The 144,179-nt window shown below is 43.4% G+C and overlaps 2 long non-coding RNA genes across 2 annotated transcripts; one reads left to right on the top strand and one right to left on the bottom strand.

Annotated features, from left to right (window-relative positions):
- Positions 1 to 60,589: 60,589 nt before the first annotated feature.
- Positions 60,590 to 127,456, top strand: LOC131274585 (uncharacterized). The gene is made up of 7 exons (XR_009181850.2): positions 60,590 to 60,832; positions 61,386 to 61,457; positions 78,750 to 78,845; positions 96,604 to 96,770; positions 116,347 to 116,672; positions 118,205 to 118,317; positions 118,922 to 127,456. It is a non-coding gene; the product is annotated as an uncharacterized lncRNA (long non-coding RNA).
- A 14,251-nt stretch (positions 127,457 to 141,707) lies between these two features.
- Positions 141,708 to 143,298, bottom strand: LOC131274586 (uncharacterized). Its single transcript, XR_009181851.1, has 2 exons — positions 142,523 to 143,298; positions 141,708 to 142,204 (listed from the first exon to the last, which is right to left on the bottom strand). It is a non-coding gene; the product is annotated as an uncharacterized lncRNA (long non-coding RNA).
- Positions 143,299 to 144,179: the final 881 nt, after the last annotated feature.

Raw genomic sequence — 144,179 nt, 5'->3', positions numbered from 1 at the left:
CACGAATAATAGCGCTTCCAGCTGGAGCCCCACCCCCTGGGCCTGGCTGCCGATCTGCAGTGGCCTTGGATCGCTCGCAGTGAGGAGACATCACCAGGAGGCTGTTTCGGGGGCTTGCAGGGTGGGAGGTGTCTGGAAGCCGATCAGGGGAATCTTTTGCGAGGCATGGCATTTTCAGTTTCTGACAGTGATGTCGGTGCTTCCGGCTGGAGCCCCACCCCCTGGGCCTGGCTGCTGATCTGCAGCGTCCTTAAATTGGCTGCAGTATAGAGGCGCTCCCAGCTGGCTGTTTCGGGGGCTTGCAGGGTGGGAGGTGTCCTGAACTCGAATTGGTGATACAGCCACAGAAGAGACCCAAGTGAGAGGGGGAATTGCGGGTTTCTGACACATAGGTCAGAGTTTGCGGATGTGACCTCCCCCATAGGGCTGGCACCCAGCTGCGGGGATCCCTGAAGGCTGTGTTGCACTGTGGTGCTCCCAGGCTCCCTGTTAAGCAGATTTGAGGTTGCCAGGTCTATGTCCCCTAAACCCTGGTGGCCCACACCCCAGAGACTCACACCTCTTGAGTCTGCAGTATCACAGACTTTCCATCCCTGAATCCACCACGCCCTGAGGTCCATCTGAGGTCCTTGATTGTCCTAGCCCTCATCGTTTGCATTTCTTTTTTTTTATTGTCCTTGTTGCTAATATTGCATTATCTCATAGTCTTTTCTCCCATTGTATCCCTGAAGGTCTTTTTTTTTTTTTCATTTATTTAGGGGTTTTTTGTTGTGCTGTTGTTCTATATCTTCTTTTCTTTTCCTTACTTGTTCCCCTCCCTTTTCTTTACCCACCCCCCTTTTTCTTTCTTTCTTCTCTTTTTTTCTCTTGTCCCTCATTTTCTTCTTATTTTATTTTATATTCCACCTCCCTTTCTTTGATCCCCAAATTGTCTAACTTGTAATTTCTAATACCTTTGTTTTGTTTTCTGTCTTTTATCCACTCTTGAAACTATTGTCTTTCTTTTCTCTTTCCCTCTCTCACGAAAACACTAGCTTTTTAATTCATACCATATTCCTCCCATATTCAGTCGACTACCTCATTATAGGTACTCTACTTACTGCTATAACTCTACACAACTTACATGAATCTAATATCCATCCTCCCAGATCTCATATTGTTGCTCTGTTAACATTTATTATCAATACTACTTTACATATTTTCCTTTCTTACACATTTGCCTTTCCCTGGCCCTAATACTTTCCTTCAAAGTGAACTCAGCCAGCAATAAGAAATTAGAAGAAGAAGAACAAAGTGACAAAGAGAAGATATAACACTTATGCAAAAACAACAGCTAATTAATCCCAAGACTAGACAAAGAAGCTAAGGAACTGATTAAACCCATCAAGATAAAATGATGACCAGACAGCAACAAAAAACTACAAACCAAACCAGTAATCAGGAAAACATGGCTGAATCCAATGAACAAACTAAAAACTAGGTAGGGGAGCAGACCTTCGCACAAGTAATTAAAGATCTCAGAACATATGTCAGAGACAAATTTAATGAAGAGAGAGCTTAACAATATGAAGACAGGTTAACAATGGAGAAGAAATTGCAGACATATGGAAAAAGATAACAGATATGATGGGAATGAACACCACAGTTCAAGAAATCAAAAATATATTCGCAACAAATAGCAGAAGATTAGAAGAGGCAGAGGAGAGAATTAGCAATGTGGAAGACAGGACATCAGAAATTAAACAGATAGTAGAATTGATCAATAAAAAGATAGAAAAAATCCAGCTAGGACTTAGGGACGTGAATGACAATGCAAAATTATAGGCGTCCCAGAAGGAGAAGAGAAGGGAAAGGGGTCAAAAGGAGTGTTGCAGGAAATAATGGCTGAAAACTTCCCAAATCTACTGAAAGAGACAGATGTACATATCCAAGAAGCACAATGCACCCCAAACATCATAAACCCCAACAGGCCCACCCCAAGACATATAATTGTCAAATTATCCAACGCTCAAGACAAAGTGAAAATTCTAAAAGCAGCAAGAGAAAAGAAAACCATCACATACAAGGGAAGCTCCATAAGATTAAGTGCTGATTTCTCATCTGAAACCATGGAGGCAAGAAGGCAGTGGTATGATATAGTCAAGGTACTAAAAGAAAAAAACTTCCACCCAAGAATACTCTATCCAGCTAAACTAGCATTCAAAAATGATGGAGAGTTCAAAATATTCACAGATAAACAGAAACTGAAAGAGTATGCCAACAAGAAACCTCCCCTTCAAGAAATTCTAAAGGGAGTTCTGCAGGAAGAAAGGACAAAACAGGACAGGCAGAGTTGGAGGAGAGTGTAAGAGCAACAAAAAAAGACAAAAAGAGAAGAAGAACAAACAAAATATGACAAACACAAGTCCAATCAAAATATGGCTAACATAAATAATTCCTTGAAAGTAATAACACAGAATGTCAAGGGAGTAAACTCACCTATGAAAAGATTCAGACTGGGACATTGGATAAGGAAATATGACCCATCTATATGCTGTCTACAAGAGACACATCTTAGACTCAGAGACTCATGGAGGCTGAAAGTGAATGTTTGGAAAACAATCTTACAAGCAAATAATAACCCAAAAAAGGCAGGAGTAGCTATATTAATATCAGACAAAATAGACTTTAAATGTGAAACAATTGTGAGAGACAAAGAAGGATACTACATATTAGTGAAAGGGACAATCTGTCAAGATAAATGAGCAATCATAAATATTTATGCTCCTAACAAGGGCGCCTCTAAATACATGAGGCAAATGCTTGAAAAACTAAGTGAAAGAATAGATGCATCTACAATTATAGTGGGGGATTTTAATACACCAGTATCAAGTCTGGACAGAACATCTCAAAAGAGAATCACTAAAGAAACAAAATATTTGAACAGTATATTAGAGGAGCTGGATCTAATAGACATATAGAGATCGTCACACCCAAACACAGCAGGATATACATTTTCTCAAGTGCACATGGATCATTCTCCAAGATAGACCACATGCTAGGCCACAAAGAAAGGCTTAATGAATTCAGAAAGATTGAAATCATGCAAAGTAATATCTCTGACCACAGTGGAGTGAAGCTGAAAATTTGCAAGGGCCAGAGGCCCAGATTTCACACCAATATTTGGAAATTAAACAGTACTCTCTTAGAAAAACACTGGGTCAAGGAGGAAATCTCAAAAGAAATCAATGACTACTTTGAAACAAATGATAATGATAACACAACATACTAAAATTTATGGGATGCAGCAAAAGCAGTAACGAGAGGGAAATTTATAGCCATAAATTCATACATCAAAAAAGAAGAAAGAGCAAAAATTGAAGAAATAACTGCACATTTGGAGGAATTAGGAAAAAAACAACAATGTAATCCAACAAGAAGATGATGGAAGGAAATAACAAAGATAAGAGGAGAACTAAATAAAATAGAAAATAAGAAAGCACTTGAAAAGATAAACAAGACCAAGAGCTGGTTTTTTGAGAAGATCAGTAAAATTGATAAACCTTTAGCGAGACTAACAAAGAAAAAAAGAGTGAAGATACAAATACACAAAATAAGAAATGAGAAAGGAGATATCACTACTAACCCCACAGAAATAAAGACTATCATAAGAGGATACTTTGAAAAACTATATTCCAACAAAAATGACAATTCAGAGGAAATGGACAAATTCCTAGAAACACGTAAGCAGCCTATATTGACAAAAGAAGAAATTGATGATCTCAAGAAACCAATCACAAGTAAAGAGATAGAATCAGTCATTAAAAACCTCCCAACTAAGAAGAGCCCAGGACCAGATGGCTTTACAGGTGAATTCTACAAAACATTCCGGAAAGAACTAACACCAATCCTGCTGAAACTCTTCCAAAAAATTGAAACAGAAGGAACATTGCCTAACTCCTTCTATGATGCCAACACTACCCTGGTACCAAAGCCAAACAAAGACACCACAAGAAAGGAAAATTACAGACCAATTTCTCTAATCAACCTAGACGCAAAAGTACTTAACAAAATACTTGCTAATCATATTCAACAGCACATTAAACGAATTATACACCACAACCAAGTGGGATTCATTCCAGGTATGCAAGGATGGTTCAACATAAGAAAATCAATCAATGTAATACACCATATAAGCAGATTGAAGGGAAAAAAATCACATGATTATATCTATAGATGCAGAAAAAGCATTTGACAAAATACAGCACCCTTTCTTGATAAAAACACTCCAAAAGATGGGAATACAAGGAAATTTTTTGAACATGATAAAGAGGATATATAAAAACCTACAGCCAACATTGTTTACAATGGAGAAATCCTAAAATCCTTCCCTTTAAAGTCAGGAACAAGACAAGGATACCCGTCTCCCCTCCTATTTAACATTGTCCTAGAAGTACTTGCTTGAGCACTGAGCCAAGAACCAGATATAAAAGGCATTCAAATTGGAAAGGAAAAAGTCAAAATTTCTTTATTTGCAGATAACATGATCCTATACTTAGAAAACCCTGAGAGGTCTACAACAAAGCTTCTAGAACTCATAAATGAGTTTAGTAAAGTCACAGGTTATAAGATCAATGCGCAAAAATCAGTAGCATTTCTGTACACCAATAATGAGCAAGATCAGGAGGAAATCAAGAAACAAATACCATTCACAATAGTAAATAAAAAAATCAAGTATTTAGGAATAAATTTAACTAAAGATGTAAAAACTTATACACCGAGAAGTATACAAGACTGTTCAAGGAAATCAAAGAAGACCTAAACAAATGGAAGAATATTCCCTGTTCATGGATAGGAAGACTAAATATTATTAAGATGTCTATCCTACCAAAGCTGATCTACACATTCAATGCAATCCCAATAAAAATCAACACAGCCTTCTTTAAGGAACTAGAAAAACTAACTATCAAATTTATTTGGAAAGGGAAGAGGCCCCGAATAGCCAAAGACATATTGAAAAAGAAAAACGAAATTGGAGGAATCACACTGACTTCAAAACATACTACAAAGCTACAGTAGTGAAAACAGCATGGCATTGGCTTAAGGAGAGACACACAGACCATTGTAATCGAAAGTTTTGATATAGAACCTCATGTATATAGCCATATAATATTCGATAAAGCCACCAAACCCTCTCAACTGGGAGAGAATGGCCTATTCAACAAATGGTGCCTGGAGAACTGGATATCCATATGTAGAAGAATGAAAGAGGATTACCATCTCACACCTTATACAAAGATCAACTCAAGATTGATCAAAGACCTAAATATAAGAGCCAAGACCATAAAGACCTTGGAAAGCAGTGTAGGGAAACATCTACAAGACTTTGTAATAGGAAATGGCTTCATCAACATCACACCAAAGGCACGAGCAGCAAAAGAACAAATAGATAAATGGGACTTCCTCAAAATTAAAGCCTTCTGCCGGTCAAAGGAGTTTGTCAAGAAAGTAAAAAGGGAACCTACACAATGGGAGAAAATATTTGGCAACCATATATCTGATAAGAGACTTATAACTTGCATATATAAAGAACTCCTATATCTTGAAAATAAAAAGATAAACAACCCATTTAAAAAATGGGAAAAAGATTTAAACAGACACTTCTCCAAAGAAGAAATACAAATGGCTAAAAAGCACATGAAAAAATGCTCCAAATCTCTAGCTATCAGGGAAATGCAAATCAAAACTACAATGAGATACCATCTTACTCCCATAAGATTGGCAGCTATGAAAAAAACAGAAGAATACAAATGCTGGAGAGGATGTGAAGAAAGGGGAACACTCATCCACTGCTGGTGGGAATGCAGAAGGATCCACCCATTCTGGAGGACAGTTTGGCGGTTTCTCAAAAAGCTAACCATAGATTTGCCATATGATCCAGCAATACCACTGCTGGGTATATACCCAGCAGAACTGAAAACAAGGACACAAACCGATATATGCACACCAATGTTAATAGCAGCATTGTTCACTATCGCCAAAAGTTGGAATCAACCCAAATGCCCATCATCAGATGAGTGGATCAATAAAATGTGGTAAATACATACAATGGAATAGTGCTTGGCTTTAAGAACAAATACACTACAAACACACATGATGACATGGATGAATCTTGAGAACCTTATGTTGAGTGAAGCAACCCAGGCATTGAAGGACAAATATACATGACCTCAATGACATGAAATAAGCAAGCTGCCTCAGAGAGCTAGAGACTGGAAGATAGGCTTACAGGAAATTGGGGGGTAGAGGAAGGATGTAAGCTGACATCTACATGGGTGAAATCTATGATAAGCTGGCGGTAAGTATGTGCACAAAGAAGAGATAAAATGGGGGCATAGGGTTACCTTTGGGCAGGGTTTTGTGGGTTTGAAGGGGGCTAGGGATGGGCAGATGGGTAATATTGCCCAAAAAACCGTAGGGGGGGGGCAACATACGAACATAGGAGATTTTCAGGTGTTGGTTGAAAGTAAAATGCTGAGAAAACCTTTTCAAAATACAATTAGGAAAGTTACCTGTTTAAGATACTCAAAGGGGATAATCTGACGCAGGACAGACTCCTAGGGAATATCTGAATGCTCATTTTGCCAGAGTGGGTTATACCATTGGGTAGAGACCCATATAATGAGAGTGAAGGTAGACCCACATCCTGGGGAGGACTAATGCCATCAAATAGAGGGAACTGTATCTCTCAAGAGAAAGGGTGGCTCCCAGGGCATTAGGGCAGTTGAGCATACAAGCCCTCAACACTGTTGCAAGTATCTCTGAACATGGCTCCTCAAGAAATGAAGATTGACTGTCACTGTGGGGCCCAAGGGGAGGGGGAAATAGATATTGAATAGATGGAACCAAAGTAAATGTGAGGGCAAAAGAAGTGTTTCACAAGAATACACAAGGATGGATATAAAACATGTAATATCACACCAAAAATATATAGGGGATGACAGACTAATAATGTAAACCATAATGTAAAACATAGGATAACTAAAAAATTTAGAAAACTGTATAGTTTAAAGTATAAACCATAATGTAAACACAAATATTACCTTATTTGAAAGCTATTGTCCCAATATCTGTACATCAGTTTCAGTAAATATGATATGAATAAGTTAAAAGATTATCACTGTGGAAGCGAAAAGGTTTTATAATGGGTATGTGGGAGTACTGTATATTGTATATATGCATTACTGGGATCTAGGGCTCTTGTGAAGAGAAGCTCAATAACTAGGAAAAAAATAAAAGAAAAAGATAGGATGTAGAATTTTTCCAAATCAATATGTATTCTATATCTAACCTTTAAACTCATCGCTATATTCCATTTTACTAGTAAGGGAACCTGACATTATATTGGGCTTCACTTTTCAGGAAGTTTTGGATCACAGAGTGGTTCAACAATGGCAGCGGAGGAATACTGGTATGGGATGTTACTGACAGGCGATATATGGTTGACTGGGAGTTATACAGGGCATGTGTCCAGGGTACATGGTAATGTTTGGATATACTCATAGTGGAAACAATTAAAAACAACAGCTGGGGGGGTACTGGGTTCCTGGCCAGGTGGGGGCTCTTGTGGTCCCTAGGGGAGCAGCGGCAGTCCCCCAGGTGCAACAGCAAGGACCAGGAAGGAATGAGGGTCCAACAGTGAGCCCCTGATACTAATGACTATGCTTGTGAGCCTATACACCTGAAATAAGAACAAGGCCTAGAGCTGCACTATGCCTAAGAGTTCCCTCCTGACAGCCTCCGTGTTACTCAAATGTGGCCAGTCTCAAAGCCAAACTCAGCATGTAAATGTACTGCCTTCCCCCCAGCGTGGGACATGACACCCGGGGATGAGCCTTCCTGGCACCGAGGGATCACTACCAAGTACCAGCTGATGACGTAACTAGAAAATGACCTTGAATTAAAGGTTCAACGTGGACCAGCAGAATATCCCTGTCTACATATAATAACAGGAGTTAAAAATGCTGTTTGACCTAAAGTAAGGGGGAAATGGAAAAGACAAATGAGTTCATATGGTTATGAGTCTCTAAAAAAAGAGTCTGGAGGTTGTCAGAAGGATTACCCTTATGCACACCTAAGCAGAGTCTCAGAGACAGATAAAGTAGATACAACCCCAGATATTGGTCCTTTTGAGGGCTGAAGAGACCCACAGGTTCTATAGTCATGGCAGATGGGGTTCACTGCCATGCCAGTTGGCCCTTCTTTGGAGCTGGTATTTCTGCGTGATGGAGCTGGACTCAGATGGGATCTCTTTTCACAAGCCTTTCATGCTACTTTACTGGAATTGTAGTTGGTGCTGGGGTTTAAGATATATCTAGGGGATTTGAATCTCTGTACTGACAATATGATAGCCAGGCCCTGATCCTCAACAGACTTCAGCTCCTACACTCTGATTTATTGGACTTACCCCACTCAGCTAACATGGAGTTGAACCACCACACCATGGAGCCTAGAGTGCCTACAACTGAAAGCAGGAGGATTGCAGACAGTATCCATGTGGAATCTAAGCCCCCTTTTGACATAGATGTGGAATGGACACAACCAAGCCAAGGTCCACAGGAAGGAGGAATACAGTAAGGATTAGAGTGGACTTAATGATATTCTGTTCATGAACTGTTGTGGTTAATAATCGAGAAAACGTGGCATTGGTGTGGAAAAAGTGGCCATGGTGGCTGCTGGGTGCAGGGAATGGGAGGAAGAGAGGAGATTTTCGGTACTTGGAGTTGTCCTGGGTGGTGCTGCAGGGACAATTGCCGAACATTGTATGTCCTCCCATGGCCCACTGGATGGAAAGTGGGAGAGTGTGGGCTATGGTGTGGACCATTGGCCATGGGGTGCAGTGATGCCCAGAGATGTACTCACCAGATGCAATGGATGCATCATGATGATGGGGGAGAGTGTTACTGTGGGGGGAGTGGTGGGTTGGGGGCGGTGGGGGTGAATGGGGACCTCATATTTTTTGAATGTAATATTTAAAAAAAAAATGAATAAATAAAATAATTTTTTAAAATCCAAAAAAATAAATAATGGACCACCTCAGAGACCTATGGAAAAGACTATATACCACATTCCCTAAGGCACCAGATGGCAATGACATTGATTAAATAATTTTGAAAGAATACCACTCAACTGAGTCAAGATTTCCATAATTCTAATGAAGAATCTGATGGGTTCATGGGATTGCTAACAGTATCTTTCCTCAAGAAATCTGAATTCTTATGACGTCCTTCTACTTTCCTCATCTTCACCTAAAGTGCTGCAATGTTCTTAACCCTACTACTTTGCTGCTCTTAACTAATGAGGGGGAGCCCCATGACTGTAAACTGGTAAATTCATAATTAATGGCTTAATACATGCTCTTTTAAGCAACCCAGATGCCATTCTGTTTTTTAATTTTTCTTATGATAGAAGACCTAATGGTCATTCCAAGCAGGCTATGTGATTACCACTCACTTCAGTGAGATAACCTTCGACAACACTTTTCTTCCCAACATGATGACCTCTATGCTCTTACCGGCTTTCTGTCTGAAGTAAAATCTGTTAAGATCTACACTGATAACAGATATGCTCTAGGTGCAATCTGCAATTTCAACCTGCTACTGAAACAAAGGTGTGCCTTACTTCTTGACCTCCAACTAAAAATGTACAAGTAATAATTTCCTTTCTGCCATTTTACTCCTAGCCATTGTTGCCATCATTAATATACAGGCTCACACAAAAAGAACTGAGTCTGAATATTAAAAAAATGTCCTTGCAGATTTTTATGAGAAATCTGCAACTACTAAACTAGCTGAGATTAAAAACGTAACCTAAAATTGTTTAAATGAATTGAAGAAAGTGGTTTTCCCTGGCCTAAAGTTTTGCCTTTGCTCATGATAATCATTCCTAACACTCCCTTTGGGAAACACAAACTTCCCCCATATGAAATTAATATGGGCAGTCCTGTGTCTTTGGGAATAAAGAGACTAATCCCTTATGGTGAAATCATGACATGAGCCAATTTGCAAATTCCTACTGTATTATGCTCTGATTATCTCTAATAGGTAAATGTTAACCTTCCTTACCCACATAACAGACACCCGGTTAATCATACTATGGAAGCAAGAGACTTGGTGTACTGGAAATGAGACCAACAAGGGCTAGCCCTTAAAGAAAATTATGGGGGTAGTTCTGGGAAAATGGCGTTGATGTAGGTAGGCACTGCTCTGCTCTTTTGCCAAAAATAGTAGGAAAGGGGCAAAATCCTACCTGAGTAGCAGTTTTGGGAATCCACAACAGAAGAAGGCTGCAAGGTATAGTTTGGGAGGAGCTGGACAGAGAGATAAATAGCCCAATGGCAAACCATGAGTTGCTTATCCTTGTGGCAGGAAACAGCAGGTGGATAAGCCCTACCCTCAAGGTAGATAGCTTCCATGGACCCCCTGGCTCTCACCAGCCAGCTGAGTAGGAGGGAGCATTTCCTGGGAGGAAGAGGGGTCTGATATAGAGTGGTTTCATTTTCATGGAAGCTGGACAGGAATAACGGACAGAAAAAGAGAAATTTCATATATGGAGATTCAATAACACACACTATCTCAAAGAAGAATTTGTAAGAGAATTCATCAGATATCTTGAGATGAATTAAAATGAGAACGTAACACATCAAAACCTACAGTAAGTGGATGTAGTTCAAGTGGTTGACTGCCTACTTCCCATGTAGGAAATCCTGAGTTCAATGCCTGTTACCTCCTGAAAAAAATAACTACGGGATACTGAAAAGGCAGTGCTGAGAGGGAAATTTGTAGCCCTCAATGCTTACATTAAAAAGAAAAAAGAACTAAAATTGAAGACCTAACTGCATACTTGGAGGTACTAGAAAAAGAACAGGAAACTAATCATTCATTCCCTTGCATACCCTTTTGAATCTGTTCACATCTGAATGCTAATCCCAAACCAAACTGAAGGAAAGAAGTAATAAAGAGAAGAAATAAATGAAATAAAATGCAAAACCAAAACCAAAAAAACAATGGAAAGTATCAAGCAACAAAACCAAAAGTTGCTCTTTGAAAAGTTCAAGAAAACTGACAAACCCTTAGCTACACTGATGAAGAAAAAAGAGGGGAGATGCAAATAATCAGAAATGAGAGGGAGGGGACATTACCACTGACCCCACAGTAATGAGAGATCATAAAGAGATACTATGAACAACCATATGCCAAAAATCTAGACAATGTAGACAAGATTGACAATTTCTCCCAAATGACAAATTAAAGAAATTGCAAACATAACTAATTCAAAAGTGAATAGATTGGGAACCAGTTATGGCTTAAGTGATGGAGCATCTGCCTACCATATGGAGGGTGCAGGGTTTGATATCCAGGGCCTCCTGACCCATGTGGCGAGCTGGCCCATGTGCAGTCCTGCTGCATGCCATGCCTTGCAGGGGTGTCCCCCATGTAGGGGTGCCCCACATGCAAGGAATGCACCCCACAAGGAGAGCTGACCTGCACAAAAGAAGCACAGCCTGCCCAGGAGTGGTGCTACACACACACAGAGCCGACTCAGTAAGATGACGCAACAAAAAAAGCGACACAGTTTCCCAGTGCCATGTGACAAGAATGCAAGTGGACACAGAAGAACACACAGTGAACGGACACAGAGAGCAGACAATGGGGTGGGGGGAAGGGGAGAAAAAATAAATAAAATAAATCTTAAAAAAAAAAAGTGAGTAGATTGAGATAGTCATCAAAATCTTCCAAAAGTTGAAAAGCCTGGGAGCAGATTGCTTCACAAATGAATTCTAACAATCATTCAAAGACAATGAAATACCAATTTGTTCAAGCTCTTGCAAAAAAAAAAAAAAAATGAACAGAAGCAAACTACCAAATCCTTCTACAAAGACCAAATCATCTTAACATCAACACCTAATAGAGGGAAGCAGACTTGGCCCTGTGGATAGGGCATCCATCTACCACATGGGAGGTCTGAGGTTCAAACCCTGGGCCTCCTTGACCTGTGTGGAGCTGGCCCATGCACAGTGCTGATGCATGCAAGGAGTGCCCTGCCACGCAGGGGTGCCCCCCGCGTAGGGGAACCCCACGCGCAAGGAGTGCACGCCATAAGGAGAGTTGCCCAGTGCGAATGAAAGTGCAGCCCGCCCAAGAATGGTGCCACACACATGGAGAGTTGATGCAGCAAGATGATGTAACAAAAAGAGACACAGATTCCCGTGCCGCTGACAACAACAGAAGCGGAGAAAAAGAACACCCAGGATGGGAATGGACACAGAGAACAGACAACTGGGGTGGAGAGGAGAGAGAAATAAATAAAATAAATCTTAAAAAAAAAAAAAACGCCTACACAAAACAGTGGTTGTTCTGTCTGCTTCTAGGAAGGTAGAGACTGTAACTGAGAAGGAAGATGGTGCCGCAACAGCAGACGGCTCTGTTTTTAGCAAAGCCCAATGAAGGAACATGCATAACATCAATTATTTAACTCTGTGTTTTTTTGATTATCATTTAAAGTTTAAACATAGGGATATTTATTCTGGAGAAACTGGGCGAAACTCCTGTTTTAAGATAAATTTTATGGATGAAGCATATAAATCTAAATGGGAGCATTATTGTCTAGTGTTTGAACTATGTTTGATAAGTTATGGTTTATACGTAAGATTAGGATTCTGAGGAAAATATTTTTAAATTAATTTATTGAAGTATATCACTCATACATGAATATACATGAAGAATAAGTGTATAACAATAGTTGTGCACATGTAAACGAACTTATATAACATCATATAGGACTCTCATAACTTACCCTACCACCCATAACTTGCATTGTTGTTAAACCTTTTAAACTAATGATTAAAGAGCATTGTCAAAATATTACTACTAACCAAAGTATTTTTCCCCAAGCAACCCTATTATTATCTTTATATCATTTATATATGAACATACATAAACAATTAAGTGTATAGTAAAAGTAGTGAACTTACAAAGCGAACGTGCATAACATCATAAAGGGTCCCATACATCAACCCTCCACCAACACCTTGCATTGTTGTGAGATGTTGGTTACAAAATATGAAAGAATATTGACAAAACCTTCTACTAATCATAGTCCGTATCTTACATTTGTGTGTTTTTCCCAGCCCACCTTATTATTATTTTTTAAATATGTTTTTTATGACAGAGGTTGTAAACTTATAAAACAATCATGCACACGTGCAGAATTTCCAAACAACAGCCCTCCATCAACACTCCACACTGTGGTGGAGCATTTGCTACAGATAAGATAATATCATCTGATTTTTACCACATCCATAGTGTACATTTGGCACACATTTTCCATACTGCCCCATTATCAACACAGTACATCTTTGGGATAGATGCAAGATTATTACATTATTACTGTTAATCACAGCCCATAGGACACTCCACTTTTATTTTTCCCTTGCTTCTCCACATTCCCACCTCCCTGCAGTAGTGATGTACAGTTGCTCTAGATGACAAAGGACACTTGCATCTGACCATCAACCACAATTCTCATCTCTTGGATTACTTTGCTATTCGGTTCCTAGATTATTTTCTAGCAGTCTGTCAGTTAGCATTTACATACCTAGACACAAATTTTCAGCCATATCCCCTTTTATAAACTAGCTGTTACTCATTATGTGTTACCATCCACTTTTTACATTCCCACTCATTTACTGTAAAGGTATTTAAAACTTATGCATACATTAAACATCAGTCCATCTCAGTCCTCCTCTTATCTCCTTCAAGAATCCATGACTTAGCACCAGGTCTTGAAGATATTTTCCTATAATTTCTTCTAGAAGTTTTATGATTCTTTTATTTTTAGGTTTTCGATGCATTTTGAGTTAATTTTTGTATAAGGTGTGAGGTAGGGGTTCTCTTTCTTTCGGCTTTGGATATCCAATTCTTTAAGCACCATTTGTTGAATAGACCATTCTTCCCAAGCTGTTTGTGTTTGACAGGCTAGACAAAAATTACTTGACCATACATGTGCGGGTCTCTTTCTGAACCATAAATTGGTCCCATTGATCTATGTGTCTGTCTTTATGCCAGTACCATGCTGTTTTTTCCACTATAGGTAATATGATTTAAAGTCTGGAAGTGATGGTTCACTTTTCCTTTTTATGGTGTTTCAGGTTATTCAGGACTGCTTATCCTTCCAAATAAATTTGATAATCATGTTTTCAATTTTTTTTTAATGCTGATGGAATTTTTCTCAGGATTCCATTGAATCTGTAAATTTGAATAGAATTGACATCTTAATCGTATTTAGTCTCCCAATCCATGAGCATGGAATATTCTTGCAGTTATTTAGGCCTTTTTTGATTTAACATTGAGTTGCGGTTTTCTGAGTATGGGTGCTTTACATAATTGGTAAAGCTGATTCCTATTTGAGGTTTATCTGTCATATTTTCTTTTCACTATTTTTTCTTAAGGTTTATTTTTTATTTATTTCTCTCCTCCCACCCCCACCAGTCATCTGTTCTCTGTGTCTATTTGCTGAGTGTTCTTCTTTGTCCGCTTCTATTCTTGTCAGCGTCATGGGAATCTGTGTTTCTTTTTTGTGTGTGTGTCATCTTGTGTCAGCTCTCCGTGTGTGCGGTGCCATTCCTGGGCAGGCTGAACTTTCTTTTGCACTGGGTGGCTCTCCTAACGGGGTGCACTCCTTGCGTGTGGGGCTCCCCTACACGGGGACACCCCTGTGTGGCATGGCACTCCTTGCGCATATCACAGTTGCATGTGGGACAGCTCCACGTGCGTCAAGGAGGCCCAGGGTTTGAACTGCAGACCTCCCGTGTGGTCAATGGATGCCCTAACCACTGGGCCAAGTCCACTTCCTTCACCACTCTTTTGACACTTTTGGTTACTTTTATTGATATAATCTTCATTTCTGTCCTCTCTTCCAGGGCTTTCTCTCATGTCTTTTTATTTCATGCTGTAGCACACCATTTAGTATTTCCTGACTATCTGGTTTCTTGCTTAGAAATTCTCAGTTTCTGTCGATCTGTGAATATTCTACTCTCACCCTCATTTTTGAAAGACATTCTTGCTGGATATAAGATTCTTGGCTGGAAATTTTTCTCTCATGGTGTCTTACATATATTGTACCACTGTCTTCTTGCCTTCATGGTTTCTGGTGAGAAATGAGCACTTTGTGCATTTTTCACTAAGTATTTGTTGCAATAGTATTAGTCCAGAAACAATAGCCCAACTGGCTTTCTCCCTTGTATTTATCATTACATTTTTCTTGGATATGTTTCTTGTCTCCTCTCCAAGGCTCTTGAGGGCAGCCAGACTGCTTGCGATTGAATCCCAATAGTACCCCCTCCTCAGCTGTGTGGCCTTGGGCAAGTCCCTTCATGTTTCTGAGCTGTAGTTTCTTCTCATAAAGTGGGAATAAAATAGATTAAGTATTGTTAGTGTCTGAGCAACATGTAAGTATTTGCACACTGAACATAGTAAGGGCTAAGCCAACATTAGCTGCTATTGTTGTTACAGTTACTGGGATTGTCAAGAATGATTTCCCCCCTGAGAGCTGAGCCCACATATGGAGCTCAATAAAGGCTGCTCAGTTGACAGTTGATCCCCTCTAGGTCAGATAATCAAATTACAGGCAGTGGGTTCCTCTTACCTGGAAGGAACGCAGTACTGCTGTAATATGTAAAGTGGCCGATCCAACATCCCACCATGGCCGATCTGGGAACAAGAATCTGGTGTGAAAACAGACATTGAAATATGTTGCTCCCGGCCCAATAAAATTGTCAGATGAGCTGTTCTGAGCAAATGCCTGATTATGCGATTTTGAGTGCAGCATTGTTTTCTCGGCAGCACCGATGACTAGCTGGGAATGGATCATCCGGGCTGACAGCAGAGGTGGTGTAGGGAGCTGAGGTGTCTGAGCAGGAGACGGTTGGGAGAAACAAATGAATAGTATTTCCAGGGCTGCCTGACAGAAAGGCCATAAATCATAGCAGTGGTCAATTCCTAGGGGAGTAGATAACCCTGAGTGGGGTGTGGGGGTTCCAAAGGAGGTGGAAGGACCCTGTTTCCTGTGGAGCCATACTGGAACAAGCCATACAGCCTGCACAATTGTTCTGCTCCTAATCGTGTGAGCTTTGCCTAGTCACTTAAACCTGCAGAGATCATGTCCTCATCTACAAAACAGGATTATGAACACCTCACGGGTCTACCCCACTGCATTGTCCACTACAGAAATGTGGCAAGTCCAAGCTGAAATGTGCTGTAAGTGTAAAACTACACACCAGATTTTGAAGGCTTAATATGAAAAAATGAACAAAATATCTCATTCATACTTTTTTCGCTATTGATTGCATTTTCAAATAACGTTTGGATAGATTGGGTTACATAAAATATAGTATGAATTATAAATTACTCTCAACTGCTTCTTTCTACTTGAAAAAAAAATGTGGCTACAAGAGAATCTAAAATTACCTCTGTGGCTTTCCTTAGGTTTCTATTGACTGGTGTGAGGCTAGCCCTTTCTTTCTCTCAGAGGTCCTTTCTTCTTGAATTTTGAGGAGCTTCTAGTGCTAGCCTAAACAAGTCAGTCTTCCTCCCTGAATCCTAATGTCCTCATCTGTCAAAAAGAGATAATCGTGATTAACATTGACTTACCATGTTGCAGGTACTGTGCTGATCACTTTACGTTCATTAACTCATTTACTCCTCTCATGTGAAATAGACACTAAACCCATTTCACAGGTGAATAAACTGAGGTTCTGACTGGTAAAGGCCTTACGAAGATGTGTAATGTGTACGAAGCAAGGAGCCAGGATTGGGCCCTAGTTCAGCCTCACTCTGAAGCCTCCATCTTCCACTAGGACTCTTAATTGGCCTTTACTCACTAACTTTCTTCTGGGGCCTCAGGCATGTCAAGACACATGGGGGGAAGTGGACTTGGCCCAATGGATAGAGCATCCACCTCCCATATGAGAGGTCTGCAGTTCAAACCCTGGACCTCCTTGACCCGTGTGAAGCTGGCCCACGTGCAGTGCTGATGCACACAAGGAATGCTGTGCCATGCATGGGTGTCCCTGCGTAGGGGTGTCCCCTGCGTTGGGGAGCCCCACACGCAAGGAGTGCGCCCCATAAAGAGAGCCACCCAGCATGAAAGAAAGTGCAGCCTGCCCAAGAATGGTGCCGCACACACGGAAAGCTGACACAGCAAGATCATGCAACAAAAAGAAACAGATTCCCGGTGCCGCTCATAAGGATAGAAGCAGCCATAGAAGAATACACAGCAAATGGACACAGAGAACAGGCAACTGGGGTGGGGCGGGGGGGGGGAAGGGGAGAGAGAAAAAAAAAGACACATGGGCAAGTAGGTATTTGCATGCTAAAGTAAATTCTTCAGTCAGTCAGGGAGCTTCAAGATGCCACATGCCAGTGTCTTCCAAGGCCAGGACAAAGCCTTACTGAGTGACATCACTTTCTGATGCAGTCACTGTGAGAGCTAAATACTAAGGGGTGAGTGGCCCATTAAGTGACCTGATGGGAAATGCCTCACCTGGGGCTGGAGCCTTCATGTTTGCTGTGGGAAGGCTCTTCTGACCTGAGCTCCCCCCACCTCCTCTGGCTCAGCCCCCACCTGACATTCTCATTGCTTTCTGAAATCTCTTACTCTTATTCCTGAAAGGGATATTTCCACGGGAGGAAGGTCAGAGAAAAAGGCTGCTTTATGCGTCCTTATCTAATAGAGGTGTGCCTGTGTTTTTGGTTGTATGTAGAATAACTGCATTATGTGATATTTTAATTTGTATGTGTGGACAGAAAGGTGGGTGCTGGGCAGCGGAGGGGTCGAGTGTAATGGACATCTTTTGTGTGTGGTGTGTGGTTGTGGGTGTTGTATGTGTGCCTGTGAGAGAGAAAGCCCATTTTCCTCTCTCTCTCCTTATTCTGGGAATAACCTCCCCTTTCTTTAGCGAGTTGCCCCTCCACACTTGCATGTCATGCCTCTAGGGCTGCCAAGAACAGAGTGCCATCCCCTGTCTGCTGGGGTAACCATGGAACCCAAGCTAGGCCAGTCAGCGTCTCTTTCTTGGGAACCTTAATGTTGAGTGGCTGCACAGAGGGATGGAAAGCATTTGTTTATTTGTCCATAGACAGCCCATCCTCCTGCTGCCCAGGTCCTAGGTGCTCTGGCTGCTGGCCTGTTGAGGTCCATTGTTTAGCTTCTGCTTCAGTTTGGTGAGCTACCCAGTACTGTTCCAATTTACCTTCCTCTTGCTTAAGTTAAATTCAGTCTGTTTTTGTTTTCTCATTGAAAGGCTTCCTAATGATACAGAGCTGGCCACCAGCAGGGAGGAAGTGCCCCATGTGTCTGGAATGTCTGCCTTGGGAGGAGAATTTGAAGGACGGGTTGGGTAATTTTACCAAAATGCTAGCTGAGCAGTGGCCTGAGGATTTCAGAGTCCTCTTCAAGATTCCTGCCAATTAGCAGAAGGCTTTATGATTCCATGATTCTTGCTTCCATTCTTTGTGACCCCACATCACTCCAGATACGAATCTCAGCTTCCCCTTTGAATTCCATTAAAAGAAAATAGAGATCTAATTGTGCTAATCATTTTTGAGGATAGCATAATTTTCTGCAGATTTCAGGACTGGGGGTTTAATTCAAAAGAAGGGTTAATTGCTTTAATACAAACAATAAAAAATGGAGCACTAGGCTCCATGGTTTTTAAAATGTCCCTTGATTGATAAACTTTGGGGTTGGCATGGGGTGATTCAACACCTGATTCCCTCACCTAGTTCCTGTCTTGTCATCTTGCTAGTTTTTCTCGTCCTCTCCTGTCTCTTAAATTTTTCCAATCTCTCTTCTCCACCTCCACCCCAGAAGAAAAATAAATTATTCTCTGTGTCTGATACAGAGCTGCTTCATCCTTTCACTAAAACCTTTAGGAGGTTTGGCACCCAGGCCCTTATAGCTTACCTTTGATTCCTAATGCTGAGATTTCAGAGGCCATCCGTGATACTTTATCCACTTAGTTGCAATGATTATTTTTGGACATGGCCAGAGGTCAGCACAATAACCCTTACCTTAGCTGCTTCCCATGATTCCTCTTTCTGCCTTCCAAGGCCATCTTTCCAGCAACCAGGAATCTGCCTGAATTCCAGGCATCTGCAAAGCACATGGCTGTTGGTGGTGTTTGATGGGAGATTGGGAAAGTTTGGTGCCAAAAATAAAATAGAATGACTCCATTTATTTGAGCACTTACTCTGTGCCAGCCACTGATCCAAGTACTTTACTGGCCTAGGAGGTAGGGCACCAAACCCCCCTCCCCCAAGTTCCTTCATGGTAAGCCTGTACCCGTGCAAGTGGGTCATGCAGCAAGATGATGCTCTTACAAAAGAGAGGCCAAGGGAAGAGTCAAGGCGAAATACAGCAGAGACCAGGAACTGAGGTAGGGTAATTGACAGGGAAACTTTCTTCATGTCAGTCAGAGTCCCCAGGATTGAATCCCTGTGAATCCTACAGGAGATAGGTGAGCATAGAAGATAAAAGAGAAATAGATACAGAAAATCACTCAGTGAATGGACACAGACAGCAAACAAACAAGAAAAAACTGAGACTCAGAAGTTGCTTGCAGCATGCAGTTTTGTGTGTGTGTGTGTGTGTGTGTGTGTGTGTGTGTGTGTGTGTTTTAAGGCACCAGGGAGACCTCCTTTTTAAAATGGCTGCATCTTAAAGGAGAACCACATTGTAACTAATAAAGCCTCCAGGGGTGGTGGATGCTTTGGTGCAATAAGAACCAGGTCTCGAGTGGCCATGAGTCTCTCCCAGAATCTTGAGAGTGTGATCACTGTAACCCACGCTGGCCACCAAAGATGGATCCTGGAACAGGGTATGAAAACTGCAAAGAGAAGCAGCAGCCCCCTCACTCCTCCTGCCCCAAACCCCCGACCACTGCAGGGCGGCCTCCCCATTTCCACTCTGGGAGCTAAAGCACCTGGAAGACCAAGGGGGGTCTCAGGAGACCCCAGAGCACTGTCAGCAGCCCCCTCCACCCCGCTGTTGACAAAAGGGGATCAATTTGTTCATTCAACACGTCTTAAACACCTGTGGTGTGGGCCCTGCCTGGGGCCTGGCCTGCCAGGAGGATAGGGAGGGAGGGTGTAGTGCAGCCTTTACCAGCCCAGGTTTGGGGCAGGGCAGCCTATGCTCAAACCCCAGCTCCTTTCCCAAGGGAGCCTCCCTTTCCCACTTTCCCCATGGGCTGGCATCCCTCGTGAGGATGGGGGTTCCCTCCACCAAGCTGGGGTTCAGCGTGGTGCAGGAAAGGGAGGGGCAGCTGTGGAGTGGACAGGCCTGGGCTTGGAATTGGTCTGAGACCCTCACAGCTGGCTGGACTCAGGCACGTTCCTTAGCTTCTCCGAGCATCGGTGTGTAGTCGACGCTTCTTCAGTGGAAAAGGCCAAAACCCAACTCAAAGCAGCTGGAGCTAAGGAGAAGAAGGTATTGGTTGTGTCACTAAACGTAGAAGGGTGCTGGGTGGGATTACTTTTTGAACTATTTTTTGTAGTATATACAACTCAAACTTTCCCATTTTCACGACTTTCAAGTATTTAATTCAGTGGGGTTAATTATATTCATAATATCGTGTTACCACCACCGAATCCATAACTCCAATCTTCTCATCACCTCAAATGGAAACCCTGCACCCATTAAGGAATAAGTCTTCCTTTCCCTCCCCCCTCCCAGCCCCTGGTAATTGGAGCTACTCTCTATCTCTGTGAAATTTGCTTATTCTAGATATTTCATATAAATGCAATCATACAGAATCTGTCTTTTTAGTGTCTGTTTCTTTCACTCAGCATGAGGTTAGGGCTCGTCCATGCTGTAGCCTGTCTCAGAACTACATCCCTTTTTACAACTGAATATTCCTCCGCTCTGTGTAGGTATCACATTTTATATATCCATTCATCTGTTGATGGACACTGGGGTGGCTTCTATCTTGTGCTGGACTGAATTTTAAAATGATTTGAGGCCTTCTCTCACTAACCTTCATGTCTGCGTGTCTCTGTCTTAGTGTGCTTCTCCTCCTTCACAGACTGACTTTGGCTGTTGGTAGCTTTGGGCTTACAGAATGCCAACATCAAAACTGGAAGAGAGCGGGTGTAGCTCAGGGTTGAGTGCCTGCTTTGCAAGTATGAGGTCCCAGGTTCAATCCCCATTACCCCCTAAAAATAAAAATCAAATCAAATTTAAAAACCAGGGGAAATAGTTTTCTTTTCCCCAGCTTCAGTTTGTACCACACACACACACTCTTTTGATCTGATAAAACCTCATTCTGCCCAAATAAATCAACCATCCCTTTCCTTTCTCTCCCTCTCTCCCTTCCTCTCTCCTTCATTCCCTCCTTCCTACTCCCTCTTCTACTTCCCCCTGCCCATCCATGGACACTCAGTCCAGTCATGAACTAGTGAGCTAAATCGTGTGAAGCCCTCACCAGTGTAGCCTATGACATTTCTCTCCCCGAGCTGAGGCATAAAGAGTGACCTTGCCCCCAGTCACTGGGCCGTAGTTCCATCTGATGGGAAGAGCACATGTTGTGGACAAGGATAAGACATGGGCTTCTCCAGAGGTGCCAACTTCTAAAGTGCCCGCTCCAGGGAAGGGGATATTTCTTTTGAAGATAAATTGTTCTTAGCGGACCAGATCATTAATGAAAGAAATGGAAGGGATCAGGGTCAAGGCACGCCTCTAGAGGGGCTGACAAATCTTGCACTTGCCAGGGTGGCTTTGAGGGGCCACCATTGCTCAGTAATGAGCCCACATCCTCTGCTGGACCCTGCATCCTCGTGTTTGAGATGAGTGGAGCCCACAGTTTAAACGGGAATGCACCCTAGCCAGCCACTTGACAAGGTCATTTCACAGAACCCCTGATTCAAGAAGAAGCAGGTAATAGTTGAGAACAAAGCCTCTGGAGCCAGATTGCCTGGGTCCAATTCTGACACCATACTTACCAGCTGTGGGACCTTGAGCAAGTGACAACCTCTGTGGGCCTCAGTTTTCTCTTCTGTGTGGAATGGAGATTAAATTAGCACTACCTCAAAGGATCATTGTAACGATTCCATGAGGCAATATGTGTAAAGCAATTAGCTAAGTACCTAGCCTAAAAAAATAATAAAGGAGAAATAACAAAAGTAACAATTTTAAGAACACATGGGAAGATACTCTATAAACTATAAAGTGCTGACCACATGTATGAGAAGCACTATTTACCATGAAGTACAGGAGCATGTTGGCAACATTGAGAAAAGTACGTGTGTGGTTTATGGCTAGAGGATTGTTGTCACGATTTAAATGTTCCTTTGGATGGAAGCATTCCCCTCGGCCCACAGTGTAGACGAGAGCTCTGCAGACCAGCAGCACAGTAAATGGCTATTTTCTCGTCCCTTTCATCTTATTTCTGTGCCTGTTTTATGCATGTCATTCTATTTTACCTTCACTGGGTAGGTATTTCCATCACCACTGGACAGGTGAGGAAAACTAGGGCTGAGACACCTTAACAGGCCTAAACTCCTTAGACCAGTGGTGGGAGGTGGCAGGAGGGAGATGAGGGTCCAGCAGCAGGACCCCCCTACTACTCTCTGCCTTTTTATGGTTCGAGCTTGCAGTGGCCTTGAGCTGCAATAACTAATGTCATTTGAATCTCGATGCTGCCTGCTTGGGGGATTGTTGGGAAATGCCCGACCCATGGTGACATTTTGCTTGTCCAGTGGGAGTTTGGCTCAGGCACATGCTCTGCTAGGAGAGGTCGAGTGCTTGTTTCTGCTAACTGGTTGCCGGGCGACTCAGAAAGAGCCCCTGGGTTTTTTGGGTTTTTAGAAAGATTTATTTATTTTATTTCTCTCCCCTTCCCCCTCCCCAGTTGTCTGTTCTCTGCGTCTATTCGCTGCGTGTTCTTCATTGTCCACTTCTGTTGTTGTCAGCGGCAGGGGAATCTGTTTCTTTTTGTTGCATCATCTTGTGTCAGCTCTCCGTGTGTGCGGCGCCATTCCTGGGCAGGCTGCACTCTCCTTCGCACTGGGCGGCTCTCCTTACGGGGTGCACTCCTTGCGCGTGGGGCTCCCCTATGTGGGGGACACCCCTGCGTGACACAGCACTCCCCGCGCGCATCAGCACTGCACGTGGGCCAGCTCCACATGGGTCAGAGAGGCCCGGGGTCTGAACTGCGGACCTCCCATGTGGCAGACGGAAGCCCCAACCACTGGGCCAAGTCTGCCTCCCGCCCCTGGGGTTTTTGTCTCCCTGTGCACAAACCTCGCTTGGTGAGACTGGCATTCAGAGAAGTCCCATGCACAATCACGTGATCATGTGCTGAATCACGTGGTCAGACACACATTCACAGTCAGAGGCCCACTGTCCTGTGGGCAGACAGGTGACGCACACCTGCTCACCCGGGCCCCATTTTCCCACAGGGTCAGCACCCTGTCCCCTAAGATTCGCAAGGCCCACGGGGTCATGGCTGCAGAGCTCAGCACCCTCATGCTGAAACAGATAGCTACGTACTTGCACACCCACAGTGCCACACAGATGCACCAGATGCACACACTGCCACCCTGTCACACCCCCTTTCACTCACACAACTCCAGGCACACACTCGGTCTCATGCCCCACTGCCCCTAACACCCTCTACATCCCGGCGCACAGCGGTGGTCCCAGCCAGCGCCTCCCACCCCGGGCATGAGGAGTCAGATGCGTGCACCCGCACGTGTGCCTGAACGCCCCTCACCCCTTCTGCGACTCGGTCCTCCTCCTGCTCAGTCCCGTGTTGGGGTCTCATGAACTACCAGGGTGGTGGACGTGGACTCCGGGGAAAAACCACCCTGGAATATGAGGTCAAGTGGGCTTCAGACCCCTACAGTGTACCCAGGGCTACCCCAGCCCCAGAGGGACCTCCCTTGGTCCCAACACCATCGCCCACAGCAACCCTCCTGGCTCCAGCCGCGACCCAAGGGGATGGTCCCAAATAGGGTCCTGATAGGGGAAAAGGTTGGCTCATAATCTGAAGTGGGTTCTGGGGACTCAGGGTCAAGATCTGGAGACTTTGGGTGCCATAGAGAATCAGACTCCAGGGTGAGGCCACTGCAGTGGGGCAGCCCTGACTTTCCAAAGATTGGGGATTAGAGGTTAAATGGAGTGAATTTGAAGGACAAGAGAAAGAAATGTCACCACCACCATGATTTGCAAATGTTAAAGGAGGGCCTTAGGGCAACATTTCAAAGAGGGCTAGTCCAGGGCACAGGGAGAGCTTGGAGTTGAGACGTTCCTTGTTTGGAATCCATACTATGCTACTAGTTAGCTGTGTGTCCTTGAGCAAGTCACTTCCTGTCTCTGAACTTGGTTTCCCTTCTGCATAATGGAAAGAATGAGACCTTCTTTGCAGAGATTAGGAGGAGTTCCTGAAAGTATCTCCAGCGTTTAGCCAGTGCCTGGCACACAGAGAGCTCTCGAGAATATCCTTAAGAGTGGAAAGATCTCACTTTGGACTCAGACAGGACTTGATGCCAGTCTCAGCTCTGCCATTTATAAGTTAAGCTGTACCCCCTGAGCCCCGAGTTTCCTTATCCAGAAAACAGGAATCCTTATGCCACCAGACTGAACACAAGGGTCCTGTGGTCACTGGCAGAGAGCATGTGACCATAGGCGGTAGCTGTAATGATAATGAGGAGGGTATATCGATAAAAGCACATCATCATCATCTTCATGAGTAGTAGGGGTATTGGAAGAAGGATGGGCTTTGGAGACAGAGAACGCTGGCTTCAGTTTCACCTGTCATTTGGCAGCTTTCCAATATTGAAAGTCAGTGAATGTCCCCAAGCCTCCGTTTTCTCATCTGTGAAATGGAGGTAGCCAGAGCTTCAGCTGCATAAGGCTGCTGTGAGGAGTAAATGGATCCAAAGTCCTCAGCCTGGAGCTTGGCCTCAGCAGGTGCTCAGAGAACATTAGTGCAGTCTGAAGACAGTGGATGAGCACAGTTATTGCCAAGAGCAAGGCCAGAATTTGTCACCCTGCGACCCGAGTTAGCAGAGCAGTTGGGGGCATCTGGCTTGCTGAATTTCCTGGTTGGGGGTTGACTCACAGTGTTTTGGGCATCCCACTGCATTGCCATGAATCTGTGACTCAAATGTGTGTCTCCTCCCCTTGCTCCACCTTGTATGGCACAGTCTGTAAGCATCAATCAGTCTTCCTCAGGGTGACCCATGATCTGGTGGGGTTTCCCTCGGAGCACCCCAGGTGCAGGAGTGTCTAGTGTTTCTCCACCAAGACTAGTGGCATTTGGGTGTGACAATTCCTCATTGGAGGGTGAGGCATGTTCTCCTGGGCAGTGGGCCTGAGGACCCCTGCAAAGTATAGACTCAAGCCACCATTTATTCGTAGGGAAATTGAGGCCTGGCAGGACTGGCAGCCTCCTGACACCTGTCTCACTAGGCTGGGGCTAGAGATGGGGAGAGTGGAGGAGATCAGCCTGTGCCGGCAGGTGGAGAGGAGCTGCTGGAGGCCTCTGTGACTCCTCTTGGTGGCTCTGAGGTGTGGAGGGCGCGCGAGATCCGGGAAGAACTCGAGGAGACAGGCTGATGGCACAAGTCTGGTTTATTCCGGAAGGGTACACACTTTTATAGGGCTTAGGGTGGCGTAGAGGGTTCTGATTGGCTTAAGCTAAAGGCGACTTGTGGTTGGTTGCCGTAATCAGTTACTAGGGACGGGGGCAGATATCAGGTTAGCTCTGCTATCTATAGGGACGGGGATTGGTTGGGGACTGCATGGAGAGATTTGATAGGTGCAGGCGGGTACTGCTTTCTGATAGGTGGTTGTAAGCAGTAGCTAGGCAGAGGGCAGGTGGAGAGGTTTGGAATGGGGGAGGGGAAAGGGGAAGTGAGAGCTGGCCAGATGTTAGGCTAGGCGGGAGATAGTGGGAGGCGACCGTTATTGATGTATCTGGCCCGGGTAGGCTGAGGGCGCTTCGCCCTACCAGGCTGAGGGCGTGGTCGCCCATTCCAGCCACCCTGCTTGCCTGGGTAGGCTGAGGGCGCTTCGCCCGTACCAGGCTGAGGGCGTGATCGCCCGTTCCAGCCACTCTGAACTGTGGCTTCAGGCTGTGCACACGCCTATTGCCGGGTCAGCTTAGTAACGTTGGTTCGCACTCCCACAAGCCTGGATGTGGGTAGGCCTGAGATATGCTCTGGAAACTATTTAAGTTCCTGATATCCTCTTCATTTGTCTGATTTGCCTCTGTGGTGAACAACTTCAGGCTATCAGGTGCCCGGTGGTAGAACTCCAGGGGATTCTTAGTTGTTGTGTTCCCTCACCTCTCTAAGCCCTGTGCTATTATCTGTAAAATGGGAGTTTCCTGTGACCCTCACAGGGTTTACAGAAAGGTAAAACTAGATGACATGTCTAAAGTGCTTAGCCGTGTGGGTGATATCTAGTAGGTACTCAATAGATGGCCGTTGTGTTTTTTTTTTTTTTTTTTTGGCCGTTGTTTTTATGCTCATGGTTTCAATCACCATGTCCTTTGATTTATGCTGTCATTGTGCATGAAAAAGTTGTCTGTAATTGAGATTTTAAAAATAACCCAATCCAATTTTAGGTGTACATAGTAAACCTTTCGATAAGTTCGACATGGGTCACTTTTTATTTTTTTATTTCTTTCTATTACATAAATAATACGTATTCATGTAGAAAAAATTAGAAAAGGGTTTTACAAAAAGATGGAAATAAAAATTACCCATAATCCTACTTTCCAGAGAGAACCACATGTTGGTATACATCCCTCTAGAGATGGATAAAGAGAGATCATTTTTCACAATATATATTTTATAATATGCAGAGTTTATAGTCTCCTTTTTTTACCTAACATCATACCCTGAACCACATCTTCACATCTCCAAAATAATCTTTAACAACACTGTTTTGCGGGCTGCACAGAATGTCATCATGTTGTTGTTCCATTCTTCATTTGCCGGCACCTCAGCCTTGGACACCTAAGTGGTTTCCAGTCTTTCACGTGTCGGTTTTAAAACACGCTGCAGTGAAGAGGCTTTTTGGCAAGTCTTTGTGTACATCCGTAGAGGACGCTGTGGGTTCCTACCCCGCACCCCTCTGCTGATGTGACTTGGCTGCCAGTGGCCCACAACTGGCCCCTTCTCTGAAAACTTTCCCTCCACACAGCAGGCTCCAGCTGATGGCAGGTCCTGACTTAGCCCCTTCCACATCCTGGAGAGAACACCCTCAATCCCACACACGTGTCAGGCTCTGCTTCCAGGTGCCCCAGCTTGAAACAGCGTCTCTGAACATTTTCTTCAGGGAACTTCCATTGCAGAGGTAGCAGTTGCCTGCAAATTTAAAATTGGACTAAATTAGTTTGAAGGAGTCCCCTCTGTAATCAGTCCCTTATAGCCTGCCAGTGCTTAGTTCTGGGTGCTTAGAGCTCCTGAGGCCCAGAGCTTCCCCCTGCAGCCCAGGGTGCTGGGAGGTGCTGGTGAGGAGGGCAGGACAGCCCCAGGCTCCTGGCTTCCCCTGCTCCTCAAAATTCAACCCTCTCCTGTGGAGATCATGAAAATCCTCCATGGAATGTACCATTTCCCTGAGTGGGAGAGTTGTCACTTCTGAGATTGAAGAAGCTGGGCTCAGGAAAGTGAACAAAGAAAAGGGGATATGGGGGCTCAGGAAGAACTTCATCTCAGTCATTGGCTTCTACAGATACACCAGGGCTGAGAAGACCTTTTTGTGATATAACTAGCTCATTGGCTATGAAGGGACCTGCCCAAGAGCAGCAAAGGTGGCTGTTCTCTCATGCTGTGTGACCTTGGGCACTTCTCTTGCTTTCTCTGGACTATAGCTTACAAGTGTTTCCTCCAGTATGTGGTTCTCAAGTCTAGCTCTGACAGCTCCTCTTCCCACCGCTTCTCCAGAGGGAAGGGTGGTATTACAAGGATGCTTCCACAGACCCAACAACCTCTCCCTGGCCTTACCTGTGCCAGCTGTGGAGGAGATGGCAGTGACCCATATCTTGTGCAGAGCAACTGATGCCAGGCTGAGTTGTTAACAGTGATCTGTGTAGTGGGAGGAGCTATGACTGTTGCCTGTGGGTACAGGGACTTGAAGTTACACCTGTCAGGGTTCCCGCCCCTTGAGGAAGTATGTGCTGAGAGTGGGGATGCTCAGGAGTGGAGGTTGGCTTTGAGATCAACAGGCAAAGGCAAGGACAATCTCACCTTGGGACAGAGTGAGCACCCAGGGTGGGAGGTATATAGCGTGGAGACATGGCAGGGATGTGTCCAGACCTTTGGGCATTTGGTAGCAGTTGGGTTGGGTGGTCCGTGGGTTCCTTTCTTAGTATGAGATCCTCAATGGAGGACTGTGCTCATCCTTCCTCCCTAGCCAGACTGAACCCTTCAAGGGCAGGGGCTGTGCCTTGTTTGTTGTGGCAACACCCCCCCGACACACACAGCTGGACACATAACTGGCACTCAGCAAGGTCCAGGAGCTTCACCTTCCCTCGTCCATCATGATGCACTCATCATACACAGTGTTCAGAAAACTGCTCCCTCTGTATCATGAGAAGGCAGTTGGGCATTTCATTCACTCCAATATTGAACATTTAATGAGGACCTACTATGTGCTGGGCCCTGTGTTTTGTGTTGGGATTCAAAGTCAGCAACATCAAGGATCCTGGTATTTGCTGGGGGCCTACCTTGTACCTCTTCTTCTCTTGAAGAAACCAGAGCAAGACTCGAGTGCTCAGACCTTCCCCTCCTCCTGGCTGCCCCTGCCTGCTCTGAGCCGGACTTACTGCTTGGGTGTTTCTTTCTTGACAGAGGGACTGTCAACAGGCAGGGATACAGCTGCTTGTGCCAAGTGGCAGAGAGCTTGAGATTTAGGGTATCGGAAGGGACTCGATATGTGCCACCAGTTAGAAAATGTCATCAGTCTTGGCCCAAGCTGACCCACCTGTATAGATCACCTCTCCCTCTCTGCTCATCAGCGGTGTGCTGCATTTAAATATTTAATGTCTGATAGAAAGAAACCAAAACTACTTCAGCAAAGCTGTCTGGATTCAGCCATGCAGGTGTGGCCTCGGTTTGTTATGTATTTATCCTGGACCAGCCATCTGGGAGAATTTCAGACTGTGAGTCAGGTTTTTTGTTTCTGTTTTTCCTAGTTTCCACATCGTATTTATTTAGGAGCCACAAGCAGCTGTTTGGTATCTGAACTGCAACATCATCTACAATAATAGGGAACAACTGCAACATCTAAATAGAACAGGTGCAACATTTATAATAAAGCTAAACTCTTTCCCACATTTCCCCTTGTTTGTTTTTGCTAAGTCTATACAAATGACGTTTCACTGATTAACAGAGCTTCTTGCATGATATTTTCACTTTTAGGTTTGAACAATACTCATTAAATTTTTTCTCAATACATTTGGTCCCAGGATTGTTCAAACTTAAAATAAGAGATTTACATATACATTCAACAAGGTACATTTATATATCACTTACAGTTCATCAACTCACCTAAGTATACAATATGTTACATTTTTGAAGTTCTGATTAGTATTCAAGCATTTTATACATAATTCTTAACTATTCTAGATTATACAACAAAAAATAAGACTTTCAACTAGCAGACATTTAATGAATAGACTTTCATTTCTCATGGGCTTAAGATTCCCAACTGGCAAGGCTATATAGGCCAGTATTTTTGTTGTTGTTGATTTTTATTTTATTTTATTTTTTTGTCTTTATTTTTCTAATATTACATTTTTAAAAAGTGAGGTCCCCATATACTCCCTACACCCCTCATCCCACTCCTTCCCGCATAACAACAATCTCCTCCATCATCATGAGACATTCATTGCATTTGGTGAATACATCTCTGAGCACCCTGCACCTCATGGTCAGTGGTCCATATCATAGCCGACACTCTCCCACATTCCGCACAGTGGGCCATGGAAGGACATACAATGTCCGGTAACTGTCCCTGCAGCACCACCCAGGACAACTTCAAGTCCCGAAAACACCCCCACATCTCATCTCTTCCTCCCATTCCCTACAAAGGACACTCCACTGAATGCCCTGCTCCCTTCTGGCTGTCCAATAGAATAAATAAAGCAATTGGGGGCTGCTCTCCCAACAAAGACCCTGGATACACGTAAAGGATCAATATCCTCTTTGGCTGGGAAAAAAAAAAAGGATCTAGACAGCTTTGCCCAAAGCATGGGATTTGTATCATGGTCAGGCCTGAGAGGATTCACAGTGGTGACATTACATTGCAGTGGGGATGTCATTCTTTTTCCATTTTCCTCCAAGACCTATCTCCAGGGGAGTGTCAGCTCAGGGCTAGAGTATTTTTTAAACACCTTTCTACCCTGAATCTCCCTTTTGCATGACAAATGGAGCTGACCCCAGACTCAGAGTCTTGGGAGGCATTAAAATTTAATTATATGATTTTGTTTTGGTAGGATATTTTCCATATAATAAACTTTGTTTTTAAAGAAGTTTTAGTTTATAGAGAAGTTGCATTGAAAATATAGGGGGGTAGCGGACTTGGTCCAGTGGTTAGGGCATCCGTCTACCACATGGGAGGCCCGCGGTTCAAACCCTGGGCCTCCTTGACACGTGTGGAGCTCCCCCATGCCCATTGCTGATGCGTGCAAGGAGTGCCCTGCCATGCAGGGGAGTCCCCGTATAGGGGAGCCCCACGTGCAAGGAGTGCACCCCATAAGGAGAGCCGCTCAGTGCAAAAAAATGTGCAGCCTGCCCAGGAGTGGTGCCACACACACGGAGAGCTGACACAAGATGACTCAACAAAAAGAAACACAGATTCCCGTGCCGCTGACAACAACAGAAGCGGAAAAAGAAGACACAGCAAATAGACACAGAGAACAGACAACTGGGGCGGAGGGGGGCGAAGGGGAGATACATAAATAAATCTTTTTAAAAAAAGAAAATATAGGGGATTTCCATATACCCCACTTCCTTTCCCTCTCACATTTTCCCCTTTTACTAACATCCTACAGGAGAATGGTACATTCGTTAACATTGAACAGACATTGAAGCATTGCTACTAACCAAGGTCTGTAGTTTACATTATGTTTTATGTTTTACATCATACAATTTTATAGGTTTTGTAAAAATATGTAATGGTCTATGTCCATCATTTCAGTATCATGCAGACCAACTCCAATGCCCTGCAACTGCTCCACGTTCCACCTCTTCTTCCCTCCCCTCCCCTCAGAAACTATGGAAACCGCTATTCTAATATCAGTATTACAAGTTCTTCTATTACAATAATAAGAATAAGTCTCTCTGGTCCATGGTTATGTTCTCCCCTATATTTGTTCATTCTTTAAAACACACCACATTGTTTCTATAGGATTTGTGTTTATAGTTTTCAAGGTATGGAAATGCTACTTGTCCATTTGTGGTAGTGATGGAAAGTTTCCTTTGAAATTTAACTTTTAAAATGTGAGTTGACTTAAAGGAAACTAGTAATAAGTAATAGGACAAGAGGTCCATAGATAGGACAAAATCATAAAAGTGGGATTCACTGATGAATTTGGCGGCAGCGTGATGGAGAAGGGGACCGTGGGAATGCTAATCCTATGCTGCATTTTGCCTCTGGGTTTGTTCAGGGATTTAGCGCCCATCTTCCTCTCCCCTCCATCCCCAGGAGTTCCCGCTGGCAGCCCTCGCAGGCACCACCTACCACTGTGGGTTCCCCACCACCCGGTTCCCCCTCCACGAGAGGGAGGATGAACAGCTCTGTGCCCAGAAGTGCAGCGCCGAGGAGTTTGAGAGCTGTGGGATGCCCAGTTACTTCATCGTGTACCAGACACAGGTCCAAGGTGAGCCAGGCCACCCCCTTGCAAACCCCAGGTGTTTCCCAAATGCCCCCTCCTTTCCAGGGGTGCCCATCTGGTCAGTTCCATACAGCACATCTGGAAGAACTGGGCAGGCTGAGGACAGGGCTGGGCACTTGGCCAGTTTAGAGATCCTGGTGGGCAGTGGGGGTGGACCCCAATGGGGGCCTGTGGCTTTCCTCTCTATCACTGATCACCAAGGACCCCGGTAGATCCATCCCTACATTGGAAGCAGTAGGATTGGAAGAGACCAGCGCTGGGAGTGGAGACCCAGGTCTCCCAGCGGCTCCCACACAGACCCACTGTGTGACTCTAGGCAAGTCGCTGCCCCTTACTGGGCCTCAGTTTCTCCATCTGTAAAGTGAAGCTGTAGAATTTTGTCTTCCAAGAGCCCCTCCAATTCTAAGATCCTGTGAATCTATGTATAAATTTTGTATTCCTTCTTTTCCATCCTCCTTCCCTCATTCTTTTTTGTCTTTCTCTTACTTGTCCTTTCCAATTATATCCTGTGTTAGCCCAGGGTGCTGATGCAAAACACCAGGAAGCAGTTGGTTTTTGTAAAGGGAATTTACCAGGCCATAAAGCACAAGTAAATTCCCTCACCAAAATCTTTTGCCACGTGTTGGAGCAAGATGACTGCTGATGTCAGCCAGGGTTCAGGCTTCCTGGGTTCCTCTCTTCCTGGGGTTTATTTCTCTCCAGGCTCAGCAACTCTGTTTCCTCCACAAGGCCAGCTGTAGACTCAGGTGAACAGCTGTGTCTCTCTGCCCAGGACTTGATTCTGTCTGAGCTCAGCTGCTCTACTCCTCTGTGTGCTTAGTTCCTAGGCTCCAGCTCAAAACTTCAGCACCAAAACTGCAGTATCAAAACTCCAATTTATTCCTCTGTTCTGCCATATAGTTTTTTCTGGACAGGGACTCACCATCCTGCTGACGTGGCCCAATCAAAGCCCTAATCATAATTTAATCACACCCAGGTAGAGACTAGTTTACACACATAATCCAGTATCTATTTTTGGAATTCATAAACCATATCAAACTGCTACATATCCTTATATCCTTCTTCCTTTGTTACTGGAGCCCACACTTAAACTTTATCTCCTCTTCAGTCTCTTGGGGCTAGGGGTAAAGGTGATGGTCATGGTGGTGGCACTTGGGGTCTCTCAGAACTTACTCTGTGCCAGCCCCAGGGTTCAATCCTTCCTGTGTGTTTTCTCCTTCAATCCCCTGAGCTTCACAGGTGGGGAAACTGAGACTCAGAACAGTTCAAGGACTTATTCAAGGTCATGCTGTTTAGATAAAATTTCTAAATGAAAACATGTATTCCTGACTGAGTCCTCTTGAAGGATGGAGGGGGTGCCTTTCTCAGCCCAAAGGAAGTCCCTGCAAGTCTCAGAGTCCCAGGGAGCAAGTTTCAGAGTCTGGAATTGAATGGGGTCCTGTGAAAGAGGGCCACCACCAACCCCACAGATCCAGTGACTGTCCTGTGCCTGGTATGGCCTTAGGTACATGGGAGACATTTTGTCCTCACAACATCCCTTAGGTTTGCCAACATATTAGGATGAATGTGAGATTTGATATAAACTAACTTGTCCACATTGTCTTTGTCTAGAAGTCAGACAGTGTTGTATAGGAGGTGTGACCACTGAAGTCAGTGGAACCTTCCAGAGTTCCATCAAGCCTTGGGCAGATTGGAAGGGAAGAGCTTTGAGACAGGACTGAGCAAGGATAACAGGAAGAAACATAAGTGCGGTGTGGGGACAGGGCAGAGCTCTCTGTCTGGACCTGTGGGTTCTCGGAAGAGCAGTGTCACCCAGGCCCAGCTACCCTGAGGCTCTGTCCTAGGTCAGGTCCATTTCCAGGAGGCCAGGTCAGACAGATGGGAGAGTCAGTGTTTGAAGTAAGCAACAGCCTCTTCACAAAAGTCTTCCAGAAATCCTGCCAGGCTTTGGTTGGTGTTGAGAGACAGCTAGGTACAAACTTCTGTCAAATGGAAGTAAACTCAGGTTTTATTCGTAATCCCAAGATTTGAGGTTGGGTGCCACATGGAAGCTAGAAGTTTGTTGAAGTACATGTTTGCTACATACCTCTCCAGGACATGGGAGCATGGTAGTAATCCTAGAAAATGAAAGGCTTTGAGGTTTGCTGGTAATTGAGGCACGAAAGAACCAGTCTTGTTGGAAGATATTCTGAAATAGCAAATCAAGAAAATGATTGCCAACACAAACACTCCAAGGCCATGGTCCTATTACCTCTATTATAGAATGAAAATATGTAAAGAAGAAGCAGACTTCCATAGATATATTTCCTCTACTTCCTGGTTCACACCCCATTACTCCATCTACATTGTAGCAGTTGGATGCAATACAGTGGCTCCTGGGAACCCTCTCCCTTTGGGTCCTTTGAGTGTTACCTACCTGTATTGTCAGCATCATCTCTGCTACTGGATTCATACCAGAGATCTGCAAGCCAATCTTTATTTTCTTTTTTGCATTTTTTCCTCCCCTTTTTTTTAAAATTATTTATTACATTATTACATTAAAAAAAAATATGAGGTCCCATTCAACCCCACTGCCCCCGCCCCCCACTCCCCCCACAGCAACACTCTCTCCCATCATCATGACACATCCATTGCACCTGGTAAGTTCATCTCTGAGCATCACTGCACCCCATAGTCAATGGTCCACATCATAGCCCAGACTCTCTCACGTTCCATCCAGTGGGCCCTGGGGGGATCTACAGTGTCCCGTAATTGTCCATGAAGCACTATCCAGGACAACTCCACGTCCCAAAAATGCCTCCACATCTCATCTCTTCCTCCCGTTCCCCACACCCAGCAGCCCCCATGGCTACCGTTCCCACACCCATTCCACATTTTCTCTGTGGACATTGGATTGGTTGTGTCCATTGCACACCTATGTCAAGTGAGGGCTTAGATTCCACATGGGTACTGGATGCACTCCTCCCACTTCTAGTTGTAGACACTCTAGGCTCTAGAGTGGTGGTTGACCTTCTTCAACTCCATGTTAGCTGAGTGGAGTAAGTCCAATAAATCAAAGTGTAGGAGCTGAAGTCTGTTGAGGCTCTGGGCCTGGGTGTCATATTATCAGTCCAGAGATTCAAATCCCCTACATATATCTTAAACCCAGCACCAACTACAATTCCAATAAAGTAGCATGCAAGTCTTGTGAAAAGAGATCCCCTCTGAGTCCAATTCCATCACGCAGAAACACCAGCTCCAAAGAAGGGCCATCTGTCATGGCAGTGAACCCCTTCTGCCATGACCATAGAACCCGTGGGTCTCTTTAACCCTCAAAAGAACCAATACCTGGGGTTGTATCCACCTTATCTGTCTCTTAGACTCTGTTCAGTTGTACATAGGGGTATTCTTCTGACAACCTCCAGACTCTTTTTTAGAGACTCACAGCCTTATAATCTCATTTCTCCTTTCCATTTCCCCCTTACATTAGGTCAAACCGCTTCCTGAAGTCATGTTATTATACGTAGACAGGTATATTCTGCTGTTCCGCATTGAATCTTTAATTCAAGGTCATTTTCTAGTTGCTTCTTCAGCTGGTATGTGGTAGTGATCCCTCGGTGCCAGGGAGGCTCATCCCTGGGTGTCGTGTCCCACGCTGGGGGGAATGCATCGCATCTACACGCTGAGTTTGGCTGTGAGAGTGGCCACATTTGAGTAACATGAAGGCTGTCAGGAGGAAACCCCCAGGCACAATGCTACTCTAGGCCTTCTTCTTATTGCAGGTGTATAGGCTCAAAAGTGTAGCCATTAGTATCAAGAGCCCACTGTTGGGCCCTCCTTCCTTCCTGGTTCTTGCCGTTGCACCTGGAGGATTGCCGCTGCTCTCCCAGGGCCCACAACAGTGACCCCCCGGCCAGGAGCCCAGTACCCCCCCAGCTGTTGTTTTTAATTGTTTCCACTATGAGTATATATAGACATTACCATATACCCTGGGCATATGCCCTGTATAACTCCCTGTCAACCATATATATCCTGTCAATAACATCCCATATCAGTATTCCTCTGCTGCCATTGTTGAACCACTCTGTGATCCAAAACTTCCCGTAAAGTGAATCCCAACATAATGTCAGCTTCAGAAGAGTCTTAGATCACCAAAATTCATATATACAATATACAGTATTTCCCCAGATCCACCATAAAACCTTTTCCCTTCCACAGCAATAATCTTTTAACGTATGCATCTCATATTTCCTGAAACTGATGTACAGATTCCGAAACTATAGTTTTCAAACAAGGTAACATTTGTGCTTACTATGTGGTCCATATTTTAGGTTGTACAGTTTTCTAAATTTTTTAGTTATCCTATGTTTTGTCTTATGGTTTTCATTATTAGTCTGTCGTCCCCTATATGTTTTTGGTGTAATATTAGCTGTTTTATATTCATCCTCGTGTACTCTCACATAACTCCTCTTTTGCCCCCTTATTTACCTTTGTTCCATCCATTGCACGTCCATTTTCCCCTCCCCTTAGGGCCCACAACGCCTGCCAATCTAATGCCCTGGGAGCCGTCCTTTCTCACGAGAGATACAGTTCTCTCTATTCGACGGCATTAGTCTTCCCCAGGATATGGGTCCACCCCACCCAATGGTAGAACCCACCTTGGCAAAATGAGCCTTCAGCTATTCCCTCCGGAGTCCGTCCCGCATCAGACCATACCCCCTGAGCGTCCTAACCAGGTGACCCTCCTACTTATACTTTGATACGTTTTACTCAACATTTAGTTCTCAACGAACTTCTGGCACTCTCCCATGTTTGTATGTTGCCCCTCCCTCCCACCTATTTCTTGGACCATATTACCCCTCTTCCCATCCCCAGCCCCCCTCAAACCCAGAAAACCCCACCCGAAGGTAACCCCTTGCCCCCATTTTGTCCCTTCTTTGTGCTCATACTTACCCCCAGCTCATCACAGATTCCACCCCTACAGACATTAACTCACATCCTTCCTCCACCCCCCGATTTCCAGTAAGCCACTTTTCCAGACTCTAGCTCTCTGAGGCAGTTAACTTATTTCATATCATTGAGGTCATATAGTATTTGTCCTTCAATGCCTGGGTTGCTTCACTTAACATAAGATTCTCAAGGTTCATCCATGTTATCACGTGCGATTGTAGTGTATTGGTTCTTACAGCTGAGTAGTATTCCATTGTGTGTATATACCACATTTTATTGATCCACTCATCTGTTGATGGACTTTTGGATTGATTCCAACTTTTGGCGATGGTGAACAATGCTGCTATGAACATTGGTGTACATATATCGGTTTGTGTCCTTGTTTTCAGATCTGATGGGTATATACCCAGCAGTGGTATTGCTGGGTCATATGGCAAATCTATGGATAATTTTTTGAGAAACTGCCAAACTGTCCTCCAGAATGGTTGGATCCTTCTGCATTCCCACCAGCAATGGATGAGTGTTCCCCTTTCTTCACATCCTCTCCAGCATTTGTATTCTACTGTTTTTTTCATGGCTGCCAATCTTATGGGAGTAAGATGGTATCTCATTGTAGTTTTGATTTGCATTTCCCTGATAGCTAGAGATTTGGAGCATTTTTTCAGGTGCTTTTTAGCCATTTGTATTTCTTCTTTGGAGAAGTGTCTGTTTAAATCTTTTTCCCATTTTTTAAATGGGTTGTTTATCTTTTTGTTTTCGAGATATATGAGTTCTTTATATATGCAAGTTATAAGTCTCTTATCAGATATATGGTTGCCAAATATTTTCTCCCATTGTGTGGGTTCCCTTTTTACTTTCTTGACAAACTCCTTTGAGGTGCAGAAGGCTTTAATTTTGAGGTAGTCCCATTTATCTATTAGTTCTTTTGCTGCTCATGCTTTTGGTGTGATATTCATGAAGCCATTTCCTATTACAAGGTCCTGTAGATGTTTCCCTACACTGCTTTCTAAGGTCTTTATGGTCTTGGCTCTTATATTTAGGTCTTTGATCCATCTTGAGTTGATCTTTGTATAAGGTGTGAGATGGTAATCCTCTTTCATTCTTCTACATATGGCTATCCAGTTCTCCAGGCACCATTTGTTGAATAGGCCATTCTCTCCCAGTTGAGAGGGTTTGGTGGCTTTATCGAATATTATATGGCTATATACATGAGGTTCTATATCTGAACTTTCTATTCGATTCCATTGGTCTGTGTGTCTCTCCATATGCCAGTACCATGCTGTTTTCACTACTGTAGCTTTGTAGTATGTTTTGAAGTCAGGAAGTGTGATTCCTCCTATTTCGTTTTTCTTTTTCAATATGTCTTTGGCTATTCGGGGCCTCTTTTTATTCCAAATAAATTTCATAGTTAGTTTTTCTAGTTCCTTAAAGAAGGCTGTGTTGATTTTTATTGGGATTGCATTGAATGTGTAGATCAGTTTTGGTAGGATAGACATCTTAATAATATTCAGTCTTCCAATCCATGAACAGGGAATATTCTTCCATTTATTTAGGTCTTCTTAAATTTCCTTGAACAATCTTGTATAGTTCTCGATGTATAAGTTTTTTACCTCTTTAGTTAAATTTATTCCTAAGTATTTGATTTTTTTATTTACTACTGTGAATGGTATTTGTTTCTTGATTTCCTCCTGATCTTGCTCATTATTGGTGTATAGAAATGCTACTGATTTTTGTGCATTGATCTTATAACCTGCGACTTTGCTAAACTCATTTATGAGTTCTAGGAGCTTTGTTGAAGATCTCTCAGGGTTTTCTATATATAGGATCATGTCATCTGCAAATAATGAAATTTTTACTTCTTCCCTTCCAATTTGAATGCCTTTTATATCTGGTTCTTGTCTCAGTGCTCGAGCCAAAACTTCCAAGACAATGTTAAATAGGAGCGGAGACAATGGGCATCCTTGTCTTGTTCCTGATTTTAGAGGGAAGGGTTTCAGGATTTCGCCATTGTAAACAATGTTGGCTTTAGGTTTTTCATATATACTCTTTATCATGTTCAAAAACTTTCCTTGTATTCCGATCTTTTGGAGTGTTTTTATCAGGAAGGGGTGCTGTATTTTGTCAAATGCCTTTTCTGCATCTATAGATATAATCATGTGGTTTTTTTCTCTCAATCTGTTTATATGGTGTATTACATTGATTGATTTTCTTATGTTGAACCATCCTTGCATACCTGGGATAAATCCCACTTGGTCATGGTGTATAATTCGTTTAATGTGTTGTTGAATACGATTAGCAAGTATTTTGTTAAGTATTTTTGCGTCTAGGTTCATTAGAGAAATTGGTCTGTAATTTTCCTTTCTTGTGGTGTCTTTGTTTGGCTTTGGTACTAGGGTAATGTTGGCATCATAGAAGGAATTAGGCAGTGTTCCTTCTGTTTCAATTTTTTGGAATAGTTTCAACAGGATTGGTGTTAGTTCTTTCCGGGATGTTTTGTAGAATTCACCTGTGAAGCCGTCTGGCCCTGGGCTCTTCTTAGTTGGGAGATTTTTAATGACTGGTTCTATCTCTTTGCTTGTGATTGGTTTGTTAAGATCATCAATTTCTTCTTTCGTCAGTATGGGCTGCTTATGTATTTCTAGGAATTTGTCCATTTCCTCTAAATTGTCATTTTTGTTGGAATATAGTTTTTCAAAGTATCCTCTTATGATAGTCTTTATTTCTGTGGGGTCAGTGGTGATATCACCTTTCTCATTTCTTATTTTGTGTATTTGCATCTTTTCTCTTTTTTTCTTTGTTAGTCTCGCTAAAGGTTTGTCAATTTTGTTGATCTTCTCAAAAAACCAGCTCTTGGTCTTGTTTATTTTTTCAAGTGCTTTCTTATTTTCTATTTCATTTAGTTCTGCTCTTATCTTTGTTATTTCCTTCCTTCTTCTTCCTGTTGGGTTACTTTGTTGTTGTTTTTCTAATTCCTTCAAATGTGCAGTTAATTCTTCAATTTCTGCTCTTCTTTTTTGATATATGAATTTATGGCTATAAATTTCCCTCTCAGTACCGCTTTTGCTGCATCCCATAAATTTTGGTATGTTGTGTTATCATTATCATTTGTTTCAAGGTAGTCATTGATTTCTTTTGAGATTTCCTCTTTGACCCACTGTTTTTCTAAGAGTGTGCTATTTAATTTCCAAATTGTCGTGTGAAGTCTGGGTCTCTGTCCCTTGCAAATTTCCAGCTTGACTCCACTGTGGTCAGAGATATTGTTTTGTATGATTTTGATCTTTCTGAATTCATTAAGCCTTTCTTTGTGGCCTAGCATATGGTCAATCTTGGAGAATGTTCCATGTGCGCTTGAGAAAAATGTATATCCTGCTGTGTTTGGGTGTAATGATCTATATATGTCTATTAGATCCAGCTCTTCTAATATACTGTTCAAATGTTTTGTTTCTTTAGTGATTCTCTTTTGAGATGTTCTGTCCAGAGTTGATAGTGGTGTATTAAAATCCCCCACTATAATTGTAGATGCATCTATTCTTTCACTTAGTTTTTCCAGCGTTTGCCTCACATATTTAGAGGCGCCCTTGTTAGGAGCATAAATATTTATGATTGTTCGATCTTCTTGACAAATTGTCCCTTTCACTAAAATATAGTATCCTTCTTTGTCTCTCACAATTGTTTCGCATTTAAAGTCTATTTTGTCTGATATTAATATAGCTACTCCTGCCTTTTTTTGGTTGTTGTTTGCTTGTATGATTGTTTTCCAGCCATTCACTTTCAACCTCCATGAGTCTCTGGGTCTAAGATGTGTCTCTTGTAGGCAGCATATAGATGGGTCGTATTTCCTTATCCAGTGTCCCAGTCTGAATCTTTTGATAGGTGAGTTTAATCCGTTGACATTCAGTGTTATTACGTTTAGAGAGTTATTTATGGTAGCCATATTTTGGTTGGATTTGTGTTTGTTATATTTTGTTTGTATTATTTTATTTTCCCCTTCTATTTTTGTCTTTCTTGTTGCTTTTACACTCTCCTCCATCTCTGACTGTCCTGTTTTTTCCTTTCTTCCTGCAGAATTCCCTTAAGAATTTCTTGAAGGGGAGGTTTCTTGTTGATATACTCTTTCAGTTTCTGTTTATCTGTGAATATTTTGAACTCTCCATCATTTTTGAATGCTAGTTTAGCTGGATAGAGTATTCTTGGTTGGAGATTTTTTTCCTTTAGTACTTTGACTATATCATACCACTGCCTTCTTGCCTCCATCGTTTCAGATGAGAAATCAGCACTTAATCTTATGGAGTTTCCCTTGTATGTGATGGTTTTCTTTTCTCTTGCTGCTTTTAGAATTTTTTCTTTGTCTTGAGCATTGGATAATTTGACAAGTATATGTCTTGGGGTGGGCCTGTTGGTGTTTATGACCAGTGGAGTGCGCTGTGCTTCTTGGATATGTACATCTGTCTCTTTCAGTAGATTTGGGAAGTTTTCATTCATTATTTCCTGCAACACTCCTTCTGACCCCTTTCCCTTCTCTTCTCCTTCTGGAATGCCTATAAGACGTATGTTTGAGCGTTATCATTCAGGTCCCTAAGTCCTATCTGGATTTTTTCTACCTTTTTATTGACCACTTCTACTATCTGTTTGATTTCCAATGCACTGTCTTCCACATCACTAATTCTCTGCTCTGCCTCTTCTAGTCTGCTGATATTTGCTGCAAGTGTATTTTTGATTTCTTGAATTGTGGTGTTCATTTCCATCATATCTGTTATTTTTTTGCGCATGTCTGCAATTTCCCCTCCAAGTGTTGTCTTCACGCTGTTAACCTCTTTCATTACTTCATCAAATTTGTCGGTGATAAATGTTCTGAGATCTTTCATTGCTTGTGCGAAGTTCTGCCCCCCTTCCTGATTTTCAGTTTGTTGATTGGATTCAGCCATGTTTTCCTGATTACTGGTTTGGTTTGTAGATTTTTGTTGCTGTCTTGTCAACATTTTTTCTTGACGGGTTTAATCAGTTCTTTAGCTTCTTTGTCTAGTCTTGGAGATTAATTAGCTGTTGTTTTTGCGTAAGTGTTATATCTTCTCTTTGTCACTTTGTTCTTCTTATTCCAACTTCTTATTGCTAGTTAAGCTCACTTTAAAGGAAAGTATTAGTGCTGGGGAAAGTCAATTGTGTAAGGAAGGAAAAAGTGTGAAGTAGTATTGGTGATATATGTTTACAAAGCAACAATATGAGTTCTGGGAGGATGGAGGTTAGATCATGTAAATTGTGCAGAGTTATAGTAGTAGGAAAGTACCTATAATGAGGTAGACGACTGAATATGGGAGGAATGTGGTATGTACTAAGAGGCTATTGTTTTCGTGAGAGAGGGAAAGAGAAAAGAAAGGTAATAGTTTCAGGGACGAATACCAGATGGAAAACTAAACAAAGGTATTAGAAATTAAGAGTTAGACACTTTGTGGATCAAAGAAAGGGAGATGGAATATAGGAGAGATAGCAGATGGTGGGGGATATCAAGTTGTAGGGGAAAGGGGATAGTGTAGATAGGCTAAATCTATTCACAGAGAAATGAGGCAGTGGAGGGTGAGGAAACCCAGCAAATGTGAGGTATTTCCTGTAGGACCTATTGTATTGTTAAGGTAAAATAGTATAAGAAGAATATTGGGGACAAGAGAGGATTGAAAAAAAAAAAAAAAAAAGAACAACAAGAACAACAACAACAACAAAAAATAAAAAAAAATTAAAAAAATTAAAAAACCAAAGAACAGAAACCCCGCTGCCAGGCTCAGCTGGGCTTAGCTGGGCTCCGGTCCCCCGCCCACCGCCCGCCGCGGCTCGGCTGGGCTCGGCTGGGCTCGGGTCCCCCGCCTGCCGCCCGCCGCGGCTCGGCTGGGCTCGGCTTCCCCTCCCGCCGCGGCTCGGCTGGGCTCGGCTGGGCTCGGCTGGGCTGGGCCTTCCCGCCCGTCGCCTGGCGCGGCGCAGCGCGGCTCGGCTCTCCCGCTCGCCGCCTGGCGCGGCAGGGCTGGGCTCGGCCGAGCTCAGCTGGGCTCAGCCCCCCCGCCCGCCGCGGCTCAGCTGGGCTCGGCTGGACCCGGCTTCCCCGCCCACCGCCCGCCGCCGCGGCGCAGCGCGGCTCGGCTCTCCCGCCCGCCACCCGCCGTGGTGCTAGCTGCCTCGGCTCCGCCTACCCAAGGAGGGAGTCCTCCACACGTAGCTGGGATCTCCGTGTATATTTCACAGATGGATCCTCTCTGTTACCTTCCCTCCAAATCGATGTCCAGACACCTCCGGACCAGGAAAAATCCCGAAACAGCCGGTCCCAAAGAGTCTCCGACGCCTCCCAGCCGATTCCCCCCAGGAGCTAGTAACCGGGAAGTTCAGTCAGCCGCCATCTTGCCTCCCCCTCTTAGAATAGCTACATAGTTTCACTCCCTGCCCATCTCCGAGCAGCGTCGGCACCTCCCAGAGCAGCGTTGGCACCTCCCAGTCTGTACCCTGTTCTTGAGCCAGTGCCCCATATTAATACTGCTGGGCCGACAAAGATGGTGGGATACAGATTTCTTTGCTCTGGGAACTCCTCTGTGCCTTTTTTTGCAACAAAAACCTGAGAAATGTATGTATAATAGAGAGAAGTTATCAAATCTTATTGGCAGACAACCACAGAAAAATTATACTAAGTTATTCACAGTTCAAACTATGATCCTCTTATTCATCTGTTGCCCAGGTGACCCATCTGAAGCAAACCTGGGCTTCAGGAAGATCTTGGAGTTATATGTCCTCCTAATCACTCAAGAAACATATGCCTGGGAAGATACCTTCATTGAGACAATATAGGAAGGTGGCACAGCACAGTGAACAAGAACACGGCACCTGCTGCCTGATGAACTAAATCCCACACAGGCCACATGAGCCAGGGAAAGGTACGTCACCCCTCTGTGTCCAGTTGTCTGTTGTGTGATGTAAAAATATTAAGTGGGCCTCCATATTACTATTACATTATGAGGTGGTATCTGTAAATGTTCTATGTTTTCCATTATTAAATGTCTAAAAGAATAAGCAAGAACTGTGGTGGTGGTTGTCTGCAGGGCAGGTGCTTGCATGGCTGAAAGCCAGATGAATATGGATACCACCGTTTTGCCTCCTCAGACTGGAGATTTCAATTGTCTGATCTTCAAGTTTGCTGATTCTTTCTCCAGCCAGCTGCAATCTCCCTTGAACCTCTCTATGGAATTTTAAATTTCTGTTACTGTAATCTTCACTCTTTATGGTGCCCTTTCATAATTTCCATCTCCATTGATACCCTCCTTTGGGTTCATCTATTGTGTTACTGATTTCCTTTAGTTTTTGTCCATATTTTCCTTTAACTCTGAGCCTTCTATGGACTACTTCATAAAGTCTTTTGTTTCTAATGGTTTGATCTCCTTTTTGCTTGCTTCATCACTTCCTGTTTCTTGGTATGTTTTGTCTTCTTGAAACCTGGGCATTTTGATATTTTGAAGTGCTGTCTATAGAATTTAGACGCTGAGGTTTCTGTTCATTAGGCTTGTATCCAGCTAGTATTCTGACAGTTTTCCTTGAATATCAGGAGTAAGAAACAAAAGAAAAAGTAGGAAAAGTAGAAAAGACCTTTCCTAGTCTTTGCACATTTGTCTGCATGAGTGCCTCCTTCAGAGCTTATCCATACAGTGAATTTAGAAAATAACTTGAAGCTAAAGCATAGGGGCATTGCTAGTCCTTTCTGCACACACATCTCATGTTGGTAATGTGTGTTTGGTCCTAGGACCTCCCCATTAGCACAGATACAGAAGTCCCCTTTTCTCTAGGAAACGGTTTCCTCATGATCCATCACACTTCACAGTATCTCCTAGAATGAGCAATCCCTTGTTCAGACAGCCACTTGACTCTCTCCCTCAGCATTCTGCTGATGCTCTGTGAGCTGCCTTCAACACACAAGACAAATTCAGGGACAGCAAGTCACTCAGGTAACTACCAGATAGAGTGGGCCAGACATAGATGCTCACAATATGCACATGAGTGTTGCTCAACTCTCTCCAGAACCAGAGCCATGATCAGGGATCCACACTGAGAGCCAGAGTTCTCAGTGCCAAGCCCTGAGGGGTGGTAGAGGGGCCAGGCAGCATGCCCCAAGATGGCACCATATTATGTAGCCTTTTTCTTGACCTGATGTTCTCCCTACTCCTGCAGACCTTTACTCTTTTTCTAGAGCTTTGATAAAGGTGTTTCTGCCAGTTCTTGCAGTTGTTTAAAGTTTCTGTGGGGGGCTGTGAACTGAAGCCTCTCACCCTGCCATCTTGATCAGTACAGGGCATAATGATTTTTTTATTTTGAATGTTGACACTCACAATTTTCCTGTGTTATGTGACATATGTCAAGGCAAAAAACACTGACACATTCACATCCAAAATCACACTACATCGGCTCACTAGCTCACATGACCTAAAGAGAAAACAGTTGATTCAATTATGGTGGAAACATGGTAATTGTTTTACCTGGGAAGAATTTCTTTACCATACACGCTAATCTTATTCCCACAAGCATGCTGGAATCAGGGTAGACCTCTACAGTAAATCCCATAAGAAAGCCATGGCTTTCTGATCATCCAGATTTTCCCTCAAGAAGGGAGTGATTCTAGAACACATACCATTTCTTCTTGTGCTTTGGGCTACCTGCAAACACAGAAAAAAAAATACTATGAAATCATGCTGTACAGGTCCTGTGTATAGTGTTTGCACAGGCCTTTTGCTCCCTTGGTGCCTTTAGAAAAGCAGGTGGGAAACAGTGATTGATCAAGCAAGGGAAAACTGGTATTGAAGATGAGGCTGCCTATACATTGTGCTGCCTCTATGAGTGCCCTCGAGACACAGGTGTCAGGAGTAGGAGCCCTGCATTTTACCCTCCCCCAGCAAGGATATTATCTGTGGTATAAATGCTCAAATTTTCATATTTGCACATGATTTAAAATAAATATACCAAGAAAGCAACATTTCTACCTCAGACAAGCAGAGGTATCTTTACCTTGGGATGTGAATGGGCCTTGTCATTTGTCCTCACAGTTCCAATGATGTCCAGCAGGTCCTCTAGGGAAGCTAGGGGACACAGAGTGACTGTCAGTGCTTTGGGGTATTGATCATGAACTTCTCAGGGAACTTTGTATGACTGGACAAGGGATTTGTGTGACTGGATGTGGTTGCTTAACAAGAATTCACTGAAGTGCAGTGAAGCCGCCCTCCTTGGTGGAAGAAGGATGGTAAAGGACAGGAGCAGGGGTGTGTGGGGAACCACCTAATTTTTAAGGTAATATTTTGTGTGATCTATATATCTTTTTAAAATAAACAATAAATAGTAGTGGGGAATGCAAGCATCTTTGTTTTGTTCCTAATCCTAGGGGTAGCGCTTTCAGTCTTTCACCATGGCGTTTGCTGGAACCTGTGGGGTGATCATAAATGGCCTTTATCATGTTGAGGAGGTTTTTTCCCCTCTTATTTGTAGTTTTCAGAGTGTTTTACTCAGAAATTGTTTTAAATTTTCTCAAATGCCTTTTCTGTGTCCACTGAAAAAATTATGTTTTTCTTTTCCTTTGCTCTATTTTGGGGGACACTTTTCAAAACATAAAGTAGAGTAATGGTGTATACAGAATATTATGCATGTGCCAAAACACATATTACAGTCAAATATTATACTATGGTTTAGTATTTCAAACTATAAAACTTTAAATTATGGACTTGACTTAATAATGATATTTCTATATGTTTCTATATTGGTTCAATATTTCCAACAAATGTACACAATAATGTACAATGTTCATAATAGGAGAAATGTGGGGGGCAGCTGGGGTATATGGGAACTTTTTTATTATCTGCTAAAATTTTATGTTATTCCAAACCTATTTTAAAAAACAAAAGTCTATGAATTAAAAAACTAATCTGTGGGTACTGTTAAAGGAAGAGATCTAGTCAGTTACTGCTCAAGAAATGACTACACTAGCTAATAAAGGTTAGATTGAAATGTTTTCTACATGAGAAGTGGTCCAAACTGAGTTGTAATGCATATGTAATTCTGTGGTTGTAGGACAGCTGGATTAGTAGATTATTAGCTTCTCATATCAAAAGTAAATATGCACAGTGAATGGAAACAGCAGACAGCGAGCAAGGCACAAGGTGGGGTAATAAATACAATTTTTAAAAAGTAAATGTGCTTAGCCTCATTTTAAAATAGTTTTCTCCTAAGTATGGGTCACGGTTATTTTTGAGTCGACATGGTGATTATCTCCAGAGCACCTTCTGTGGAGCAGCTGGTCAGGGGGTCTGGCTTTGCTCCCTGCTGTTGGGGTTGGGGCCCATATTGAGGTTCCTGTTCCGACGCCGGTGCTGAGCAGATTTACATCTTCTACGAACAGGTTTTCTTCTTACCTTGGACCAAGAACCTGGGAAATGCGTTCATAATAGAGAGAGCTGTTGATATCTTGCTGGCAGATGATGATAGGAAAACGATGATAATTTCTCCTCAGTTCACGCTTTAACTGCCTTATTCACCAGCACCTAAATGACCTGCCTCATTGAAAGTCCAGCATCAGCGAGATCTTGTGGTTTTCTGTGAACTTAAAACACTCAACAGAGATGTGTGGGCAGATACCTTTCTTTAGAGGAGACCCTAAAGGAAGGCAGCACAGCTCAGTGGCTGAGGGTATGTGTGCTGCCACCTGCAGGACTGGGATCAAATCCCACTCAGAGGCCATGTGAGATGGGGCAGTGATATCACCCCTGTGTCCTAGTTGCCTGTTCTTTGATGTGGAATTTTGAAGAGCACCTACTTATTCCTGTTACGTTATGAGGTGGTATCACACCAATGTTTCATAAGTGTTCAATTATTAATGTCTGGAAGAATAAGCAAGAAATGATAGTGGTCACCTCCAGAGAGGGGATTGGGATGGCTTAAGGACAGGTGAATATGGGCACTGATTTTCAGCCTTTATGGGAGTGTGATCCTTTCCAGTTCATGGAGATCTGCTCTCATCTTCTGTGATGAGCACATCATCCCTGTGGTGTGGGCAGCACAGGGACTATGACCCCTATTTTATGGTTCAGCGCCTGAACTTTAGAGGGGACAAGTGACTGGCTAGAGTCACGATGCTGATCACCTCCAGGATACTAGGCATTTCTCTCTCATCCTGCCCACTGAGCATGATGTCATCAATGTAATGAAGAAGTGGGATATTCCTTGGGATGTCCGATAGTCCAGATCTCTGGGGTGCATTGCTTTATCAATATATAGCATTGCAAGGATATAGCATGATACATTTATTCTTTCTACACTTCATGGACACTGTTATTTTTCATGATGGCTCCTTGGAAAGATGCTTCTATAGTTCTGTACAGCCCTTTGCATGGACATAAGCATTCATGTCACATTCAAGTCTCTTGGCTATATACGGCAGGAGTGGGATTGCTGGGGCATAGATACACAGAGGTATAATCCATGCTGAATGTGCTGGTTTCCTATGACTTAAAGTATGTGAAAGCAGGTCATGGGAGATTATTTCCCCCCTCAGTAATCCCACAACCTTCTGAGAACCCCAGCCTTCTCTCAGATCACAAATTCCCAAAGATGAAACAGAGCCCTTTTCTTAGAGACCTTGTATCCCTGTCTTCTCAGAGTTCCCTGCTCACTTAGAGCAACTGCCCTGCTTTAAGAGAGATCCCACATTATCAGAAGAGAGTCACATCCCTCTTCCCAGAAAAAAGCTCATGTCCCTCAAAGGAACTAACAAATGCCTAAGTAACTAGTTTGTCCTGACCTCAACTAAAGTCTTCTATACTTGACGTAATTTGACCTATCACAATCTCACAAGACAGAAAGGTTCCCCGCCATTTTGTCCTCTTTGAGCAGACATGCATAGATACAGAGAAGTATAATCCATGCTGGAAAAACATTTATCAAAATGACTGAAACATTGTGCATCCAACAACAATTTTGACACCTTCATGTCCTCCACATTCTTTGCTTTGGTGTGGTTAACCCTAAATGTGTCCCTTCTGATGTGTATAGGAGTACGACCTGGCACATTTAAACTCTGGCACTGTTCTGTCACTGGTGATGTAGAGCACATTTCCACATGTTTGGTCATGCTGTATGCACTGAGGCTATTCTATGACTTACGTTATATGAAATCAGAGCATGGTAGATTATTTCCCTCCTCAGTAATCACATATCCTTCTGAGATCCCCAGTCTTCTCTCTGATCCCAACTTCCTCAAAGGCAACACACAGCCCTTTTCTTGGAGACCCTGTGTCCCTGTCTTCTCAAAGTCCCCTGTTGACTTAGAGTAGCTGCCCTGCTTTAAGGGAGACCCCACATTATTGGAAGAGAATCACATTCCTCTTCGCAGAAGAAAAGCTCACATCCATCAAAGGAACTAACAAACTTCTACATAACTCGATCATCCAGACCTCTACCAATGGCTTCCATAATTGACACAATTTGATGTATCACAATCTGGTAATACAGAAAGGTCCACCGCCATTTTGTCCTCTTTTAGCAGACATGAGAGCACCAGAGTCAAGGTCAACAAGAGCAATAAGAACAGAAGGAGGACATCAAGGGCCCACTATGGAAATTGTGACCCAAACAATGACAGGTTCCATTCACTACTCTCAACACAGCCTTTGGGGTGCAACTGACCATCCAATCTTTTGTTGTACTCACTCCATGCAGCTCCTGTGTAATCATATTCCACATGACCCACAGTAGACACATCGTACAGGGACATAGATCATGTCTATTTAGTCCTCCCTTTGTATTCCAAAGCTCATAAGCAAGTTAAGAGTAGGACACTCCTCAAATGAAAGTTTTCCCTGTGCTTGTAGGCAGGCAACATCCTGAGATAAAGTAAATCAACTGCAGTGTGGATATATTACCCTTGGAACCATCTTGTAATTAACACTGCAAAGAAAGACATCCTGAATGGTCTTCAAAATAAATCAACAAATTTGTGGGTAGTTTTCTATTTACCAATGAGAAAGGCCAATTAAAAAGGAACCCTTTCCCTTTGAGAAGAGTATTTATTTCAAAGCTGTGCAAGAATATTTCCAATTCATGAAATGCTTTAATAATCTAGAATTGTGTTATCATCGTTAACAAGTAATGAAAATGAAAATAAATGGGCAATGAAAAACAAAATGTAAAAAGTGGATTTACCTCAGAATTGGGGAATGAACTATGGACTAAAGCAGACTTAGTGGTATTCTACTATAGATTATTGTAGTTCTAGCAATGGAAGAACTTGTATCATTGATGTGGTGGCAGTGGCCTTTGGAGGTTCTGAGGGCAGGGGGAGGGAAAAACAAGTGTAATAGGGGGGCATTTTTCTGATTGGAAATTGTCCTAATGACATTGCAATGGAAGATAGAGGGCATTATATATCTTGCCATAATGTACAAAATTGTGCAGGAGAGAGGGTAAACTACAAGGTAAACTATAATCCATGCTCAGTGGCAGTGCTCCAAAATGTGTTCCTCATTTGTAAGGAATGTACCACAGTAATGAAGAATGTTGTTACTGTGTGAAAAAGTGGGATATGAAGGAAGAGGGGCATATAGGAATCCCCTCTATTTTTTATGTAATCTAAATATATTTAAAATATACACACATATGTGTATTTACAGTTGATTTACACTGACAATGTTTTTGCTTTTTTTGTTTGTTTTTAGGTACCAGGACTGGTATTGATGCCTGGACCTCTTATGTGGGAAGCCAGTGCTGAACCACTGAGCCTCATTTGCTTCCCTGACTTGGTTTTTTCATTTGTTTGCTTTCTGTTTGTTTTTTGTGGTGGTGGTTTTAGGAACACCGGGAACCAAACCCAGGACCTCCAATGTGAGAAACAGGTGCTCAACCTCAAAACCACATCCGCTCCCCACACTGGCAGTTTTGATATCTGTGTGGAAGAGGAAGCAAAGTAATGGATCCAGAAAAAAAAAATGAGACTTTCTTAGCTAACTGCTATCTCCAGCAATGTGAAACAGTCAATCTACTAATTAGCAAATAGTAAAATAATACACATTATGACTCAAGGACAGAGCCCCCTCACTCCTTCTGACCATCATGGAACTCAGCTAAACCACTGCTCTCTTCCTTACATCTTCCATTCCCAGGTCGCCCCTCCAGGGAACCACATTTCTGCCACTGCATTTATCTTCTCTTTAATAGGATTGCATTAGTGGAGAGGATCCAATTGTGGGTAAAACGTTCTATTATTCTTATTCACTAATGAATTGTCGTAAAGATAATCCTTGTAAAAAAAGAGAAATTGCTATCCTACCATTTAGAAATAAGTGCTTTTAATCAGATGCTATTTTTCCTACCACTCTTAATTTTATACATTATGTGCTTATGTTCATTGAATTAGTTGATACACTCAATTTGCACTATGCAGCTGATAATATGGAAGTCCATTGATGAGGGGACACTTTAGGTTGAGCCCCACATCTCTCTGACCCAGGTGGACAAGAGTGCTGCCACAAGGGCAGTGGACACTACACTAATAATCACATAATGTTTAGGTTCTTATTGGTCACTGTCTATGGAGTGTGTAGCTTGCAGAATTTGTGTATGTGTAGGGCTCATGGTGCTAATTTATTGAATACAGTAATTACCTCTGTTCTTATTGGATTAGAACCAGGCACTGGCGAGTGATGCTAACACTGGCAGAGGTTGAACAGATTGTATTCCTTGGTACCTCCCAACTACCAGAATCCGTGAGCTGACCAGAAGCATGTGGGCTTTCCATGTGCTTTTCTCACTAATGACCATGCCAAAGTCTGCAGGAAAATGCGTTTAGAGCAGCCCTGGTGTATGTGACCACTGAGGCTGCTGCCATCTTTATGTTATGGGCAGGTTGGAACTCTGTAGGCCCTAGTGATTCCAGACATACAGACACTGGAACTCCCTTGTTCGGCCTCAAAAGGATCTCAGGGCTGAGTGACAAGTGTCAGTCATAGTTCAGAGGAATAACACAGGCCACATGCTGACTTCATTCTCGGCTCTTTCATTAAGGAGTTCATTAAGGTGTTCATTGCCTTGATTTCTCCATCTGAGTTGTGGGGGTAGTTAACTACTTACCACAGTGGCTATGTGACAACTGATGAGTTAATATAGGTAAAGTCTGAAGTGCAATGGAATTTTTAAATTTAGACTCTTAATAGTGATAATTGTGCTGTGTTATTGTGACATGTTTAGGGAAAACAAATACACTAACACATGCACATCCAAAACCATACTGCAAAGACAGACATATCCAACTGCCATGCACACAAGCCCACAGCACCTCAAGAGAACACAGCTGCTTAAGTGATGGTGGGAACATGGCAAGTTTTTACCTGGAAAACAGTTTCTTGAGCATACCCCCATCCTTGTTCCCAAATCACCGGAATCAGGGTCCTTCTCCATACTTAATTCTGTAAGATAGTCCTGGCATTCTATTCATCTAGATTTCCCCTCAACAAGTCCATGATTCCAGAATATGTACCCTTTCTGCTTGTTCCTGGAGCTTCCTGCAATTACAGAAAAAACAGAAGGCTGCGGCTGTGTAGTGTTTGCACAGCTCTTTTGCTCTCTTGTTCCTTTGTGCAATCAGATGGGAAACAGTGGTTGAGTCAAAGACTGCAGTAAGCAAGCAAAGAGGACAACCTTGGAAAACAGAGGAGCTTTTCATGCATGATGTCTCTCCCATATGTTTTGGTTGGCAGTGACAAAATCTCTTCTCAGAGGAAGGGAACCTTGGTGCTCAATGAAGGCTTGCTATATAGAGTTCATGCGGCCCATTATGAGTGCCCTCTTGAACCAGGGACCAGTCGAGAACAGACACCCACTTGGCAATGACCCAGCCAATGAAACCTATATATCCTCCATAATGTGAACGGTCAGATTTCCACATCTGTATATTTTGAAAAGAAACCAAGGAAGCAAAATGTTTACCCTGAACAAATAAGATAATCTTTCCATGGCACTAGAAGAGAATGCATCATCCACCGTCTTGCTTGGAAGCTTTTCCAGCCGGCCCACAGCGAGAGCCAGGAGGACACAGAGTAACCGTCAGTACTTTGGGGATGTTGCTCATGAATTCCTCAGAGATCTTGACTTGACTTGGATAAGGGATACAGTGTATAGAGGCAGTATGGACTGACAGGCCATCCTCCTTGGTGGAAGAAGAATGGAAAAGGAGAGGAGCAGAAAAACTTGAGACTGAGTCCTTGGCTTTGTTGCTCAAGATGGCATGAAATGGTCCATCCATAAACGATGCTAAGATCAATGCTGTATCAAGGACAACAGTCCTCCTGCCTGATTTGAAACTCAGCTGAATTGTCAGAATGTTGACAGCTTCAATCTCTAAAACATGGAAAAACCTTGAAAACATTAAATTGAAGAAACTGAACAAAGAAGCCCAGATATTGTATGATTCAATTTAACTGAAATATCCAGCATAGGCAAATTCATAGAGGCAGAAAATAGACTGATGATTGCTATGGCTTAATATGGGAGAATTGAGGAGTGACTGCTAATTGGTATGGGGTTTCTTTTTAGAATGATGAAATAATCTGGTAAAAGATGGTGTTGGTGTTTGTAAACCCTGATGAATATAAGAAAAAACACTTAATTGTACATTTTGAATGGGTGACTTTGTAGGACGTGACTTACAGGTGAAAAAACATAACAGCTCAAAAAACTCTGGGTTTGGGCGGCGGACTTGGCCTAGTGGTTAGGGCGTCCATCTACCACATGGGAGGTCTGTGGTTCAAACCCCGGACCTCCTTGACCCGTGTGGAGCTGGCCCATGTGCAGTGCTGATGCATGCAAGGAGTGCCCTGGCACGCAGGAGTGTCCCCCATGTAGGGGACCCCCACACGCAAGGAGTGTGCCCCGTATGGAGAGCTGCCCAGCGTGAAAGAAAGTGCAGCCTGCCCAGGAATGGCGCCGCACACACAGAGAACTGACACAAGATGACGCAAAAAAAGAAACACAGATTCCCATGCCGCTGACAACAGAAGGGGACAAAGAAGATGCAGCAAATAGACACAGAGAACAGACAACCGGGATGGGGTAAGGGGAGAGAAATAAATAAATACATAAATCTTTAAAACAAAACAAAACAACTCTGGGTATCACTTTCAACCCCAACATGTAAGGAGCTTGAAAATGTTCACTTCCCTTTTCACAACAAGACAAAAGCAAAGCGATCTGAAAACAAATGACTTTTCAGATCCATCAGACAACTGAGTTTACCAGTTTAACAGCCATCCCTAAATTTTTCCTTCCAAGAGGCCAAAGCTGATAATCACAGTCAAGATGAGCTTACCTGGAGCAAAAGCTGTTGGAGGCAGTAAGTGGGAAGAACATTTCATGGTAATTGTGATGAATTGCTGGAGGCTGAGTGTGGACTAGCTTTTGAGTTAAAAACTCTTGGGAATCTGGGTCTAAGAGAGGGGCCCACACTTTCATAATTTTTACATCCAGGGGCCCACCAGGTCCTCTTGGTGAAGTTTGGATTAAATGCTCCATTGGGGCCAGGGCCGGGGCAATATCCATTTTCAAATGCTGCCAAGGGGTAGTCACCATTTTGTCCTTAGCCCAGAGCACTCCTCACAAAAAGAAAGCTCTCCAGGCCTAACTACCTGACCAGAGTATTATCTGTCCTGGGGCAAGAACAATGACACAAAACCAGACCTCTGGAGCCTTGGTGCCTCATGTAGGGGGAGAAGACCATGGGGCACTTGTGAAAGTTTCAGCCCAGAGATGCATGGCCACTGAAAACGCTGAGGATTAGTCAGGAGCTTATCAGACATGTCTCCTCTTCCATATATTACCACCACATTACTGGGGCTTTGATAGAATAGTGGATTACAGCTGAAAGAGTGTGAAGACAGGGACTCCACTTAAAAGAAATTCTTAGGGAAACCCTAGAAGGAAACTAGAGGAAACAAAACCTACGGTACACTACAGCAAAAGTAAGCACAGTCCCATCTGGAGTCAGATTAACATAAAAGCTCACACCAAACCTAATTCACTCAGTTGTATCCTGATACAGCACTTTAGCCTTTGGACAACTGAGCAGAATTGCAAAGCAAGCCAAATGGCAAAGAAAGCAGACTGAAAATAAGGAGAATTATGGATAGAGGTGTTACATAAAGATAAAGGGGTCAACATTCCAAGAGGATAATAACAATCTGTAACTTGTCTCTAACAGACTGATGCAAAAACTGAAAGAACTACTAAAAGAAATGGACAAATCCACTATTTTAACTGGAGACCTCTGTTAATAACTGCAAGATATATTGGGCAGAAAATCAGTAAGGATATAGTTGGAAGAGTGAACTGGCCCATTAAGAGGCACTGAACTAAGAAGGTCCGTATGAAGATACCTCTAGAACAGCAGTTGAGATTTCACATTTCAAAAGATTGTAGGAATGAAGCTGAAAGCTTCTCTATTTGCTACCAGGTTTGGCTTTCTCTGTCCACAGAGTGACAGGACTGTGGGCAGTGTGTGCATCACCAGGTAACCACAGCAATGGGTCATCACAGACTTTTCAGGGTGAACACAATCTCCACATTGCCAGGTTGTACTACTGCTATCTGGACAAGTGTGTCATTTGGGATTTTTGTTTCCAACTAGAATCCCAGCCCTATACGTGCAATATCATCCCCTTTCTGCTTCATGGCTCGCGGCCCTCCATCGCTTTCCACTTAATGTCCACATCCTATCTGGGTCAAGGTCAACCTCATCTGTTAATACTCCTGGTACACCTGAATGCCTTGGAGGTGTCCCACTGACTCGACATCTCTTGTAGTAGCATCTATGGCAGGACTCCACCTGGAAAACGGCACATTGGAGTCAGTAGGAAAGCTTTACTTAGAGCATATGTTCAAGTATTTCAACACTTTCATACCCAGCCTTGAGAGTATATACATGCCATTTGTAGTTCTAACTTGGATTTCCTTTTTCACTATTGGATTCAGAAAGCAAAGATGCTGATTTAAATTAGCACAGGGAGATAAGGTGGCTGGTATAAATGTGTCTTTTTGTTTGAAAGCGGAAAAGAACAATATATGTTACTTCTTTTATAAGTTAAATATATAGTTGCATTGTAACTAATAAACATAAGTAAACATTTGATTTCATTAAGTAAATATATAATCAGAAAAATCTCAACAGATTTTCTTGTGTCACAGGAAATAATTTTATTGCTCCATCATAAAAACTGACTTAGATTTGGTGTCACATTGCATTTGGACATTCATAGTAGAGGTATAATATGTGTTACTGTTTTTTTATTAGAGAATTTTCTACATAGTCTTCAGTAATTTCAGGGTATTTTTAACTTAATATATTGCAGACACTACCATACCAATAGGTACTTGGGAATAGTGCTATGTATGTGAAAAGTTATTGAATCCTTGCCTAGTTTTCTTTCATTTTCTGTTTTTTTTTTTTTGTTGTCTCTATAAACCACAAGCTATGAGAAGCCTTAACATAGTCTCCAAGGCCCAGAGTTCCAGCCCTGGCCTAGCGCTGCAGCTTCACTCTCTAAATTATCCCTGGTCCTCCAGGGGCTGCCCCTTCTCCCCACCAGCCAACACTTTCCCACTGGTGTCGCTGTCCCTTCTTGAGGGAACCCTCCTCTGCCCTTCAGACAGTGATGCCTGCCCCTCCCCTTTTCTCTCTCTCTTCCCCCTGCTTCCCCTCTATGCTGGAGCTCCAGGGGGCAGGGACATGCCTCTCTTGCTCACCTCTCTGTGCCCAGTGCCTGGTACCCAGGCGGAACTCATTTAATGTTCGTTGGATGAATGTGTGTGAGTGGTGAGGCCTGGAAAGAGAAACAGTGCCTGCCATGGGGAAACAGGATTGACACTAACATTTGGACATGATGTTCTTCATTTGGACAAAATCTCACAGAATGTCAACATCTGATAAGGCCACTCTGAGACTATGAGAAGGTGAGAAAAATCATGCTCCCTGGTCAGCCCACAACAGGTCAAACATCTTTCCCTCTAGCTGGAACGAATGGCTGCTACTTCTTTACCAATCACATGCAGCTTCCTCCTTGCTCTGGCCAGTCCTCCCTGCATATAAGATGTATTCAGATACAATCATAAATCATCCCCACTTTCTGACAGCATCCCATCCAGAGCACCCCGAGACCCTCCCCAAAGTCCCCCAAGGAAGCCTAGTCTGAGAATCATTTCTTCCTTACACCCTCTCAGGGGACACCCCACGCTTCCCGTGTGCACGCTCTCCCACGCTGCAGTGAGCACTAACCACAGCTGTCAACTCGGGTGTGTCCTGGTGGCCTCTCATGAAGGGCCTTGGCCGGCCTCTTCAAGGGACTCCTGGGCTGTGACCCTCTCTTGTCGTGTAATGCTGGTGATGACAACGATGACGACGACGATGACAAACATTAACTGGAGTTACCTTGTGTCAGACCCATTCTAAACTCTCTACATACATTAATCTAAATTTACTCTTTGAACATCTCTACTAAGTAGGCACAGATTGTTATCACTCCTGTTTTCCCATTGAGGAATGAGACCTGCAGAGGTTTAACGCACTGTCACCATCTGTAACTTGCTGGAGTGGGTTTGCTCCCAGGTAGCCTGGCTCCACAGCCCATGCTCTGAGCTGGGTCCTAACCAGGCTTCGAGGTCTGGGCTGGACTTGGGTTCCTGACCTGCCTTCACCCTGCCTGTGCCCTAGAGCTCCTTGGAGTAGGGTGGGGAGGAGGAGGAGGTGCTGGGGGTCTGCACATCAGGCCTAGGGCAGGAGTGGCACCTGTTCTCTCCAGTGTGGCCCTCAAGCCCCAGTTGTGCCCCTGACCTCCACAGAGCCCACACTGCCTCTCTCCCAGGGACTAGGACTTGGCCTTCCTGCATCTGGCCTGTCTGTGCTGGTCACTTGTGGGTGCACTGGGGAACTGAGAAAGGGCAGCTCTGTGCTGGGCAGAGACAGCAACAAGCATGGAGAGAAGCAGGGATGGGAGAGCACTGCAAGCAGAAAAGGGAAATTGAGGGAGTGAAGGATAAGAGAGACTGAAGGAAGAAAGGAGGGGGACAACGGGAGGGAGCGACGTATGTTTACAGACAGACACACACAAAACATCCCCAAGTGAGAGAAAGAGACTCAGAAACTCAGAGTGACAGAGTTTGAGAGGGAGTGACAGAGCAGGTGGCAGGGAAGAGAGGCGGAGAGGAGTGGAGACGTGAAAGAAGCTGCCCGTCCTCCCTCTCCCAGGTCCTAAGACTGAGCCTCCTGGGGCTGCTATCCCTTTTCTTGTCCCCAGACCACACCTGTAATGTCACAACCTGTCCTTCCTCTGTGTGCACATTAGTTTGAGGGGTCTCCACTCCTGTCTGGGTGTGGGTGGCCTCTGCTGTCCTCTGGGCTCGGGGTGGCAGAGACCTTGGGGTTCAGTGGGGCCTGTGGCCTCTCACTGGTCAGTCCAATGCTCAGCCCACACCTGGTGAGGAAGGGATGCAGGGGAAACACAATTCTTGCTCCCAAGGCCCAGAGATAGCTGTCCTGGGGGAGGGTGCAGGCTCTTTGCAACCTGTCCTGGGAATGTCTTTCCCCCTGATCCTCAGACCTGGTTTGCTCCTGCAAATGGTTCCCCAGATGAGGAGAGAGGTAATTTATTTGCCATTGTGTTTAAAAGAGAGAGGCAGCCTGATGAGTTGTGCGGAGCAGAACTGAGACCAGGATTTAAGTTCTGGTCCTCTCACTGTCTGTGTGCCCCTGGGAAAGTTACTTCCCATCTCTGAGTCTCTGTCTCCCAAGTTGCACAAATAATCCCTGTATTATAAGGGTGTGGTGGTGATTGGAATGTGAGTGGACCTGAAGAGTTCTTGGAATTCATAGGTACTCAGTAAGTGTCTTCTGTGCTCCTCACTCAGTCCTTTCTAATTATTATAGCAGTAAAATATATACTTGAGATTTTGTTACATTTTTCAATGACGAGGATTTATTTTTGTTTGTATAAGATAAAATCATAGAAATAAATATCACATCTGACATCAGTACTGAAACTGTTTATGTTTTTTATCTGACCTTTAAATGCTGAATCTAAAGTGGATGAATAAAAACAGAATATATGGCCTCTTTGCTTCTCTCACCTGTGGTGATGATGATGATATCGGTGGTGGTGGTGATAGCTCCCATTTCTTGAGCACTTATTACGTGCCCGTGACTTATCTGTGCTTTACATGTCTTCCCTCCTGAAACCATCACAAAGCTACAAGGTAGTTCCCACCAGCACCTCTGCTGTGGACAAGGAGTGGTGAGAATCCCTGTTTAAACAGGGAGGAGAACTTGTGACCAGGGATCAGACAGGGCCACAGGGTAGGAAGGGGCAGATCCAGAAACAGAAGGCCCTTGATGCAGCTTCCTGCGGCTGCTGCAACCAGTGAGCACTAACTCTGTGGTTTAAAACTGCAGAAACATATTTGTGCACAGTTCTGGGGGCCGGGGGTCTGGAGTCACTGTCACTGGGCCATATTCAAGGTGTTGGCAGGCTCTGTTCCCCTGAGGCTGTAGAAGAGAATCTGTTCCTGCCTGTCCCAGCTCCTGGTGGCTCTGATTGTGTAACTCTTCACATCAAGGGTGGCATCTTCCAGTCTCCCTCTCCCCCATCTCCACACCTCCCTCAGCTCTGTGGCAGACCTCCCTCTGACTCTCTCCTATAGGTATACTCTGCTCTGTAAAAATATGTAAGATTTTGTATTGGTTTTATAATTTTTCTGATGATTTAAGTATAGCAGGCCTGGAGAAATGTGCAGATGAGGCAAACTCTGGTGCTTTAGTTTTTATTAATTGGAGGACTCTAAAGGGTTCAACTAGTTGCTGTAAATAGCTGCACATAACCCTAGAGTAATGAATTATTTTCCCAGTTTTATGTAATACGCTCCCAAATTTCAGCTCCTTATTAGAGCGAGACTTTGCAAAGTGGGTGGCAGGAACCAAACCATCTGCCCAGGAGTCACCATCTATAGCAGCCAGTCCGGGTACTGACAGCTCAGGGTGGAAATGCCTCCCAGGCCCCTCCTCCTCCACTGATGATTGGCAGTGATTTCTGGATCACTGAGGACTGCACCGTGCCTCTTCGTTGGATTGTCTTTCCGATTTTACTGAGAGACATGGCCTTGGTTCTCACTTGCATAGAGCTTTAGAGCAGAGTGCTGTAAGTTTTCCTGTGTAGGGTAAAATTCTGTCTCTGCTAGTAAAAGTTTCAAAGTCAGGAAAATTCATCTTTTAATTTAGGCCTCCTATTTTATCATTGAAACCCTACTATTCGGATTCTCCAGAGCCTAGTGGCTCAGTGCACAGAGCTTTGAGAACCTGGCCTCAGCCTCTGAGGAGTAGTGGGGTGGCTGGGGGGCACCTCTTTGGGTGTGGCCTCCTGCTACTCAGATGTCGGGGGGGTGGGGGGGGTGGCGGGCGGTGCCACCCTTGGGCACAGCCTTCCTAAATAGCCAACCTGCCTTACCGCGAGCTACCAGAGAGGGGGCTAGGGAACCGCCCTTCCAGGAGGAAAACGGTTTCCCCTCCAGGAAGTGGGCGGGGCCCCCCACTGTCAGAGGCACTGGCCGCCTGCAGCAGGTTGGGGGCGGAGCCTACATGGGGTGTGGCCAGAAGCTGCCTCGGTTCCCATGATGCTTAGGGGCAGGCTGCAGACTTAGGCCGTTGGAAGCTGTTGGCGGTCGTTGTCGCTCTTCAGGTGCTCGGCCGCCTGGAGCTCTGTGGCCTGGGGGTGTTTGTGGAGGGTGTTAGTCCTGTGCACTGACGGGGGACTGACCCCTCTGCTGAGTTTCTGACTCTTTAATCCACTGAACCTCCCCACGCTCTTGGCTGGAGTAGGAGGTGGTGGATTTGTGTGCGGTGGACCCAGGGGAACTTCAGATCACAGATTTGTAAGTTAATGGGCTTCCCTGGGCTGGATGGCAGTAAAGCTGTGACAAAGAGTGGTTAGTTCCAGGGTGACTGCATGTTCCCATTTGTCTGCAGCAGTCCTGGGTTATATCCGTCGTCCTACCTTTTAATGTCACCCCCTTTCACTGAGTTTCCTGATGTGACTTTATGTTATATGGTCATGCTCTTAGGTCTGTTGTGGAAATTTCTCTTAAAAAGTTTGACTGAATAACAATTGAAGTAAAAAATTTTAAAAGGCACACAAAAATAGGATGTACAATCAGACGTAGACACTCATGCTTGTACCTGGGCCTCTTCATGCAGTGATATTCAAGCAATTGGCAAGTGGGTGCCTGGGAGGGGTAGAACTGAGGGAATGGGCTGGATGAGAGGGAGGCACACCTCGAATTGTGTACCTTTTTCAAATATGGTTTGGCTTTTATTCATATGAGCAAGTGTGACTTTCCAACAAAATGCACTTTAATTATAATGATTATGTGGATGGATCAAGACAGGCTTATGAACTATAGTGTGTTATATGAATTTTCCTTTCAGGAGGCCCCTAGTCAGCTGGACTTTACCAGTCAATGGGACAAAGTTTTGGTTTTATGTTCACGAGACATATTGGTATGTAATTTTCCATTCTTTTACTATCTTTATTTGATTTTGTATTAGGATAATGTTGGCCTTAGAGTTTGTCAAGAAATATTCCCTCTGCTTTGTTTTCTGAAAGAGATTGTGGAGAGTTTGTTTCATTTCTCCTTCAGTGTTTGGTAGAGTATGCCAGTGACACATCCAAATGTGGAATGTTACTAATTATCGGTTCAAAAGTTTAATGGTTATAAGGCTATTCTGATTATCTATGTTTTTGTGTGTTTTGAGAGTTTGCATCTCTCAAGGAGTTGGGCCCATTACATCTCAGTTATCTAATTATTGGCAATAGGGTTGTTCCTAGTCTGCTTTGAGTATCCTCTTATTTTTACTTTTTTAATTTTATTTTGTTTTTATTTTTTATTATCTCTTAATGTCTGTGGAACCAGGGGTGATGACCCCTCTTCCATTCCTGGTAGTGCTCATTTGTATCTTTTGTGTTTTATGTTTGGTTAGCCTAGCTAGATGTTTATCAGTTTGATAAATCTTTTCAAAGAACAAACTGATGCTTTAGTTTGGGCATAAGTTTTCACTTCTAACTGATTGATGTGCACGAGTGTACTTGCTGGGTTTTATGGTAAGTATATATTTAGTTTTATAAGAAATTGCTCAAACTAGTTTTTAGAGTGACTGTACCATTTTACATTCCCTCGAGCAGTGTATAAGAGATTCAGTTTCTCTGCATTCACACCAGCATTTGCTATTGTCACTTTTATATTTTAGCTGTTTTAATAGGGTTTAGTTAATAAGTTGTATATATATTACTAGAATAAAAATTCTAAAGGAACCATAGAATTGTACAATACAGAGTAAACCCTAATGTAAACAAAGGATGATAGTGAAGAGTGCAAGTATAAAAATGTTCTTTCTTCTTTTGTAAGAACTGTAGCACACTAATGCAAGGTGTTAATAATAGGATGGTATAAGAGAACTCTGTATTTTATGTATGATTTGCTTTAAACATATGTTTTCTCTAATACAAAATAAGAATCCTTTGCCTAATACAGTGTCCTGAAGATATTTCCCTATGTTTTCTTCTAAGAGTTTTATGGGTTTAGTTATTACATCAAGGTTGTTATCTGTTTTCAGTAGATATTGTGTTTTGTCTGATCACATTTATTCTTTGCCATATGGATATCCAGTTTTCCCTATACCATTTGTTGAAGAGAGTGTTCTTTCCCCTTTGCGTGGACTTGGCACCCTAGTCAAAAATTAACTGGAGGGAAGCAGCTGTGCTCCCATCTGCCATGTGGGAGGCCCTGGGTTGGTGTTACAGGGCCTCCTTTTGAAGGCAAGCTGGCCAGGAGAGCTGACATAGCAAGATGATGCAACAAAGGGAGATAAGCAGACACAGAAAAAATGCACAGCGAATGGACACAGAGAACAGACAGGAAAAAAAAAAAAAAAGCAAGAGGGGAATAAATAAATAAATACATAAATATTTTTTAAAAAATTAATTGGACATTGATGAGTGGGTGTATTTCTACCCTTAGAACTCTGTTCCATTGGTCTTATGTGTATGTCTGTCCTAATCCAGTATTATATATTTTTTATTACTGCAGCTTTAAGGTTTGAAATTTGCAAGTGTGAGTCCTCCAACTTTGTTCTTTTCAAAGATGTTTTTGATTATTCAGTGTCCCTTGCTCTTCCATATGAACCTGATGATTAGCTTTTCCATTTCTGTAAAGAAGGCTGTTGAAATTTTTATTGAAAGTCCTTTAGATCTGCAGATAGCTTTGCATAATAATAACATCTTAATGATAGTAAGGTTTCCAGTCCTTCAGCACAAAATATCTTTCCACTTATTTAGGTCTTCTTTAATTTCTTTTAGTAATGACTTAACGTTTTCTGCATATAAGTCCTTTATATACTTTGATAAATTTATTCGTATTTATTTTATGTTTTGGTTGCTACTGTAAATGGATTTTTTTTCTCGATTCCCTTTTTGGATTACTCAAATCCATGTGTAGAAACAATGCCGATTTTTGAATATTCATTTTGTTCTCCACCACTTTGCAGAATCTGCTTCATTCTTGAAGGACAGTTTTCCTAGATAGAGAGTTCTTGGTTTGATTCATTTTTCTTTCAGGATTTTATATATAATTCCACTCTCCTCTGGCTTCCTTGGATTCTGATGAGAAATCAGCAGTTAATCTTATTTAGGATCTCTTGCCTATGATGAGTAGCTTCTCTAGTGTTCCTTTCAAAAGTCGTTTTCATTTTGGTTTTGATCATTTGTCTGCAGTCTGTTTAGGTGTGGATCTCTTGTAATGTGTCCTGCTTGGAGTTTGTTGAGCATCTTGGGAATGTGGATTCATGTCTTTCATCAGACTTGAAAAGTTTGGGCCATTATTTCTTCAAATAATTTGTCTGCCCCTTTCTTGCTTCTCCTTCTGGGACTCTTATGATGCATATGTGATGAAATGCTTTAAAAGAATTGCATTTTTAACTAGTCAGTGTAGTGGAGACACTACACAGTATGTCATTTGGAATCAACCCAACTTGGATGAAATTAGAATTCTTGTGACTTGATATTTGCCATTCTTTAGAGTAGAGCCCAATTTATCTGTATCTAGGATTTAGAATTTACTTGTTTAGTAACTTTATACAAATTGCTTAAAATCATGGTACCTATTCCTCACTTGTAAAAGTGAAAATGTTTTTTGAAAATACCTACATCAGAGGAAAGTTGTGAGATTTATAGTCTTTTTAAAAATTATTAACTAAGTTTAGCTTGTTCCTCCCACCCAATGGTCCCCATCCATCTATATTCCTGACAAAACAAAGAGCTGTATTCATGGCGTCATGCTTTTTTTAAAAAGTAGGATGACAAGAATTGCTGAGGAATAAGAATTGTCATTTTCCTTTGTTACAGAGAAGTGAGCTTACTTTCCTTATTTGTATCAGCCCAGGAATCTTGATGCCAGTCCCAAACTCTCTAGATGAGGTGCAGTGTTTTTGGATGATTTTCTAGGTCCAAAATAAAATGAAAACAACCTCCCCAATAAAAGTGAACCTATCACTTTTATCGATACATATTACTAAAGCATATAATCTATGCAATGTGTATAATCAACGTTATTTGGAAGAATTACACAGTTGTTCATTCATCAATTCAATAATTTTATTTTCATTATACAAACATTAATAGTAATAATAAGCAAAAAACCTAGACAAAAAAAAAAAATACTGCACCCCTTAGTATTTACATCTCAATCTAAGCTTCCCCAGTAGTACATTGCTATTTCATTTGTCTCTCTGATTTTATTTTAGCAAAATTTTTTATTATCTTTTTTGAAATGGTACATAGATCACACAATATGTTACATTAAAAAATATGAGGTTCCCATATACCCCACCCCACCCCCACTGCTCCCACATCAACAACCTCTTTCATCATTGTGGCACATTTACTGCATTTGGTGAATACATTTTGGAGCACTGCTACACTGCATATAGTTTGCATTGTAGTTTAAACTCTCCCCCAGTCCATTCAGTGGGTTATGGCAGGATATATAATGTCCTGCATCTGTCCCTGCAACAGAATTCAGGACAACTCCAAGTCCTGAAAATGCCTCCATATCACACCTCTTCTTCCCTTTCCATACCCTCAGCAACTCCTGTGGCCACTGTCTCCACATCAATGATACAATTTCTTCCATTGCTAGAGTCACAGTAGTTCTATAGTAGAATACCAGTAAGTCCACTCTAATCCATGTTTTATTCCTCCATCCCGTGGATGCTGGGATGGCAATGTCCACTCCACCTCTAATTTGAGAGAGGGCTTAGAGATCACATGACTGATGGATGTGATTCTCCTGCTTGCAGTTGTAGACCATTTTCAGTTCCCTGGTGTGGTGGTTGACCATCCTCACTGTCCAATTAGGTGACCTGGGTAAGTCCCATGAACAGGAGAGTATGTGTTGCATCTCTGCTGAGTTTCAGGGCCCAACTGGCACATGGGCAGTTCAGAGATTCAAGTCTCTTGAGCATACACTGACCCCAGTGCCAGTCACAAGTTCAGATAGAAGAGGTTTGTGTAGAAAGGTCACACCTGAGTCCAACTTCATCACACTCAGGAGCACAAATTCTTAAGTAGGGCCCACTGTTAAGGCACTGAACTCCAGAGCCATCTACCATGATCATAGAACCTGTGTGTCTCCATAGCCCTCAGAAGTACCAGTACATGGGGTTGTATCTACTTTGGCTGTCACTGGGATTCTGCTGAGACGTGTGAAGCATGACCCCTCTCATGACCTCCCAACTCATTTTCAAGTCTCTTAGTCATGTAAACTCATTTGTTTTTACCATTTCCCCTTTTATTCCAGGTCTTTTTCTAGTGGTATCACCAGCTGGTGATTGGCAGTAATCCCTCTGTGCCAGGGAGGCTCATCCCTGGGAGTCATGTCCCATGCTAGGGAAGGTAGTGCGTTTATATGTTGAGTTTGGCTTAAAGAGTGGCCACATTTGAGCAACGTGGAGATTCTCAGGAGGTAACTCTTAGGCACCCTGCAGCTGTAGCTCTAGTGGAAATTTGAAGCATACAGGCTCATAAGCATAGTCATCAAGATCAAGGGCCCATCACTGGACCATCCTTCTTCACAGGTCTTTGCCCTTGCTCTTGCTGGATTGTTGCTGTTCCATTGGGGAATGCAACAGAGCTCCCCCGACTAGGATCTCAGCACTCCCTCAGTTGTCATGTGTGACTTTATTTACTATTACAATACCCAGTGAATATCTGAACATATTTGTATATCCTATATACATGCCCTGGAGAACTCCCTCCCAACCATGTGTCCCCCATCAATGACACGCCACAACCGTGCTCCTCCCCTGCCATAGTTGAACCCCTCTGTGATTCAAAACTTCTTAAAAAATGAGCCTAATATATTGCCATATTCAATTAGTAGGAAATTGAAATCATAACAATAGGTTTAAAGATTAGGAATAGAATATATAATAATTTAGAAAAACTAAAGAAGTAAAAAATAAATTGGGGTATTAAAAAATGGAAAATATCATGAAACTTTGCTTTTGATGTTTTTCCTTTCATCACTGTAATAGGTATTGCCCTGTGTGTCCATGGCAAGGAAATCTCTTCCATTCCTTCCTCAGTGTCTAGATCATATTTTAAAACTTTTTAATTTTGTCTTCAAAATAGTTTTTGATCACAGTAAAGTCACATATATAATATAGGGGATTCCTATTTACCCAGTATCAAACACTTTTCCCCCTTTCCCAGTGTATTAGTCAGCCAAAGGGTTGCTCATGCAAAATATCAGACATGGGTTGGCTTTTATAAAGGATATTTATTTGGGGTAGGCGTTTACAGATACCAGGCCATAAAGCATAAGTTACTTCCCTCACCAAAGTCTATTTGGAGCAAGATGGCTGCCAATGTCGGCGAGAGTTCAGGCTTTCTGGGTTCCTGTGTTCCTGGGGCTTGCTTTTCTCTGGGTTCAAGGTTCCTTTCTTCCTGCGGCTGGCTTCTCTTTCCTCTGTGAACTTACTTGCCAGGGGTCCATCTCAAATCTTCAGCATCAAACTCCAACATTCAAACTCCAACATCAGAAACCCTCAGCTCTGTTCTTTGCCATGCCTTTTATCTGTGGGTCCCCACCCACCAAGGGGTCTTGAGTCAACACCATAATCGTAACTCAATTGTGCCCAAGTATAGATCAGATTATAAGCATAATCCAATATCTATTTTTGTTATTCATAACCATATCAAACTGCTACACCCAGCAATGATCTTTTTCCATATGGATTTTATATTTGCTACAGCTAATGTACAGATATTGAATCATAGCTACTAACCATGGTTGCATTATAGTTTACATTATGGTTCATATTTTAGACTGTACACTTTTCTAAATTTTTGGTTACATTATGGTTTACATTTTAGACTATACACTTTTATAAATTTTTGGTGATATTTAACATGGCCTATATCATCATTGCATGATCTTGTGGAACACTCCCATTGCCCCACAGTTACCCCCTCTTCCATCTTTTCTATTCCTCTCTCCCCTTCCCCTCAGGGCCCACAGTGTCAACCAAGCTTCACTGCTTGAAGGACAAGATTCATAGATACTTGCAGCAATGTTGATGGCTTGACACACTAGTCTGTCCTCCCCAGTTGGGGGCCACCCATGCTTTTGAGAGACACCCTCTCCTCTGTTTGAGAACATCCGGCCTCCCCAGGATAGGGGTAAAACACCTTCCCACTCATTGTATGGATCTCCACCCACTGATATAACACATTATGTCAACTTGAGCACTCACACACTCCCTAGAACCTGTCCCAGGTGCACCCTGTGCCCGATGCACCCTGTCAAACAGCTTACACAAGTAACCCTTCCTTGTCATATTTTCTAAAGAGTTTTCTCAATATTTTCTCAATATTCAACCGTGTACCTGACAATCTCCCATGTTCGCCTGCTTCCCCCAAACCCTCCCTCCAATCCATGGGCCATCTGACCCATCCTCCCAACCCTAGCCCCCCCCCGAGCCTGCAAAGCCCAGCCCAATATTATCCCTATGCCACTGTCTTATCCCTTCACTGCACAACTATTCAACTCCACTTTATCATAGGTTTCTCTGGTGTAGGCGTCAGGTCACAAACTTCCTCTCACTCCCAATTTCCTGTAATTCTATCGTCCAGTCTCCAGCTTTCTGAGAGAGCTTGATCTGCTTACTTCATATCAGAGAGGTCATGTAGTATTTGTCCTTCATTGCCTGGCTTGACACTCTCAAGATTTTTCCATGTTATCTTATGTGTTAGTATTGTATTCCTTCTTACAGCTGAGTAGTATTCCATTGTATGTATATACCACATTTTGTTTATCCATTCATCTGCTGTTGGGCATTTGGGTTCTATGCAACTTTTGGCAATAGTCAGTAATGCTGCCTTGAACATTGGTGTGCATATATAAGTTTGTGCCCTTGTTTTCAATTCTTCTGGGTATATACCCAGCAGTTGAATTGCTGGGTCATATGGCAAATCTATAGCTAGCTTTGTGATGAACTGCCAAACTGTACTGCAGAATGGCTGGATCTTACAACATTTCCACCAGCAGTGGATGAGGGATCCCATTCTTTCACATCCTCGCCAACACCTGTAGTCCTCTGGTTTTTTTTTTTTTAATAGCAACCAGTCTGTTGTGTGTAAGATGGTATCTCCTTGTAGTTTTGATTTGCATTTTCCTAATAGCTAGTGATGTTGAGCATCTTTCCATGTGCTTCTTGGCCATTTGTATTTCTTCTTTGGTGAAGTGTCTGTTGAAATCTCTTGCACATTTTTTGAATTGGTTGTTTGTCTTTTTGTTTTCGAGACACAGGATTTCTTTCTATATGTTGGGCATTAGGCTCCTATCAGACACATAGTTACCAAATATTTTCTGCAACTGGGTAGGCTGTCTTTTCACTTTCTTGATAAACTCCTTTGAGGTACAAAAGGCTTTAATTTTGTTGAGGTCCCACTTATCTATTTTTTCTTTCACTGCTCATGCTTTGGGTGTGAAATTCATGAAGTCATTTCCTATTACAGTGTCCTGTAGATGCTTCCCTACATTGTCTTCCAAGGTCTTTATGGTCTTGGCTCTTATATTTAGATCTTTGATCCATTGTGGGTTAATTTTTGTATAAGGTGTGAAATGGTAATCCTCTCTCATTCCTTTGCATATTGATATCCAGTTCTCTAAGCACCATCTGTTGAAGAGGCCATTCTCTCCCAGTTTAGTGGGCTTGGTTGTCTTGTTGAATACCAGAGGACTGTATATGCAAGGATCTATATCAGAAAGCTTAGCTTGGTTCAGTTTGTCAGTATGTCTATCCCTGTGCCAACGCCATGCCATTTTAATCATTATAGCTTTGCAGTATGTTTTAAAGGCAGGTAGTATGATTCCTTTGATTTCATTTTTCTTTTTCAGTATGTCTTTGGCCATTCGGGATCTCTTGTCCTTCCAAATAAATTTCATAGTTTTTCCAGTTCATTAAAAAATGCTGTTTTGATTTTTATTGGGATTGCATTAAATCTGTAGGTCAGTTTGGGTAGGGTAGACATTTTGGTGATATTTAGTGTTCCTATCCATTAACAGGGTATTCCATTTATTTAAGTCTTCTTTGATTTCCTTTAACAGTGTTGTATAGTTTTCTGTGTATAAGTCTTTTACATCTTTAGTTAAATTTATTCCTAGGTATTGGATTTTTTTTTTTTTAAAGATTTATTTATTTATTTATTTAATTTCCCCCCCTCCCCTGGTTGTCTGTTCTTGGTGTCTATTTGCTGCGTCTTGTTTCTTTGTCCGCTTCTGTTGTCATCAGCGGCACGGGAAGTGTGGGCGGCGCCATTCCTGGGCAGGCTGCACTTTCTTTTCACGCTGGGCGGCTTTCCTCACTGGCGCACTCCTTGCGCGTGGGGCTCCCCTACGCGGGGGACACCCTTGCGTGGCACGGCACTCCTTGCGCGCATCAGCACTGCGCATGGCCAGCTCCACATGGGTCAAGGAGGCCCGGGGTTTGAACCGCGGACCTCCCATATGGTAGACGGACGCCCTAACCACTGGGCCAAAGTCCGTTTCCCAGGGATTTTTATATTTACTATTGTAAATGGTATTTCTTTCTTGGTCTTCTCCTCAGATTGCTCATTATTGGTTTACAGAAATGTTACTGTTTTTTAAAAATTTATTGAAGTATATGCACTCATACATAAACAATAAGTGTATAATAGTTGCAAACTTACAAAACAATCATACACAGGATCATACAGGACTCTCATAACACACCCTACCACCAATAACTTGCATTGTTGTCAAACCTTTTTAACTAATGATTAAAGAACATTGTCAAAATATTACTACTAAACAAAGTATTTTCCCCCAACCAATCCTGTTATTATTATCTTTATATCATTTGTATATGAACATAAATAAACAATTAACTGTATAGTAAAAGTTGTGAACTTACAAAGCAAACATGCATAACATCATACACGGTCCCATACATCAACCGTCCACCAACACCTTGCATTGTCATGAGACGTTTGTTACAAACTATGAAAGAACACTGTCAAAATCTTACTATAAATCATAGTCCTTATCTTACATTTGGTGTGTTTTTCCCCCAACCCACCCTATTATTATTTTTAAAATATATTTTTTATGACAGAAGTTGTAAACTTATAAAACAATCATGCACATTGCAGAATTTCCGAACAACACCCCTCCATCAACATACCACAATTTGGTGTGTCATTTGCTACAGATAAAATAATATCATTTGATTGTTACCATGTCCGTAGTGTACATTTGGCTCACATTTTCCATACTGATTCAGTACCAACACAGTACATTTTTGGTATAGATGCAAGTATACTATATTATTACTACTAACCACAGTCCATAGGTCACTCCAACTGTATTTTTCCCATGCTTCTCCACATTCCCAACACCATACAGTAGTGATATACATTTGTTTAGCTAACAAATTACACTCTTGCATCTGTATCATCAACCACAATTCTCATCCACCCCTTGGTTTACTGTACCATCCAGTTCCTATATTATTCTCCAGCATTCTGTCAGTTGGCATTTACATAACTAGACTACCATTTTCAGTCGCATCCCCGTTTATAAACTAGCTGTTACTCACTGTATGTTACCATCCACTCTACATTTCCACACTTTTACAGTAAAGCTAATTTAAACTTCTACATACATTAAACATCAGTAGTCCACTCAGTCCTCCTCTTATCTCCTTTAAGAACCAGCTACCACGAGGTCTTGAAGATATTTTGCAATAATTTCTTCTAGAAGTTTTATGATCCATTTTGAGTTAATTTTTGGATAATGTGTGAGATAGGGGTCCTCTTTCCTTCTTTCAGCCATGGATATCCAATTCTTTCAGCACCATTTGTTGAATGGATTGTTCTTCCTAAGCTGTGTGAGTTTGAGAGGCTAGTCAAAAATCACTTGACCATACCTGTGAGGGTCTGTTTCTGAACCATCAATTTGATTCCATTTGTCTATTGTGTCTGTCTTAAGGCCAGTACCATGCTGTTTTTACCACTATTGGTAGTTATTATGATCTAAAGTCTAGAGATGATGGTTCATTTTTCCTTTTCATGATATTTCTGGGGAAACGGACTTGGCCCAGTGGTTAAGGCGTCCGTCTACCACATGGGAGGTCCACGGTTCAAACCCTGGACCTCCTTGACCGGTGTGGAGCTGGCTCATGCGCAGTGCTGATGCACGCAAGGAGTGCTGTGCCACGCAGGGGTGTCCCCCACGTAGGAGAGCCCCACGCGCAAGGAGTGCGCCCCATAAGGAGAGCCGCCCAGCACGAAAGAAAGTGCAGCCTGCCCAGGAATGGCACCGCCCACACTTCCCGTGCCACTGACGACAACAGAAGCAGACAAAGAAACAAGATGTAGCAAATAGACACAGAGAACAGACAACCGGGGGAGGGGGGGAATTAAATAAATAAATAAATCTTTTTTTAAAAAAAAGATATTTCTGGCTATTTAGGACCCCTTACCCTTCTAAATAAATTTAATGATCATGTTTTCAATTTTTTCTTTAATGCTGGTGGAATTTTTGTTGGGATTGCATTAAATCAGTGTATCAATTTGAGTAAAATTGACATCTTAATGGTATTTAGTCTTCCAATCCAAGAGCATGGAATGTTCTTCCATTTATTTAGGGCTTTTAAAATTTGTTTTAACATTGAGTTGCAGTTTTCTGAATACAAGTGCTTTACATCATTGTTTAAGTTTATTCCTGACTATTTGAGTTTTATCTGTCCTAATTTATTTTCACCACTCTTTTGCCACTTGTAGTTACTTTTATTGATATAATCTTCATTCTAGACTCTCTTCCAGGCTTTTCTCTCCTGTCTTTTCTTTTCAGGCTCTAGCACACCCATTAGTATTTCCTAAAAGTCTAGTCTCTTGCTTAGAAACTCTCAGTTTCTGTTTATCTGTGATTATTCTAATTTCACCCTCATTTTTGAAAGATGGTCTTGCTGGATATAAGATTCTTGGCTGGAAGTTTTTCTCTTGTAGTATCTTAAATATATCAGACCATTTTCTTCATGCCTCCATGGTTTCTGGTGATAAATCAGCACTTAATCTTATTGGGTATCCCTTATATTATTATGTATTGCTTTTCACTTGCTGTTGTCAGAATTCTCTCTTTGTCTTTGTCATTTGATATTCTGATGAGTATGTGTCTTGGAGTTGGTCTATTCAGATTTTTTCTGAGGGGAGCACATTGTCCTTCTTGGACATGGATATCTCTGTCCTTCAGTAGGGTTGGGAAATTTTCTACCTTTATTTCTTCAAATATTCCTTCTGCCCCTTTTCTCTTCTCTTTTCATTCTGGGACACACATGACATGTATGTTTATATGCCTTTTGCTGTCATTTAATTTTCTGAGACATTGTTCAATTTTTTCCATTCTTTTCCTCATCTGTTCTTTTGTATGTTCACTTTCAGAGGCCCATTTCTTTAAGCTCAGCAATCCTTTCTTCTGCCTCCTCAAATCTATTATGTGATTCTAATGTTTTTTAAATTTCATTTATTGCACCTTTCATTCCCATAAAATCTGCTATTTTTCTATGTATGCTTTTAAATTCTTCTTTGTGCTCGTCCAGTGTCTTCTTAATATCCTAAATCTCTTTAGCCATCTCACTGAATTTATTAAGGAGATTTGCTTGAACTTCTATGATTAGTTGTCTCAACTCCTTTATGTCATTTGGAGGCTTATCTTGTTCCTTTAACTGGGCCATAGCTTCCTATTTCTTGGTGTGGATTGTAGTCTTTTGTTGGTGTCTTTGCATCTGGCTTAGTGGAGTATTTATTCTGGGTACAGTTTTTCTCTTTAGTTTAGGGCTTCCTATCCGTTCTCCCTTGCTGGTTGTGCAGTAGGAGCCAAGCATGTACTTGGCACTGTAAGTTGTGGAGGCTCAAGCTGCCCTCACTGCACCAGGGACCAATGAAGCTTCTTTCAACTTTCTCCTTTGCCAGGGGTAGGGACAGAGTCACAGCTATGTGGAACAATCCAAGTGCAGGCCTAGATTGTAGTTGCCTAGAGAGACTGATGGAGTTTCACATCCCTTTCTCACCTGCGTGGGGCGGGGATGGAGCTGCAGGTGTGGGTAGCAATCTATGCAACGTGAGTCCAAGATGCCCGCAGTTGCCCTGGTAGACTTCTTCTTTTTTTTTTTTTTTACTTTTTTTCTTCTTTATTTTCTTTTAAATTGTTACATTAAAAAAATATGAAGTCCCCATATACCGCCCCCCACCCGCACTCCTCCCACATCAACCTCTTCCATCATCATGTTACATTCACTGCACTGCATTTTGGAGCACTTCTGCACCACATGGACAGTGGCCTACATTGTAGTCTACACTCTGCCCCATTCCACCCAGTGGGCCATGGCAGGACACATAATGTCCAGCATCTGTCCCTGCAGCACCACCCATGACAACTCCAAATCCTGAAAATGCACCTACATCATATCTCTTCTTCCATCTCCCTACAATCAGCAGCTACCATGGCCACTTTCTCCACATCAATATTACAATTTCTTCCCTTACTAATCACAATAGTTCCCCAGCAGAACACTTGGTAGACTTCTGATTTTCAGTCTATGCCAGCCAAAGTTACCTTTCGTTACCTCTATGGGCTGGTGCAGGGTTCCTCAGCCTCCTCCCTACTAGAGGCAGGGCTGAAGCCTAGACTAGAGCTGCAGGCTGATCTGCATGAAAGAAACTGGTTCCTGCGAACACTGAGAATTTCAGTCAGCCTGGCTTCCCCTTAGGCTGGGGGTGGAGTCAAAATGGCGGCTACCTGCCTCCTTCTGACTGGGCTGGTTCATACCCCAACCATTCCCAGGGCTATACCTCAGCCAGCCAAGTACACCAATCAGTAGCTGAAATCAGCAGCCAACCATCCTGGGGGAGCTCATGCAGCCAGAGTAGGGCAATCACCGGCCCCCATGGCCTGGCTGGCAACTTCCCGGAGAGGCTGGTGGAGGTCCCTGCAGCCTCTGCCCTGCTGGAGGTGGTGCTGGGGTCTAGGCTAGACCTGCAATATGATCTGGGTGGAAAGAAGCCAGTCCCCACCAGAACTGGAATTTTCAGTCCACCCTCCTTCCCCTTGTGCCAGGTGCAGAGTAAAGGTGGTGGCTCCTGGCCTCTTTCTGACTTGGACAGGCTCAACCTTCAGCTGTTCTCAGGATTATACTTTAGCTGGATTTACTCCTCAGTAGCTGAAATTGGTGCCCAACCATCTCTTCCTCCCCTGTTTTGGGGAAGTGGCGCTTTCAATTCCAGCCACAGAACAGCTCCCGAGGCAACTTGTGCCTCTAGTGGAGGATGGGCACTGGCATCTAGTGGAGGATGGAGCACTCTACTTATGAGTCTTCTCTGCACATGGGCAGTCTTCTCCTTCCACTGCTTCAGGGATGTTGCAGGATGCTCTTCTGGTCTCCTGGAGCCCCCAAACAGGTGCTTGGGATAGCTCCAAATTGCTCTGGGTATTTGCTAAATACCCTGTAGCAAGAGCTGACTCTAGGAGCTCCTTATTCTGCCGCCATCTTGCTGGTTCTCGCCAATGCTACTGATTTTTGAACATCAATCTTATAACTTGCAAAATTACTGAACTTATCTATATGTTCTAGAAGCTTTGTTGTAAATTCTTCAGGACTTTCTTGTATAGGATCATGTTGTCCGCAAATAGTGAAATTTTGACTTCTTCCTTGCCAATTTGAATGCCTTTTATATCTAGTGCTTGCCTCAGTGCTCGAGTGAGTACTTCTACCACAATTTTAAATAGGAGGGGTGATAGGGGGCATCCTCATCTTGTTTCTGATCTTAGAGGGAAAGATTTTAGGATCTGACCATTGTAATGATGTTAGCTGTGGGTTTTTCATATACAGCCTTTATCATATTCAGAAAGTTTCCTTCTATTCCTATCTTTTGCAGTGTTGTTAACAGGAAAGGTTGCTGTATTTTGTCATGCTTTTTCTGCATTTATAGATAAGATCATGTGATTTTTTTCCTTCAATCTGTTTATGTGGTATATTATATTGATTATTTTCTTATGTTGAACCATTCTTGCATCCCAGGGATGAAACCCACTTAGTCTTGGTGTATATTTCATTTGATGTGTTGTTGAATATGATTAGCAAGTATTTTGTTGAGGATTTTAGTATCTAGGTTCATTAGAGAGATTGGTCTGTAATTTTCCTTTCTTGTGGCGTCTTTGTTTGGCTTTGGTATTACTGTAATGTTGGCGTCATAGAATGAGGTATGCAGTGTTCCTTTTATTTTGATTTTGTTTGAAAGAGTTTAAGCAAGATTGGTGTTAATTCTTTCCAGAATGTTTGTTAGAATTCACCTGTGGGGAAGTGGACTTGGCCCAGTGGTTAGGGTGTCCGTCTACCACATGGGAGGTCTGCGGTTCAAACCCCTGGCCTCCTTGACCCATGTGGAGCTGGCCCACGCGCAGTGCTGATGTGCGCAAGGAGTGCTGTGCCACACTGGGGTGTCCCCCGCGTAGGGGAGGCCCACGCGCAAGGTGTGCACCCCATAAGGAGAGCTGCCCAGCGTGAAAAAAAGTGCAGCCTGCCCAGGAATGGCGCCACACAAACGGAGAGCTGACACAAGATGACACAGCTAAAAGAAACACAGATTTCCGTGCCGCTGACAACAACAGAAGCAGGCAAAGAAGAACAAGCAGTGAATAGACACAGAGAACAGACAACTGGGAGAGAAAGGGGAGAGAAACAAATAAATAAATAAATAATAAATCTTTAAAAAAAAAAAAGAATTCACCTGTGAAGCTATCTACCCCTGGGCACTTCTTAGTTGGGAGGTGTTTAATGACTGTTTCTATCTCTTGTGATTCATTTGTTGAGATCAACAATTTCTCCTTTCATCAATGTAGGCTGCTTATGTGTTTCTAGGAATTTTTCCATTTCCTCTAAGTTGTCCTTTTTTGTTGGCATATGTTTTCAAAGTATCCTCTTATGATAGTCTTTATTTATGTGAAGTCAGTGATGATATCCCCTTTCTTATTATGTGTATTTACATCTTCTCTCTTTTTTTCTTTGTTAGTCTGTGCAATCGTTTGTCAATTTTATTGATCTTCTCAAAGAACCAGTTCTTTGTTTTATTTATTTTTTCTAGTGCTTTCTTATTTCCTATTTCATTTAATTCTGCTCCGATCTTTGTTATTTCTTTCTTTCTCCTTCCTTTTGGGTTAGTTTGTTGTTTTTTTTACTAATTCCTCCATGTGAGCAGTTAGGTCTTTGATTTTAGTTTGCTTTTCTCTTTTAATGTATAAATTTATGGGTATGAATTTCCCTCTCAGTACAGCTTTGCTCCATCACATAAGTTTTGATATGTTGTCATTTTCATTGGTTCCAAGGTAGTTACTGATTTCTTTTGAGATGTCCTCCTTGACTCACTCTTAAGAGTATGTTCCTTAACTTCCATATCTTTCTGCCTAATCTGGTTCTCTGGCTCTTGCAGAATTTCAGCTTCATTCCACTGTGGTCACAGAAATTATTTTGTAGGATTTCAATCTTTCTGAATTCATTGAGAGTTTATCTGTGGCCTACAATGTGGTCTTTGTTGGAGAATGGTCCATATGCACTTGAGAGGAATGTATATTCTGCTGTATTTGGGTGTAATGTTCTGTGTTTGTCTATTAGGTCCAGATTCTTTATTATTCAAAGTCTTTGTTTCTTTATTGAGTCTCTGTTGAGATGTTCTGTCTAATGGTGATAATGGTGTATTAATGTCCCCCAGTATATTTGTAGAGGTATCTATTCCTTCCTTACATGTTTGGGGCCCATTTGGGTGGGGTTGGGGAAATCTCCTGTTTGTTTCTTGTTGGTTTTTTGTTGGAGGACTCCATCCTATGCTTCACCCAGACTGTTTACCACTCTGTCTTAGCCTTCACATACTGCTTAGGTAGAGCCTACAGGTTATCCAGATGTGAGCATTTAGTGTTTTCTCAGGTCTTTTCCAGCATAACTCAGTGACCTTCATGAGTCTCAGCTTCCTTAGCTATATGGCAGAGCTTTTCAAAGCCCTGATTACCCCATGTATATGCCCCTTCCAGAGTCTTTCTTTCTTCCAGTGCATTTGGTCTGTCTGTTTCCCCTGCCTATTAGGCCTTGTCACAGGCAGCTATGGATACTGTATTTGCCTTATATGCTTTCAACAAATGTGATTTGGGAGGCTGTTCCAGTTCTGAGACGTGTCCAAAGTGGGCAAAACAAAGGCAACTCCCTGAGGCATTCCCTCAGGGAGCCACCACACAGGTCAAAACACACAACTGCATTTCTTTGAGACAACCTCCATATTTCTTCCTGTGGCATTAACAAGCCTCCACAGAATATGGGCCACTGTCTCCATGACTTTTGCTGAGTTGAGGCATGATGTTGATAGGTGGGTATGTTAAAAAGACACAACACTGTCTTACTGAAAGTTAGCTGCTGCTTTATTATGGATTCTTTTGGTTGTTTTAAGTTTTCGTTAGATTCTCGAGCTCTGAAAAAGGTATTCTGACTGTAGTTTTAGCTTGATCATTGCTTTAGCAGAGGAGTTTCAAGGTTTTCTTACGATGCCTTTTTTTTTTAAAGGCAAGTTTTGTCCTCTTTTTTTTATTAATTAATTTATCCCCACCCCCTTGATGCTTGCCGTCTGCTCTCTGTGTCCATTCACTGCGCTTTCTTCTGTGTCTGCTTGTCTCCCTTTGCTGCATCATCTTGGTGTGCCAGCTTTCTATGGGCAGGGGCATCAGCTCTCCATGGGTGTGGGCCAGCTTGCCTTTACAAGGAGGCACTGGGAAGTGAACCCAGAGCCTTCAACATGATAGAAGGGAGCCCAACAGGTTGAGCCACATCTTCTTACCCCTACTATGCCATTTTTGGTGACAACACCAGTTCTCAATAATTTATATTTTTAAGTCAAATGATTTACTTGAAATATGTCATCATGCTTTTTTGCCATGTATATGGCTACTCCAGTGATTGTGTAATAGTCATGGAGGACTGGTTGCCATTATGTAATTTTTCCTTTGTTTACAATATAAGTATGTTTAATCTTGGGCATTTTTTCAGATACCAATTGACTTGTCTATTTTGTGAAAATTAATTTAATGCACTTAGATAATTAAAGCTGTAAATCTGGTTTGGATGTACTACCTTTTCTTTCCCATACCATTTGATGGGTATTTGTATTTTTTCCCCCAGTTCTGGCTACTGTGAACTTGCCACAGAATTCATTGCATGGACATGTTTTTATCTATCTTGGAGAGATTTCTCAGTGTGGAATGAGCAAGAATTTTGGTAAGTTTATATTTCTGATAGACTGACAAAATGTTTCCCAATGTGGCAGCATCATTTTGTATTCTCACCAGAAATCTCTGAGGGTTCCAGTTTTTCCCTATCTTCTTTTTTGTTTGTTTGTTTTTTGTTGTTTTTTTAATTGATTTTGTAAAAATATTACATTAAAAAAATATGAGGTCCCATTCGACCCCACCACCCCCACCGCACCCCTCCCCCCCCCAGCAACACTCACTCCCATCATCATGACACATCCATTGCATTTGGTAAGTACATCTCTGGGTATCTCTGCACCTTATGGTCATTGGTCCACATCATGGCCCACACTCTCCCCCATTCCATCCAGTGAGCCCTGGGAGGATTAACAATGTCTGGTGATTGCCCCTGAAGCACCATCCAGGGCAACTCCAAGTCCCAAAGGCGCCTTCACATCTCATCTCTTCCTGCCATTCCCCATACCCATCAGCCACCATGTCCACTTTTCCCACTCCAATGCCACCTTTTCTCTGAGGTCCTTGGATTGGTTGTGTCCATTGCACCTCTATGTCAAGAGGAGGCTCAGATTCCACATGGTTACTGGATGCAATCCTCCTGCTTTCAGTTGTAGGCACTCTAGGCTCCATGGTGTGGTGGTTGTCCTTCTTCAACTCCGTCTTAGCTGAGTGAGGTGAGTCCAATAAATCAGATTGTAGGAGCTGGAGTCTGTTGAGGCTCAGGGCCTGGTTATCATATTGTCAGTAAAAAGATTCAATCCCCTAAATATATCTGAAACCCCAATACCAACTACAATTCCAGTAAAGTAACATGATAGTCTTATGAAAAGAGATCCCCTCTGGGTCCAGTTTCATCACGCAGAAACACCAGCTCCAAAGAAGGGCCATCTGACATGGCAGTGAACCCTATCTGCCATGACCATAGAACCCGTGGGTCCCTTTAGCCCTCAAAGGAACCAATACCTGGGGATTGTATCTACTTTATCTGTCTCTTAGACTCTGCTCAGTTGTGCATAAGGGCAATCCTTCTGACAGCCTCCAGACTCTTTTTTTTTTAGAGACTCATAGCCATATAAACTCATTTCTCCTTTCTATTTCCCCCTTACATTAGATCAGACAGCATTTTAAAGTCATATTATTGTATGTAGACAGGGATATTCTACTGATCCGCATCGAACCTTCAATTCAAGGTCATTTTCCAGTTGCATTATCAGTTGTTAGTTGATAGTGATCCCTCGGTGCCAGGGAGGCTCATCCCCGGGTGTCATGTCCCACGCTTGGGGGAAGGCATTGCATTTAGATGCTGAGTTAGGCTTCGAGACTGGCCACATTTGAGTAACATGAAGGCTGTCAGGAGGAAATTCCCAGGCACAGTGCTACTCTAGGCCTTGTTCTTATTTCAGGCATATAGGCTCACAAGCATAGTTATTAGTATCAGGGGCTCACTGTTGGACCCTCATTCCTTCTCGGTCCTTGCTGCTGTACTTGGGGGACTGCCGCTGCTCCCCTAGGGACCACGGCACAGCACCCCCAGCCAGGGACCCAGTACCTCCCCAGCTTTAGTTTTTAATTGTTGCCAACATTTAAACATTACCATGCACCCTGGACATATGCCCTGTATAGCTCCCTGTCAGCCATATATCCCCTGTCAATAGTATCCTATACCAGTATTCCTCCGCTGCCATTGTTGGACCACTCTGGGATCCAGAACTTCCTGAATATTGAAGCCCCAATATCATGTCAGGATCTCTTACTAGCAAAATGGGATATAGCGATGGGTTTAAAGGTTAGATATAGAATACATGTTGACTTGGAAAAATTCTACATCCTATCTTTTTCTTTTCCCTTTTTTTTTCCCCCCTAATTATTGAACTTCTCTTCACAAGAGCCCTAGACCACAGCAATTCATGTATGCAATATACAGCACTCCCACACATCCACCACAAAACCTTTTCCCTTCCACAGCGATACTCTAACAGCCTATTCACAGCATATTTACTTGAAGTGATGTACAGAGTCTGAGACAATAGTTTTCAAACCAGGTGACATCTGTGCTTACATTGTGGTGCATACTTTAGGACACGCAGTTTTCTAACATTTTTAGTTATCCTATGTTTTACATTATGGTTTACATTATCATTCTGTCGTCCCCTATATGTTTATGATGTAATATTACATATTTTATATCCATTCTTGTGTACTCTCACGAAACTCCTCTCTTACCCCACATTTACCTTGGTTACACACATTTAACATCCATTTTCCCATCCTCTTGGTGCCCACAGTGACAGCCAACCTCCGTTTCCCGAGGAGCCACGTCCAGAGATACTTTCAACAGTGTTCAGGTCCTAAATTGCTCAGCTGCCCCAATGCCCTGGGAGCCACCCTTTCTCTCGAGAGATACAGTTCCCTCTATTTGATGGCATTAGTCCTCCCCAGGATGTGGGTCCACCCCCACTCTCACTACTTGGGTCTCTACCCAATGGTATCACCCACTCTGGCAAAATGAGCGTTCAGACATTCCCCAGGAGCCCGTCCCGCATCGGACCATCCTTTACGAGCATCCTAAACAGGTAACCCTCTTAATTATATTTTGATACGATTTTCTCAGCATTTTACTCTCAACCAACACCTAACACTCTCCTGTGTTCGTATGCTACCCCTCCCTCCCCTCACTTTTTGGGCAATATTACCCATCCGCCCATCCCCAGCCCCCCTCAAACCCGCAAAGCCCCACCCAAAGGCAACCCCTTGCCCCCATTTTATCTCTTCTTTGTGTTCATACTTACCACCAGCTCATCATAAATTCCACCCCTGCAGACGTCGGCTCACATCCTTCCTCCACCCCCCGATTTCCTGTAAGCCTATCGTTCAGTCTCTAGCTCTCTGAGGCAGCGTGTTTATTTCATATCATTGAGGTCATGTAGTATTTGTCCTTCAATGCCTGGGTTGCCTCACTCAACATAAGGTTCTCAAGATTCATCCATGTTATCACGTGTGTTTGTAGTGTATTTGTTCTTACAGCCGCGTAGTATTCCATTGTGTGTATATACCACATTTTATTGATCCACTCATCTGTTGATGGGCATTTGGGTTGATTCCAACTTTTGGCGATAGTGAACAATGCTGCTATGAACATTGGTGTACATATATCGGTTTGTGTCCTTGTTTTCAGTTCTGCTGGGTATATACCCAGCAGTGGTATTGCTGGATCATATGGCAAATCTATGGTTAGCTTTTTGAGAAACCGCCAAACTGTCCTCCAGAATGGTTGGATCCTTCTGCATTCCCACCAGCAGTGGATGAGTGTTCCCCTTTCTTCACATCCTCTCCAGCATTTGTATTCTTCTGTTTTTTTCATAGCTGCCAATCTTATGGGAGTAAGATGGTATCTCATTGTAGTTTTGATTTGCATTTCCCTGATAGCTAGAGATTTGGAGCATTTTTTCATGTGCTTTTTAGCCATTTGTATTTCTTCTTTGGAGAAGTGTCTGTTTAAATCTTTTGCCCATTTTTTAAATGGGTTGTTTATCTTTTTATTTTCAAGATCTATGAGTTCTTTATATATGCAAGTTATAAGTTTCTTATCAGATATATGGTTGCCAAATATTTTCTCCCACTGTGTGGGCTCCCTTTTTACTTTCTTAACAAACTCCTTTGAGGTGCAGAAGGCTTTAATTTTGAGGAAGTCCCATTTATCTATTAGTTCTTTTGCTGCTCGTGCTTTTGGTGTGATATTCATGAAGCCATTTCCTATTGCAAGGTCCTGTAGATGTTTCCCTACACTGCTTTCCAAGGTTTTTATGGTCTTGGCTCTTATATTTAGGTCTGTGATCCATCTTGAGTTGATCTTTGTATAAGGTGTGAGATGGTAATCCTCTTTCATTCTTCTACATATGGCTATCCAGTTCTCCAAGCACCATTTGTTGAATAGGCCATTCTCTCCCAGTTGAGAGGGTTTGGTGGCTTTATCGAATATTATATGGCTATATATGTGAGGTTCTATATCAGAGCTTTCAATCTGATTCCATTGGTCTGTGTGTCTCTCCTTATGCCAATACCATGCTGTTTTCACTACTGTAGCTTTGTAGTATGTTTTGAAGTCAGGTAGTGTGATTCCTCCAATTTTGTTTTTCTTTTTCAGTATGTCTTTGGCTATTCGGGGTCTCTTTCCTTTCCAAATAAATTTCATAGTTAGTTTTTCTAGTTCCTTAAAGAAGGCTGTGTTGATTTTTATTGGGATTGCATTGAATGTGTAGATCAGTTTTGGTAGGATAGACATCTTGATAATATTCAGTCTTCCTATCCATGAACAAGGAATATTCTTCCATTTATTTAGGTCTTCTTTAATTTCCTTGAACAGTCTTGTATAGTTCTCAGTGTATAAGTTTTTTACCTCTTTAGTTAAATTTATTCCTAAGTATTTGATTTTTTTATTTTCTATTGTGAATGGTATTTGTTTCTTGATTTCCTCCTGATCTTGCTCATTATTGTTGTACAGAAATGCTACTGATTTTTGCGCATTGATCTTATAACCTGCAACTTTACTAAACTCATTTATGAGTTCTAGAAGCTTTGTTGTAGATCTCTCAGGGTTTTCTATGTATAGGATCATGTCATCTGCAAATAATGAAATTTTGACTTCTTCCTTTCCAATTTGAATGCCTTTTATATCTGGTTCTTGCCTCAGCTCGAGCAAGTACTTCTAAGACAATGTTAAATAGGAGCGGATGTCAATGTTAAATGGGCATCCTTGTCTTGTTCCCGAGTTTAGAGGGAAGGATTTTAGGATTTCTCCATTGTAAACAATGCTGGCTGTAGGTTTTTCGTATATACTCTTTATCATGTTCAAAAAATTTCCTTGTATTCCAATCTTTTGGAGTGTTTTTATCAAGAAAGGGTGCTGTATTTTGTCAAATGCTTTTTCTGCATCTATAGATATAACCACGTGATTTTTTTCCTTCAGTCTGTTTATATGGTATATCACGTTGATTGATTTTCTTATGTTGAACCATCCTTGCATACCTGGAATAAATCCCACTTGGTCATGGTGTATAATTCGTTTAATGTGTTGTTGAATACGATTAGCAAGTATTTTGTTAAGTGTTTTTGCATCTAGGTTCGTTAGAGAAATTGGTCTGTAATTTTCCTTTTTTGTGGTGTCTTTCTTTGGCTTTGGTACTAGGGTAATGTTGGCATCATAGAAGGAGTTCGGCAATGTTCCATCTGTTTCGATTTGTTGGAATAGTTTCAGCAGGATTGGTGTTAGTTCTTTCCGGAATGTTTTGTAGAATTCACCTGTGAAGCCGTCTGGCCCTGGGCTCTTCTTAGTTGGGAGAATTTTAATGACTGATTCTATCTCTCTGCTTGTGATTGGTTTGTTAAGATCATCAATTTCTTCTTTCGTCAATATGGGTTGCTTATGTGTTTCTAGGAATTTGTCCATTTCCTCTAAATTGTCATTTTTGTTGGAATATAGTTTTTCAAAGTATCCTCTTATGATAGTCTTTATTTCTGTGGGGTCAGTGGTGATATCGCCTTTCTCATTTATTATTTTGTGTATTTGCATCTTCTCTCTTTTTTTCTTTGTTAGTCTCGCTAAAGGTTTGTCAATTTTGTTGATCTTCTCAAAAAACCAGCTCTTGGTCTTGTTTACCTTTTCAAGTGCTTTCTTATTTTCTATTTCATTTAGTTCTGCTCTTATCTTTGTTATTTCCTTCCTTTTTCTTCCTGCTCGGTCACTTTGTTGTTGTTTTTCTAATTCCTTCAAATGTGCAGTTAATTCTTCAATTTTTGCTCTTTCTTCTTTTTTGATATATGAATTTATGGCTATAAATTTCCCTCTCAGTACTGCTTTTGCTGTATCCCATCAATTTTGGTATGTTGTGTTATCATTATCATTTGTTTCAAGGTAGTCATTGATTTCTTTTGAGATTTCCTCTTTGACCCACTGTTTTTCTAAGAGTGTGCTGTTTAATTTCCAAATCGTGGTGTGAAATCTGGGCCTCTGTCCCTTGCAAATTTCCAGCTTGACTCCACTGTGGTCAGAGATATTGTTTTGTATGATTTCAATCTTTCTGAATTCATTCAGCCTTTCTTTGTGGCCTAGCATATCGTCTATCTTGGAGAATGATCCATGTGCGCTTGAGAAGAATGTATATCCTGCTGTGTTTGGGTGTAATGATCTATATATGTCTATTAGTTCCAGCTCCTCTAATATACTGTTCAAATGTTTTGTTTCTTTAGTGGTTCTCTTTTGAGATGTTCTGTCCAAGGTAGATAGTGGTGTATTAAAATCCCCCACTATGACTGTAGATGCATCTATTGTTTCACTTAGTTTTTCCAGCGTTTGTCTCACGTACTTAGAGGCACCCTTGTTAGGAGCATAAATATTTATGATTGTTCGATCTTCTTGACAGATTTTCCCTTTCACTAAAATGTAGTATCCTTCTTTGTCTCTCACAATTGTTTCACATTTAAAGTCTATTTTGTCTGATATTAATATAGCTACTCCTGCCTTTTTTTTTGGTTATTGTTTGCTTGTATGATTGTTTTCCAGCCATTCACTTTCAATCTCCATGCGTCTCTGGGTCTAAGATGTGTCTCTTGTAGACAGCATACAGATGGGTCATATTTCCTTATCCAATGTCCCAGTCTGAATCTTTTGATAGGTGAGTTTAATCCGTTGACATTCAGTGTTATTACTTTCAAGGAATTATTTGTGTTAGCCATATTTTTATTGGATTTGTGTTTGTCATATTTTGTTTGTATTTTTTTTCCCCGTCTAGTTTGTCTTTTTTGTTGCTCTTATACTCTCCTCCAACTCTGCCTGTCCTGTTTTTTCCTTTCTTCCTGCAGAACTCCCTTTAGAACTTCTTGAAGGGGAGGTTTCTTGTTGGTATACTCTTTCAGTTTCTGTTTATCTGCAAATATTTTGAACTCTCCATCATGTTTGAATGTTAGTTTAGCTGGATATAGTATTCTTGGTTGGAAATTTTTTTCCTTTAGTACCTTGACTATATCATACCACTGCCTCCTTGCCTCCATGGTTTCAGATGAGAAATCAGCACTTAATCATATGGAGCTTCCCTTGTATGTGATGGTTTTCTTTTCTCTTGCTGCTTTTAGGATTTTCTCTTTGTGTTGAGCATTGGATAATTTGACGAGTATATGTCTTGGGGTGGGCCTGTTGGGGTTTATGATCAGTGGAGTGCGCTGTGCTTCTTGGATATGTACGTCTGTCTCTTTCAGTAGATTTGGGAAGTTTTCAGCCATTATTTCATGCAACACTCCTTCTGACCCCTTTCCCTTCTCTTCTCCTTCTGGAATACCTATAATACGTATATTTGAGCGTTTTGCATTGTCATTCAGGTCCCTAAATCCTAGCTAGATTTTTTCTATCTTTTTATCGACCCCTTCTACTATCTGTTTGATTTCTGATGTACTGTCTTCCACATCACTAATTCTCTGCTCTGCCTCTTCTCTTCTGTTGATATTTGCTGCAAGTGTATTTTTGATTTCTTGAACTGTGGTGTTCATTCCCATCATGTCTGTTATGTTTTTGCGTATGTCTGCAATTTCCCCTCCCAGTGTTGTCTTCATGTTGTTAACCTCTTTCATTACTTCATCAAATTTGTTGGTGATAAATGTTCTGAGATCTTTCATTGCTTGTGCGAAGTTCTGCTCCCCTTCCTGATTTTTAGTTTGTTGATTGGATTCAGCCATGTTTTCCTGATTACTGATTTGGTTTGTCGATTTTTGTTGCTTTCTGGTCATCCTTTTATCTTGACGGGTTTAATGAGTTCCTTAGCTTCTTTGTCTAGTCTTGGAGATTAATTAGCTGTTATTTTTGCGTAACTGTTATATCTTCTTTTTGTCACTTTGTTCTTCTTATTCTAATTTCTTGTTGCTGGTTAAGTTCACTTTAAAGGACAGTATTAGTGCCGGGGAAAGGCAATTGTGTAAGCAAGGAAAAAGTGTAGAGTAGTATTGGTGATATATATTAACACAGCAAGAATATGAGATCTGGGAGGATGGAGGTTAGATTCATGTAGATTGTACAGAGTTATAGCTGTAGGTAGAGTACCTATTATGAGGTAGATGACTGAGTATGGGAGGAATATGGTATGAGCTACAAAGCTATTGTTTTCGTGAGAGAGGGAAAAAGAAAAGAAAGGTAACAGTTTCAAGAGTGGATACCAGACAGAAAACAAAACAAAGGTATTAAAAATTAAGAGTTAGACACTTTGTGGATCAAAGAACGGGGGGTGGAATATAGGAGAGACAGTAGATGATAGCAGATATCAAGATGCAGGGGAAGGGGGATAGTGTACGTAGCCTAAATCAGTTCACACAGAAATGAGGCAGTGGAGGATGGGAAAACCCAGCAAATGTGAGGTGTTCCTGTAGCACCTATTGTATACTTGAATTAAAATAAAATAAGTGGAAAATGAGGGACAAGAGGGAGAGAGAAAACCGAAAAAGAAAAACTAATAATAAAGAAAAAAAGAAAGACGAGAAGAAAGAAAGAAAGAAAAAGAGGGTGGGCAAACGGTGGGGAACAGGTAAGGGGAAGAGAAATACAGGTATACACGAGCCACAATTGCAACACTATCTAAAACAACAATGAAAAAACCCCTAAATAACTGTATAAAAAAAGGACTTTGGTGGACACGCTAGGAGAAAAGACTAGGGGATAATGCAATATTAGCAATCAGGGCATCAAAAAGAGTAAAAAATAAGATAAAATGAAAATAATAACAAAACAATATGAACCAATAAAGATAAAATGCAAAGGTTAAGGTCCAGGGCACTCAAGGACCCCAGGTAGACCCCAGGGCGTGATGGATTCAGGGGTGGCAAGTCTGAGACACTGAAGACTCAAGAGGTGTGAGTCTGGGGTGTGGACCACCAGAGTCCAGGGGACCCAGACCTGGCAACCTCAAATCTGGTCAACAGGAAGCTTAGGAGCCCCGCAGTGCAACACAGCCCTCAGGGATCCCTGTAGCTGGGTGCCAGCCCCATGGGGGAAGCCAGATCCGCAAACTCTATATTTAATGTCTGAACCCTGCAAATCACCTACTCCTCAGGTTTTCAGCCTTTGGACAGCTCCCTCCCTGTGCTCCCACGCAACGGCCACTAGAGGGCGCCTCTACACCACAGCCAGTTCAATGACCCAGATCCCAAGCCCCGCCGGGTGGGCTGGGCTTCACCTGGAAATGCCGAAAACAGACTCCAAAACCGGAAGTCCCAAACTTCGCAAAATATTCCCCAATCGGCTTCCGGACGTGTCCCCCTCCCTCACTGGACCCTGCAACAGTCTCCCAATTGTGTCCCCTTATTGCCAAAAATCCAATTCCATTGCAGATCGGCAGCCGGACCTGTGGGGATGCGGCTCCAGGCGGAAGCGCTACCACCCCTGTCCGCAACCAAAACATCCCCCGCTTCACAACAAAACACCGTCTGTCTCCCCAAATCGATCTGCAAGGAGTCCTGTCCCATCAACCCCTCACCAGTCCACCTAGTACCCGCAAATTCCTCAGCACTGCAGAGCCTCCAAAAAAAGGAAAAAAAAAAACCCCTGGCCGCGGCGGCTCCCCGAGCTGCAGCAGCGACCGATACCGCGGCTCTGCCCACCCAAGGAGGGAACTTTCTGCGCCGAGCTGGGACCTCCGTTTATATATTATAGACGTATCCTCTCTGTTACCTTCCCACCAAATCGAAGTCCAGACACCTTCCAACCAGCAAAAATCCCCAAAACAGCCCGGTCCCAAAGAGCCTTCAATGCTGCCCAGCCGCCCCCTGCAGAGACATTACCAGGCAGGTTCACTCAGCCACCATCTTGCCGCAATCTCTAATCTTCCCTATCTTCTTTAACACTTGCTATTATCCCTCTTGATTATAGCCATTCTAGTGTGTGTATAGTGGTAGCTCATAGCAGATTTTAATTTGTATTTCCCTAGAGATGAAAAGTATTGAGCGTTTCTACTTTAGCGAATGTCTATTCACATGTTTTCTCATTTTTAAGTGTTGTCTTCTTATTTAGTGATAAGAGTACTTTTTAAATTTTGAATACAAGTCGGCTTTCTGACATATTTGCAAATATTTTCTTCCAGTATGTGGCTTGTCTTTATTTTAATGAATCATAGACCTAAAATGATAAAGCATCTAGATTAAAATACTGGCAAAAATCCTTGTGACCTTGAGTTATCCAAAGAGTCTTAGATGTGATTCCAAAAGCACAAGACATAAATTAAAAGATAAACTATTGAACACCATTATAATGAAACATTTTGGTGCCTTGAAAATACCATGCTAGAGATGTTCCAAAACAAGAAAGTGGTGAAAATTAATCAATGTAATAAATATACTCAAATGTTGAAATGTCCATTTTCAATGGGTGAATATATGGTATGTAAATTACACCTTAATACAGCTGTAAAAAAGAAACAAAAAACAAACTCAATCAAAGCAGTGATTACCCAGAAAATAAAATGAAGAAACTAAGGAAAATTAATGGGTCCTAAAAGAACTAATGACTACAGAGGTCTCCAGCAAGATGATCAAGAGGAAAAGGCATCAATAAATCACATTTGAAATAAAAGAGGCTAAAATTAGGCATAATATATATTTTTAGTAATTCTGTTAGATTTAGGTAAATATCTTGATGCCACATCCTTGGAAACATAGATGAAATTGTTAATTTCTATGAAAACACAAATTATTAAAATTGATGCAGTGCATCACTTCAACATGTGGACACTGAAGGTGTTGAAGGATGAGGCTGCAGTGTGGATGCCACATGGACCAGGTGGTGGTCCCAAATGGCATTAGGCGTGGTGTTCCTGAAGACCAAGAGAGTAAGGTCAGAGAGTGAGCTAGGGGGCTGCATCATGCAGGCAGCTGGGAAATGGAGACCAGATAGAGCCTGGGAAGGAAGATGAGGGGACAGGATATGGAAGAGTTGAGGTGAGATCTTGAATTGCCAGACCCTGCTTTGTGGCCTGAAGTAGGTGATGTCCAGGGAATGAGGCCCTTCCTTTCTCCACAGAGTGGACAGACAGTTCCCAGCACGCTGTGGTGACAGTTGCCCTACTTGAATGGGCATCAGAATAGTCAGCCCCTCTGAAGGGCCATTTGGGCCATCTGTCAGCATTGAACCCTCACACTTCCACAGAAAAGTTTTATACACATTGACGTTGTTATACTCTTCTCTGTGTGTAAGAGACCAGGTCTTTAAGGTTGAGAACGATGAAAAGACGGAAAGGTGGAATGGGAAAATGCTTATGAATAATAAAGAGAGAAACTTTAGTGAGAGATGGGAGTGGATGTGGCTCAAACATTTGGATGTGGGAGGTACCAGGTTTGGTTCCTGGTGCCTCCTAAAAACAACAACAAAAACCAACAACAAATGAAATAACCAACATGGGGAGCCAGTGTGGCTCAGTATTTCAGTCCTGACTTCACAAATATGAGGTCCAGAAATCAATGCCCCATCATGGTTCCTCAAACAAAAAAGAGAAAGAGAGAAGAAATGGCTGCTTTCTCTTGTTTGGAATCCGCTTATTCTGAGACGTTGACTTGTGCATGGGCCAGAGCAGCAGAAGGGATGGGGAAGCTTTGGGGACAGTGGGGATAGAATTAGGGTTGAGGGAGACCTTGGGCTCCTGATGTTCATTGCATGATGTAGCCTGACCCCAGGGTCCAATTCTGTCCTCACCGCTATACTTCTCTTCCAGGATCTCAGTCAATTCATCACTGCAATTAATGGGTCTAGGAGTTCCAGCATCCCTTTTCCAGCCCTCCAATATTTTAACTGTGGCCAAGGATGTATGCCTGTGTCTTGTTCTTTAAGAAGACAGTCACTGTCTCCATGTCTTTCTTTCCTGGCATTGTTTGGTAGATGGCCCGATATTACATTTGCCTTGACATTGGGGAACACCTGGAGGGCCTTGAATGTCCTAACTAAAAGTTCACCTCCCTGTTCTGCTCTCATATAAGTCTCCTAACCAAGTGATCCTCCTTTTCATGGGCACCAGGTACAATTCCTGCTCACCCCTCAGGAGCAGGCTTTAGGTCCATCTCAGCCTCCATAATCACTCAAACAAATCAATCCCATCTTCATGCCAAGAACCAGGAGTCATCTCATCCTTTTGCTCCCTTTCACAAAGCCTGCCTCCCACAGCCACTCCTTGTGTGTCATGTGATCTCAAGTGCAACACTAGTGTGACCCTGCATGGCATCCTGTGTTCCGTTCTACAGGTTGTTGTGTATGTATGATTACCCATCCGCTGTTGATCTCATCTCTCAGTGGCAGGTGTTGTGTGTTTGGCCCTCCCCCAAACCCTAGAGGGGAATCCCTGCCTTATCAGTGGAGTGAAGGTGAGACTATTGAAACATTTCTTCCTTCCCTCATCTCTTCCCTGCCTTTTTTTTCTAATGACTGCTCATTTCCTTTCTCCTTGTCACCTTCCACCAATCACATTGCTCTCTGGTATGGGAACATTGGAGGACTGATCAATTCTACACTACCACCATCTCCCATCAATTGATTGATCAATGAATCAATTCATCCTATTCAAAGGACATGTGAAAGGGGCCTGAGGTTGTGTTGGGCTTTGATTCAGGAAGAGCTCTTGATTCTTTCTTCATTTTACAAGGTGTTTCTTACCCCTACCCCACAGAAACCATGGCTGCCATAATAAGTGCTGAGAGAATTTCCACATGACAATGGCATTTTCTATTCTTGGTAACGTTATCTTAAGTGCAATTTTAGGCCTCAGTTGGTGAAATGTGGAGTAGGTATCCCCCAGCTATACCTAGAGGTGTCTCCTTACTCAGATACCTCTCAACTGGGTGTGGCATGTACCTACACCAGGAGCTATGTGCAGAAAAGGAGCCAGCCCTAGCACTCCAAGCTTTGAAGATGGTGAGAGGGTTAATTCAGAGGCCACTGTAATAAAACAAGTTTGGCAATGAGGGAAGAGGTAGGAGTGTCCTATCTGTGGGAGACATATCCATTCAAATGCCAAAAGCGTTTGAGAGAGTAGGGACTCAGTGATTACTGCAGTCTCATATTGGAAATCAAAGGTCTTGCCTGAAATCTCTCAGCTTAGGAAGTCTCAGAACTGGATTCAATACATGCGTTGGAGCTTTCAGACCAGTGCTGTTTCCACGAGGCACAGCTGCTTTGTCTGAAAACAGCCACTCTATTTTAACCCACACCCAGTTTTGAATGGATCACTCCCTGGTATCAAAAAGTTCTGTTGGTGACTGCCTGAGTCCGTTTTCTGGAGCCACTTCCATAGAAAGGGGCAGGATTGTTCTCGAGTGAACCAGTTGTCTGACCTGTTCTCAACAGAAACAGACCGAATGAGTTTTACTACATAGAGGGTCATTGTCTGTTGTAACATCTGTGTTCTGCCATCTGTGAAAGAAGACCATCTTGTATCATTTATTTTCTTAAGTTTAAGTGCTTCAAACCTGAGACAGTTGCCAAATCATGTACGTGGCCACAGCTTAGCTTTGGGCCTGAATGAAGCATCAGGAGAACCAATTTCCAATGGTGGCACTATCTGCAATGTAGAATGTTTCCTCCCAATGTGTTTTGTAGGGGGTGAGGAAGGAGATTATGTAGATTCTGAGGGGGTGATTTTGAAAGATGTAAGAAGGAACCTGACCAATGTGTTACCATATTACACTCCTGAAAACTAGGATATGAGATGGATGAAAAGTGAGATAATATTTACTGAATGGAGAATTATCAAAGGGCCCCAGAATTAATTGGAAAAACTAAAAAGAAAAGAATGGAGGAGCACAGTAACTATTTATTATTATAACGTTCTAAATTTTTAAGTAAAATATGAAGAGGGAAAAGAGAAAAGCAAGAGACAATAGTAGGCAAAACCCAAAACATTCACAATAAAATTGGCACAAACTCTTTTGGGAAAAGGAAATTTAATTAGACTTGTCTAGGAATGAGAAGCCCTTCCCAATCGAGAACAGTGCATATATAGAGAAATACGTTTTTACTTCCATATACCAGCTGGCAAGGAAATTACAACAAGGATGATGAACACCAAGCTAAAAATAAAGTGGTCTTTTGAGTTCTTCCTTGTCACTGTCTCTCAGGTGTGTGGCTCAGAGTATTTGATATTTCTAAAGCTCTTCATAATGCTATCAAATACCACTAAAATATCTTCCTGGTTCTTATGCTTTATGCAAATCCTGAGGAGTGACCCAAGTGCTGGCAGGGGTTGATGAAGTGATGCTTTGGTACTTCCCAACTGTCAGCATCTGTGAACTGACTAGAATCTCTGCACTTCCTTTGTGCTTTTTACACATCCACCAAAATGGCCAAAGTGAAAGTCAGAAGATACCAATTATTGGTGAGGATGGGGTTGAACTAAACTCTCTTGCATGGTTGGTGTGAGCATAAGGTGTGCATTCCATTTGGAAAACTCTTGGTCAGTATTCACCAAAGGTGAACTTAAGCATCTCCCATGACCTGTTGATTCCTCTGTATGAAAATACCCAGTAGAAATGCTTGCACAGTTCCAGGAATACACATTTCCAGGAGTGTACATGACAGCATTATTCATAATTTCCCAAACTGATAAACTATCCAAACACTTATCAACTGTGGAAGGTATAAATTCTAGCATGTTTCAACAATTGTAAGCTTTTTCTCTGTAAGTACGAATGATCCTTAAGTACATACACCTATATGGTGAATATTACAAAAAGTAAAGCAAAAGCAGCAAAGTACAAAAGGAATCACGATTTCATTTCTTGGAGCACAAAACCAGTTGAGATTAATTGATGTTATGAACAGACAGGACAGTGATGACCCTTAGGGATGTGAGCTTCTGGACTAGAAGGGGCCACGAGAGAACTTCTTGGGTGCTGGGTTCCGGTAAAATTTTAGAAAATTTCTTAAGTAAAAAAGTTACTTTTTGTCCAATATGTGAATCTCAGTAGTGCTGTGTGCTTGCAAATATGGTAATCGAATACTCCATCATAAACCCCAAAACACAGAACTTTACACAAAGCATGGAAGGTACATTAAGATTTTTGGGACAAGTTTTTTCACAGCACTGAAAAGCCCCTGTCCAAGCAGAAGCGTCCAAGCATTCCAGTGAACCACATGGCTGGGACTACCCACAGCAGCACTGTCTCACACTCCCCTGAGTGATCTCTGAGATAATGGCAGCAGAGTCATCTGCCACTACTCCTGTGCTGAACATCTCTCTAGTCAGTTGAAAGGCTGTGTGTTAAAAGTATTATTGTATGGGGAGCTGTTGATTTTTGTTGTTGTTGTTCTCTATCTATACCCTCTCTGTCAGGGACCTGTTTGCTTCACTGAAAAATCAAATATTTATAGGAAATGCCCAAATTCTTCTTTAGTATGGACTGGAACTCCTTTAATTCCTCTGATTCTTTCTCACATGTATAACACAGATTGTGACCAGCACTAATTATTTCAAATATGTGTGAAACCTGACTTTGTGGTACCTTTCCACTGGTACCACCCTGTTCCAAGCCGCCCAGTTGACTCTCACCTGAACCCTGCAATATCCTTCTTCCTGCTGTCTCAGGTGCCCTGTTTTTCCTGTAGTCTATACTCATCCAACAGAAAGGTAGTGTTAAAAACCAAATCAGATCATGACCCCCTTTACTCTTTGCTGTCCATACCTGGATCATTCAGTGAAACCTAGAGTTCTTAACACTGTCCAACACAACCCTCCCCAGTCTGTGCCCCACCCCCCTTTTGTCAGGTCCTTGTTCCCACCTGCTGACTCCATTCCAACAGCATTATATTCCTAACTTTTCTCAGGCACCATTCGTTCTTCCTTAATCAGAAGTAGAAAACTCAAAAATGAAGGTACAAAACTCTGGCAAGTTTTAGAACAAAATGGAAAAATCACTTCAGAAATGAAATGTAAACTAGGAGAAGCACAGCAAGAAATAATACCTTAGGAAGACCTGAAGGTGATAAAGAAGAAATTATTTAGAAGATCTGAGATAAAAATTATTCAAGGTAAACATTAGTATTTGAGAAATTTGACAAAAGTAAAGGTCTACAGAAGACATCTAATATATGAATGATTCTAATGCCTGAAAAAGAAAATCAAAGAAAAATCAAAAAGAAAATATAAAGATTACAATTTATTTTTATGTGGAAATAAAAAGAGAAGCTTTGAAATTTAAAGAGAACCTGAGCATAGACTCAGAATGACTTATGTCAAGACATATCCTAGTAAAAGTACTGGGTTTTAAAACAAAAAATCCTTTGTGCATCTGGAGAGAGAGGGAAAAATGATAGATAAAGAAAACTAAAGTAGAATCTCATGAACCTTTTTTACAGTAATGATTTGTTTTACATGTTTAAGACAATTGAGGGAAGAAATAGTGAGCCATAAATTTCACATCGAGCAGAAACTGACTTTGAGGTCTGAAAGGCACTGACATCCAAGTCATCATGTAAGATCTGGGGACCTATTCCTTCCAAGATCCCTTCGGGACAAGTGAGCCAACTCGAGACAACAGAATTCTTATAAAGAATTTGACACTAGTACAAATGGTAAGATCTAAATATGCAGTTGCTTTGCTCAACTAAGAGAAAATAAGGGTTCCCCGAGAGAGGACTTGAATGTCTTATGATAATTCATTAAGTTTTTTGTTTAGAGTCCTTTCTATATATGTGCTTTATTTTATAGAATAGCTATTTTAAAAATGACTAGTAGAAATAAATATTGTTTAATGTAAAAATCACCAATATTAAATATAAAGCATGTCTCTAAGACTGATGGTAAATCTCTGCTAATCACAAATTAAATAACTGGTTCCAAGTCATCTGGCTGACAGAGGTGTATTCATTGATGAGGGGTAGGGAATGTCTTGTTCTTTGGTGTCATGTCTGATTTAAGGCTCCCAACAGTATCCAAGCTCCAGCATCTTGGCTGTCAGGACCTCAGTGGTGTGTCTGGTCCACACAGCATTTCCGTGTGCATGTTTTGTCTCTTTCCCTCTTCTTAGGACACTAGTCATTTTGGTTTAGCACTTTCCTTGTTTCCCTATGACCTTGTCTTAACTTGGTGGCAATTCTTAAAGTAAATCTTTCTAAATAAAGTCACATTCACATGTAATGGAGATTAGGACTTCAACAGTTATATGGGGCAGTGTGGCAATATATAACAGATGTGCTACTATAATGGTGGATACAAGGTATGCATTTGCAAAACCATGTAGAATTGTAGAATACTAAAAGTGAACTTTAATGTAAATCCCGAACACTGATAATAATGTATCAATATTGGTGAATTAATTTTAGCCAATACTGAATTGAATGCATAGTGTTATTGATAAGACAATTGTAGGAACACTGTGCGGGCTGGCTGCTGGGTGTGTGGAAACGTGTTGTACTATCTGTTCAATTTTTATGTTAATCTAACACCGTCCAAAAAATGGAAGTGTATTAATTTAGAATAATAATAAACTGGGGACACTGTTCCATGGATTTATCTGTTTTACTTAGTGTTAACAAATGGCTAAACTAGCTAATAATCATTAGCCTGCAATGCTGTCTACATTAAATGTGAACCATACTTTTGTTGTAAATGCAACGGTAATTCTGTGCTTGTAGCATAACTGTGTGAATTAGTTAATTTAGTGTTTCACAGATGAAAAAGGAATTTTCTCCTAAATACTGTACACTGAATAAACCTCAATCATTATTTTTGAATGTACATGATGTTTTACATTTCCAGAGTACCTTCTGTGGACAAAGTGGTTGGAGATATCCAGTTGTGCACCTTTTCTTCAGCCAGTATCCCGTGTTGATGCTACTGTCCTGACAAAGCCTGTGGGATGCAGATATTTTGATCAGGGAACTCCTCTGTGTTTTCTGTTCTTGTGAGAAAAGAACCTCAGAAATGTATGTATACTAGAGAGAGCTTTTGAAATCTTGTTCACAGACAACCGTGGGAAAGTTATATTAAGTTATTCACAGTTCATACTAGAACTTCTTATTCATCAGTTGCCCAGGTGACACTATGAAGCAAACTTGGGCTTCAGGAAGATCTTACAGTTTTGTGTGCTCTTAATTGCTCAAGAAACATATGACTGGGAAGATAAGTTCACTTAGACGGGACAATGTAGCAAAGTGGCACAGCACAGTGACCAAGAACATAGCAGATGCTGCCTGATGACCTAATTCCCACACAGGCCACCTGAGCCAGGAAATGTTATGTCACCCCTTTGTGTTCAGTTGCCTGTTGTGTGATGTGGAAATATTAAGTGGGCTTCCTTATTAGTATTAGTATTATTAGTATTATTAGTGTTATGTTATGAGGTATAACATATGAGTAAATGTTCCATGTTTTCCATTATTAAATGTCTAAAAGTATAAGCAGGAACTGTGGCTGTGGTCACCTCCAGAGAGGGTACTTGCATGGCTTCAAGCCAGATGAATATGGACACTACCTTTTTGCCTCCTCAGTCTGGATGATTTCAATTGTCTTATCTTTAAGTTCACTGATTATTTCTTCTGCTTGCTGCAATCTGCTGTTGAACTGTTCTAGGGTATTTTAAATTTATGTTACTGTGATCTTCACTCTTCTTTGTTGACCTTTCCTAATTTCCATCTCTATTGTCATCTTCCTTGTGTTCCTCTATTGTGTTACTGATTTCCTTTAGTTCTTTTTCCATGTTTTCCTTTAACTCTGAGCATTTTAAGGACTACTACACAAGGTCTTTTGTTTCTCATGCTTTGTACTCCTTTTTGCTTAGTTCATCACTTCCTGTTTCTTTGTATGTTTTGTCATCATCTTGAAACCTGAGTATTTTGATATATTAAAGTGCTATCAATGGAATTTAGACTCTTCAGCATCTATCCAGGTAGTATTCTGACAGTTTTCCTTGAATGTCAGGAAGTAGCAAACAAAAGTAAAAGTAGGAAAAACAGAAAACACCTTTCCTTGTCTTTGCATGTTGGTCTGCATGAGTGCACTCCTTCAGAGCTCATCCATACAGTGAATTTAAACAGTAACTTTTTAAAAATAAAGATTTATTTATTTATCCCCCCCCCAAGTTTGTCTGCTCTCTGTGTCCATTCACTGTGTGTTCTTCTGTAACCGCTTCTTTCCTTATCAGCGGCACCGGGAATCTGTGTTTCTTTTTGTTGCATCATCTTGTTGTGTCAGCTCTCCATGTGTGTGGCGCCATTCTTGAGCAGGCTGCACTTTTCTTTCATGCTGGGTGGCTCTCCTTACGGGGTGCACTCCTTGCGTGTGGGGCTCCACTAGCGGGGGCACCCTGCGTGGCAGAGCACTCCTTGCGTGCATGGGCCAACTCCACATGGGTCAAGGAGGCCTGGGGTTTGAACTGTGGACCTCCCATGTGGTAGATGGATGCCCTATCCATTAGGCCATATTCTCTTCCCTTAAACAGTAACTTGAAGCTAAAGTATAGGGGCCTTGCTGGTCCTTTCTGCACACACATATTGTGTTGGAAGTATGTGCACAGATATCAAGGTCCCCTTTTCTCGAGGAAACAATTTCCACATGATCCATCATGCTTCATTGTGTCTCCTACAATGAGCAATCCCTGGTTCAGGCAGCCACTTGACTTCTCTCCCTCAGGATTCTGTATGAGAGCTCTGTGAGCTAGCTTCAACACACAGGACATGGTCTGGGACAGCAAGTCACTCAGGTAACTATGAGATAGATTGGTCCAGACATAGATACTCACAGTATGCACACAAGAGTTACTCAGCTCCCTCCAGAACTGGAACCAGGATCAGGGATCCACACTGTGAGCCAGAGTTCTCTGTGCCAAGCCGTGGAAGGGGTGGTAAAGCGGCCAGCCCATGTGCTACAAGATCGTACCACTTTCAAGTAGCCATTTTCTTGATTTGGTCTTATCCCTAGTCCTGCAATCCTTTAACTCTTTCTAGAGCTTCGATAAAGATGTTTCTGCCAGTTCTTGCTGGTTGTTCAAATTTTCTGCAGGGGGCTGTGAACTGAAGCTTCTCATCCTGCCATCTTGATAATTTCAGGGCACAATGATTTTTTATTTTGAATGTTGACACTGACAGTTGTGCCGTTTCATGTGACATATGTCAAGATGACAAACAGTGACACATTCATATCCTAAATCACACTGCCCAGGCACACTAGCTCACATGACCTAAATAGAAAACATTTGATTCAGTGATGGTAGAAACATGGTAAGTGTTTTGTCTGGAAAGAATTTCTTTTACCATACACCCTATCCTTGATCCCACATGCAAGTGGTAATCAGTGTACCCCACTATACTAAATCCCATAAGAAAGCCATGACTTTCTGTTCATCTAAATTTTCCCTTAAGAAGTGAGTGATTCTATAATGCATACCTTTCTGCTTGCTCTTTGAGTCACCTGCAATTACAGAAAAGAAAACACTATGGAATAATGCTGTATAGGTCCTGTGTACAGTGTTTGCATGGGTCTTTTGCTCCCTTGGTGCTTTAGAAAAGCAGATGGGAAACAGTGATTGATCAAGCAAAGGAAAACTGATATTAAGGATGAGGCTACCTATATATAGTTTGTGCTTCTTATTATGAGTGCCATCTAGAAACAGGTGTCAGTTAGTAGGAGACCCCCATTTTACACTCCCCCAGCGAGGATATTATATATATCTTCTATTGTATAAATGGTCAAGTTTTCATATCTGAGTATGATTTAAAATAAATATATCAAAAAAGCTACATTTCTACCTCATACAAACCAAGGCAAACTTATCTTGGGATTTAATGGGACCTTCATGTTTGTCCTGACACCTGCAATCACATCCAACTGGTCCTCTAGGGAAGGTAGGGGACAGAGTGACTGTCAGTACATTGGGTTGCTGATCATGAATTGCTCAGGGAACTTTGTATGATTCAGACAAGGGATTTGAGTGAATGGACATGGTTGCTTAACAAGGATGCAGTGAACTGCTGCAGAGCCAACCTCCTTGGTGGAAGAAGGATGGTAAAGGACAGGAGCAGAGGGTTGTGGGGAATGGAGTATATGGGAACCTCTTATATATTTTTTAAATTAATTTATTTTTAAATTTATACCCCCCTTGTGGCTTGCTTGCTATCTGCTCTCTGTGTCCATTCACTGCACATTCTTCTGTGTCTGCTTGTCTCCCTTTGCTGTGTCGTCTTGAACCTGGGCCCTCATACATGGGAAGTACACCTTCATTAACACATGATATTATGTGTCTTCTTTATAGCCATACTAGTGTGTGTGTAGGGGTAAATGCAATTTTAAATTGCAATTTTAATCTGTATTTCCCTAAGGATGAACAGTGTTGAATACCAATTTTTTGTGTTCTTTAGCCAGCCATTTATCTTTTTTGGTGTAATGTCCATTCAAATATATTGCCCATTTTTAAAGTATTGTTTCTCTCCTTGTTATTGAGTTATAGGAATACTTTATATGCTTTAGGTACAACTCTTTTATCAGCCATATGGTTTGAGAATATTTTCTCCTAGTCTGTGGTTTATCTTTTTACCTTTTTTTTTTTAAGAATCATGGACCAAATAGTAACAGCTAAAACTATAAAATATCTAGAAGAAAACACAGGAGAAATAATTGTGACCTTGATTTAGGCCATGAGTTCTTAGATATGATTCCAAAAGCATGTTCCATAAGGAAAAGAAAAATTAGACATCAAGCAATTGTCCAAAATGTCTCAGATGTGGCATATTTTATTTATTATTACAGAAGTTTTTTTCTTTGTGGGCTTCTTTAAAATTAAACAATTTTGCACTTCAAATACACCAGGATAGAAATGTTCCAAATCTGGATTGTGGTGGTGGCCAACCAACCCAATAAATATACTAAAATTATTGAATTGTATATTTCTAGTGGGTAAATATACAGCATGTAAATTCTGTTTTGGTAAAGCTATAGAAAACAAAAGCAAAAACAACCTCAACCTGAACAATCATTGTCCAGGAAAATAAAATGGGGTGCCTCAACAAAATAAAAAATGGTGAAAGAAAGACATAGAGAAATGTCCAAAAAGACTATCAAGAGTGAAGTAGACATGGCTCAACTGATAGAGCATCTGCCTACCATATATGAGGTCCAGGGTTCAAACTCAGGGCCTCCTGGCCCATGTGGTGAGCTGGCCCATGTGCAGTGCTGCCTCACACAAGGAGTGCCATGAATCACAGGGGTGTCCCCCACATAGGGGAACCCCATGCACAAGGAGTGTGCCCCACAAGAGAGCCGCCCTGCATGAAAAAAGTGCAGCCAGCCCAGGAGTGGTGCTGCATACTCGGAGAGCTGACACAGCAAGATGACACAACAAAAGGAGACACAGATTCCCAGTGCCACCGAGAATGCAAGCAGACACAGAAGAATACACAGCAAATGGACACAGGAGAGCAGACAACAAGGCCAAGAGTGGGAAGGGGAGAGAAATAAATGAAACAAATCTTTAAAAAAAAAAAAGACTGTCAAGAGAAAAAGGCATTAATATTAGGAATAAAAGGCTGAAATTAGGAATAGTTTTTTTCACAATTAGTTATTAAGCAGTTGTATTGAGATTTATTCAGATAACTTATGAACTAAAGTATATAATCAGTGGCTTTTAGTATAATCACAATGTTGTACACTCACCATCACAAAAAATTATTTTCTAATAATTATGTGAGATTAATGTAAATAACTTTGCCAGTGAATTTAGAAACATAGATGAAATCATTCATTTTTATCAAAATACAAATTGCTAAAATTGATGCAGAGTCCTGCCTCAACATTGGGGCAGTGAACGATTTAAAGGATGAGGCTGTAGTCAAGGTGCCACGTGAAGCAGGAGCTAGTCCCAAATCAGATAAAGGCATAGTGTCCTTGAAGACCAAGAGGGTGGAGAAAGGGAGTCCACCAGGAAGCTGCAGCAAGCAGGCAGCCAGGAAAGGCAACCAGATAGAGTCTGGAAAGGGAGATAGGGAGGCAGGACACAGAAGGTTTGAGGTAAGATCTTGCAAGGCCGTATCCTGCTGTGTGGCCTACAGAGGAGGTGTCCAGGGAACGAGGCTCTTCCTTCCTCCACAGAGTAGACAGACAGGTTACAGCATTCTGTGGTGACATGCCCTGCCTGAATGGGCATCAGAATGGCTAGCCCCTCTGAAGGGCCATTTGGTCCATCTGTCAGCACTGAACCGGCACACTGCTACAAGCCCAGTGGTTTCACATCCAGGAGAGTATCCACTGGCCTGGGATATCCAAGATCTAGTTTTGAGGAGTTGTCCAAGATGCTTTGCTCAGTGAACAGAGCAGCATCAAAAACTCTGTATCAAGTTCACTAAGGGAGGTCTGTGTTTTAACATTGATTGTAAGTCTTATGAGCAGATAACACTAAATAAAGCAAATATCTTGCTTAGTTTTCAAAACTAATCTCTGTTGTGTTTCACAGTTCACTAAGTGAGTTCTAGGTTGTAACAATGATTGTAAGTCCCTACTAGCAGATAACACTGAATAAAGCATGTACCTTGCTTAGTTTTCAAAACTAAAAAAACAAAAACATAAAACGCTCTAAAATCTACAGGAGAACTGAATAACCATATACAGAAGAATGAAAGAGGATTAGCATCTCACACCGTGTACAAAAAAAATCAACTCAAGATGGATTAAAGACCTAAATATAAGAGCCAAGACCATAAAGACCTTGAAAAACAATGTAGGGAAGCATCTACAGGACCTCGTAATAGGAAATGTCTTCATGATCTTCACACCCAAGTCAAGAGCAGCAAAAGAACAAATAGATAATGGGAACTCATCAAAATTAAAGACTTTTGCACTTCAAAGGAGTTTGTCTAGAAAGTGAAAATACAGCCTACTCAATGGGAGAAAATATTTCGTAACCATCTATCTGATAGGAGACCAATATCCTGCATATATAAAGAAATCCTATATCTTGAAAAGAAAAAGAAAAACAACCCATTTTTTAAAATGGGCAAGAGATTTAAACAGATGGTTCTACAAGAAGAAATATAAATGACTAAAAAACACATGAAAAGATGCTCAGCATCACAAGGTATTAGGGAAATGAAAATCAAAACTACGAGATACCATCTTACACCTGTTAGACTGACGGCTATTGAAAAAACAGAGGACTACAAGTGTTGGAGAGGATGTGGAGGAATGGGAATCCTCATCCACTGCCGGTGGGAAATGCAGAAGGATCCAGCCATTCTGGAGGACAGTTTGGCAGCTCATCAAAAAACTAGCTATAGATTTGGCATATTACCCAGCAATTCCACTTCTGGGTATATACCCAGAAGAGCTGAAAACAAGGACACAGATCTATGCACATCAATATTCATAGCAGCATTATTCACTATTGCCAAAAGTCGCAATCAACCCAAATGCCCATCAGCAGGTGAATGGATAAACAAAATGTGGTATATACATACAATGGAATACTACCCACCTATAAGAAGGAATACAGTACTAACACATGGGATAACATGGATGAATCTCGAGGACCTTGTGTTGAGTGAAGCAAGCCAGACATTGGAGGACAAATACAACATGAACTCTCAGATATGAAATAAGCAAATCTAGCTATTTCAGAGAGCTAGGGACTGGAGGATAGGCCTACAGGAAATTGGTGGGGAGAGAAAGGTTGTGAGCTGATGTCTACATGGGTGAAATCTATGATAAAGCAGAGGTAAGTAGTTGTGCAGGGAAGGGATAAGACAGGAGCATAGGGATACTCCTGGGTGGGGCTTTGCAAGCTTGATAGGGGCTAGAGTTCAGAGGATGGGTCAGATGGCCCAAAGAATTGGGGGGAGGGTTGGCGGGAGCAGGTGAACATGGGAGATTTTCAGGTATGTGGTTGAAACTATGATGTTGAGAAAACTCTTCAGAAAATATAAGGGTTACTTGTTTAAGTGCTTAATGGGGGGCATCTGGCACAGGGTTAGGCTTCTAGGGAGTGTGTGAGTGCTCATCTTTTCATGGTGTGTTATATCACTGGGTGTAGATCCATACAGTGAGTGGAATGGTGTACCCACATCCTGAGGAGTCCTGATGTTCTCAAACAGGGAGCGGTGTCTCTCGAGAGCATTGGTGGCTCCTAGTGAGGGAGGACACTCTAGTATGTCAAGCCCTCAGCATTGTTGCAAATATCTGTGAATCTGGTCATTCAAGCAGTGAAGCTTGATTGTCACTGTGGGCCCTGAGGGAAGGGGGAGAGAGAAAGAGAATAGATGGAAGTGGGGGTAACAGGGGGTTAATGGAAGTGTTCCACAAGATCATGCAATAATGGATATAGGCCATGTTAAAATTCACCAAAAATTGATGAAAGTGTGTAGTCTAAAATGTAAGCCATAATGTAAACCATAATGTAATAAAAATTTAGAAAAGTGTACAATCTAAAATAGAAACCATAATAGAAACCAAACTGGAAGCATGCTTGTTAGCTATGTTTCAATATCTATACATCAGCTGTAGTAAATATAACATGAACATGTAAAAAGATCATTGCTGGGGAAGGCAGAAAAGGCTTTGATGTTGGATATATGGAAGTCCCCTATTTTGTATATATGACTTAAATGTCATCTAAAAATTTTGTGGAGACAAAATTAAAAATAAAAAAGGAACAAAAAGGAGGAAGTGGATGTGGCTCAACCAAGTGGGCTCCTATCTACCATAGGGAGGCCCTGGGTTCACATCTCAGAGCATCCTTGTGAAGGCATGCTGGCCTGTGCCCATGGAGAGCTGATGGCCTGTGCCAGCAAGCCCCAAAAGGGGGGAGCTATAAAATAAATAAATACATATATAAAATAAATCTGAAAAAAAAAAAAGGATTTGTAGACCTTGAGGAATGAATGAGATTGCCTTGCCACTGTACATGCAGGGCAACACCTATTACAGTGAGGAAAGGCAAAATGTCAAAAACAAAGTTTTATGATAATTTTCATTTTTTAACACCCCAATTTATTTTTTAGTTTGTTTTTCTAAGTTAGTATATATTCTATTTTTAATATTTAAACCTTTTGTTACTATTTCATTTTCCTACCAATTGAATTTTGCAATATATTAGGCTTCATTTTTTAAGAAGTTTTTGGATCACAGGGGGTTCAACTATGGTAGGAGAGGAACACTGGAGTGGGGTGTTATTGATGGGGGACACATGGGTGGGAGTTCCCTGGGGCACATATATGGGGTATATAAAAATGTTCAGTTATTCATTGGATGTTGTCATAGTAGGTAGAGTTACAAACGACAACTGAGGGAGTGCTGCTTTCCGAGCCAGGGTAGCTCTTTCACATTCCCCAATGGAATAGCAACAATCCCCCAAGTGGAAGGGCAAAGACCAGTGAAAAAGGATGTTCCAGTGATGAGCCCTTGATCCTGATGACTATGCTTATGAGCCTGTGTGCTTGAAATTTCAACTAGGTCTAGAGCTGTAGGGTGCCTAAGAGTTACCTTCTAAGAGCCTCCATGTTACTCAAATGTGGCCACTCTCTAAGCCAAACATAGCATGTAAATGCATTACCTTCCCCCCAGCATAGGACATAACTCCAGGGGATGACTCTCCCTGGTACCGAGCTATTACTATGAATCACCAGCTGGCGATGCCACTAGAAAAAGACCTTGAATAACAGAGGAAAATGGTAAAGACAAATGAGCTTATATGTCTAAGAGACTTCAAAATGAGTCAGGAGGTCATCAGAGGTGTTGCACTTATGCACATCTCAGCAGGATCCCAGAGACAGCCAAAGTAGATACAACCCCAGGTACTTGTGCTCCTGAGGGCTACAGAGACACACAAGTTCTGTGATCAGGGCAAATGGCTCTGGAGTTCTGTCAGTGGGCCCTACTTAGGAATTTGTGCTCCTGTGTGTGATGAAGTTGGACTCAGATGTGACCTTTCTACACATGCCTCTTCTGTAATTTTTACTGGACCTGTGGTTGGTGCTGGGGTTGGTGTATACTCAGGAGACTTGAATCTCTGTACTGTCCATGTGCCAGCTGGGCCCTGAGCTTGAGCAGAGTTGCAACACCTACTCTCCGGTTCTTTGGACTTACCCAGGTTAGCTAACAGGGAGGTGAGGATGATCAACCACCACACCAGGGAACTGAGAGTGCCTACAACTGGAAGCAGGAAAATGGTATTCATCAACCATGTGGGATCTATGCCCTCTCTCAATTTAGAGGTGGAGTGGACAGCAACATCCCAGGGTCCACAGGATGGAGGAATAAAAAGGGAATTAGATTGGACTTGCTGATATTCTACTATGAATCTACTGTGACTAGTAATGGAAAAATTGTAGCATTGATATGGAGAAAGTGGCCACAGTAGTTGTTGAGGGCAGGGAGAGGGAAGAGGAGATGTGATGTGGGGGCATTTTGGGGACTTTGAGTTGTCCTAAATGATATTGCAGCGTCAGATGCTGGACCTTATATATTCTGCCATAACCCACTGAATGAACTAGGGGAGAGTGTAAAATATAATGTAAACTACAATCCATGAAGTGCAGCAGTGCTTCAAAATGTATTCACCAAGTGCAATGGATGTGCTACAATGATGAAAGAGGTTGTTGATGTGGGAGGAGTTGAGGGGGATGTGTGGTGTGGGGTATATGGGAACCTCTTATATTTTTTAATTTAACATTTTGTGTGTGTGTGATCTCTGTATCTTTTAAAAAAGGTTGAAAATAATACCTAAGGATTTAGTTATAAGAAAGAAGTATTAAAAGATTGAAAGAAAAATAAATAAGAACCCTAAAGATTTGTAAAAACACTAAAAAATAATAAAATTATAATTGTATCAAAATACAAAAAGTAATAGAATAAAGTAATTTTTCATTGCTTCTTTCATCACCATAAGATAAGTTCCCTTTCTTGTACACTGACTATTTCTTCCATATGTTTCCCCAGGGTCTTATTTTTTCACTTTATCTTCAAAGAAGCTTTGGGTTGCAGAGAAGTCACATGGAAAATTTTAGGGGCTTCCATATACCCAAATTCTTCCCCCTTTCCCAGACTCCCATACTGATAATATTTTGCCTTGGTGTGGTGCATTTGTTGCGGTTGGTGAATATATAATGAAGCATTTGCACCATACACTTTCATAGGTTTGGATGGAGTTTAGAGTGTCCTGTGCCTTTCATTGCGGGGTCATGCAAAGCAGTTCTGATGTCCTAAAGTTGCCCTGTTGTTACCAGATTTTATTTAGGTTCTTGACTTATGCTGCAGAAATGAATTTCAAGAGCATGTTGGTTGAGTTAGACCAGTAATTTATTCAGGAAAGGAGGGAAAAGAAATGGGAGAAAATAACAGAGCAGGAGGTCCCAGGTAGAGAGGAAGGGACTGCAAAGTGGTAAAGAGGGCTACAGGGCGGTGGACTTGGCCCAGTGGTTAGGGCGTCCATCTACCACATGGGAGGTTTCGGTTCAAACCCCGGGCTTCCTTGACCCGTGGGGAGCTGGCCCATGTGCAGTGCTGATGCGCACAAGGAGTGCCCTGCCACATAGGGGTGTCCCCCGCATAGGGGAGCCCCATGCGCAAGGAGTGCGCCCCGTAAGGAGAGCCACCCAGTGCAAAAGAAAGTGCAACCTGCCTAGGAATGGTGCTGCACACATGGAGAGCTGACACAACAAGATGATGCAACAAAAAGAAACACAGATTCCTGTGCCACTGACAACAACAGAAGCGGACAAAGAAGACACAGCAAATAGACACAGAGAACAGACAACAGGGGTGAGGGGTGGGGGGGAGGGGAGAGAAATAAAGAAAGAAATCAACATTTTAAAAAAAGAGGGCTACAATTCCCTATTATGGATTAGAAATGCCCATGTTTACTTGTGTGGCCACGTGGCAGAGGAAAAATGGTGAGAGCAGTGCGTGGAGGGCAGGAATGGGTCCAGAGGCAAGAGAGCAGAGCACAAGAGTGCGCTTAGGCTCCGTGCCTACCTTTTTGAACTTTTAATTATTCTACCCCTTTGCTAATGGCAGGGGAGGGGTTCCAGCTCTTTGCTGTTTTGATTGATTATCCCACCCATCAATCCCCCATGTGGGCCCAATGATAAAGTCCTTGGGGAATATCTGGGGCTTCTCATGGCTTTCAGAAGAAGTCTTTGTTCTGAATAGAAGAATCTTGGGGGTGCAGGTCTTCCGGCAGCCATCTGGCGAGTTATTGATGTCCACATGGACTCTCTGCCAAGTTCCAGATCCAGCTATTGATTCCCTATCTTACTAGCCTGCTTCACTATCTCCTATTCTATTCTATTCGATTCAATTCTTCCCTTTCCTCCCCTTGGAAACTGTGGTAACTACTAAGTTTCTATGTTTGAAGAATGATATTCATTCCAGAGGTTACACTGATTCATGTCTCAGCAGGATCTCTTTGACTGCCACAGTACACATTGCCTCAAACAGTGGGTCTTCTGAGGGCTCTAAACATCAAAACGCTACAGGCAAGGAAGACAATCTCAAGAATTTGGGACCCTGCCAGTGAGCCTTATTTTTGAACATATGCTCTCCAATTTAACTGAGTTAGATTCATGTATAATTTCCCTACACATGACTCTTCTGCCCCTTTTATTTGAACCTATAATTAGAACTATACTTATTTAGTCTATGTCCTAGAGACTTAAATCTTCAGTCTGTTCATATGCCAGTTGAGCCCTGAATCTCAGCAGAGTTGCAACACCTACTCTGCAGTGCATTGGACTCACTTCAGACAACTAACAAAAGGATGATGATGCACAACACCTATACCAATAATTAGAGAATATCCACAACTGCAAGTGAGACGGTCCTATCCGTTTGTCCCATGGATTCTAAGCTCTCTCTCAGTGAGAAACGGGCATCACCATCCCCAAATCCTCAAGATTGAGGAACTAACATAGGGATGGAAGCAACTACGGGGTAAAGTAGACTCATTATTCTAGCAATGGAAGAAACTCTATCATTGATAATAAAGGCAGTTTATATAAAGGGTTCTGAGGGGAGGGAGAGGGAAAAATGGGTGTAACATGGGGGTGTTTTCAGGATGTTGGAATTGTCCTGCATGATGTTGCAGTGACATATACAGGCCATTGTACATTTTGTCAGAACCTAGAGACTTTTATGGGGCAAAGTGTAATCTACAATGAAAACTATATCCATGTTTAGTAGCAATGCTTCATTGTGTGTTCATGAATTATAGCAAATGTACCACACTAGTGAAAGATGTTGTTAATGGGGGAAAGTATGGGAGGGGTGGGGATGGGGTATATGGGAATCCCCTATATTTTTTATGTGGCATTTGTGTAATTTAATAATTCTTTAAAAATCAAAACTTAAAGTAAATAAATGCATTTTAACATTCTGGATTGGATGATCAAAGCTCAAAAAGGACATTATTTGAAAACACTGGTGAAAAGTGAATAATTCTTTAGTTTAGTACATAGTATTATAATGAAATAATGATGTAGATTTATCATTTTTTACAAATAAACCATGGTTATAAGTAATGTTAACATTGGAGGATGCTGTTTGAAGGGAAGATGGGACTGCTGTATGATCTTTACAATATGTACTATTTGTTCTATATTCTAATATTGTTTCAAAATAGAAAGTTTTTCTTTAAGAAATAGAAAAAATAAGCATGTTCCAAGATTATGAATACAATGGAGAGCTTTTTTGCAAGACTTCTCCTACAAGAAATATTAAAGAAACTCATACATATGAAAGGAAATGGCATCAAATGGTAGCAAGAGCACTGGATAGGAACCAGTTTCTTTCATGCAGATCAGCCTGTAGCCCTAGCCTAGGCTTCAGCCCTGCCTCTGGTGGGAAAGAGGCTGAGGAGCTCTGCACAAGCCTATACACGTAACTGCAGGTAACTGTGGCTAGTATAGCCTGAAAATCAGAATTCTACCAGGGCAACTGTGGTCATCTTGGACCTGCACTGCATAGATTGCTGCTCACACCTGAAGCTCCATCCCTGCCCCAGGCAGGGAAGAAAGGGATATGAAGCATCATCAGTCTCCCTGGGCAACTACAGTTTAGGCCTGCACATGGATTATCCCACATAGCTGTGACTCTGTCCCTACCCCTGGCAAAGGAGAAAGTTGGCAGAAGCTTCTTTGGGCCCCGGTGCAATGAGGGCAGCTTGAGCCTCCACAGCTCACAGCACCAACTACATGCTTGGCTCCTACTGCACAACCAGCAAGGGAAAAAAGATAGGAAGCCCTAAACTAAAGAGAAAAACTGTACCCAGAAAAAATACTCTAGTAAGCCAGATGTGAAGACGCCAACAAAAAATTACAAAACACACCAAGAAACAGGAAGCTATGGCCCAGTTAAAGGAACAGGATAAGCCTCCAGATGACATAAAGGAGTTGAGACATGTAATTAGAGATGTTCAAACAAATCTCCTTAATAAATTCAATGAGATGGCTGAAGAGATTAAGGATATTAAGAAGACATTGAATGAGTACAAAGAAAAATTTGAAAGCATACGTAGAAAAACAGCAGATCTTATGGGAATGAATGGTGCAATCAAAGACATTAAAAAAACATTGGAATCAGCAGATTTGAGGAGGCAGAAAAAAGCATTGGTGAAGTGGAAGAAATGGTCTCTGAAAGTGAACATATAAAAGAACAGGTGAGGAAAAGAATGGAAAATAATTTGGTGAAAAAGCAACCTTGAGTTAAGCACTCTATGGCCTTTTACCTGTGAGCACTTACCTAAATAAATACCCTTTATAAACCCAACAGCTTAAGTTAGCTTAATGGGTGCTGATGCACAGATCCAGAAATCTGTTGGCTATTATAAAGGGTACAACTTTGGTGATAAAAAGCTTACAGTTTCAAGGTCGCAAAGAGTCCTACTCGAGGTACCATAGGAGGTAATTTCTCATCCAAGTCTGTTCCCATGTGTTGAAGCAAGATGGTGGGCGATCTCTGCCTCTTCCCTTGGACCTTCTTCCACTTAAGGCTTTTTGGGCCCATCTTTTTCTGATCTCTGCTATAGGCTTGCATAGGGCTCATCTCTTTTCCTGAGACTTCAGCTGTTCGAGCCTTCTCCTTTCTGTCACATGGCAGAATCGAAATGAGCAAATTCTCTCCTCTTCACATCTTTGAAGCTCTCTCTCTTCTCCCTCTGTCTTCTGTGAATGTACATTTACATTAGCCCAAGAATGGGGCAGGGACCCAACCCTGATTTTAACAAGTAATTTAATCAAACATCTCATCTGAACCAAATACAACTAACTGGGACCATAACCAGAGGAACAGGTCAGTTAGTAAACATAATCCTACTTTTATGGAATTTGGTACCAGGAGAATGAGGGACGGTTTGTTGCAATTACCAAAAATGCTTCTTTCTTTTCCCCTAAAGAGTTGGAAAGTAGCTGCAGATCTGGAACATATTTTTATAAATGGGTAAGGGTCTGTTTTTGTTTTTGTTTTTTTGGAGGAATTGTGGAAAGCTTCATGGAAAATGCTTATGTTGCTCTGAAGAGCTTCTTGGGAGGAATATGGGGCCTAAAGTTATTTCTAATAAGGCTTTAGAAGGAAATGATAGAAGTATTATTGCAAGGTAGAGGAAAGTTGATGTCTGTTTTCAAATTGCAGAAAACTTAGCAAGATTGACCCCTGATGTTATATGGAAGTCAGAATTTGAAAATGGAGTGCCTGGCCATTTTGGTAAAGAGCTTTCCAAAGTAAACTCAGAGAATGAATCTTGGCTTCTCCTTGCAGCTATAGGAAAATGCTAGATGAATTAGTTAAGCTGAGAACTGAATTGTTGGGCACAAAGAAACCAGAAACTGATTTCAGAAATTCCAAACCAATGGCATTCAAGATCCCAGACTATAATACCCCATTTGAGGAATTATCTAACCTTGGACCTTGTGAACCAGGATTGAAAATGCAATTATTGGGGAAAGACTTGTGGAAAATGTTACTGTCTGATGACTGGATCCCTGCTTCCTGCATGCTAAACCAACAAGTTTTGTGCAAGATCTATATGAACATTACCACGTTCAGACTGGAATAAAAGAGAATGGAGGGGAAAGATGGAAGGGAAAATGTCTTTAAGAGGAAAACCATGGAGGCTGAATTCTGGAATTAAGACATTCCCTTGGGCCAAGAGAGGAACCCCAGCCATGTACTCAGAGTGAGTGAGTTTGCCCAAGCATTTGACGAGCATGGATGTTCCAGCCCACTGTTCAGGGAATTTTTCCACCCCAGGCAACAGAGAGGGTAGAGCACAAACCCAAGTGTTTTCTGAGAGTCAGGTCACCACCCCACTGTGCTGAGAAGGGTGAGCCTGTTCCCCATGGGTTGGGGAGAGTGAAGTCAATAATACCTCAGTGCTCTGAGAGGGTGGGCCTACTCCCCATAGATTAGGGAAGGCCAGGTTGCCAATTCAATGTTCTGATTGGTTTGGGCCCATACACCAGAGAGTAGGGAGAATGCTACCACCTCATCACTGTGCTAAGGGGGCTGCAACTCTACCCCAGAGATTGGGTGATGTGTGGCCATCACCCCAAAGTTCTTGGATGGTGAGGTCTGAAGCTCAGTCCCTAACCAGATGCTTCATGAGAGTGGAACAAAGAAAATGGTAATTGGGCCAGCCTGTGGAAAGGGTGGGGCCCCATTTGGCCCCCAAAATGAGAAGAAACCATCATCTTAAGGATGATTCTCAGATGCAGAAATCGAATGGATTATGCCCCTGCAGGGTTTCAGAACTGTTGGGGACCAGTGACTCATGTTTCCCTCCAAAATTCTCCTTATAGCAAAGGAAATGTTTCTCCTATGTCTGTCCCTTAGTATATTAGAAGGAGATAACTTGTTTTGTAAGCTTCACAGGTGCATATCTAAAGAGGACTTTGCCCCCAAGGCAGACTGTATTTCTGTAAACTGATTGTGATGTGAGTTTGTATTTAGCATTGCTAACTGCAAGGATTTAAAGTTTTTTTAAATTACCATAATCTCTTTTTGGAGTTCAGAGGGTAGAGTGAGTTTATTTATGAATCTCAAAAAGAGAGATTATGTTTGTAAACTAATGCATTTCTCTGGGTATGTTACCCTTTGAACACACTAGATTCAGCTGACATGTCTTGATTAAATTACCTGTTAGGATTGGTGCTTTGACTTGAGCATTCAGTAGGGCAGACTCAGGATTGAGTCACCAGCCCTTTGATGGGCTGATAGAAATGGACACTCAGTTAAGAAGACACCCAGAAGACTCAGGAAGAGAGCAAGAGCTCCAAGGACACAGCAGAGGAGAGAACTGTGATCCCACAGCCCTAGGAAGCCCAAAAAGAAACAAGCCCCATGCCAGGATATAACTGAAAGAGAGGAAGGCTGAACCCTCTCATAGATGGCCTGCTGTCAATCTTCAACATGAGGCAACTGAGTTTGGTGAGCAAACAAACTTGAGTTGGACTCCTTAGGGCCTTGTAACTATAAGATTTACCCCAAATAATTTCCCTTTATAAAAGCCAACAGATTTCTTGTACTTTGTATCAGCACCCCTTTGGCTGCCTAATACACCTGGCATCACCTGTCTTTCTCCTCCCCTACCACTCACCTTTGCCTATAAAATCCCTCATTGACATTCTTACTTGGACCTGGTTGTGGGCAGTTTCCCCCAGTTCCTTCCTTGGGCATGCAGAGTAAATCACCTTCTCAATGAGGGACATTTTTCACCTTTGTGTAAAAGATAAGGCTGGCCCTTCTCTTGGAAATAGCCGTGCTTATGGTAACACTATTAAACATTTTTCTGCTACTGTGAAATGAATCATATGTAAAGAATGGTTCATACAATGAATATTTACAATTTAAACAACTGTTTAAATGGAAAAACGTCCACCTGTTCCTACATCTCTAACCCCAGCTTCAAGCATATCCATCTGTCCATCTCCCCACATAATCAGCATCCTGACCACGGCATAGAAAATTCCATTGTTTTCCACATGGTTGGAATCCTCTTTTACTTAGATGAAAGATCCTTGGAAGTGTCTGTGCCAAGCAAGTACACCGAGGTTGTGTTCCAAGCGCCTGGGTATGGTTAGCATGCAGAATGTATTCTCTATCCTCATTCTCAGTGATTTCAATGAAGTTGCACAACTAGATCAATCCTGGGTACAAATAATATTTTTTACTGTTTCATTGTAAAATATGTTTCTTTTAGTTCTTTACATTTTATTTTTTAGCATAAACTTCACAGAATGGAGGTAAATCTGAAGTGTGTTTCTAGAGGACATCTTAGGGAAACAGATATAGCTCAAGCAGTTGGGCACCCACCTACCATATAGGAGGTCCTGGGTTAGATTTCTGGTGTGTCCTCAAGAGGATGATCAAGACAGTGATCTGACACAAGGGCTAGTATGGCAAGCTGATGCAGCAAAAAGACATAGATGATGCAACCAAGAGACACAGTGAGGAAACACTATGCGAGACACAACAAACAGGGAACAGATGTGTGTCAAGTGATTGGGTGCCTACCTCCCACAGGGAATGTCTCAGGTTTTATTCCCAATACCTCCTAAAGAAGAAGACAAACAGAGAGCAAACAATGAGTACAACAATGACGGGGGAGGGATATAAATCTTTAAAAAAAAAAGACAAAGAGGAAGGGATTTTAGAGTTTGGAGGTAGGGATTTTACTGGAGACCTCTACATGGCAGCACCAGGAGACATACTTCCATCCCATCTCCACAACCAGGCCCACTCCCCAATGTGCTGGCAACTGAAGAGCTCACCTGCTCTGCCGCTTCATTAGTGAGGTTTCCATTTGGGTGATGTGCTACATGGAAGGACACCTGTAAAAATATAATGTAAACCATTATCCACATGGTGGAGCAGTGCTCCAAAATGCATTCACCAAATGCAGTGAATGTCCAACGATGATGAAAGAGGTTGTTGATGGAGGAGCGGGGTGAGGGGGTGCGGATATATGAGGATCTCTTATATTTTTTGAATGTAACATTCAGAAAAATAGAGAAAAAGTTAATGAGAAAAGTTCATGGAGATCTGGAAGAGTAAAGGATGTCCTCTTAGCTTCTATAGAGAAAGCACACAAGCTCTGTGTCTGTATAACAAACATTTCCTCCTCATCAACCCTAGTCCTCACTGCGAATATTTGCTGAGTGACCTCAGAACCCTTCTCACCATGGTTTACAGACCACAGGTCTTAAGCCTTAGAGAGGTGGAGCTGTGGGGTGGGCTGTTATCGCAAAAGATCAACCTCAGGTAGTGGTCATCCCCCTATTTCTATATCCATCCACCTATTCTTATTGGAGTCAGGTTGATGAGCACTTTCCCATTCATTGTAAGATCTCACATCTCTATTTAGTATTTTGACCTTGCATCATTTTCTAGGAGCCTCTTGAAACCCAGTCTTTGCTTGGAGTCAAGAGAAATTTACTGAGGAATGAGGTGAGCACAGAGCACAGGCTAAAAGGATGTGCAGAGCCCACTGTGCACAGTACAGAGCCAGTGTCCTCCTCTGTGAGGAGAAGGAGGCCAGTGTGAGGAAAGCCCCTGGACAGAGGCCTCAGGGAGAGAGGATGTCAGCTGCTCTTCATTCTCAACCTCATCAATATGACACAGGAGCAGATGTGACCCTGTGGGATTCACTGAGGTTTCCCCTCTCTCCACAATGAACACTCCTTGGGTTTCTCTGCAGGTTTTGCTCCTTCAATGACTTTTCCAAATCCCTGTTCACTCTTCTTGCTCTCCCACCTTCCTCCAGAGCTCATCCCCTGTCTAATTTACCCTTAGAGGAAGTTTGCCACCAGGGGTCATGGTGAGACCAGAATTGGCTGCTCAGAGTGTCCCACAGAAAAAAGGTGGCTCTGGGAGTTGGGTGACAGTGAGCCAGAGGGAGGTAAGGAAGGTCATGGAGAGGAAGAACATAAGAGCAGGGATAGTGGTTTACTAAGGAAAAATTCAACTGTGTACATCAGTCTGAGATATGAACTGAGGAAAGTTTTCAAATTCTGTGGGGTTGCTTGGTGGCCAGAGTGTGTGACAGAGATGAGGAGGAAACTCAAGACCCTTGTGGATGCTTGAGGATGGGTCTGTGACTTTAGTCATTACAAGAGCAGGGCCGTGCCATTGAACAGGGCTGATGTTGACAGAACTGCCCCTGGGGAAATTCCTTTATCTAATGGAGGCATCTGTGGATGGACGCTGATTAAGACATGATAAGATGTTTGCATTTTGGCACCAGGTTCACTCACCCCAGTTCAGGGACTCAACAGGGACAGCCTTGAGCAGAGGTCAAGGAGGGCTGTGGACTTCTCTGAGGGGTTGTGGTAAGAGCAGGGCTCACTGGTGGAGTCATCCACACACACATTCAGCTGCACTGTGTTCACAGAGACCATCCTGAGAGCTCCTTGCTCACTGCCCAGGTGAGACACCCTTTAACGGAGAATGGGTGACCCCTTCCTTTACTCCTCTCCTGTCCCAGTCCCATTGGGAACCTGGTCCTGAACTCACCATCTTTCTTTTCCTTTTCAGGGTCCTGGGCTCAGTCTACCCTCACTCAGCCCTTCTCACAGTCCAGGGCTCCAGGACAGATGGTCACCCTCTTCTGTGCTGGAAGCAGCAGCGACATTGTTTTTGGATATGTGTCTTGGTATGAACAGCACCCAGGCAAGATCCCCAAACTCTGCATTTACGAAGTCAGCAAAGGCCCCTCAGGGATCCCTGGTCACCTCTCAGTCTCCAGGTCTGGTAACATGGCCTCCCTGAGCATCTCCAGGCTTAAGCCCAAGGACGAGGCTGATGACCACTGCATGGCTTACATGAGCAGCCGCACTTTCCACAGTGCTCCAAGTTCACGGGCAAGTGAGACCAAAACCCATCCTGAGCCTTCCTTGCTAATTAAATCTCTTATTCATTTGATCTTTTTTTTTTAAAGATTATTTATTTATTTCCCCTTCCCGCCCCCCACCCCGATTCTCTATTCTCTGTGTCTATTTGCTGCGTCTTCGTTGTCCACTTCTGTTATTGTCAGTGGCATGGGAATCTGTGTTTCTTTTTGCTGTGTCATCTTGTGTCGTCTCTCCATGTGGGCGGCACCATTCATAGGCAGGCTGCTCTTTGGTGCTGGGCAACTGTCCTTATGGGGCGCACTCCTTGCGCATGGGGGTCCCCTACTCGGGGACACCCCTGCATGGCATGGCACACCTTGCACGCATCAGCACTGCGCATGGGCCAGCTCCACACCGGTCAAGGAGGCCCGGGGTTTGAACCGTGGACCTCCCATGTGGTAGATGGACGCCCTAGCCACTGGACCAAGTCTGCTATTTTATTTTGAAATAATTACTAACTTATCCAAAATTACCAACCAAATATAAAACAACTCCTATATTTCCTTCAGTTTTATAAGTTTTTAACATTTTACCACCTGTCTTATCATTCTTTGTCTTTTTCTTTGTGAGTCTCTCACTCTCACCAAATATTTATCGATAAACACAAAGTATTCAGTTTCTTAACTACTCCAGACTACCTTCTATACATCATGACAGTTTCCCAGTAAAAAGTATTTCTGTAGGTAATTCACAAAGATAAAGTCTCTTTTTTCAAAAAATGATCTTTTTAAAGGGCATAATGGAGTGATTTCACAATATCCACAGGCAGTACAGCCATTGCCACTATTTAATTTTAGAACATTTCAACACCCCCCAAAAAAGACTCCATCCCAAATAGTGGTCATTCCCCATTTCCCCATCCTTCAGCACCAGGGGATGTAAATAATTCATTTTTTGTCTCTATGGATGTGCCTTTCCTGAACATTTGTTATAAAGGTTTTATACAGTATGTCATTCTTTGTGTTTCTGTTCCTTTTCTTAAGACAATATTTTCTAGACTTCTCTATGTTGTGGTAGGAATGAATTGTTCATTCTGTTTTATGGTCCAATAATATTCCATTTTATGGCTATGCCATGTTTGTTAATCCATTCACCCATTGATGGCCTTATTATTATTATTTACCCTTTCATATAGAATCTTTGGATTCAGGAAACCTTTCTTATTGAGATATTGGAGATCTGATCACTACCATGACTTCACATTTGAAAAAGGAGGAAGCAAACCAGTACTTCCCTCTAGGGCTTTCTCTAGGAGAGGCCAAGGCTGCTCTGTGACACTCTTTGAGCCTCCCGAGGAGCCCCATGTTGAAGGCATCTCCTTCCTTCTACCTGGTGTCTGGACAGGCCCTGGGTGTGTGGGAGGGGTCAGGGAAGGTGGTACTGGGCCTTGGTCAGTATCATCAGGTCAGAGTGAGACAGCTTGGTCATGCACTTGGCTTTGTTCTTTTATTTTCCAGTTTCTTTATTAATAATACTGTGACTTTGTTCCCATCACCTCCAAGGCCATAGAGGCTGCTCTTTCACCTTGTGCCAATCATTTCTCATGGAAACTTTCTCCAGTTCTGCATGTGTTCTGTGGCACAAGAGTTCTACACAGATAAAGATGGAAATTCAGGTACAACTCACCTTTTAAATCATTTTTTATTATGAAATATATTCTATAAAAGAAAGTGAATGAAATGAACCTTGACAATTCACACAATTATCATATATGGAAACACATATCCCCATTCCTACACCTATTTCCCAGAGTCTCTTCCTGAACATATCCCTCCTTTTTCTCCCCAAGGATGCTGTATCTTGAATTTGGCACTTACCAATCCATTTCATTTCTTTACCTTCTTTCCACCTAGGGATGTCCACCCAAACCAATTGTTTATACTTTTGAATATTGTGTATCAACCAACAAACCAGCTGAGTAATCAAAGGCATTGTAACTTTAGGCCAGGTTCCCAGAGATATGAACCTCAACTGAGACTGTGGTCACAGTGACATTTGGGGTCCCTGAAATTAATATCTGCTTTGAATCAGTATCATGTTGTGGGGTCAGTGTCTGTCTGAGCTTCCCTGGGGTTTCCAGAGTCCAAAACCAGGGTAGAGTCAGGAAACTCCATAGGTGGACCTCAGGCTTGACTGGGTGGGGGCCTCCTACCTGGCTCCTGATGGGAACCTTTTCAGGACATCAGTTGCCCCATGTTTTATGCTCCTTCATTCTACAGGGAACCCAGGAAAAGCCTGAAACACTTCTGCGGAAGAAGAAAAGATGATATTTCATGGCCGAGGGATGCATCAGAGCATGAAGGGGAAGAAAGAAACTCTTCATATCATGGTCAAGACAAACCCAGTACAGACTGGAATGTTCTCCTAAGAATCTATGCCAGTCACACCCAGGAATTACATCCCATAATTACCTCCTCTAGAACTATCGTGCACACCACCCTTTGAAGAGACTGACCATGATTTACCAGGTGAAACAATGGACTGCCCGGAGGGAGTTGGCTTGTAGCATATCTCTATGCTCTCTCATAACCCAGCCCATGACACCCCTCACTTTCTCTGGATCTATAACATAGACTTACATGCCAGTAGCCCCCTTTGGGAGAATCACAGCAGACTCCTAGGTTTTTGGAGCAAAACCCTGCCATCCTCTGCAGATAAAGTACTCTCCTTTTGAGAAACAGTTTTTGTTATGTTCCTGGGCCTCAGTGGAAATCAAATGCTTAACCCTGGGACAGCAAGTCACCATGAGAACTGACTTGCCAGCATGAACTGGGTGTAGTCTGACCCACAAAGCCATAAAGTTTGGGTGTGCACAGCACTACCCCTTATGAAGTGGCAGTGTGATATACAAGACTGGGTTCAAGCCAGACCTGAAGGCACAAGTAAGTTATATGAAGTGGTTCAAATGCCCATGTTCCTCCCCAACTCCCACTGTATTACCTTCTCCTTCCCAGCCCAACGCTATGGCTTCTTGGAGAGTTCCAACAAGGAGTTGAGGAAAAGAATATTAAGGTCCAGTTAACAGACAGTTTTGTATGATATATAGGTAGCATCTATAAGTGGACAGTTGCAGCACTGCAGTCCAATTCTGGGACACCCCTGAAAAACAGTGTTGAAGGGAAATCCATCCAGTGGGCAGTAGTTAGAGCAGTATATCTGGCTGTTCATTTTGCCTGGAGGGAGAAATGGTCAGATTTGCATTTGTACAATGATTCATGAGCTGTGAGCCATGGTTTGGCAGAATGGTCAGGGACAAGGAGAGAGCACGATTGGAAAATTGATTCACACAGGGCATTCATTGCAGGATGAAAAGTGATAATGAAAGAGCAGTGAACCCAGACATGGAGGAGAATTGTGGTTAATAGTGCAATGGCAAGAATGTCCTTCTGCAAACTTGAATAGATGGATGTCTCTATTGCTGGGTGGTGAGGATGTGGAGAAGCATTGGATGAATAAAATTAATGTAACCTGTGAAGTACAGTTAAGAGCAATACTATAATATCCTTGTATCAGTGCCATAGATGTACTGCATTAATAATAGGAGACATAGGAAAAACAAGCCGGATGCATGCTATGGATAATCGTGATAATAGTCAGATGAAACTATCTCATAATCTGTAACACATGTTCCACAATGATGTGGTGTATTGGTGAAGGGGTGTTGCGTGGGATTTCCACATGTATGCCTGACTGTTTTCTAAGTTCATGACTTCTGTAATGACATTATATATTTTTAAAAGGGATTGTGAAAGAGAAAGGAGTGATGCAGGCAAAACAACAAATGTACAGAAATGAGAGATGTTGCGTCCGTACGTATTAATCCCTTTGGTGGAAATGACCATATGGCAGGCCCAGAAGCAGGTGTTTGAGGGAATTGGTTCCAGATGGAGAGAACAGGTTGCCCTCAGTTTTATTGCCTGGCTAACCCTGGTTCGGGGCCTCCCCTTATCCTCCCTGGCTGCTCCTTCCCTCTGAGGGGGTCACTTCTCATTCCATTAGCCTCTGCTACCCTCTTCAGTTGCATACAACTCCCCCTCCTGACCTGCCCCTGCCCCAAATCTTCCCATTAGCATCTTCCCAGGCTCCTTCCTCCTTTACTCATGATCATCTGTGGACTCTAATATCCATCATCATCATCCTTTTCTGGGCATTGCATAACCCCAACATCAGGCCCTCCACACTATGGTACTTTGCTCTGTTCCATGCCCAGGCCCAGCCCAGGAGGCCAGGCCCAGAGGCTCTGTCAGAAGCTATGGGGACATCATGGCCAACATCCTCTGAGGACTTCCTACCCTGGTCAGGCAGGTCGACTTCAGGGGACCAGACTGAGCCCTCTCAGTCCCCCTCAGATGCTCCTGAAATAGGCCAGTAGGACAACGTAGGAGACACCACAAAACCCAAGCCTCTGTTAAGAATCTCTGTTGAGAACCTCTGGAGCTTTTCTCAGGTATTTCCTCCTGGCTGGACCCCACCCCCTTGCCCAAATTTCCTTTCATGGGTAAAGGCCTTTAGGACTCAATAGTATCAAATCCTTGCTGCCTGTTCCATTTATCATTTGAATTGGATAGCTGGGTGTGCCAAAGTAAAACTGAAGAGTCGATTTGAACATTGAGCAAAGACTTTCATTCATTCATTCACCCATTCATTCATTTCATTTATAATCCTTTTAAGGGAGCCAAATTTCTAGAAGAACTAGTTCAGTCTTAAAAAAAAAAAAAGAAAAGAAAGAAAGAAAGAAAATAGAAAACAGGTAATATCTAAAGAAGAAAGTCAGAAATTTCTGTTATTTTTTTCTCTTTGGTAAAAGTGGTTCTATCTCATTTGAATAACAAGCTGCCTACAGAGAGCAATGTTGCCATGAAATTGAGGTTGAGATGTCAGCACTTGGCCTGTAATGTGATGGAAGCATCCATTCTTTTTGGACAGGCTATGAAACTGCAGTTTGAAAGGCCCAGTCGCAGGGGAATGCTGTTTATGTCAAATGGGGGGTGAGAGCAGTGATGAAGCTCACAATGACAGAGGCACATGGGGAAGTGAAACACAAAAGCTGATCCATTGACTGTGTCTCTCACTTCCTTCAACCCCCAGGAGGATTAAAGACAGACATTGGGCAGATGTGACTCAGTTTGCCTAAAAGCAAGACTTTTAGGCTGACCATTCCTCCCAGTCTTCCAAAAGTTGTTCTTCAAAGGTGGGCTTTTGGCTGACAACACCTGCCAGCCCTGGTGTTTTCTGGGCTGCATTAATCCACAGAAGGGTGCTATTTCAGGTAGGACCCTAAGACCCAAGGTTCATGGGCAAACCAGTGTCATGGACTCTGTGGCATCCATATGGCACATCTCTTCAGAGATGATACCCTCCTCCCTGCAACTCTGGGATCCCAAACCAGTCAAAGCATTCACCCTCAGTGTGCCCCATGGTTGCCCAAAACTGCATGCTAAGATTGGGGTCACAGTGACATTTTGGGTCTCTAAATTAATGTCAGTTCTGAGTCAGTGTCTAATAATCCCTGAGTGTCTGATCATTTCCTTTTCTCATGGGGAAAGCTGGGAGGAAGATGAACAGTATAAAGTTGGGGAAGCATAGCAGGGTGCCTTCTGAAGAAGATCCAGGCATCCCTTCAGTCAGGGTTTCCAGGTCTGTAAATGATCCTGATTTTGGAATTGACTGAGGGGGCATGACTCTGTTTTTTGGCACTTGATCTAAAATCCTTCTCTTATACAAATCAAGAAAGGATTGAGTAGATTTTCTATTTCACTTACACATATCCCACAATCCCCTACCCAATATCATAGGTTTCTGCAGGGCAGACTCTTGTGACTGCTGCTTTGCGTCTAGGGTCATTACACTAGCCACGCCTACTTGGTCTTTGTCAAGTGCTGCCACTTAGCTCCTGACACCCTGGCATTCCATCATCCCTGTTGTGTGGGAAAATTTCTTTCAAAAAAATCAAACACAAAGAGTTTCATAGATGCTATATAAAAGTATTAATAACCTGCCAATACTTGGAGACATTGCTGCCATGGATGCCTCATTTTGGGCAAGAGGAATGTGTTGCCTTGGGCTTGACTCACCACCTGCTCAAAAGTCACACTTAAGAGTTCTCAATGAGGGGAAATTCTCAGATTACATTACCAAACTGTAAGGGAGTCTTGAGCTACTGTGGCATTTTGCTTTTTCCATTGTTTAGTGCTTGGTGTGTGAGTTGTTTGAGAAATAAATTATCATGAAAGGCAGTGGCTTGAAAGAAGAATAACTGTTTATTCCTAGAATCCATTCAGTTCATGTGGGAAAAATACCCTCTACAACAGTCTCCCGCATTTAAAATATCTCCCGAATATTGGTTTTTTTTTTCACTTCAACATGGAAAACCACCGTGCCTGGCAGCAGCTCACAGGGCGGAGAGGTGAGATAACAGATGACACAATCTGAGGAGACCTCAAAGTGGACTTTTTTTGGCCAGTGTTTTTGTTGCTTCTTCCTGAGGCCCCAGTCCCCACCTGGTCTAGCCTGAGGCTCAGTGCATGCATTCCCTGTAGCTAAAGCTCCCTTTTGGGAGCCGCTGAATTTGGAGTCTTTTTCTCCTCTTTGGGAGGGCATCCCAGGGGCTGGTCTTCCTCTTGCACCTTTCAGGGGTCCTTCCTGCCCCTTTGTCTTTCTCTTGTGTGTAATCCAATGAAGGGCCCTCCGTAAGATGTTTCTTCTGGGTTGCTGTGTGTTTTCCAGGCCTGATGGGATCATGGAAGAAAGTGTGTCAGGAAAATCTCTGATCTGGGTGAGGGGCTTCTCTTCCCTTGGCCTTGGGGATCCCTCAGCTCTTTCTCTGGTTGACATTTTCTAAGGAGGAGTTTAGATTGTCCTCCTATTGGAGAAGTGGCTGCAACGTGGTCTGATTATAGTGCTTCTTTGTACGGAGGGCTAAGAGAGGTCCTCCTGCCACAGGTGGCTCTCCCTGGTCTCCCTATAGGACCCACCACCTGAGAAGTGGCCAGGCCCCCACTGGCTCCTCCCTGGGCATGGCCTGAGAGGCCCCAGAAGCAAACCTACCTGATTCTAGGTTTAATTCCACTGGGCTGGCCTGGAGTTGTGGCTCTATGTCCATAGTGGTTTCAACCCCATAGGACAGGAGGTTAGTTGTGCTGCTCAAAGTTGTAGCAGCAGTAGCCAGGTGTGCAGGGGTCAGGGGTAGAGGGCGACTGCCCAGTACACCCCTGCACAGGCTAGGATTGGCCCTGATTTGACTGGGATAAATTAAGGGGAGGGAGAAGGAACATGAGTGAGGTAGAGGGATGCCTCTTGCCCATGCCCTCTGTAGATGTCCTAAAGGCACAGCGGGCAGAGGGGAGAGGCAAGGCAAGGCAAGGGAAGGGGTGGGCAGGGGCAGGGAGCAGGACAGGGTTGTGGGGGAGGAAAGGGAGGAACAGAGGGCTGGCAGGTGGAATGGGCCACAAGCCACCTGGGGCAGAGATGGAAGAGCTGCCGGTGGGGATGACAGGAACATTGGGAAGACAGAAAAAGAGGTGCAGAGTGGGGGAACCCAGGATGCAGGGGTGAGTGGGCCCGGGGTAAAGGTCAAAAACAAGGTTGGGAATGTGGGGGGCAGTGCCAGGGAGGATTGTGGAAAGAGGGAAATGGCCAGTGGTGGTGAGGAGGGGGTGGCCAGAGTAGAATAAGGGAGGAAGGAGTAAAAGGGAGGGAAAGAGGAAGGAAATGAAAGGACCAGGATGGTGCCTCCAAAGGGAGGGTGGGCTTCCCCAGACACCACCTGGAGGGAGGTTCTCACCCCCAGCAGTGCTGCTGGGGCCTCCCACAGAGGGGCAGGTGGTTGTGCCCCCCGGAGGGAAGAGTGGGCCGCCAGAGGCAAGTCTCCCAGAGGACCCTGCCAGAGATCTCACAGGTGGGTCACTCTGTGGGTGTGGAGGTCGCCTGGCGGCCAGACACCAGGCCACCAAAGGGGTCCCAGATGGAGCAGCACCCTCCGCACAGTCCCCCTTTGGCGGGCAGTCATCCCGGGGAGGTGGAAAGGCCCACGGGTGACAGGTGACGTGACAGTGTCTGGCCGGTCCAGGTTCCTTGCGCAGGGGGCTGCAAGAAAGAAATCAGAGGCTTTAATTAGAGGAAGAAGGGGGCAGGGAGCCCTAGCAGGCCTGGCCGGGGAGGGGCTGCTGCTGCCTCCATCCAAACTGATTGCTTATGTCCCAGGGTTTCTTGTAGACATTTGACCCAATGCCCACAGCTTTCCTGTGCATTGTTCATCTCTATGGTCCCATCTCTTATCCACGTGAGAGTGCTCTGGGAACCTGGAGAGCACAGGCCATGCTCAGGAGGGGGAGCAGGAAAGAGGGAATAAACAGGAATCACCTTTTCCGAGGAGGACTCACACCTGGTGTCCCCACGGCGCCTCCCTGGCAAGCTCTCCAAGCTGGGAAATCAGGAGACTGGGTTACAGGTGGTGAGGGCAGGAGGAAAACACCTGCTCTGGGGCTGCATGCCATAGCCTGTTGGGTGAGGCTTCTAGAGAAATAGATTCTAGGAGATCCAAGACTGGGGAGATCATGTCCAATGGTCACGGGAAACAATGGAGGGGCTCACGCATGTTTAATGCAACCATTTCTCAAGGACTTTCCCACTAATTGTATCATGTGATCCCTACAAATGTCATGTTCATTAAACTGCAATAAAGCTATTTCACAGGAGGAATCTCAGGTTTAGTGTGATTAAACTCTTTGCCCCTAGCAGACCACACAATTCCTGCTTTCCCATTCCATCAAGATTTGTTGCACTGTATCGCACACACGTTGTATGTCCAGCCCCTTCCCTCTCTGTTTGTCAGGATGTGTGGAGGATGTGAGAGTGTCCCAAGGTCTGAGAGTCTTCCTTGTGTTCATGGCCTCTGGGACCTCTGCTCTCTGAGAGGGTCTTTAACAACTTTGACGGGCTCAGACTAGGAAGGTGACTTTGGCTGTGCAGGATTGAGGCTTTGGTTCACCCTTGGAGCAGGTGTGTTGGGAGAACAGAACCTTACCTGTTAATTCACCCTTTTCCTCGATTCTCTTGCCTCTGCGCTGACACTGTCAAACCAAAAAAGAAGATAGGATCTCATGGGATACAATCTCTGTCTTTTCAAGGAAACCTTCCAAACCCTATCCATCAATAACATATCATTTGTATTAGTCTGCTAAGCATTTTTAGGGAGTTAATTCCAATGATTATCTTTTCATCTTTGAATAACACATTTTTTTCTGGATGAGATATCGATTGATTTTGAGTCTTTTTTGAGAAGAGCCTCCTTCTGAAAGGACACAGAATCTCCACCCTAGAGGAGCAAGTGTGGCTCCACAGAAGGCTGCTGGTTCCTGATGTCTCAACTTGGACAAGAACATCTCATTGAGCCTTCCTGGGGTCAGCACTGCTCTCCACATCAGCCCTCCTACATGGAACCTGCTTGGCCAAGGGATACCTTCTGAGGGATATGGACAGTGAGCAAGTGTTGAGGGACTGTCTTTAGTTGAATACCCTGAACTTCTTAAAACTTACAATCCATAGCCACCAAAAATGTGTGAATTTATCCTGGAGCCCTCTGCCACACCCACATGGATGATTTATGAGTTTTGGAATGAAACAGTTGCCCCACTTCAAAATCGCCTTCCCCTACCTGCTCCCTAGATGATAGGCTCTTCTCTGTGAGAGGTTATTACTAAGGTGTCCCTCTGGGCCTACATAATGGGTGTAGAAAGTGGGAAGTGGGATAGGCAAAAACAGTGAGTCTCGACCATTAACTGATCCCAGGGTCCCTTACCTCACTCAAGTCCAGGTGTCTCTGGACTCCCCGAAATTTCACCTTCCTCTTCTTAGAGTGGGTCAAGATGTTTAAGAGCCCCTTTCCAAGGAAGAGGAAGAAGAGGGATCCTAGTACCCCAATGGCTGTGCTTTTGCTCAGCCACAGGATACTGAAAAGAATTACAATGAAAAGAAACACCTCCAAACTGCACACTCCACTGCTGCCTCAGGGAACTGGCACTGAGGAAGCACATTCCAGCCTAGAGTTCTGAGGTGACAGTACAGGGCTTCAAAGAGCCACAGTGGTTCAGTTGGTGGGGGAGGGGATGACCAGAGGAAGGTGTCCCCACAGCCCATCCCCCGCTACCTTGTTATCCTTTGACCCCACTGACACCCTTCCTCATCCTCTTGTTCTCTCCATAGTTTTCTTTGGCTTCCTATTTTACAAATACACACTTTACTCACTTCATTGGTATAATTTCAGTATAATTTTCCATTCCACTCTGGGCAGAAATATCTACTAACCAGTGTACTAATTCACCAATTCCATGACCATTGACAATGTGACTTTCTCCCAGAAATTTTGCTAAAACTCTTGATTTACACCTAGAGACTCGTCTTCTCTCAAGCCTAGTGGCCTGTTTTGTTGTTGTTGTTGTTTGCTTGCTTGCTTGCTTGTTTCTTTGTATGTGAGTGTGTGAAATACCCTAAAATATATCAGAGTTTCTCCCCATGATCACTACTGAAATTTTGGGTTAGATATTTCTTTTCTGTAATGTTTTTGGCCAGATTTTTCTTTTCAGTAGAGAATTTACCAGAATTGGCAGATCTTTTCTCCACCAGCTTTCTCCAGTTCAACTTCCCCATCAGCGTCTTGACCCAGGGAACTTACAATTCAAGCCATGTGCCTTATGTATTCTCCCTTGACTTCAGGAGCGTTCTTTGTTTTTCATTAAAGTCTCTTCAGAAAACTTGCCATTTAATGCTTAACTTAATATGATTAAAATTTTAATGTATTGAAGGATAACATTAGATTAAAATCAAGTATTAGAAAAATGAATATATTTATACAAATTTGGCATACTGAACACAATCATTTCCCACTCATAATAGTGTAAGCATAGAACCAAGATTTCACCAAAATTGTCAGAGACTATTTTTCATAATGATTATTGGGTGATAATGAGTTTGGTTGTGAAAGAAAAGTCCTTACTGACCACAGGAAAGGTCGAATTAAATGTCAAATTAATTATTCATGAAATCATGGGGCAATTAGTATTTTAAAGTATGGAGGTCAATAATGAATGTAAGAGCTGATAGTTTGAAGAAGTTGCTTCTGGGAAGCTGTTCTCAAGAAGTAACTGCAGGCGGTGGACTTGGCCCAGTGGTTAGGGCGTCTGTCTACCACATGGGAGGTCCGCAGTTCAAACCCGGGCCTCCTTGACCCGTGTGGAGCTGGCCCATGCACAGTGCTGATGCGTGCAAGGAGTGCCTTCCCACACAGGGGTGTCCCCTGCGTAGGGGAGCCCCACGAACAAGGAGTGTGCCCCATAAGGAGAGCCACCCAGCGTGAAAGAAATTGCAGCCTGCCCAAGAATGGTGCCACACACACGGAGAGCTGACACAACAAGATGGTGCAACAAAAAGAAACACAGGAAATGGACTTTGGCCCAGTGGTTAGGGCATCCGTCTACCATATGGGAGGTCCGCGGTTCAAACCCCGGGCCTCTTTGACCCGTGTGGAGCTGGCCATGCGCAGTGCTGATGCGCGCAAGGAGTGCCGTGCCACGCAAGGGTGTCCCCCGCGTGGGGGAGCCCCACGCACAAGGAGTGCGCCCGTTAGGAAAGCCGCACAGCGAGAAAAGAAAGTGCAGCCTGCCCAGGAATGGCGCCGCCCACACTTCCCGTGCCGCTGATGGCAACAGAAGCGGACAAAGAAACAAAACGCAGCAAATAAACACCAAGAACAGACAACCAGGGGAGGGGGGGAAATTAAATAAATAAATAAATCTAAAAAAAACAGAAACTTGTTTAAAAAAAAAAAAAAGAAACACAGATTCCCATGTCGCTGACAACAACAGAAGCGGACAAAGAAGGTGCAGCAAATAGACACAGGGAACAGACAACCGGGGTGGGGGAGGAAGGGGAGAAAAATAAATAAATAAATAAATTTTTTAAAAAAAAGGAAGTAACTGCAACAGGAGACTAAGAGATTCATTGTTCTTTAAAACTTTTATTATTTTTATAGAAGTACTTGATATCTAAACATTATCTGAGTAAAATTAGTTATTTTAAAAAGTTATTTAAAAATTGGACTTTATTTTAAAATTTCTTTCAGCCCAATTCAAATAATAAATTCTTACAATTAAAATGTAATTTAAGATGACAAGGCATTCAGAAATGGCCTCCCACTTGAAAATATCACAATGCTGGATTATTTAGACTGAGCCCATTTTGAAAAATATTTCTGAGCTCTCCAGAACTTGTAATAAATCCTCAATGGATCACAGCAGCCACTGCTAGAAAAATCTCAACAAACAATGGAAATCAAAAGAGTATTAAACTTATGACTGAATCTGGAATGGAAAGACCACACTGGGTCCAGGTAGCCTTGGAATTGTGCCCAATGCATGATCCTAGTGGTTCACTGAATGTGAGCCCCACTGAGGAACTGCCTTGCAACTTGGCTAATTGGAGGGGCTGGATATGTAATCCCATGTAATCAAAATGTCACCTATCTGCTGCAAAAGATCTTTGTCTTTAATTGAAAAGAGGGACTTAGAAAAATGTAGATGATGCCCAAGTGAATGAAACATCTAGCTTTTGTTGGTACTTGGTGGGAACTTGATAATTACTATCAAAATCTTTCCAAATAGTTTTTAACTGTAGCCTCTCCCTCATATAATCCAAGTATTTGAATTATACTATTCTTGCAGAATGAGGATCCCAATGAAAGAAACAGCATGAAAATCCATCCAAATTGTTAAGTCCATAGCATCTGGCAGAAACCAAGTCAAATCACCTTTTGACATCTTCTGAAGATTCCTAAAGTTAAACTCAAACATATTGCTCCTATTTTATACTTAGAAAATAGATGAGCAAACCATTTACCCTGAGCAAGATTGAAAAGAAACTTTGAGCAAGCAGCAGAAATTAAGTATGAACTGGAGATACTAAAAATGTATGAAGCTGGAGCAGTCTGATATGGTTATGAATTCCAAAAATAGATATTGGTTTATGTTTGTAATCTGGGCATGATTAAGTGAGGAGTAGGGCTTTGAGTTGGCCATGTCATTAGGGCACTGAGTCCCTGCCTCTTGGTGGGTGGGGACTCACAGATCAAAGGCATGGCAAAGGACAGAGTTAAGTGTTTATGATGTTGGAGTTTGATGCTGAAGCCTTCAGCTGGGGCCCCAGGACATATGCTCACAGAGGAAAGAGAAGCCAGCCCCAGGAAGAGAGGAATGCTGAGCTCAGGAAGAAGCAAGCCCTGGGAAGAAAGGAACCCTGAACCCAGAGAGAAGCAAGGCCCTGGAAGGGAGGAACCCAGGAAGCCTGAACCCTCACAGTCATCCAGAGCCATCTTGCTCCAACATATGAAAATAGAATTTGGTGAGGAAAGTAAATTTTGCTTTATGACCTGGTATCTGTAAGCTCCTACCCCAAATAAATACCTTTTATAAAAACCAACCAATTTCTGGTATTTTGTACCAGCACCCCTCTGTTTGACTAATACAGAAGCAGTATACAAAGTAAGCATGATTAAAGAGTTTCAAAAGAATTCTCAGCTCTAGGCCTCCTTTATATTTCAGGCACACAGTCTCATAAGCATAGTCATCAGTATCAAGGGCTCCTTATTGGACCATTCTTCTTTGTTGGTCTTTGCCATGACACTTGGGGATTATTGTTGTTCCACTGGGGAATGTGACAGAGCTCCTCTGGGTAGGAACTCAGCACTCCCTCAGTTGACGTTTGTAATTGTAACTACTATAAAAATACCCAACACATTTTTGTAAATTGTAATTTTTGAAGATACATACATCATAAAAAATGTTACACTAAAAATTGTACTCCCCACACCCCCTACCCCACTCCTCCCACACCAACAACCTCCCCCATCATTGTGGCACACTCATCACACTGAGTGAACACATTTTGGGGCACTGCTGCAGGTGGTAGATTCTTAAAGGAGATAAGAGCAGGGCTGAGATGGACTACTGATGTTTAATGTATGTAGAAGTTTTAATTAACCTTACTGTAAAAGGGTGGAAACATATAAAGTTGACGGTAATATATTATAGTGAGTCATAGTTGGTGTATAAATGGGAATGTGGCTGAAAAGTGTAGTCTAGGGATGTACATGTCAATTCACAGAAAGCTAGAGAATATTCTAGGGAATGAATAACACAGTAAAGCCAGAGGTGGCTGAGAATTGTGGTTGATGGTACAGATGCAAGAGTGTCCTATGTGAACTAGAGAAGATATACATCTGCAGATATACATATTGCAGGGTGGTAGGAATGTGGAGAAGCATGGATATACAACTGGAATGACCTACAGACTGTGGTTAACAGTAATAATGTACCATTTATGCATCTATGCCTAGGATGTACTGTTTAGATAATGGGGAAGCATGGAAAAAGTGTGCCAAATGTAAGCTATGGCCCTGGTAATAATCTGATGACATCATCACATAATCTGTAACAAATGTGCCACCACAGTGTGGTGTATTGATAGAGGGGTGTTATATGGGAATTCTGCACATGTGTATGATTGTTTTGTAAGTTTACAACTTTGCCATAAAAAGTATTTAAAAAGTAATAATAGGGTATGTTGGAGCAATAACATACCAAATGAAAGATAAGGACTGTAGTTAGTAGTGAGATTTTGACAATATTCTTTCATAATTTGAACAAATGTCTCGTAACAATGCAAGGTGTTGGTGTTGAGTTAATGTATGGGACCCCTGTATGATGTTATGCATGTTTGCTTTGTCAGTTCACAACTTTTACTATATACATTGTTTATGTCTGTAAATGTATAAATCATATAAAAAATAACAGAGTGGGTTGGGGGAAAAATATACCAAATGTAAGATACTTTGGTTAGTAGTAATATTCTGATGATGCTCTTTAATCTTTAGTTATAAATGATTCACAACAATGTTAGGCATTGGTGACAGAGTGAAGTATGAGAGCCCCATATGCTGTTATATATGTTTGTTTTGCAAGTCCACAACTATTACTATACACTTATTTTTTATATATTTTGTGTATAAGTGATATATTTCAATAAATTTAAAAAAAAGAATTCCACAAGTCAAAAAAATAAAAATAAAAATACCCAACATATATGAGAACATTTTTATGTCCCCTATACACATGCCCTGGAGAACTACCCCCACTCACGTGCCCCCCCATCAATAACACCCCACACCAGTGTCCTCCCCTGCCAGAGCTGAACCTCTCTGTGGTCCAAAACTTCACAACAGTGAAGCCTAATATATTGCCAAATTCAATTAATAGCAAAATGAAATATAGTGATGGGTTTAAAGTTTAGAAATAGAATACATAACAAGTTAGAAATGCTACAATAAAGTAAAAATTAATGGTTGTATTAATAAAATGAAAAATATAATAATGATTTGTTTCAAACATTTTGATTTTCATCACTCTAATAGCTGTTGCCCTGTATCTACAGTGGCAAGGCACTTTCTTTCATTTCTTCCTCAGTATCTGCATCCTTTTTTTTTTCCTAATTTTTAAATTTTGTCTTCAAAAAAGTTTTAGATCACCATCATTCACATACACAGTATATGGGACTCCCATATAGCCAACATCAAACCTTTTTCCCCTTTCCCCAGCAATGATCTTTTTACATGTTCATGTTATATTTTCTGTAGCTGATGTACAGATTTTGAAACATAGCTATCAAACATGTTTCCATTTTGGTTTCCATTATGGTTTATATTTTAGACTGTATAAAATTCTAAATTTTTAGCTTCCTTGTGTTTTACACTATGGTTTACAAGCTTACAGACTTTTATACACTTTTGGTATAAGTTAACATGTCCTATGTCCATCATTCCATGATCTTGTGGAGCACTTCCATTGCCGCCAAGTTGTCCTGCTTCCATCTATTCTGTACCTCTCTCCCCCTCCACTCAGGGCCCACAGTGACAATCTTCATTACTTGGGGTAGTAAACTAGGCCTAGACCTACAAGGTGTCTAAGAATTACCTCCTGAGATCCTCCGTGTTGCTCAAATGTGGCCAAACTCAGCGTATAAATGCATTACCTTCCCCCTAGCATGGGACATGATTCCTGGGGATGATCCTCCTTGCCACCAAGGGATTATTACCAATCACTAACTGGTGATGCAACTAGAGAGAGACCTTGAATAAAAGGGTCAATTCAGACCAACAGAATATCTCAGTCTACATGTTGGAACAAGTGCTAAAAATTGCTTTTTGACCTTGAATCAAAGGGGGAAATGGCAAAGGCAAAGGAATTCATATGGCTAAGAGTCTTACAAAGAGAGTCAGGAGGTCATCAGAGGGGTCACGCTTAAACACACTTCAGCAGGACCCCAGAGAGAACCAAAGCAGGTACAACCCTAGGTGCTGGTTCTCCTGAAGGCTATGGAAATCCCCAGATATATATGGTCATGGCAGATGGATTTGGAGTTCTGTGCTATGTGAGAGGGCCCTATTTGGAATTTGTGCTCCTGAGTGTGATGGAGCTGGACTCAGATGTGACCTTCCTACACGTATCTCTTCTGTCACTTTTAGTGAACCTGTGGTTGGCGCTAGGGTTCGTGTATACTCAGGGGATTTGAATCTCTGGACTGCCCATGTGCCAGCTGGGCCCTGAACCTCAGCAGAGTTGCCACTCCTAATCTCTGGTTCTTTGGACTTACCAGGTCAGCTACCAGGAAGGTGAAGATGGTCAACCAGGTAACTAAGAGTGCCAACAACTGCAAGCAGAGGAATTGCATCCATCATCCATGTGGAATCTAAGCCTCCTCTTGATCTAGAGGTGGGGTGGATATCACCATCCTAGGGTCCACAGAATGGAGGAATAAAATATGGATTAGCGTGTACTTACTGATATTCTACTATAAAACTATTGTGACTAGTAATAGAAGAAATCGTAGCATTGAGGTGGAGAAAGTGGCCACAGTAGTTTCTGAGGGCAGGGAGAGGGAAGAAGAGATGTGATGTGGGGGCATTTTTGGGGCTTTGAGTTGTCCTAAATGATACTGCAGGGTCAGATGCTGGACTTTATTATCCTACCATAACCCAGTGAATGTACTGGGGGAGAGTGTGAACTACAGGGTAAACTATTATCTATATGTTGCAGTAGTGCTCCACCATGTGTTCACGGCTTGCAATGACTGTGCCACAATGATGGAGGAGGTTGTTGGTGTGGGAGGAGTGGCACTGAGGGATGGGTGGTGTACGGAACCTCATATTTTTTTTGTCTTTATTTTTTTAGTATTACATTCAAAACATATGAGGTTCCCATATATCCCCCACCCGCCTCACCCCACGCCTCCCCCCATAACAACAGTCTCCTCCATCATCATGAGACATTCATTGCATTTGGTGAATACATCTCAGAGCACCGCTGCACCTCATGGTCAATGGTCCACATCATAGTCCACACTCTCAGTGGGCGATGGGAGGACATACAATGTCCAGTAACTGTCCCTACAGCATCACCCAGGACAACTGCAAGTCCCGAAAACTCCTCCACATCTCATCTCTTCCTCCCATTCCCTATCCCCAGCAGCCACCATGGCCACTTTCTCCTCACCAATGCCACATTTTCTTCGATTACTAATCACAATAGTTCATGAATAGATTATCAGTAAGTCCACTCTAATCCATACTCTGTTCCTCCATCCTGTGGACCTTGGAATGGTTGTGTCCACTCCACATCTGTAACAAGAGGGGGCTTAGATTCCACATGGATGCTGGATGCAATCATGCTTTCAGTTGTAGGCACTCTTTTTTTTTTTTTAAGATTTATTTATTTATTTATTTATTTATTTATTTATTTATTTATTTATTTCTCTCCCCTTCCCCCCCACCCCGGTTGTCTGTTCTCTGTGTCTATTTGCTGCATCTTCTCTTTGTCCGCTTCTGTTGTTGTCAGCGGTATGGGAATCTGTGTTTCTTTCTGTTGGTTCATCTTGTTGTGTCAGCTCTCCATGTCTGTGGCTCCATTCCTGGGCAGGCTGCACTTTCTTTCACACTGGGTGACTCTCCTTACAGGGCGCACTCCTTGTGGGTGGGGCTCCCCTACATGGGGGACACCCCGGCGTGGCACAGCACTCCTTGCGCACATCAGCAGTGCATATGGGCCAGCTCCACACGGGTCAAGGAGGCCCGGGGTTTGAACCACAGACCTCCCATGTGGTAGATGGACGCCCTAACCACTGGGACAAGTCCACCGCCAGTTGTAGGCACTCTTGGCTCCATGGTGTCATGGTTAACCTTCTTCAACTCCGTGTTAGCTGAGTGGGGTAAGTCCAATAAACCAGAGTGTAGGAGCTGAAGTCTGTTGAGGCTCAGGGCCTGGCTATCACATGGTCAGTCCAGAGATTCAGGTCTCCTGGGTATATATTAAACCCCAGCACCAACTATAGTTCCAGTAAAAGTAACAGGAGAGGCTTGTGAACAAAGATCATATCTGAGTCCAGCTCCATCACACAAACACAAACTCCAAAGCAGGGCCAACTGACATGGCACTGAACTCCATCTGCCATGACCATAGAACCTGTCGGTCTCTGTAGCCCTCAGAAGAACCAATACCCGGGGTGGTATCTACTATATCTGTCCCTGGAACTCTGCTGAGGTGTGCATAAGGGCAACCCCTCTGATAACCTCTTGACTCTTTTTTTGAGACTCATAGCCATATAAACTCATTTGTCCTTTCCATTTCCACCCTTGATCCTGGTATTATAGGTAGATTGAGATATACTGCTGGTCTGAGTTGACCCTTTTATTCGAGGTCTCTTTCTAGTTGCTTCGCCAGTATTAAAAACTGCTTTTTGACCTTGAATAAAATGAAAGGGGGAACTGGCAAAGACAAATGAGTTTATATGACTAAGTGTCTTCATAAAAGAGTCAGCAGGTCATCAGAGGGGTCACACTTACACCTCAGCAGAACCCCAGAAACAGCCAAAGCAGATACAACCCCAGGTACCAGTTCTCCTGAGGGCTACGGAGACCCATACATTCTATGGTCATGGCAGATGGCTCTAGAATTCAGTGCCATGTCAGCTGGCCCTATCTTTTTTGGAATGTTTGGCAATTCCTGAGGAATTTCAATGTAGGTGTTTTCCACATGGCCAGGAAATGCCCCTACTGGATATATACCCAGGACAACCGAGAGCAGTGACACATGGCCAGGAAATGCCCCTACTGGATATATACCCAGGACAACCGAGAGCAGTGACATGAACAGACATCTGCGCACCTGTGTTCGTAGCGACATTATTCACAATTGCTTAAAGTTGGAAACAACCCAGGTGTCTATTAGCTGATGGCAGGAAGAATGTCTTGGAGAGGTGACATCCCCTTTCTGAGGGAGGGGGTGGTTCAAGAGGCAGCCCAGTGGCTGCCAGGCAGGGTCTTCTTGGGAGCTGGGACCACAGATCTGACTCTGGGGCAGCTCCTCAGTCACACTCTGTCGTATCTTGACTGTGCAGCATCTACTTCATACAGGAGCCTTGACTTGACCCTCAGCCTCGGGCTAGGGGCTACGGCTTGCTGACCTTGAGGGCCCAGCCCTGTGTCCAGTCAGTCCCAGGGAGGGACCACAGTGTGGTGGGGAGGTGGCCCCACCATAGACACTTGGGCTCCAACCTCTGGACATGGAACCCTCCATGTCCTTGGCATGGAATGCATTGGCTCTGGGCAAGGCCTGGGGGCCACTTGTGGTGGCCCTCACCTGCCTTGGAAAAGCTGCAGGCAGGATGAGCAGCTCCAAAGCCACCTGGTGCCCGACACCAGACATTGGTGGGCCCCATTCGGCTCGGACGCCATGCGTTGGGGCCTCAGAGCAGAGCAGGACAGGTTGGTGGCTGTGACTGCTTGGCCCCTGACTGTGCCATCACTTTCCCCACATGTCTGCAGTGGCCCTCTCCTCACTGCACTCTGCTTTCTTCTCCAGGAGGGGATGACACCTGCTCCCTATCATTGTCGGGCTCTTCAGGAGAATGTCCCCTCCCCAGGGGTGGGAATTAAGTCCCTCAGGATCCCTGATGCCACCTGGACACAGGAAGCCCTCCTCACATATTTAGGGAATGAATAACACTGACACGACACTGGAATCACCTCAGGCATGGGCACAGGAGGGGAAACTGAGGTAGTGGGTGCAGGCCACCCAACACCAATACTCCATGGGGCAGCTCCAGGTCCATAGGTTACCCCACCCGGGTCGCTCCCAGGCCCACAGCGTCTCCTGGTGGCAGACGTCAGAAGCACCAGGGTCAGCTGGTTACCTCAGGGGAGACCCCTGCTGGCAACCAGGTGGGGAACCAGACCCTCGCCATCACCCAGGCGAGCTTGGCCCCGAAGCTCAGCCTGCGCTGCCATAACAAACACGACGGACAGGGGAGCAGGCAGGATGCATCTAGCCTTTCACTGCTTCCGAGGCCAGAAGGCCAAACCTAAGGGTGCTTTCTCCACGGTCTGTGGCTCCAGCCCTGGCCTGCCAGTCCCCTGACTGCTCCTGCGCCCATCACACATCATCTGCCTCCTTCCAAGAGCCTCTGCTCTAAGGCCCTAGCCACACAGGGTCAAGGCCCCTTCCGATTCTCTTTGGCCTCAAGTTAACTAATAACATCTTCCAAGATCCTACTCTGTGGTCACCCCTCGGGCTGAAGTGTGGTTTGCTGGCCTGGCGGGGGAGCAGCCGTGGCAGGCCAAGCCGCTGCCCCCATAATAGGGTGGCTGGTCGGACTCACCGCCACCCTGAAGGGAACTCGGCATGGGCGCAGAGTGCCCTCGGGTCTCCCCTTCTCGGCAGCCATGCTTCCGCGGCCGCCCCTCCTCCCAGATGGCGCCACACGATGCCTGTGGGGCAGCACCCTTCTTCTTTCTCCCTGCGCAGGCGCAGGGCGGAAAATTCCAGTCTGCCCTTTTCCCTCCCCCGCCCCCCCCCCCCGACAGCAGCAACAGCCAGGCGTGGGCGGGAAACTCCAGTCTGCCCTCTACCCCAGCAACAGCAGCCACCAATCACTAAACCCTGCCACTTCCCCCAGCAACAGCAACAGCCAATCCCTAATCACCACCCCTCCCCCATCCAGTACCACCCACTGACCTTTCTCCGGCAACCAATCAGAACAGGGCGTGGCTTCGACCAATCAGCCTTCCCCAGCCCCTATAAAACTGTTGCCTCTCCCTCAATAAAGTGGATTTGTGTGTTTACCTTGTCTCCGTGGTAGTTTTTCTGCCATGCGCCCTCCAGTCCTGAGAGCCCCCAACAAGGGCCTGGCCTCCCTTGTCCCCAGTTCGTCACCTGCTTCTCCGGGCGACCCCTTCATCGCTGGCTTTGCCGGGCGACCCCGTCAGCCGAACCGCGCAACCCCTGTGAGACGGACCCCTCGTCCCAAGTGGGACCTACCCCTGGTCCCAAGCGGGACCTACCCCTCGTCCCAAGCGGGACCGACCCCTCGTCCAAAGCTGGACCGACCCCTCATCTGCAGCCAGACCCCACCTGTACCGACCGAGCAAGCCGCCGCACTACTCACAGGTGGGTTCGCGCCTATGGGACCTGGGTTAGGCCTGGAGCTGGTCTTCGTGGGGGACCCCAGTGAGTCCAGAAGGGGTGGGCATAGCCCCGTCTGCCTCCCCAGCCACCAGCACCTCACGGCCAGCTGGCCACCCTGAGGCCCACATGGCTATCTTTGGGGAAGCTGGAAGGGGACAGGCCAGTGAGTGTCAAAGGGAGGAATTTTTGTCCAGGTGCTGGACAAACAAGCTGAGATGTCCATCCATCTCAGCCTCCCAGGACTGTGGCATCCAAATGCCACCAACTGGGGACTTATTAGCAGAGATCCGTGGTCTTGGCCCTGTAGGCAGGACCCTGGAATCCTTAGCGTGGAGGCTTATTGGTGGTGGTGGCAATCCTTGGTTCTCCACTCTGTCATTGTGTGGCCATCTCCCCAGTGTCCATTTGTGTCCATTCTCCCTCTTGCTATGAGCCCACCAGCCCTTTTGGATCAGGGCTCTCTCACCTCCAGTTTGCCTCAGTTTAGCGAATCATATCCACAAAGAACCAATTTCCAAATAAGTCTCCTTTCCCAGGACTGGGAGTTAGCTTGAATGTGTCTTCTGGGGGGATGCAGTTCACCCCATAACACCATCTCACCCAAAATTGGTTTCTTTGGAGCAAAACTTCAACCCAAAAACTCCATGTGGCTTAGGTGTGAAGATGATGCATGATGGGACCATTTTCCAATCCTCAGGACTCCTTGGGCCCCCTGACCTTGGGGCTGGCAAGTCTGAGCTGCCACTGACAGTCACCCTCACTTAGGCCTCTGCTCCCCACAGTTGGGGCTGTTCTCTGTCAGCCACCTGCTGCTGGGCAATCTTGCTGGGCCTCGTGCTTAGTTCAAGGGGCATGAGAAGGAGCCCGAGTTCCCAAGGGGGCAGAAAGTGCAGGCAGGAGCCACGTTGCGTTCCTTCCCTCCTACCAGGGCCAGGACTGGGCCAGGGACCACTGGCCTCAGTCCATCAGCAATGCCACTTCAGGGTGAGGCTGTCTGGCCTGGCAAAGGGGAGCCTCAGCGGGAGCAGAGGTGCCACCAGGGAGTAGACACTGGGAGAACGTGCCGGGCAGGGAACCGGTGGAAACATGCATGGAGCATTCTGGAACCTTCACAGAGAGGCGAGGAGTTTGGGAAGTCACAGGGCTGTGTTCTTGCTTTTGTTTGGCCACTGAGTGAGAGCTGCCACTTGGGGGAGGTCAGAGAGGAGGCTGGATGGCTGCCTGATGGGATAATGGGGCGTGGGGGCTCAGACACCACGGGGTGGGGGGGGAAAGGAGAGGGCCAGGAATAGTTTGGAGTGGTAAGATGGGAGGGGCTTCAGGACGAATTGTGACCCCTGCTCTGGGCCTTTCCCCTTCTCCGCCCATGTGCCCCATGACCCACTCCCTGAGCATGTCCTGCACGGAGCCCATTTTTGCCTACTGGAAAACACCTGCCTAGGTTTCCTGAGAGTTTCCCACAATTCTATGGCCACGGCACTCTTTCTTCATGTGCTAACACTCAGTGTTTTTGGAAACTCCTCTGGGAACTGCTGGTACATTGGACCAGATCCCTGCTCTCTGGCTAGATGCCTGCATGGGGCCACCCCAGCAGCTGTCTTCAGCCACGTGTGTATGTACATGGGTCCTCTTCTCCTTCCTGACCCCCAGGCACCCCTCTTGTCACCCGCTTCACCTAGAGGCACCTCCCTGCTCCAGCCCCATACCCTGGCTCAAGCCCACCATTCACACACGTCTGCCAGGGCAGGTCCTGGGGCATCCAGCCCCATCCCCAGGGTAGAGGGTGGGCTCTTGGCCTTGTCATCCGGGTTCTGTACCAGTTCTTGGCCACGCCGCATCTCCAGACCTGACTGGCAATGCCTTGGAGGGATGTGAAGCTGGGAGGATTCCCTCCAGTACCTTCTCAGCACCTGTTGGGTTCTGGACGCGGTGCTGGGTGATGGCACTGGGGAGGAGGTGGATGTGGGCACTGCGTGAGGAGAACAACACCTGCTTTCCAGGTGGGGTGGTCCTGGAGCCCCACAGAGATGCTGGGAGGCACACCTGACCCCTGGGGGCACTTTATTTGGGGGGGTGCCACATGAACATCCTCCCTGGAGGCCAGCAGAAGATGTCTGGGTGAGGTCCCCAGTTTGTCCCCAGGGCCAGACATGGGACACAAAGTGATTCAGGACACCAGGGTGCACACCGTGCTCTGGTCAGGGACCTCTGGGTTCACAAGTGGTGAGGCAAGGTGCCATGATGCCCTCGCCTGCCACATGAAGGGCTGTGAGAAGCTAGTAAGGCACAACTGCCTGAAGCTGCAGTGGGTGGGGTGGGGCGAAGGGAACCCGTGCCCTGGGGACAGCTCAGGGTGAGAGGGGAAGATGCACAACCACAGACAGCAGAGAGAGTTCCTGCAGCTGTTTACTTTGAAAACACAGGAACAGAAACCCACCAACAGGGAGCGACATTCTGTGTATATGTCAAATAAATCTTGGTTTGGGAGTGGATGTGCCTCAAGTGTTTGTGCCCCTGCCTTACAGGAAAGGTCCTGGTTTGGTTCCTGGTGCTCCTGAAACAATAAAAACAAACAAGCAAACCAAACAAAGCCACCTCGGGGCAGCCACATGGCCCAGTTTGGTTGCCCCAAATGCATGTTCAGATTGGGGTCACAGTGATATTTTGGGCCTCAAAATTAATGTCAGTTCTGAGTCAGTGTCCAATAATCCCTGAGTGTCTGATCATTTCCTTTTCTCATGGGGAAAGCTGGGAGGAAGATGAACAGTATAAAAGGGGGAAGCATAGCAGGGTGCTATCTGAAGAAGACCCGGGCATCCCTTCAGTCAGGGTTTCCAGGTCTGTAAATGATCCTGATTTTGGAATTGACTGAGGGGGAATGACTCTGTTTTTTGGCACTTGATCTAAAATCCTTCTCTTATACAAATCAGGAAAGGATTGAGTAGATTTTCTATTTCACTTACACATATCCCACAATCCCCTACCCAATATCATAGGTTTCTGCAGGGCAGACTCTTGCGACTGCTGCTTTGAGTCTAGGGTCATTACACTAGCCACGCCTACTTGGTCTTTGTCTAAGCTGCCACTTAGCTCCTGACACCCTGGCATTCCATCATCCCTGTTGTGTGGGAAAATTTCTTTCAAAAAAATCAAGCACAAAGTTTCTTAGATGCTATATAAAAGTGTTAGTAACCTGCCAATACCTGGAGACATTGCTGCCATGGATGACGCATTTTGGGCAAGAGGAATGTGTTGCCTTGGGCTTGACTCACCACCCGCTCAAAAGTCACATCTAAGAATTCTCAATTGGGGATAATTCTCAGATTACATTACCAAACTGTAAGGGAGTTTTGAGCTACTGTGGCATTTTGCTGTTTCCGTTGGTTAGTGCTTGGTGTGTGAATTGTTGGAGAAATAAAAAATTATCATGAAAAGCAGCGGCTTGAAGGAAGAATAACTTTATTTCTAGAACACATTAGTTCATGTGTGGGAAACACCCTATGCAGCACAGTTTCCCCCATTTGAAATGTCTCCCCGAATGTTCTGGGTTTTTTACTTTGTCGTGGCAAACCACTGCATCTGGCAGGAGCTCACAGGGGGCAGAGTCAGGATAATAAATGAGACACTCTGAGGAAGCCTCAAAGCGGACTTTTCTGGGGTGGGGTTTCCGTGGCTTCTTTCTGAGGCCCCAGTCCCCCCCAGGTCCAGCCTGAGGTTCAGGGAGTGCATTTGGTGCAGCTAAAGCTCCCTTTCGGGAGCAGCTGGATTCAGATTCTTTTTCTCCGGTGCGTGGGGACATCCCAGGGGCTGCTCTTCCTTTTGCTCCCTTTGGGGGTCCTTCCTGCCCCTTGGTCTTTTTCCGGTGTGTAATCCAGCGAAGGGCCCTCCGTACGATGTTGTTTCCTCTGGGTTCCTGGAAATCCTGTGTTTTTTCCAGGCCTGATGGGATCATCAAGAAAGGGTGTCAGGAAAATCTCTGATCTGGGTGAGGGGCTTCTCTTCCCTTGGCCTTGGGGATCCCTCAGCCCCTTTTCTGGTGGACGATTTCTAAGGAGGACTTTAGATTGTTCCCCAATTGGAGAAGTGGCTGGAACGTGGTCCGATTATAGTGCTTCTTTGTACGGAGGGCTAAGAGAAGTCCTCCTGCCACAGGTGGCTCTCCCTGGTCTCCCTCCAGGACCCACCACCTGCGAAGTGGCCAGGCCCCCACTGGCTCCTCCCTGGGCATGGCCTGAGAGGCCCCAGAAGCCAACGTACCTGATTCCAGGTTTAAGTCCACTGGGCTGGCCTGGACTTGTGGCTCTATGTCCACCCCAATGGACAGGGGGTTAGTTGTGCTGCTTGAAGTTGTAGCAGCAGCAGCCAGGTGTGCAGGGGTCAGGGGTAGAGGGCGAGTGCCCAGGACACCCCTGCACAGCCTAGGATTGGCCCTGATTTCACTGGGCTGAATTAAGGGGAGGGAGAGGGCACAAGGGTGGGGTGCAGGGATGCCTCTTGCCCATGCCCTCTGTAGATGTTCTGAAGGCACAGAGGGCAGAGCGGAGAGGCAAGGCAAGGCAAGGGAAGGGGTGGCCAGGGAGCAGGACAGGGTTGTGGGGGAGGAAAGGGAGGAACAGAGGGCTGGCAGGTGGAATGGGCCACAAGCCACCTGGGGCAGAGATGGAAGAGCTGCCGGTGGGGATGAGAGGAACATTGGGAAGATGGTAAAAGAGGGGCGGGGTGGGGGAAGCCAGGATGCAGGAGTGAGTGGGCTCGGGGTAAAGGTCAAAAACAAGGTTGGGAATGTGGGGGGCAGTGCCAGAGAGGATTGTGGAAAGAGGGAAATGGCCAGTGGTGGGGAGGAGGGGGTGGTCAGGGTGGAATAAGGGGGGAAGGAGTAAAAGGGAGGGAAGGAGGAAGGAAATGAAAGGACCAGGATGGTGCCTGCAAAGGGAGGGTGGGCTTCCCCAGACACCACCTGGAGGGAGGTTCTCACCCCCAGCAGTGCTGCTGGGGCCTCCCACAGAGGGGCAGGTGGTTGTGCCCCTGGAGGGAAGAGTGGGCCGCCAGAGGCAAGTCTCCCAGAGGACCCAACCAGAGATCTCACAGGCGGGTCACTCTGTGGGTGTGGAGGTCGCCTGGCGGCCAGACTCCAGGCCACCAAAGGGGTCCCAGATGGAGCAGCACCCTCCACACGGTCCCCCTTTGGCGGGCGGTCATCCCGGGGAGGTGGAAAGGCCCACGGGTGACAGGTGACGTGACTGTGTCTGGCCGGTCCAGGTTCCTTGCGCAGGGGGCTGCAGGAAAGAAATCAGAGGCTTTAGTCAGAGGAAGAAGGGGGCAGGGAGCCCTAGCAGGCCTGGCCGGGGAGGGGCTGCTGCTGCCTCCATCCAAACTGATTGCTTATGTCCCAGGGTTTCTTGTAGACATTTGACCCAATGCCCACAGCTTTCCTGTGCATTGTTCATCTCTATGGTCCCATCTCTTATCCACGTGAGAGTGCTCTGGGAACCTGGAGAGCACAGGCCATGCTCAGGAGGGGGAGCAGGAAAGAGGGAATAAACAGGAATCACCTTTTCCGAGGAGGACTCACACCTGGTGTCCCCACGGCGCCTCCCTGGCAAGCTCTCCAAGCTGGGAAATCAGGAGACTGGGTTACAGGTGGTGAGGGCAGGAGGAAAACACCTGCTCTGGGGCTGCATGCCATAGCCTGTTGGGTGAGGCTTCTAGAGAAATAGATTCTAGGAGCTCCAAGAATGGGGAGATCATGTCCAATGGTCACGGGAAACAATGGAGGGGCTCACACACGCTTCATGGCCAATCATTTCTCAAGGACTTTCCCACGAATTGTATCATGTGATCCCTACACATAGCCTGTTCCTTCCCTGCAAAAAAAGCTATTTAACGGGAGGAATCTCAGGTTTAGTGCACTTAA

Source organism: Dasypus novemcinctus, chromosome 19 (genome assembly GCF_030445035.2).
Source record: "Dasypus novemcinctus isolate mDasNov1 chromosome 19, mDasNov1.1.hap2, whole genome shotgun sequence".
Lineage (NCBI taxonomy): Eukaryota > Metazoa > Chordata > Mammalia > Cingulata > Dasypodidae > Dasypus > Dasypus novemcinctus.
Note: the sequence above shows the minus strand (reverse complement) of the source record. Positions and strands in the feature narration are given on the sequence as shown.